The sequence below is a fragment of the Equus caballus genome, chromosome 21 (assembly GCF_041296265.1).
Source record: "Equus caballus isolate H_3958 breed thoroughbred chromosome 21, TB-T2T, whole genome shotgun sequence".
In the NCBI taxonomy this organism is placed as follows: domain Eukaryota; kingdom Metazoa; phylum Chordata; class Mammalia; order Perissodactyla; family Equidae; genus Equus; species Equus caballus.
This window is the reverse complement of record NC_091704.1, coordinates 30,467,103-30,606,153: the sequence shown is the minus strand read 5'-3', so window position 1 is coordinate 30,606,153 and position 139,051 is coordinate 30,467,103. Positions and strand designations below refer to the sequence as shown.

At 38.6% G+C, this 139,051-nt stretch overlaps 2 protein-coding genes and 1 long non-coding RNA gene across 5 annotated transcripts; 2 read left to right on the top strand and 1 right to left on the bottom strand.

Moving 5' to 3' along the window:
- Positions 1 to 35,481: 35,481 nt before the first annotated feature.
- Positions 35,482 to 109,873, top strand: MAP3K1 (mitogen-activated protein kinase kinase kinase 1). Of its 2 annotated transcripts, XM_023625649.2 has the most exons (20): positions 35,491 to 36,016; positions 76,296 to 76,446; positions 79,781 to 79,981; positions 83,312 to 83,512; positions 83,938 to 84,054; positions 84,433 to 84,581; positions 90,047 to 90,168; positions 90,785 to 90,866; positions 90,980 to 91,163; positions 93,647 to 93,925; positions 97,602 to 97,723; positions 99,344 to 99,435; positions 99,711 to 99,900; positions 100,236 to 101,517; positions 101,889 to 102,041; positions 102,746 to 102,908; positions 104,030 to 104,161; positions 105,071 to 105,213; positions 106,207 to 106,338; positions 107,274 to 109,873. In XM_023625649.2, exons 1-20 carry the CDS (start codon positions 35,535 to 35,537, stop codon positions 107,421 to 107,423), a joined length of 4,527 nt encoding a protein of 1,508 aa, XP_023481417.1. In that variant the 5' UTR covers positions 35,491 to 35,534; the 3' UTR covers positions 107,424 to 109,873. The 2 variants fall into 2 exon arrangements, 1 of the variants encoding a protein (XP_023481417.1); XR_011430529.1 differs by lacking the exon at positions 105,071 to 105,213 and having other exon boundaries at positions 35,482 to 36,016.
- LOC111769749 (uncharacterized) lies at positions 59,028 to 129,658 on the bottom strand. Its single transcript, XR_011430531.1, has 3 exons — positions 129,337 to 129,658; positions 111,767 to 111,894; positions 59,028 to 62,724 (listed from the first exon to the last, which is right to left on the bottom strand). It is a non-coding gene; the product is annotated as an uncharacterized lncRNA (long non-coding RNA).
- Positions 129,144 to 135,723, top strand: SETD9 (SET domain containing 9). 2 transcript variants are annotated; one of them, XM_023625650.2, is made up of 6 exons: positions 129,144 to 129,370; positions 130,844 to 131,211; positions 132,423 to 132,546; positions 132,800 to 132,915; positions 134,094 to 134,199; positions 135,367 to 135,723. In XM_023625650.2, exons 1-6 carry the CDS (start codon positions 129,273 to 129,275, stop codon positions 135,452 to 135,454), a joined length of 900 nt encoding a protein of 299 aa, XP_023481418.1. In that variant the 5' UTR covers positions 129,144 to 129,272; the 3' UTR covers positions 135,455 to 135,723. The 2 variants fall into 2 exon arrangements, with proteins under 2 accessions (XP_023481418.1, XP_070102923.1); XM_070246822.1 differs by having other exon boundaries at positions 129,231 to 129,370; positions 130,724 to 131,211.
- The last annotated feature ends 3,328 nt before the right edge of the window (positions 135,724 to 139,051 follow it).

Below are 139,051 nucleotides of genomic sequence, written 5' to 3'. Positions count from 1 at the left end.
GTTCAACACCTACTCCTGTTTATAGAGTGGAGGTGCAAGAAGTGATGATAGAGAGTCTTTCTCACACTAAACCCAAAAGCACAAGTACGTGATTCGTAGATGGATGCACTTCTGTGGAAGGTGTGCTTTGACAGACAATGTCAGTCCAAAGGCTGGCAACGAGGACAGATGTGGACAGTTTACAAGTTACAAACACTCTAACTCAACTCGTATCCTCCAGAGCAGTGCTTCTTAGACCCCAGCGAACATCAGAATCACCCAGAGGGTTTGTTAAAATGTAGACTGCTGGCCCCATTCCCGGAGTTCCTGATTCAGAGGTCTTGTGCGCGGCCCAAGAATTCACCTCTCTAACAAGTTCCTGCGTGATGCTGGTCCAGAGACGACACTCTGAGAACCACTGAGCCACATCATCTATACTAGTACTGTAGATAGAAGACGCTCCCTAAGTGTATGCTGATTCATTGATAATAAGCTATGTCTGGTGTGTTTTGCAGATCTAGAATTCTTAAAAAAACAAAAACAAACTTCAAGTTAAAAAGATGAAATTCACTAAATCTAGAAATTATCAAAGGAAGTATCCAAGTAAAGATAGGAATTCTTACATTTGGGATTCATGCTCTCAACGTTCTTTGGTTTTATACAGTAGAGAAAAAATCTGGAGTTTCAAAAATTAAAAAATAACAAAAACATAAGAAACCAAGACAGTCTTCTTCATGCTTCCCAGCACTTACAAGTTATTATGAATACCATGGGAATAGTCTGTCAATTAAGCCTTCAAGGTAAAGCATACTTCATTAACAAATTAACCAACAGTTCACAATATTTTCTTTTCTTAAAAGACCAAATCATACTGACACATACAATCAAAAGAAGAGAAACTTGAGATTTATTGTCTCAATAAAAAATCCAGAGTGTGTCCCAAAGTATATAAATATCAAAAGTACTGATAATCAAGATGTTCCATCTTTAGAAATGCTTCACCAGCATGAGCTAATGAACTCACGCAGCAAGCTTGTGGGGGAGCCATTATTATCTTGTTTTGTGGATGGAGAAACTGAGGAAGGAGGCAGTAATGATTTGCCCAAGGCAGGCATGAGTCAGCACCAAGTGCAGAGTAGATTCCACATTAAGATGATTGCTTTGGATCTTTGTCTCTTAAAAATCAAGAAACACAAAGCAAAACCAAAGGAGAAAATAACTCAATTTTTAAAAACGAGCTTTGGGAAAAGGCATAGGTATTTTAAGCTAAGAACAGAATTTCGCAAGCTAATAATTTGTATGCCCCCAAGGTTCCTACTAATTACCTCCACCTCCTCTGTGTTATCTTCCCAGTCAATGAGAGGTTGATGATAACTCTGTCTTTCCACACGATATGCTTTGCTTTTTAATGAGCAGGTTCTTATGGAACCCCAATTAAATATGCAGTGAGCTTATGGAATTTCTAGCAAACATGGCTTTCCTTCTTGTTTACATAAATTAATCTTCAAATTCTCAGCCCAAGAAAGGGGAGTTGCTCCCATGTAATCCCCAGACCTTCCCTAAATGGCTTAAAAAGCTATAGCAAGTGTGAATGTGTTAAATAAAATCCTTCATGAATTTGTAAATTGCTTTAAATAAAGCCCTTCGATGATAATAATCTTGCACCAGAAGCTTGTTTTAGTAATTTATAGCTAAGCAGCTGTTGTTTTGGTGGTGTCTTCAGTTTCTTTTGCATAAGAAAATCTGAAAATGAGTCATTTGTAGACAGGAAGACCAGATTGCTTTCTATAGTAAATGTTTCTGTATGCTTGTCTCATAGAACTTTTAAAGTTTCAGAAAAGTAAACACCAAAAAAGATCATTCATTAGCCATCACACTGGAGAAAATGCTGGCCAATGATATGTTCAACTTCTATTCCCACGGATTTCATATTTCATTGTCATTGCCATGCCATAGTTGAGTGTGTGTCATGAACACATCGGCTAGCAAAATATGTGCCAACTTCTCTGAGGCCCTGCGAAGCCTGGTAAGTGCCTCATCAAGGATGTAAGGATTGACTTCTCAAGTCATTTACGCTGGGATGCCTGCGTCCACACCATTCGGTTCTGTCCACTTGGATGTGGCAAGAATCAGAAGCTGTTGAAAAGTACATAGTTACTAATACGTTCAGCGTCTCCTTGGCACTTAGGGTAATGTATGTAAAGTATATATTATAAATTATAAACTGTAATTCCCTTCTGTAGACAAGGATGTCGTGTATATCAGTAATGCGATCATCTCTAAGCTTTTGATTGAGTACCAGTAAAAAGAAATTAACATTTATATCTATATATGTGTTTATTCATTTATTAATAAACTGTATATATATATATATATACTTCTCTACTAATATATATGACATAAAAATAGAAATTGAAAAGGGATAAGAAAAATAGGAATAGAAATTCTAGTATTTTCTTCCTGCTCCCAGTGGATTATCTTTGGAGACTACTGCTCTAAAGGAATATTAAGTCTATTTTGAAAATAAGGGGTGATAATTATAATTATAGTATATGTAAATACTGCTAAATGTTATTAATTCTAGCGCTTTACATATATTAATGTTTTATCTTGGTATCAGCCTTATGCAAGAGGTATAATTATTCTCCACTTCACAAATGATGAAATTGAGGCACAGACTGGTCTCCTAACTTGTCTGTGGCTACACAATTACAAAGTAAGAAGGGTGGGATTTAAACCAGACAGTTTGGAGCTAGATTCTGGCTAATCTGAAACTCTGACAGCCTGGCAAGTTATCATCACGCTAAGCAATAAGTGATGGGGCTCCTAGGCATTCGTTTCCATAACACCAGCATAATGGCATGAATCTTACCAGATTATAATTGTTGCTTTGTATGTTTGTCTCTCCCACTAGGATGAAGACTCCTTGAGTTCGAGGACTAAAGTATTTTTATATTTGTATCACAGCATTGAACATAGTGTCTGGTATCTAGATAGCATTCGGTGGGCACTTGTTGAATGGATGGCTGGATGAAAGAAAAAAAGATTTTAAAAATGAGTGGATGGATGGGTGGATTTACCCCAAATTACTAGATATCCACTAAAATTTGAATGTCCTTGAAATAAGGATAGGAAGCTATCCTGCCAACAAAGATATTCTCAGACTTTCTTCTTAATGGGCTATTGCTCCATTGCCAAATCAATACTTAGAAAAAAATAACTTGCTGATGTCATCTAAGCCCCTTCAGTAGGAGTACTATTGCACCCATGAGCCTTCCAATCCTTGACCCTAGAGAAACCAAAAGATGAAAGAAAAAAGATAGGAATATTGTTTATGGAAATAATATGTCTCTCAGGAGCCTTATTCATATTTTCTCTCATTAAAAAAAAAAACAAAAAAAAAAGAATGTGTCCTCATGCTCTGGAGTCAACAGAAAACCTATTTCATTACAAACTTAGCCTGGATACCACCAGTGGGGGGGATAAAAAAAAAAAGATGGGTGAATGAATGAATGATGGACTTGTCTTCTTTGAAGTGGAATCCAGATATCCAGGTCTCAATCCAGTCTTAATTTAGCATACGTTGTTACACTTGCATCGGCAATATGCTTTGTCGCAACACAAGCTACCCACATGGCAGGACTGACATTTATCCTCAAACCATGAGAGTTTGTATATTTCCTTTCCTTCATTTTGAGTGGCACAAACCAGCGCCAGGATATGTTAAGCCAAACCTTGCAAAATTCCTTCCTATAGTTGAAGCTAGAAAATCTTCAAGGCACTTGGACCCAAATGCACATTCCAGTAAGATGTGTGTTTCTTTCACACCAGTTACTTTGTACACAGCTTAAAGTACAAAAGCCTCTGAATCAAAACAATGACTGTGGAATTGCTTTAACAAATCAAATGATGTACTTAATGTACAATGTGAAGGGTTCCATCTGCATACTATGTAATTTTGTCTGTTTTCCACTGCTTTGTACTCTTTCCAGTGAAAGACAGTTTTACTGAAGTTTAATTCCAGACTCTTTGTTATAGTTATATATAATATATATTTTGATTTAGGCCGATCAGTGTTGCTCTTTGGAGCTTTCATTTAGCAATCAGATACAATTACCACTGTTGTATAACACTGCCTATCAAACTTGTTACTTCATTCTGAGAGCTGTGCCTGCCTGTCTTTATTTTTTCCTCTTGAGGACAATGCCCACCATAGTGTTGATAAATCTTTACTGAATTGAATAACTATTAAACTACTTAGTGAAAATAGCATTTTTTTTTTTAAAGATTTTATTTTTTCCTTTTTCTCCCCAAAGCCCCCCGGTACATAGTTGTGTATTCTTCGTTGTGGGTTCTTCTAGTTGTGGCATGTGGGACGCTGCCTCAGCGCGGTCTGATGAGCAGTGCCATGTCCGCGCCCAGGATTCGAACTAACGAAACACTGGGCCGCCTGCAGCGGAGCGCGCGAACTTAACCACTCGGCCATGGGGCCAGCCCCCTAGTGAAAATAGCATTTTTCAAACGTATTCATTTTAGTGAATCAAGAGGGAACGAGCGAACTTAACCCCTATGCCACCGGGCCGGGCCCCCTCCTCTTTTTAAGTACTTGTTTCAACTCAATAACATGATTTCCTAATCATTCGATTGGTTATGACCTGCAGTTGAGAAAATCTTGTAGCAGAAAACCTGTTGTAACTTTGAATATGTAGTACAAGACTAATAGTCCGACAGAACCAAACTAACATGTTTAATACCATTTTGGAGAAAATAATGGATATAATTCCAACTTAGTGTTCCAAGATACAATTCCCCACTGCAATGGAACAGGGAACATTCCATCTACTCTACATCCTGCTGTGGGACTGTAGGGAGATTTTAGAACCCTCATACATTTTGGGTGGCAATATAAAATAATGCAACCTTTTTTGAAAATAGTTTCGTGGTCCCTCAAAATGTTAAACATAGAGTTACCATATGACCTGAAACTCCACTCCTTGGTATATACCTATGAGAACTGAAAACATGTTCCCACAAAAACTTCTACATGAATATGTTCATGGCAGCATTATTCATAATAGCTAAAGGTGGAACAACGCAACGTCCATCAACTGATGAATGGATAAATTAAAGGTAGTATATCTATACAATGGAATATTATTTAACAATAAAAATGGAATGAAGTACTGATACATGCTACAACATGAATGAACCTTGAAAACATTATACTAGGTGAAAGAAGTCAGTCACAACCACATACTGTATGATTCTACTTACATGAAATATCCAGACCAGGCAAATCCACAGAGAGAGGTGGTAGATTAGTGGTTGCCAGGAGGTGGGAGTAGGAAGGAATGGAGGCTGACTGCTAATAGATACGGGGTTTTGCTTGGCGACAATGAAAATGTCTTAAAATTAGACAGTGGTAATGATCTCACAACTCTGCGAATATACTAAAAACCCTTGAATTTTATACTTCTAAGTGGTGAATCTTACTGTGTATGAATTATATCTGAATATTTGTTACAAAATAAAACATTATAGGAAAAGAATATGTAGGATGCAGCTAAGTAGAGTTTTGAGGAAAATGTATAAACTCAAATGCATGCGCTAGGGAAAAAATTGAAAATTAATGAACTAGTCTTCAAGTCAATTAAGTTGAAAGAGAACAATAGAATAATTCCAAAGAAAGTGGAGGGAAGGAAATAATTTAGGTAAGAACAAACATTAACACAGGAAACAAAAGAAGAGTGTCAATAAAACCAGACTCTAGGTCTTTGAAAGTTCTTTGAAAAGACTAAAAAATTGACAAAACTCTGTTATGAATGGTTATGAATAAAGCCCAAGTCAACACTAGGAATGGGAAAAAAGAACATTCACTTCAGATATAGTAGAGATTTTTTAAATCCTAGGAGATTCTATGGGCTCCTTTAAGATGATAAATTTAAACTCTTTTTAAAAAAATGGTATTTTTACTAGGAAAAAAATGTCTAAAACCTTTATGGAGGAAATTATGAACATCTATTCAAGAAAAAAATGAGGACTTAAATATTTGGTGGAAGTCTCCTACCTTATTTTCTGCAGCGACCTTCCCTATAGTAACGCTTTAGGTCTTTCTTCCCACTCCTTGAGTGAGTTTTTGATAGAAGGATGATATGTCCAACTTCCGTGGGTCCCATTTTCTCTATTGGATGGAGTTAATCTATTAAGTTGTTCCAAGCAGTGGAGATTCACCCCCTTTTCTTGTCCCTCTTAACTCTAGCTCACATGAAGCAGCAAAGCTGATGGCGTACCTGCTTTGCAAGCCCAAACTTTCCCTGAATCCCAAGGTCTTCTAGACTGTATATGGAAGAGAGTAGAAGAATGTTATCAAGCTGTATTTCCACAGATCTAAAGCCACGTTTCCTAACCACTTTTATCAACAATAAAAGTGATATTTTGATCACCATTTATCCATCTCCTATAGCACAACTGAGGAGGGAAAAGGGGGAATTATTTAATGATCTCCCCAAATCTCAACACCACATAGTATTGAATGCTTACTGTGTGCTATGCACTATTAAGTACACTTTATGAATTAACATTCTTAATCCCCAAAAAAACTCGGAAGTAAGTACTATTAATTTGTCTTCATTTTGCATATGAGGAGAGTGGGGCACACTAGCTAAATGAAAGGATACGTCAGCTCATGAATGGAAAGATCCAATAAAATAAAGAGGCCAATTCTCCCCCAAATGATTCTATGAACTCAATGCAGACTCTAATCAAAATCCCAATTCTAAAATATGGAAGAGGAGAAGCGAGAATAAGAAGCAAGATATCCAAAATTTTGAAGAAGAGTAAGGAGAGTGAGATTAATCCTCCCAGATATTAAACTTAAGATAAATCAGTGTGGTTGGTAGATAAATAGATCGATCAATGGAGCAGATTAACAAGTCCAAAAGTAGAATCAGTGTCTATGAGAACTTGGTGTATGACAGAGGAAAGAATGTACCAGTCTAATTAGCTATCCATACGGAACAGCAAATTAGGCCTAAATAAATTAGGCCTCACCTCACGAGATACAGATTTAAGCCTGTGCTGATTAAAGGTATCAGTACGAAAAAATAAAACTTTAAAAACGTTTAAAAAAATTTGACCACGTTAAAATAAAGTGTGTAGGCAACAAAAGACACCACACACAAAATTAAAAGACAACCACATACTAAGAGAAGATGCGTGCAATGTAAAATTCTTAAAATCCAGTATCCCTAGACTAAATTTCTTAGAATTGTACAAATCAACTTGAAAAACACTATCCATTTTTTCAAATGGGCAAAGGATCAGAACAGATAATGCACATCAGAATGATCAAGAAATCTGTGAAAAGATTCTCTTTCTCATCAGCAATCAGGGAAATGCAAAGGAAAACATTATGGAACATTACTTCATATACAGAAGATCGGCAGAAAATCGAAAGTCTACTAATATAAACAATTGAGGAGTATGTAGGGAAGCAAGCACCGTCAGCGCAAATTATGAAATTTGGCAATATCCAGTAAAATTGAAAATACACATATCCTACAAACTAGCAATTCTGCTTCTAGGAATTGACCTACAGTCTCCCTACCACGTCTTCCCTGGAAAGCTATACGAGTATATTCCAGGTAGCATCCTTTATCCCGCGGAAAAATTGGAAGTAATCAAAATGTTCATTGATAAGCCAATAGATTAAAAAATTGAAGTGTATTTGCACAGTGGAACACTATAACATTTTAAAGCATGAATAGTTCTATGTGTATCAACATGATTACATCTCAAAAATGTTTCAAGGTAGATTTATATAAATTTTTATAAATCATGAAACTATTATTTTTTTGTTTATGGATATAAACACATGTAGTAAGAGCATAAAAACCTGAATCAGCTTCAGGATAGCGATTACCTTTGGCGATCAGGGAAGGAAATAGGAAAGGGGGGTCTTCATCTTTATCTGTTATGTCTTATTTCTTCAAAAAAATATTTGAAGCAAGAGTGACAAAATATTAGCACATATTAAAGCTGGTTAGTGAGTATCTAACTCTCTACTATTGCCACCAACTTTGCTGGTTTAATAATTAAAGAAACAAAATATTATAAGCTTCACTGATTTCTGTGTTCCTAAATTTTTTTCTAAATAAAGTCATCAGCTAAATTTTTTCTAAATGAAGTATTCAAGCACATATGAGAAAACTATTCTTTAAAAACTGATAATAAAAAAGGAACAATTTTTCTCAATTGTCAGTAGGATATCAAATATCTATAAAATTTTGAAGAAAACAAAAAAAACGTACAAATAAAACCTTTCTGGTTGGCTTTGCAGTAGGGTGAATGCCAAGGAAGAGAATTTTCGTTATCTTTCTCAGGTGTACAAATGGACTTGGGGGCTATAAGGAAAAAAAGAGGGCGGTAATTTATGCCCATGAATCCATCTAGAATGCACTGCGGGAATGAAGCCAGAGGTGGCTGCCCAGTGCTTGGGGGCTTTTTTACAGGACTTGAGTGACTGACTTAGATATGTGAAACAGGATAACCAGTTTTCAGGCACATCTAGGCCTTAATTCCAATTGATTTCTTTCTGGTAGGACAAAGTTCCCATATGTCCAACTTCTAAAATGTTATCTTAATTTCACCTGCAAAAATTAGATTATCCAATTTTGGGGGGTAGTTAGAGAGATTTCACTTGGCTTTGAACATGTAGTGTGGCTTCTTGCAGCTAGGGCCCTTTGGAGACCATAAACATTGAAAAGATTATGGAGCCCTCCTACTCCATTGGTAACTCAAAATTTTATTGTGAAATTAAAAGTTGTTTTCTGCACTTTTTTTAAAAGTTTTGTTTGTTGTTTGTTTGTTTTGAGGAAGATTAGCCCTGAGCTAACATCTGCTGCCAATCCTCCTCTTTTTTGCTGAGGAAGACTGGCTCTGAGCTAACTTCCGTGCCCATCTTCCTCTACTTTTTATGTGGGACTCCTGCCACAGCATGGCTTGACAAGTGGTGCGTAGCTCTGCACCTGGGATCTGAACCAGCCAACCCTGGGCCACCGAAGCGGAACGTGTGAACTTAACCACTGTGCCACCGGGCCGCCCCATCTTTGCTACATTTTTGAGTGTGAACTTCTGGAAAAGTATGTCAAAGTCAACTTGTTCATTTTTAGAGGCAGAGTGCCCTTGCCTTGCTGGTGCTCTGAATACATCATGATCTACTGGGTAGGTCTGCACTGTCTCAGCTATCAATAAACCTGAAGGGTTCCTTAAGGCAACACATTATTTTAAACCTTCTAGGTGACTAGGAAAATCTTGAGGTTCTAAGCTATCTAACTGAATGAGTAGAACCACATGGCTGACGCATAACATTGAAATGCTCACGTACACTCTCCCATCCTCTGCCACAAAGCTAGAACGTAAGACATCAGTGGAATTTGGAGCTACAGCCTTCTAAATATGCTAGACGAACCCTTTTTGGAAAGGCTGTACTCTTCAGCTTCAGGACTGTTTTCGTTATGTTTGATATGGTGCGATTAGCAAAATGAGGTTGCTGATCTGCCTTTCCCGGCCAATGCTACAGATCTCTGCAAATACAGGTCAGGTAGGAATATGCACATTCAGGTTTCAAAAATAAGGTTAATCGTAACAATGGGTAACAATTAATGGCTTTAAACCAATTAATTTTGAGCTCATGCAAGCTTACCAAAGGGCTTTATATTTTTATAAACTTTATGTAGCAAACTTGTTGAGAGCAGGACTGTCTCTCTGTGCTCCCCTGTGCAGTAGCCCGTGAGGGAGGAGGTGGGTGAAATGTTCAGTTGTTACATTGCAAAGCCAAAGTCACCTGTTTTCAAGTTATGTAAAGACATTAAAAAGTATGCGAATTAAAATTCACATAAATCTAGGGGCCGACCCCGTGGCTGAGTGGATGGGTTCTCGCACCCCGCTGCAGGCGGCCCAGTGTTTCGCCTCGAGCCCTGGGCGTGGACATGGCACCGCTCATCCAGCCACGCTGAGGCAGCGTCCCACATGCCACAGCTGGAAGGACCCACAACTAAGAATATACAACTATGTACCAGGGGGCTTTGGGGCGAAAAAGGAAAAAAATAAAATCTTAAAAGAAAAAATTCACGTATATCTAAAAAGGCCAATATAGTGACTTTAAAAAAAAACAGGGCTGGCCTGGTGGCACAGTGGTTAAGTTCGCATGTACTGCCCTGGTTCGCCAGTTCAGATCCCAGGTGCAGACCTATGCACTGCTTGTCAAGCCATGCTGTGGTAGGCATCCCGCATATAAAGCAGACGAAGATGGGCACGGATGTTAGCTCAGGGCCAGTCTTCCTCAGCAAAAAGAGGACGATTGGCAGCAGATGTTAGTTCAGGGCTGATCTTCCAAAACAAACAAACAAACAAACAAACAACAAACAAACAAAAATGCACCAAAGGAATCATAGAAGATACTATAGTAGGAAATAGCACCTGAAACCATTTTCGTTTTAAGACTCGAAATCAGTTTGGTAACTCCAAGAGGACTATCAAGCAATCCATCAGTTAATTAATGTCATTGAGTCCCTGTTATATAAAAAGAATCATGACGGTTACTGTGTGGAATATAAAGAAGCATAAAGTAAAGTTTTCACCCTTAAGAGAGTTATGATTTGGTCAGGAAGAAAAGGCTTACATACCTTAAACCATAAATCGCAATGTGAGAAAACAACTCAAGAGCAGACAGGGGCAAATGCGTGATCATTGGTTGCATCAGTGGTACAAACTCTAAATAAATATAATGCTTTCATAAAAGAAAGAAATCATTACAGAACCAAATTTTGCATGTGAAAAATTTCATTATTTAACCAAGAACCGCTGAAAGACAGGTAAGTTACAGACCATTGAGGCAAGAGGGTTCCCTTACCCTAACGTTAAGACCAAACTAGGTCACAACTATTTAGATATTTACTTGTCTTTAAGGTGGTGAATCAAGATTGTAGACAGGGGAAAGCCTGAGGGGAACAAGCTGTGGTTGGGGAACTGAAATGCAGGGACTCCCTTGCACGCCTTCCCAGGAACAGGAAGTGCCTCTCTGTTGAGAGCCTGAGAGCACATTAAGGGGTGGGTCGGGTCAGTCTCTGGGGAAACTTACAACATCTACTACGTGAAATATTGGAAATATTTTAAATGTTTTTCTTTTCTCTTTTTTAGACACAAGTGTAGACGGCCAAGGTAATCATACTCCGAGCTCATGGCACATCGTCATAGACCGTACAATGCCCTCTCTTGTTTTCTATTTATTCATTTACTTATTCCCTTTTATCTCTGTGTTTCACTCCCTTTTCCCTCTCAGACAGTCATTCGGATGTATTTGATGCGTTTAATGTGTAAACATCTACATATGTTCTTACAAAATGGATACTATTGTTTCATCTGAATGTACTTTTGTAACACTTTACCAAAAAAAATTCACATACCATACAATTCACCTGTTTAAAGTACACAATTCAATGATTTTTAGTACATTCACAGAGTTGTGCAAGCATCCCCACTATCAATTTCACTATACTTTTATCTTCTCAAAAAGAAACTCAGTATCCATTAAGGAGTCACTCCCCATCCTCCCTCTGCCCGGGCTCCTGGAACCGCTGATCTGCTTTCTGTCTCAATGGATTTGCCTCTTCTGGACGTTTCACATAAGTGGAATTATACAGTATGTGGCCTTTTGTGTCTGGCTTCTTTCACTTAGCACAATGTTTTCAAGGTTCATCCATGCTGTAGCATGAATCAGTACTTCAATCCTTTTTATGGCTGAATGATATTTTGTTGTATGAATTTGCCATATTTTGTTCTATCCATCAGTTAATGAACATTTGGGCTATTATGAATAATGCTGTTATGAACATTCAAGTATGAATCTTTGTGTGGAAGTATGATTTCAATTCTCTTGGGTATGTACCTGGGAGTGGAATTGCATAAACATGGTCACCCTATGTTTAGCGTTTTGAGGAACTGCCAAACTTTTTTAAAGTGGTTGTACGATTTTATATTCCAACCAGCAATTTCTCCACGATCTCACCAATACTTGTTATTATCAGTCTTTCTTATTTTAACCATCATGGTGGGTGTGATGTGGTATTTCATTGTGCTTTTGATTTGCATTTCCCTAATAGTTAATGATGTTAGGCATCTTTTCATGTGCTCATTGACCACTTGTCTATCTTCTTTAGAGAAATGTCTATTCCAATTCTTATGCTCATTTTTAAATTGGGTTATGTATCTTTTTATTATTGAGTTGTAATTATTCTTTATATATTCTAGATACAATTCCTTATCAGAGTTGTCTTTTCAATTTCTTGACAGTGTCCTATGAAATACAAAAATTTTTCATTTTGATACAGTCCAATTTGTCTCTTTTTCTTTTGCTGCTGGTGGTTTTGGTGTCATATCTTAGAAATGACTACAAAACAGAAGGTCACCAAGATTTACCCCCATGTTTCCTTCCAAGAGTTTTATAGTCTTAGCTCTTCTATTTGGTCTTTGATCCATTTTGAGTAAATTTTGTACATGCTATGAGATGGGGGTCCAACTTCATTCTTTTGCATGTGGATATCTGTCTAGTTATCCCAGAACCATTTGTTGAAAATACTATTCTTTCCCCCATTGAATTGTCTTAGCACTCCTGTCAAAAATCAACTGACCCCAAATGTGAGGGATTATTTCTAGACTCTCAATTCCTTCCATTGATCTATGTCTGTCCTTCTGCCAGTACCACAATGTCTTGCTTACTGTTGCTTTGTGGTAAGTTGTAAAACCAGGAACTATAGGTCCTCTAACTTTGTTCTCTTTCGAGATTGTTTTGGTGCATATATTTTTTGATTTATAGCATATTTCATTTTTATTCACATATTCTTTTTATAGTTGATTTTGAAGCAAAATCCTAGTGGTAAGTCCGTATAAAAGCTGCCTTTTCCTCTCTGTGGAGGAGTCCTGTCATCCGCTTCTTCGGGTTGACGTTTGTCAAGGTCTTCTTACTGGAACTGACGGAAGCAGCTCCCAAACAAAGCCCGTCTGTGAAGGCGGCGGTACTTCCTTCTTCCTCAGAGTTTCTTCTCAGACCAGGTCTCGTGTCTTTGCATTGTTTTTTTAAACTCTTGAGAATTTTAGGACAATTGCTCTATCTCTGATCGTTTCAGTTGAATTGCTCAAACTGAAACTGAGTGAATGCCTTAATAATAGGCTTTTTTGGTGTATTTTTAAAATATGTGTATATAAAACATGCACACAGAGATAAGCACATCATAATGGCACAGGTGTGTACACATAGTTTAATTTATGAAAATAATATTGTGATAGATATAGACATATAAAAGATAGAGATAGACGTATATCTTACTTTTTTCCACATAAAGTTCCAGATACAACTCCCCTCATAGTTGACAAAATGTAAACTTGATTCTACTCCCCCACCAGGAAGAGTATACATTATAATCTACAAACAAACAAAAAACTCTCCCTCTTCAGGCATTAGGCTATCTCTGTTGACTATTTCCGTGTCTTGAGGAGCACAGTTTCCCTGGTGCCACCATGCTGGCTGTGCCACAACCCAAGAGACCAGTGGCCAGCCATTGCCTGGCACCATCTATGACTCAGCTAAAATTCTGAGAGCTAGTAATGCATGGTGAGTGGGCTTACCTGGAATGAGAGACTGATTTACTTTCTTAACTAAATTTTAAACTGTCCAATGTATAAATCAAAATTATCCGTTTTGAAAAATAGCAAAAACAGACTTCCAAAAAACTGACAAGAGACTGAAAACAGCAGGTAACATTCCGATAATATAAAAATTGTGGTGTGTGGAGAGGACCCCTATGTCTACTTTGAACAGACTTTGTAACAATCTCCATTGTATCCTCAGCAAATGTAAGTGACCATGGCTATTTAGGTAAAAGTGACAGAAAACTGACATGACAGACAAGTCCAAATAAGATGCTATCTATGCACAAAATAAATTCTTTGTTTTATACCACTTTTGAATACCCGCTTAGTATTTTGAAAATTAATTGAGGTATTCAGTTTTTATTAGTAGAGCACTGCTTTTTCTACACTCTCCTCAGATGAAGATCGACCAAATATTTCAATAATATCTGTTGGAAAGGTGCTGATCATTAGCCTGCCTGTGGTGGGTGGTAGAGGGGCAGGTCCCATAAATCTCAGTCCAGGACAACTTTCAGCAAAACAAATTTTTTATCTCCCACCAGAGGAACTGACAAAGGGTTGGAAGAAAGGTTCGATGGGGAAGCCATGTGAACACGAGCAGAGATTTTCAGAAGGTGGCCACTATGGTGTGTCACAGGATAGCAGTCGTTGCTAGCACAAGTAGCAGGTTTACAGAAAGGACCAACAAGGGCACATGGTCAGGGTTCTCTGACAGCAGGTTCATTGTGAGGCTTGAATTACGAAGCACCCCATGGGTTTCACTGTGGACAAAGGGGGACACAGGCCAGCTGGGATTTCTGAGCATGAAAATGCATGGATGGAGGGGCTTCCTTACTTGACCTGTCAGAAGAGTACAAGGCACCAGACATTAATATTTGAAAGGAAATGTTATATTACAGGGATAATACACATTCTTGGGAACAAAAGTTCTGCGTATCTAGGGGTCAGGAGTAAATCCTGAGCTTCTAAACGATGAACCCCTGAGGAACAGAACTGGATTTAGACATTTAGAATCCCAAAACATAGCAACAACAACAACTTACACTAACTTCAGGGAAAACAACAGTTGTTTTCCACGGATTAACTGTGAATAGGGGTCATAATGAAAACACTCAGTTCTTCGATAACCCAGATTACAATTTGACTCCGCTGGGAGGATGGGGCACTTAGGATGAGGGTGGAGGAAAGAACCCGGACTAGATCCTCTTCAGTTCTGGTGGGAAGACAACAGAGGAGGCCCAAGATGAAATAATGGAGAAGTGGCAAAACGGCACGCCGAAGGACATGTGAAGATAAACAGAAAACAAGCCGTTAAGAGAAGTGATGGTGGCTGCCTCGGAGAAAGGGGGACGGTGGGAAGGAGGGTGTTTTTCACAACAAAACTTGTGGAACTGCTTGAGTCTTTAAACTATTTTTATTGATAAAACTAAAAGAAAAAAAAGGAGGAGGAAGATGAGGAGAAGGGGCGAGAAGCTGGGGAATAATCAAACTCTAAACTCTGATAGAGAAGATGGAAATGGGGGAAAAATGGGAGAGAATTGAAAGAAGTTTCTTCGGAAAATTGGAAAACACTTAGTGCCTGAATGTGGAGGAGAGGGACTGAGAGGGTTGAAATCTCTAGCCAATTTACTGTGAGAGTAGTGTGCACTTAGAGAAAAACCAGCTAGCGTTATATTGTGCATATCGTCCTCCTCGCACAATTAATACGTTACTGTACACTACGTTGTTTTCTAATTATGTATCTGTAGAATTTAGCACTTTTTTTATACAGGGCTGTCATTTCCACAAACTGCTTCATGTTCATATCATCCTTTTAACTACACCATAAACTTTTTTGCTTTAAGCCACTTTCAAATGCCTTCCTGGATCCGTGTAGCTGGGGATATAATTGATTCTCCATAAACAGTCCATGGTTAATTGATGATGTTAGGTGGAAAAAGCAGGCTTTAAATGTTGATGGCAGATAAGTGAGAAGAAATACAAATCTATAATTCCTAAAGTTACTTTATTTATAAGTACTTTATATATGTTATTTTATATAGAAGTATAACTAACATTTATATACTACGTTCTGTGTTCCAGACACTATTTTAAGCGCTGTACACATTTTAACTCATTCACTCCCCTCACTGACCCCACACAGGAGGTAGTACCATTATCCTCATTTTACAGATGAGGAAACCAATGCACGTGGAGATTAAGTAATTTGTTCAAGGTTACACGGGTACTAAGTTGTGGAGTCAATTTCAAACCCAGGCAGGCAGTCTTGCTCCAAACTTTGCATTCACATATATGTGTCCCATGTTCATACCAACATGATATGACACTATTATGTGATATAGATAATTAGAGAATAGCACAGCATATCATAATGTACAGTGTGATTCAGAGAGAGAACATAAAAGGGACCAGAGAAGAGATCAGCCCTTATGAATGGAAATGATTGGAAAAGAATTTCCTAAGGAGAGAGGCTATGAGCATGTCAGTTTGCTATAAGTCAGTTTACCAAATGATTAGTTTGCCGAAGGACAAATTTGCTGAAATTTGTCAGAAAATTTATCACAGCTGTGTTACCACAAGAGCCATCCATGTGGTCAGGGGCAAAACGGGACAGCGGTATCTAAATTGTGAGATTGATAGCCAAAATTGATAGTCATTTGATAAGTCTAACAAATCTCTAGCTATGGGATCGTAGCAAAGCTTTAAGGAAACTAGGGGAAGTGGGAATAGTAAGTCCCCAGTAAGGCAATGAATTGATGAGTCAGTGAACAGACCATTTGTGGATCCTTTGTGATTTTTGGTGAAGTAGCTTGTGGCAAATTCACTGTCAATGAATTGATTTTTGCTGCACGGTCCTGAGTTAACATCTAGAACCAGAATGTATAAACATAGGCTAGGTTCTACCCTCCCCAACCCAATGATCTTGAATCCTTTTCTATTGCAACTTTGGTATGGAAGACACTTTACAGTGTGGCTACACACGCACACACACACACAAAACAGAAGACTCACATTGCCCTTCCTTTGGGCAATGGACTCATATTTTCTATCCTACTTCTTTTTCTTTTTTTTGGTAAGTACTAATTTCAACCCAATAACATGATTTCTTAAGCATTCAATTGGTTATGACCCACAGTTTAGAAAATCTTGTAGCAGAAAACCTGTTGTAACTTTGAATATGTAGTACAAGGCTAATAGTCCTATAGAACCAAACTAACATGTTTAATACCATTTTGAAGAAAACAATGGATATAATTCCAACTTTGTGTTCCAGATACAATTCTCCACTGCAATGGAACAGGGAACATTCCATCTACTCTACAGGCTGCTGTGGGACTGTAGGGAGATCTCGCAGCTCCAAATCGCTGGGATGGCTACCGGGGCCTGATGGGTTGCTGAGGAGCTAGTTAAGGGGCTTTGATCATCAGATGCCTCATAATGAGCCCTTCCTTTTCCCCTACCAAAGCTCCCTGTTTCCACCTCTTTCCACTGCTAGAACTGCCCATAGGAATTGCTCTTACCCTTGTTCCACTAATAAACCAAACACCATCTTAAGCTTTTCACTTCCTCTCCTGTCCTGGAATCAAGTCACCAACCCTTTGAGGTTCCCCCAGAGGGAATAGTGCTGGTACTAAGAAGGTGAGATGAGGCGGAAATTTTGTGCTGAATTTGCATCGTGCCTTTCTTTTTCCCTTGGGCCCAGTAGGAAAGGGCAGAACTGCACGTAGATTCTTGTGGTGAGTGTCCAAGTACAGTAATGTTGATTCATCATCATTTCAAAAGAAAATCAGACTTGGGCTGTCCTGACTGGGCTTTCATGTCGTCTGGCTAAATCCATGATTTTATGATAGTATTTCTAATTCAGTGACATATAAATATTAGAGGGAAAAGTGACAGAAACATACACCATGTGTTATTGTATAATATCTCTTCATTTCGCCATGCATTTAAACAAATTAGATGCTGATTATACTTCAAGTGTAAATTGCTGAGGGCCTAGTCTGCCCTTTTGAGTTGAATTAAATTTTTAATTGCTTGGAAAAGGGAAGCACTTCAGGAAGGAGAGGTGACATTTCACCCAAAAACTTTTCTAAAGTCAAGAGTTGAAGAACAATGATATTTTCATCCACTATTGTTTACTACTGACCAGCCAATGCTTTTTTATGAACAAGTTTTGCTCAGTTTTAACCATCTCCAATGGACCTGTATCAGTCCTACAGGATGCTAATAGAAAAGATTAGAGTCAAAGACGAAAAACAAGTAAAATCCCACCTGTTTTCAGTATTTGCAAATTTCTGAGATTATACCCTTCGCAGCTGGAGCTTGCCATATTGGAGTCAGCCCAAAACTTAATTTAGGGAGAAAGTTTGATTAGCATTCCTTCCGTTCTGAGGCCTTTAATAAAGCAAACTGTTTTCTTGGCACCTTTGTTAGATTTTTTTTTCTTCCTTATCCATGTAAGTATTTTAGAAGGAGAAGAAAGAGCCAAACTTTGAAACAAACTTACTGAGAAGGTGAATGTGAAGTACTCAGTTTGCGAAACTGAGAAAATACAAAACTGAGAGTGTTATATCAGTATTTGAGTATCCTGAATGCCTACTGCGCATGTTGGTTAATCCTAGTGAAATGTGTAAGAATCTGTCATGAAATTCCAGTCCCACATTCTCTAACTCAGCGAGTTAGAGCACAATGCTAATGTGGTGACAGGGCAGGCATGATCCCTGGTTGAGTTACTCAGCATCTTCAAAGAAATTTTGCTACTTCTACCACCAACTGAACTTCTATCCCAGTGAACTGCTGGGAAATTTTGTGCTACTGTTCAAAATACAGCTGGTTGAGGACTGTGAGCGATTATGCTATCGCTACTCAAAACACCATCAAGCGCCTGGTACCTGATAGGCACTTGATAAACATTTGTTGACTGATTAAGTGATGCCTGATTGTTATACAAAGAATACGTTGATTCTTCCTGGAAGCAGTCACATGTAATGGAAAGAATACCAAATTTAGAGTTAGCAGCCTTTCCTGCCAATTTGCCAGCTAAGTGTTTTGGGGCGGGATAAAAAATAAATCTCCCTAAGGCTCTATTTTCGAGTCTGTAAAATGGGAAGAACCATGTCTCGAAAAAGCTGTGGGAGAATTAAATGGGAATGACAGTGTGCAAAAACACCTTACACGCAGGGGGCCCTCAGCAAATGTTGGTTGAATCAAATCCTAAATTACTTATTCTCATGAACAAGTGTGTCCCTAATTTTAGTCTTTCCACCAATAATTTTAATCTCTATATTTATTTTGTTCTCTGAATTATCTAACATTCCTCCTCCCTTAAAAATAACAATTCGTTTTTGGCAAAGTACAGATGCAAGCAAAAATAATAGGAATATTAAATACTACAATGTCAATAAAAAGGATGAAGACCTTCTTTGAGATAGTCATAAGCTCACAGAGCAGCCCCAGCTCGTGGCAGTGAAGCCAAAGTCACCTCCCTGGATAAGGACAATGGCAGCGTTTCACAGAGAACCCAGCTGAATGTAATTTTATGCTATCTTCTCATCGAAGATGGCCTCTTGGCAGTTACCTAAGCTGACATTAATTATTATTATTGATTAAATTAACATGAGAAGTTGTAACGGATGCTGAGATACTTCCCTTCAAATAAAATGAAAATAGCATCCAAGGGAAAAATAAAGAGATACAAGTGAAGGGGCCAAAAATCAGCTGAGTTAGAAGGAACCACTCAGAACATACGCTCGGCCTTTTAGGAGACCGACAGCCCCAGTATGTGACAGGCCAGACTGTGTGGGAGCTGCGCCTTTTCTGTCCTGCCAGCCCAGATGATGATCAGTAACTGTCACATGAATCGGCAGAGCTGGGCCTGGGCCAGGAACTGCAATGAGGAACACCGGTCCCAGCCAAGGAGACTGCAAAGCGATCGGAGAATAGAGAGATGCAAATGTCCTGGGTCTCTGCAGCCCTCACGGCAGAGTCGAAGCACCTACATCTGGTCGGCTGTTTCAGGAAGGTAAAGAATAGCTTTTAGGAAAAGATGGCAAATTAAAAACCAGCTTAGAAATGTTCTTCTATGTCAGAAGCTTTTGATTTTCAATGGTATTCCAATATAATTTTCATCCCTCGACACTTTAATATTTGAAAAATTTTAACAAAATGAGATCTTCTTTAAATTAGTTCAATTCATTTTGTCAATATCCTATTTTTAAAGAGGAAGATGAACATTCAAGCAAAATTTTGAGAGCTTCTGAGATATCAAAAGTGATTTAAAACAAGATGAAAAGTTTATTTCAATGGTCTGCCTCTGCCTAGTCCCATGTTTTCTTATCTTAAAACGAGTGGGCGTTCGAATGTTTTCATATGTACTACGAGTTATACCAGCAATAAAGAAGATAGTCTTGTGATTTTCCCCACCGCTTGGAGCACTTCTCAAAGAAAACCTGTTCTTAGTTCACCTTTCCCTCTCAGACTGAGGTAGGATACAACTTGCTTTCAAGTCTACGAAATTGAGGGGAATAAATGCTTCTGTTTAAGCTCCTGCATCTTCCCATATTCTCCCACAGCTTGGCCCAGCAGATTCTCTGCTGACTACACCATCTGAAGCCACAGATGTATCCTGCAATTGCCAATAAATACGTTTGAAGGGGAGGGCTGTCTGCAGAGATTTTCTGTGTTTCAGAGCTGTTGCTGCAAGGACGCTTTTACTTTTTCATCTTAGAAATTATTTTTCTTTGTAATTTGACTAGAGATGGAAGTCAGTGATAGGTGTCCTCTTAGGAAATGCGGAGTGGTACTGAACTCGGTCTGAAAATCGAGATTGTTTCCTCCATCTCATGAGTAGTATTTCTTTTTTAGTTTGTTTTTTTAACCTTGCAAAATCACTTTATTCAATAACTTAAAGTCCTGAAAACCATGCTGTAGCCACAGCATGCACTAAAGATATTGCAAGATCAATCTCTCCAGTCTTGTAACTTCAGACTGAGGCGCAAAGGCTTCATAACCAACTCAACGTTTCACCACTAAACTTTGGGGAAAATGAGTAAATGAGATCTGTTATAAAGTCTTATGTTTCCAAAAGACAACATGGCATTCTAGCATTTAACGTCACCCTATTACCCTACCCAAAGTGTAAACTTCATAAAGTACGTAAATTGGTGGACTTGCTATGGAAACACTTCTGTTTTCAAGTTAGTCAAGTTATATGAGTCTAACTAAAACTTAGCCAAAATTACTGAGAATAAAACATACTTTTTCGGTAGATTTATTATTTTATATTTGTATTATTAAATTTATTATTTATTTAAAGACTGATTATTTACAAAAGGACACACATCTGTTTTAAGATGTATGAACAACATAGAAGAAAAGTGAAATTTCCTCCATCCAACTTGCAAGAGATACTATTAACCATCTTAAATATATTTGAAATATACCAGAATTTAAATCATATCAGCATTATATAAGTATATATACAAAATGTATATATAAACAAAAATGAAATCATATACTGTTCTGCTACTTGCTTTTTCCACTTTACATTTTAGACAGCTTTCTTTGTCAGTACAATAAATAGGTAAATAGAGCAAGCTATTTTATTCTTTTTTATCACTTAATATTCATTTAGTAGTATAATTTTTAAAAACCTAACTGCTAAGAATTGGTATTTGGTTTATTGTTACTCTTTCATCAGCATAAACACTCTTGGTTGTCTGTAGAACAGAAACGGTTTTGTGCAGAGTGGAAGTGCTGTTAGAAAGCACAGATTTATCTAAATCTTGAAGGGTATTTTCCACGGCCCTCTAACTACGGTACGGTATTGGAGGCATCCTGTGCCCACCTCACACCTTGGCCCGCCTTTTACTTCCACTACTGCTGCCGCTTCAGGCACCTGGCCCCAGCCTCACCTCATCAACTCTCACCTCTTCCCCAGGGTTTCCAAGGCTGTGTGAGGGGTGCCTGGAGGGCCCTGATCTGCTTTTGCACGTGCACAAACTTTGAAATGTGAAAAGTTAGCACCTCCTTGTCCAACCTTGTCCAGTGAAGCTGATGGGTAAATGCTCTCCTCCCATCTCCCATCCTTCAGGTGGGCGATCATGAGGCACAATCTACATAGCTCCTCAGAAGGTCCAGAGGGATCCAGCCCCGATTGCCCACAGGGGTGGTGACCAGCTGGAAAAGGCTTTCCTGGGTTGGCTTTCCCTCCCCGTTTTTCACTCCCTCACTCCTGTTCCCCTATGTCAGGCTTCGCTGTCTGGGGGCACCTCTGTTAACACGGGTACAGAATAAATCCTACCAATGGTGGTTGTTTTTTCTTGTCCTCAGCCACACCATGTATTATCCACCTTTTTAAATGTTGTCAACCTGATAGGAAAAAAATAAACCTCACTGTTTTAATTTTCATGTCTGATTAATAATAAGTTAAACAGAAAACATACTTTTAAAAATCAGCAAGTAGGGGCTGGCCCCGTGGCCGGGTGGTTAAGTTTGCGCGCTCCGCTGCAGGCGGCCCAGTGTTTCGTTGGTTCGACTCCTGGGCGCGGACATGGCACTACTCATCAGACCGCGCTGAGGCAGCGTCCCACATGCCACAACTAGAAGGACCCACAACGAAGAATACACAACTATGTACGGGGGCGCTTTGGGGAGAAAAAGGAAAAAAAAAAATCAGCAAGTAAACCACAATCAAGAATCAGTCATTTCTTCTTAACATTAAAACTTAAAGGAAAAACAGCTTGTTGCCTCTTGTTTTTCCCTCCAAGATGAAGGTAGTACTTTCTGATTTTCACGTAGTAATTTACATAACAAAGACAATAGCAAGAAAACCGCATGACCAGAAGTGTTTTCCTATGGTCTTATACCCCCTGAAGTGTTAAGACAGGACCAGCAAATGATGGTTACATCACTTGAATTAGGGCCTTTGACCACACACGTCAGACTTTCATAAAATTTTAGCCCTGAAACAGATGTGAAATATCCTCTAGTTCAGGATCCTTTGAAAATGGAGACACTGAGACCCAGGGAAGGGAGGGAACTGAATGACTCTCCCAATATGAAACAGACAGAGGTAACACAGACCTGGGACTCTTAACTCTTGGTTTGGTGTTTTTCCTACTAAATCATGCTGCCCTGACTTCAGAAACTGATCATTTGGCTTTTCCAAAACATCCTCAGCCCTGGTGTTGGATAAGATTCCATTTACTATTGAAATATAATAAGGTAAGAAATGTTATTCATAATTTCACCATAAAGACATCACAAAGGACTATTTTTAAAGAAAAATATCCAGAGAGGTTGTATCTTTGTAAGCAACTTTGTAACGGTGAGCTCCTCACCATTCTAACGGCTGAGAGAGAGCATTCTAACGGCTCCAAAACTGGAATTTATTACTGAAATACTGGGATGCTGGCATGCATCACTGTTCAAAGGTGACATAAAATATGAGGTCAACACAAGGACCTAAAATAAAAAGACAAAAACAAAACTGACAGTTGCTAACAAACAATCAAGATCAATAAATAAGGGGACAGACTTTAAATTTATTAGAAGCCTATAGCTACCAGCAACGTAAAGGGGGCATGGGATCTGCATCTCACAAGACTAGATTCCAGAGTTGACTTTGTCTCTTTGGATATGTCAGAGATTTACCTAAAGTTCCATATGTATAGTTTTTATTTATTATGGTAAAACTCTATTTAAAATAATGAAAGTTTTAAAAAGTCATTGGGAGCGATTCATTAGGACAATTGAGTTTTAAATGCATATTTCCAATTGCTATTATGGTTAATTGACCTATAATAACTCTGTTGAGTTTGTTTCAGCCATACATTATTTCAGCGCAGGGAAGGGCTAATACCTGTGGAGCACCTACTATGTGCTATGTACCTTACATAATTGCAACTTTATTTGTTGCTAGCCGTTGTCTTAGTTTGAGTTCCCCCAAGAGCAGAACTTGAGACAGGATTCTAATGCAAATACTTGTTGGGGAGGTGAAGGCAGGGGAGTGGAGAAGCGAGCCAGGGAAGGCAGCCAATAAAGGCTGTATTTCCAAGCTGGCTACCATTATGTCCCGGGAACTGGAGCTTAATCCTGTGGGGAAAAAAACCAGAAATCACTGTAGAACACACTCCTGAGTTATCCCCCCCACCCAAGGGTAAGAAAGCTGGTATGTTGGCCAATGTTTAACAAACAGCTCTGGGAGAGGGCGGGGAGTTCTGATTGAAAGCATTTGCTAATTCCCGTGGTGCAAATATTCCCATTTTGGCCAATTTTAAGCTACCAATATGATATCACTGGAGTGGGAGTTGGGAAGAGATGTGCACTGCAAGTTCTCATAAATTGGTGCAAACCATCTGCAATACACCACCGCAACTCTCACCATTGGTGCAGGACTGCTCAGGATGGGGTGTGGGGCCCACTTCTAGCTGGCCACATATTTAGCAAAGTGAGCTTCAGAGGCCGGAGAGATGCAGTTGCTGGCATGGAAATCTGGTTGGTATGCACCAAAGCAGTGATAAGGGTGAGAGGAAAAGGGCCAGGCTCCAACAGTATATCCCCATATTAGTGATGACTAAAGTGTGCACAGCTGGCCACAGGTCACGTAGCTAATAATGGAAGAGCTGAGACCTGGCTGATACCAACGTCCTGTTGTCTGTCTGTCATGCTGCTTCTCGTATAGAAAGCTGTAAGTATCACAATGCATTAGTGAACAAAGAAAATTATGTTTATTACTTAGGTTAGATTAAACTGCTCTAAGAAATAGATCTAAACAAATAATGGCACAAGACAATAGAATCCTATTCCTTGATCAACAAAGTAGAATTTTATTCCCGAAAAGGAATTCAGGTTGTCTAGAGGGGCTGTCCTCCACCCAGTCATTTAGGGACCCTTTTATTCTGTTGCTCTGCCATCCCATGGGGCATTTAGTCATCCGTATCCAGCTGGTACCATTTCTTTAAAGCCATGGCTCACGTTCTGTTGGTGAGGACCAGTCACATGGCCATACCTAACTGCAAAGCAGGCTGGGAAACAGTCCCTGGCTGGGCAGCTTCTTCCCAACTACAACTGTATGGTAAGGGATGGGGAGAGAGAATTTGATGGGTACCTGTCTCTACCACAATTTCCAGAGAATATTTAGGCTGGATATTATTTTCCGTTTCTTTGTATAATGAATTTTAAGACCTATAATAATTCAAAGGTAATTTTTTATGTCTATTATGTAAAGATTTTTCAAATATAAGATTTGAAACAACTTGGAACTTTGGTTTAAAAAAACGATAGACATGTAATATCATTTTCCCCATTCAAAGCATTGTGTTAGTAACGACTCTCATGGTAAATTTTTCATTTGAGATGATTAAAGCATTAGGAAATAAAAACTGCATTGAGGCAAGAACTGTGCAAAATATCATGAATATTTTAATGTTTGCTAAGAAAATAATATCTCACCACTGAAAAACAACAAAGATATTTTATATGTTATATTAGTAATAATGGATGTCTATTGCAGCTTTGATGTTAAAAGAATGGGCCATGGAGCCAAAGTATCTGAGTTCAAATCCCACCTCCACTACTTCCTGGCTGAGTAACCTTGGTTAAATTACCTAACCTCTCTGTGCTTCAGTTTCTTCATCTGTAAAATGGGGATGATGTTATTGCCTACTTCATAGGGTTATTGTGTAGATTAAATAATATGCATGAAGCACTTAGCACTATACTGCACCAGGTAAATGTTCGTAATTATTACTAATTTTTAACATCCTCTGCTCCCTGGAAGCATTCTAGAATCCTCTTACCATAAACTTTCAGGTTTGTTTCATGTGTTACAGATAGTATACACACCTAAAGACATTTTTCTTTCTTTTTTCAGGCTTCTATCCAGAGGTTCAACGTCTTTTGGTTTTATGAGCCCCAGCACCACCTTGACCTCAGGCCTCTTCTCAGGGTTCCACCTCCTGCCCTCACCACCAACAGTCCCCTCTTCCTCACCGAGGCCCTTGAAGTGCAGTGTTACGGCTGACTTCACCGCCCTTCACCTTCCTTAAACTTCCCTGAGGCTTCTTTGCAAAACTTTCTGCTCCTTTTCTGCCATTCTCTCCTTCTGCTTTTCAGATTCCCACTCGCCAGTTCTCTTTCTCCTTCTCCCTCCCTTGCCTCCTTACCTCTCCTTTCTCTCCCACCTTCCCTCCTAATTGCCCCCCAAAATAGAATACATATATAAGTGAATCCTCACCTTTTTTAAAGGGGTGCACAATTAAATTTGCAAACGAAGTAGTATCACTTTAAGGAAAGAGAACTCCCTGTGAGGGAGGGAATGGCGTGACCTAAGGGCAAAGCCTGAGGAGCCTTAGTTGGCATTTTGTAACCACCTAAATCACCTCCTGTTAATTGAGCATCTGCTACACACAAGGCACTCTGAGGAGGCAAGGACGACCAAGAGGAGATGGTCCCTGTCTCCAGGGTCTCAAGAGCTGGTGGAAAACGTGGACATGGACAAAAGTGGCTCTAACACAAGGCAAGTTCTGGAAGTCCTCCAAGGAAAAGGGCATTGTCTCATTTTCTTTACTCCCAGCACCCACAACAAGACCTGCCCATTAGCACGTGCTTGGCAGTATCTCCCTCAGACCTGGGCAGGAGGAGACGCTGCCCTTGGCCCTGGATTTTACAGTGCACCACGTGTCACAAATCTGGAAAAACAAATTTATTGAAGAACACAGCTGCCCTAGTCACTCGGGTCTGGTGTGCAGTGCTGGCTCAGCGTGACCCCTAACCCCAAACATCTGCTCTCAAGACCAGTGCCTTTCAGGCCCCAGGGAAACACCGCTTCACACGCTCTGTCCCAGGGCCTGGGAGTGTCAAGAAGGTCTGTGGCTGAGCCGCTGCAGATGCTGGAGAACAGCATTGCTTGGAGTCAGGGAGGACCTCAGCAGTAGCAGTGTTTAGTGAGAGAAGAGACAAGTGAGCTGCCTTGTCAAATCTGTCCCCTCACATAACAGAATGCAACGGATTCTCTTCAGAGTATCGATGTTCTTGCTTCTCTTTGTGTCCCCTTTCGTGGGTCCCAAGCTACTCACCATGAGGGCAGTTTTCACAACGGTTGCACACGAACACTGAGGAACATTTTGCAATATTAAGCAGTATGTGTGACTTAGATTTGTATTTACAAGGGTATAGGCAAACGTGTGAAGTGTGTTGCTGTTCCTCACGTTGGCAACTATATAGGTACTGAATGCTAGGATTGCAGGAGGTTTTTAAAAATTTTTTTAATTTTTAATTTTTTTCATTGGAGTAACATTGGTTTATAACATTATATAAATTTTGGGTGTACATCATTATATTTTGATTTCTGTGTCAATTACATCATGTTCACCACTCAAAGACTAATTACCATCCATCACCACACACATGGTCTAATCACCCGTTTTGCCCTCCTACCTCCCACCTTCCCCTCCAGTAACGACCAAACCAATCGCTGTCTCTATGTGTTTGTTTGTCGTTGCTTTTATCTTCTACTTATGAATGAGATTATATGGTATTTGACTTTCTCCCTCTGACTTATTTCACTTAGCATAAAACCCTCAAGGTCCATCCGTGTTGTCACAAATAGCCAGATTTCATCATTCTTTATGGCTTAGTAGTATTCCACTGTGTATGTATACCACATCTTCTTTATACATTGGCCCCTTGATGGGCACCTAAGTTGCTTCCAAGTCTTGGCTATTGTGAATAATGCTGCAGCAAACAAAGGGGTGCATATATCTTTATGCATTCGTGTCTTCATCTTCTTCGGATAAAGACTCTGCAGTGGAATAGCTGGATCCTATGGTAGCTTTATTCTTAATTTTTTGAGGAATCTCCATACTGTTTTCCATAGTGGCAGCACCAGTTTGTGCTCCTACCAGGAGTGTATGAGAGTTCTGTTTTCTCCACATCCTCTCCAACACTTGTTATTTCTTGTTTCGTTAATTATACCCATTCTGACGGATATGAGGTGATATCTCATTGTAGTTTTGATTTGCATTTGACTGATAATTAGTGATATCAAACAGCTTTTGATGTGCCTGTTGGCCATCTATATATCTTCTTTGGAAAAATGTCTGTTAAGATCTTCTGCCCATTTTTTAATTGGATTGTTAGATTTTTTGTGGTTGAGGTATATGAGTTCTTTATATCTTTTGGATATTAACCCCTCATCTGATATATGGTTTGCAAATCTCTTCTCCCAATTGTTAGGTTGTCTTTTTCTTTTGATGTTGGTTTCCTTTGCTGTGCAGAAACTTTTTAGTTTGATGTAGTACCGTTTGTTTATTTTTTCTTTTGTTTCCCTTGCCTGGTCAGACATGGTATTTGAAAATATGCTGCTAAGACCAATGTCAAAGAGAGTACTGCCTATGTTTTCTTCTAGAAGTTTCATGGTTTCCGGTCTTAAATTCAAGTCTTTAATCCATTTTGAGTTAATTTTTGTGTATGGTATAAGATAACGGTCTGCTTGCATTCTTTTGCATATGGTTGTCCAGTTTTCCCACCATTTATTGAAGAGACTTTCCTTTCTCTGTTGTATGTTCTTGGCTCCCTTGTTGAAAATTAGCTGTCCACAGATGCGTGGGTTTATTCTGGGCTCTCGATTCTCTTCCATTGATCTGTATGTCTGTTTTTCTGTCAGTACCATGCTGTTTTGGTTACTATAGCTTTGCAGTATATTTCAAAATCAGGGAGTGTGATACCTCCAGCTTTGTTCTTTTTTCTCAGGATTCCTATGCCATTCAGGGTCTTTTGTTATGCTATATAAATTGTAGGATTTTTTGTTCTATTTCTGTGAAAAATGTCATTGGATCTTTGATAGGGACTGCATTGAATCTGTAGATTGCTTTAGGAAATATGGACATTTTAACTATGTTAATTCTTCCAATCCAAGAGCAAGGACTATCTTTCCACTTCTTTGTGTCTTCTTCTATTTCTTTCAATAATGTTTTATAGTTTTCAGTGTACAGATCCTTCACCTCTTTGGTTAAGTTTAATCCTAGGTATTTTATTCTTTTCATTGGAATTGTAAATGGGATTGTATTCTTAATCTTTCTTTCTTCTACTATGTTGTTAGTGTATAGAAATGCAACTGATTTTTGTATGTTCATTTTATATCCTGCAACTTTACCGTATTCATTTATTATTTCTAAAAGTTTGTTGGTGGATTCTTTAGGGTTTTCTATATATAAAGTCACATCATCTGCAAATAGTGACGCTTTTACTTCTTCTTTCCAGGTTGGATCCCTTTTATTTCTTTTCCTTGCCTGCTTGCTCTGGCTGAACTTCCAATACCATGTTAAATAAGAGTGGTGAAAGTGGGCATCCTTGTCTGGTTCCCGTTCTTAGAGGGCTAGCTTTCAGTTTTTCTCCACTGAGTATGATATTAGCTATGGGTTTGTCATATATGGCCTTTATTATGTTGAGGTACTTTCCTTCTATACCCATTTTATTCAAAGTTTTTATCATAAATGGATGCTGTATCTTGTCAAATGCTTCCTTTGCATCTATTGAGATGATCATGTGATTTTTATTCTTTATTTTGTTAATGTAGTGTATCGTGTTGATTGATTTGCAGGTGTTGAACCATCTCTGCATCCCTGGAATAAATCCCCCTTGATCACGGTGTATGATCTTTGTAATGTATTATTGCATTTGATTTGCTAGCATTTTGTAGAGGATTTTTGCATGAATATTCATCAGCGATATTGGCCTGTAATTTTCTAATAGTTTTATTTTAATAAAATATTTGATAACATTTCATTAAATTTTCAAAAAGTTAACAAATTCAGATTTATTTAAATAATTTTTATTTAAAATTTTGGTACTCATCCATTTCATATTTTAAAATAGAATTTTGCCCTTTAATAATAATAGATCATTGGATTGTTTCAAGTGATTGAACATAAATTATGTGAAAATTTCAATTATAACAACATAGCCATTTTGTTGAAATAAAACCTAGAAAATTAATGTCAGTCTTTATTTTATTCCACATTTGATGTCAGCTCATCAATGAAACTCCTAGATATGTGCAATTAAATACAACTGTCTTTGGAGGCTGGCCTGGTGGTGTAGTGGTTCTGTACACATGCTCTGCTTTGGTGGCCCAGGGCTCGTGTGTTCAGATCCTGGGCACAGACCCACGCATAGTTCATTAACCCAGGCTGTGGCAGTGTCCCACATACAAAATAGAGGAAGATTGGCACAGATGTTAGCTTAGGGACAATCTTCCCCACACACTCACACACACACACACACACACACACACACAAATACAACTGCCTTTGGTATTTTGTTGTTTCAGTTGTGTAAAAACCATAACTTTACATACAGTATTCAATTTTGTCTTTATAAGTATATTTATCAAGGTAGGAGCCTAGAACATATTTTTTTTATTGTTAGCTCACATTTTAACTTTTAAATAACTTAAAATGTTGTGTGGAGCCTCTGTACTCACCCTGGTCCTCCAAATGTTAGGAATGGGCCTGACCCAGGGGTGGTGGTGGCCAGAGCTTAAGGAAGTGTTTTTAGGAGAAGAGGGCCCACAGGTGAAAGCATGGAGAAAAGAGAGCATGACCTGTTCCTGACCCGGGACAGCTCTCTGTGGCTAGAGCCCAGGTGAACTATGGTGAGAAGTGAACAATCAATGATGGAAAGCAGGGGGAGGTGACAGACTGGGATTTACCCACGAGGGTGGAAGACACGTTTGCTTTATCCTTCTAGTATTCCTGGGCCTTGCATAGTGTCCAGCCCCTAGGAGTGAACGCACTCAATATTTGTTGAATGAATGAAAGAAGGAATTTGGATTCTACACTCTATGTAATTGGAACCATTAAAGAGTTCGAGGAGAGGGGATAGGATCAGAACTGTAGTCTTGAAAGATAACTCTGACAATAGTGACTAAAATTTATTTGGAAGGTTAGTTACTGGAATTAGAAAGATTAATTTCCTTCATTGTATGTTACTGATCTACATCGATTGTGCTTCTCTATTTCCTGAACATACAAATGGGGACATTTTATTGCACACTAATCTGGCCTAACCAGTCATTTCACAATCCGTAAAACTCAAAGGTCTTAGGTACAATGGCTCTAGAGCTGTGAAGTCTGATACTAGCCACTAGCTACGTGTGCTTTTGGAGCGCTTGAAATGTGGCTAGTCCAAAATGGCGTTCAAGATATTCTGAAGTGTAAAATACACACCAGATTTGAAAGATCTAATAGAAAAATAAATGGTGAAAGATGTCATTAGTAATATTTCATATACTGATTACATATTGAAATGGTAATGTTTTGAATATATCGTGTAAAATAAGACATACTATTGAAACTAATTCACTTGTTCCTCTTTAGTTTTTTTGTTTAATATGGCTACCAGAAAATTTTAAATTACATATGTGACTTGGCAGTTGTGACTTGCATTGTATTTTATTGGATGGCACTGCTCTATTGGATGCTTCGACCCCAAAACAATGCAAATCAGTTGCAAAGTGAAGGTGCAAATGTTGCAAAAGATGCAGAAGTTGACTAAGCCACTGAAAGTGGTACTGAACTTCACAGATCATGTGCAAAGCCTTGTGAGTGTGGAATTCAGCACAGTTGGACCAGTGGACCACAAAAGAGAAGAACAACAAGGACATCAATTCAAAAAAAGCAATTGAATATTATAGGAAGACCTTGGGAAAATGTATGAAGTCTTCAAACACTTTTTGCAAAAATGATAGTCATGAGTAAGCCACAAAAGTCAAATGGAAAAAGAATGTCTTATCGTACATCAAAAAACAGCAACCAACATGGCTCATTCAAAGAATTCAAAGAAATCAGTGCAGAGTTGTGAAGGTAAGGAGAATTTTGCTAAGTGTGAGATAGATCAAATTTTATAAGTTGTAGTTTCATTTTTAAATATAAAATCCCAATTCAACTGCTTTCTATTATTCACTAGAGAATTTAGTTTCCAATTTTAAGTACATGCAAAAATGTTTAGGTGGCTGGTAAATAAAAGGGAATCATAAATATATGCACACACACATATATATATACACACATACATACATACATATATTTTTACTTTAGCTTCAAATACAAATAACAAGGTTTTGTTTTGTGTAGTGTGAGGTTTTCTCCCCAGCATTTGGCTGCAGGCCCTCAGTCTTTTGAGTCCACTATTTAGAGTCCCATGTATCTTTCTCATATATTTCATTGTCTATGATTTTCACTTTTAATTTCTTTAAAACAAAGTGAGAACTGATAAATACTTGCAAAGTTCCAATAGATTTTAATGCTTTTCCCCCAATCTTATACAATCGTCACACCCACAACTAATTTGATAGACTTTTTCCAGTGTCTTACCTTCGTCCATTCTTTCAAAGCATTTAACTTAGTTTTCAGTGGAACAACTTTCTTTTTGCACTCACATACGCACGTTTTATGAATTCAATAGTCAATTTAATAGTATTTAATTAAATGTCATAGGACAGTTATAATAGGTGTAATCAGGTTTGGGAATAAGTATGACGTATTCTCTTGGGGCCCATAACTCAGCAAGGGCAGGTGCCATGACTATTCATTGTGCTGTGGCATTCTCTGCATGTTGTACGCCACTGTGAATGACGGGTATCTGTTACTGGGTGAGTCAGCGAAGTGGAGGCTGGTTAAGAAACTTTCTACTATAATGTCACCTACGGTGTCCTTGGAGGGGGCCAATTATCCCATAAACTAAGTCAGATTTCCTGACTTAGAATATCTGAAAATATCTGGGAAGTATGGTGTCTAGAAAGAGTATGGAGAAACCAAGTTCTAGCCCCAACTCTCCTGCAAGTATTTCATAATAAACATTTATAAGTCTCATAGAACACCAGCTTTTGCTCTATCCTCAAGGTTACATTCTTACTCTTCAAGTCTACCTAAGGCATAGATCTCACATACGGAGGCTTGAAAACATGTGCACGCATGCACACACACACACAAACACACACAGTGATGGATATGAAATTCTATCAGAGTCAGCCTAATAAATACCCACTAATAAAAATATCTGTAGATGGAAATGTTTTATTTAATTTTGTAAATATGAAAAACAACAAATATTCCCAGAGAAGAAGAAAATCCCTTGTATGTGCATAGTAGGTGCTTAATAAATATATGATGAATGATATACAGGCTGAAATATTTCTGCCAGTGCATATGAAATCTATTCATTCTAATGTCAGTGATATTTACGCACAATGAGGAAATGCACCAATATTAAACGGGATCCTCCAAGTGAATGTGGTGTAGGAACCGAAGTGTGACAGGTGATTTCCAGAAGCACTACGTGGAAGCAGTGATCTGTAAAGCGTAGGCGTAAAGGTTACCGAAGTTGTCATGGCATAAATGAAATCGTTGCAATGTTTATATCTGAGAAAGGATGGAAATGACCTTGGAAATAGTAATTGGAGTGTTCAGTGTACAAGCAACCCTTGAAGAGACACAGTCTCCTGTAGGCCATTAAAGAAATCAAATTAAGCCAATTCGACATATGCTTTGTCCAGTAATATAAAGCAGGATCCAACAGCACCAAAACCAGAGCTGGAGTCTTAACCACGCTCCAGACTCAGCCCATGGGTTAAATTCTCCTCAAAGACTTTGTATTAACGTATGACAGAGGAAGAACATCCTTTTCAGTCAAGCATATCCTTGGATTATTTTTCTCTCTTAAAAAAAATCAGTTTGTCAGTGTCTAGATGCATAATGACAACCTGAATATTTATATAAAAGATTAGGGGGGAAATGACTCAAAGCATCAAAAACTAGGTGAAAGACCAGCACTTAGGTTTTTCCCTGGCGGTGTGTGGTGGACGGAGGCGGTCAAAGAGCCGTGGCTAGTTGACAACGCTGCGTTCGGTACCCTGCTCACTTGGTCCCGTTCTCATCACTGTGTACCAAGTGAGGCGAAAGCTAGTTTTGCCGGAATCGCTTTCTACTTTGCTACTCTGGCCAAACTTCAAAATTGGAACACGTCTGAGAGGTGAAAGGCGTCCTCTCACTACTCTCACCCACAGGTACCTGAATATGTGTGTGCATATTTAAACGTCTTTCGATCTAAATAGGAAACAGGAAAGTTTACCCTTTTCAATTTAGGATTTGGTGGGTGTGGTCATCCGGGAAGACCTGGGAAATAACTACTGTTTGGTTTGGATGATACATTTGGCTACCATTGAAAGAGCGTGTAATTATAGCCTAAAAGTAGACTTAAAATTTTAACAGATTTACCTAAACTTTCAAAATTTGTATCGTTGGATGTAACTATCTAAAACTACCTTAAGGCAGAGGTGTAGCAGTGTTCAAAACATTGAGCTAATATGAAATCAGGACCGTTTAAAAAAATCCCTCGGATATCCCCATCCTCCTCTGTTAACATTTACACTCGCGAAGGGCGCTTTCGTTTTATCTATTTCCAAGGAGCCAAAGAAATTATTTTGTAGACAGTTCAGACTTTTGTCTAAATATATGAAGACTAAGAGAGCGCTCTCCTTCCTGTTCATGAGGAACCTTCCCCCTCCGTCCCCCCTGTCTTAATTAATGTTTCACAAAATAAGCCTAGGGACGCTACTCCCGGGTTGTGGGAGATTTCCCATCACAGACAATCCGGCTCGAGGAAAAGAAGGGAGGGGAGAAATAAACGCGACACAGCAGCTCTACTAGCCTGAAGAAAGGTCGAAAATCATTAACATGTAAATAGTGCTTTTTCCATTCCAAAGCACCTTATCGCCGAGACGCCCCCAGGGACTGGAAGGGGTGGGAACGCCACGTTAGGCAACTCGGCCGCTGCAGGGGTGGGGGCGGAGGGAGCCCCGATCCTGCGGGGAAGAGCGACGTGCCACTCGCCGCATCGGATTCGGGGAGGGCCAGAACCTGGCGGAGGATGACATTAGCGAGCACTTCCTGGCACAGCGCTGGTTCCTTCCCTAAACGTGCTGTATCTGGTCCCGTACACCAAAGACAGCGGAGCTAAAAATAAACACCTACAGGGACCCCCGCCCGTCCCTGTTTCTCTAGCCGGGGGCGGGGTAGGGGATAAGGGAAGCGTCCCAAATCGGTGACTTCAGGTTGTGAACAAGACATTCCAAGAAACTCAAGTTTTTCTTTACAGCACGAGGCAAAGGGAGAAGGGCAAAAGAGCAGGAAAGCTGTTTTAAAAAACTTTTTTGATGCGCGGCAGCAGGTCTGCCGAACGTTGGGTTCCTTTCGCTTTGCAGCAGAGGACAGCCCTGGGCGCCACCTGCGCGTCGCGCGCCGAGTTGGGGTGGGGGCTGGGTCCGCGCCCGGCTTCCCCGACGCCCACGGCAAAGGGCAGTGCGAATGACAGACTGCACGCCCTCTCGTCTGAGTCCTGTTCAACGCACCATACACCCAAGTTCGAAGTGCAACCCCCGCTGGGCGAGCTCAGGCCGAGATTGCGGCGGAGAGGAAGCGGCGCGACGCTGCCGCCGAGGCTCCTCCTCTCGCCGGTGCAGCCCGGGACTACCTGGCGGCGCGGCGGGCGCAGCGTGCAAAGCGCAGGGCGCGCCCGAGGCGGCCACGTCCGAGGCCACCCTCCGACCCGCAAGCGGGGCCGATCGCGCAGCCCACTCCCTCCACCTGCGGCCCTTCGTCCCCGCGGCCGGACCCGGTGCGCCCGCCCGTCCGTCCAGGCCGAGCGCCCGGCGGGCCGCGCTCACGCTCTTGGCGCAGGCGGCCCTACGCTGGCGGCGCAGCGCCCGCCCGTCCGCCCGCCCCCTGCACTCTCCCCGCCCCCTCCCTCCCTCGCAGGGGCCGAGCGAATGTAGCCCGCGAGAGAAAATGGCGGCGGCGGCGGGCAATCGCGCCTCGTCGTCGGGATTCCCGGGCGCCGGGGCGGCGAGCCCCGAGGCGGGCGGCGGCGGAGGGGCCCTCAAGGCGAGCAGCGCGCCCGCGGCGGCCGCGGGGCTGCTCCGGGAGGCGGGCAGCGGGGGCCGCGAGCGCGCGGACTGGCGGCGGCGGCAGCTGCGCAAAGTGCGGAGTGTGGAGCTGGACCAGCTGCCCGAGCCGCCGCTCTTCCTCGCCGCCTCGCCGCCGTCCTCCTCCACTTCCCCGTCGCCGGAGCCCGCGGACGCTGCGGCGGGCGGGAGCGGTTTCCAGCCTGCGGCGGTGCCGCCGCCCCACGGAGGCGCGAGCCGCGGCGGCACCCACCCTTCCGAGCCGGCGGCCGCCCCGGACAGCGGCGCCCCGAGCCCCGCAGGGGCCGAGCCCGGCGAGAAGCGGACGCCCGCTGCCGAGCCGCCTCCTGCGGCGGCCCCCGCCGGGTGAGCAGCGCGGCCGGGGGCGCGGCGGGGACTTGGGGGGCGGGCGGGGGCAATGAATGAACCCGGGCGCGGCGCACGGCGTCTTGGATCCGCGCGGAGAAGCGGGCGCGCCGCTCGCCGGGACCGGGTCCTCGGGCACCCCCTTTGACCCTCGGGCGTCAGGCGGCGCCCCGGACCTGGCCTGAAGGACAGGACAGGGGCCCGGGGCGGCGACGTGCCAGAGAGTTTGTTATTGTTTGCAGACATGTGACAGGCATGCGAGCCGCGCTGCGGGGACCCGTTGAGATAAGGTGTGGGGGCCTGGGCTGGTTTTGTGGGGCCCCCGGAATCGGAGCTCTCCGAGGCCCCCGGTGCAGGACCCTGGTGCTGCCCTCGGGGCCGGGTTGGGGGGCAGGCAGCAGCCCGGTGGCAGCCCTCCTGGACGAGAGTCCCCGGGGGCGACGGGGATGAGGCCCGAGCCTGCAGGCGGGCAGTAGTCAAAAAAGGGGCGGGGTGGGTGGGGACCCCCAGCCGGAGGCCCGGTGGGGAGCTGGAGGGCGGAGGAGAAAGCGGCGAGGTCCCCGCGGCTGTGACAGGCCGAACCCCTCGGCAGGTACGGGGGGCCAGGCCCGGACGGAGGCGGCGCGCCCGCAGGGGGCTGCGGGTGGACCACTCGGTAACGCCTGTCAAAGTGGTGCGGGCGGACGGGCTGCGAGCTCGCTGGGCTGCCGTCTTTTAGGACGTGGGGTTTCCTAATTGCATTCCCCAAGGGGCTCCGAGTGTTCTCGGGAACGCAGACTGCACCGCTACAACTTGAGTGACTTCTGTTTGGAGTTTGAATTTGGCCTTTGAAGTTTGCGTTTGGCGGAGTGGTGTGAGGCCAGGACCGGATGTGTCAGCCATTCAGTTTGAAAGCGGTGGGGACCGCTCCCCGCAGCCTCCCCGGCGTGGCTGGGGACCGCGGCGCGGGTGCGGTGCTTCCTGCTCGGTGCAGCTGCGCGGGCCGCCCGCCCACTGCCGGTTCCCCGGGCCACGGTGCGGTGGGCTTAGGCTCAGAGTCCTCCGGTGCCTCTGCATTACGGGGTGTGTAAGGGATCTCAGACCGGCGGTTCTTGGCCTGACCCTGTTGGCAGCTGGAAATTTTCATGTTAAAGGAAGTTCTTTTAAGCGTAACTGCCGTGATCCCTGTTTTAAAAAAAGTCTGACTACTGTATGCAAAGCACAGTCTCGATGGTGGTTTTGAGTTGCCGGAACTCTTTCTGTGATCGTCATCCATTGCCCTGTAGAATTTTCTGACCTTTATTCTGAGTATTTTAAAGGCAGTGTCTTATGTTTGTTTCCCTTGTGAGACGAAACGGACAGTAGGGATCTTTGGTTTTGGTTAATTATCGAAAGTTATTTGGCACTTTTTTTGAACTTGATTGTTTATTAAAAACACAGTTCGTTTGTTACTTGGAAGTTGCCCCCTCCATTTTACCCTCCAAAAACACCCTTAAAAAATGTGGTCAGCACTGTCATGGCAATATTGAGAGGAAAGGAGATCTGTGACTGTGATAGTTCTCTGTGTGCACTTGTGCATGTAACTTAGTCTTACAGGAGTTACGTTCCTCTGCACTTTCCTGCTTCTGTGCAGATTGGCTGAAACCTTCACTAGAATAATTCTTTGAAGGCACTTGTTACTACAAATGAGTTCCAGATAAAAATATTAAACCCTAAATTTGAGAAATTAATGGTATCTATTCTCATGAGACCAACTTTTTGGTTACAGTAAATAATGTAGCAAGTGTCAGCATTCTAGTCATCTTAATGAGCTATGAATATAGTAGAAGAGCAACCATTGTAAAAATGTGTAGAAGTTGTTTAAAGTTATCGCCACACAAAATAAGAGGACTAAAGTGGAGGTAGATAGAATTCAGGGACTGAGTAATCTATGCTTAATGTTCACATTTTATAACCCAGGTCTTTTTCCCCTCTTTGTTTAAGGGGTGGATTATAGTCACACAGTATATGAAATAATGGGCTAGTCAGCATAATCACTTTTTAAATGAATTTCATTAGCCAGAATGCTGTTTGTTCACTCCAAATGTCATACCTAAAGAATTCCTTTATAATAAAATGTTGATTCTCCATCCTTTTGAAATAGTGATTACCCCCCCATTTCCTTGTCAATGGGATTGAAATTCATTTGAATCTGTTGGTATAAGCACTTTGATTATAAGCAGTTCAATAAAATCTCAATAGAAATTTACAGTTTACTTTTTTGACGATACATAGTTATATTCGTACTTTCAGGAGGAAAATCTAACATTGAGATTTTGAAATACTTTTATGTTTCTGTAGTAGTGTGGGTCTGGAGATCCCGTCTTTTTAAAGACCTATTGTATTTTGTTTTAAAAAGAATTCTGTGATTTTTTATTTGAGAATTTCCTTCAGTGGATCTTTGTATGTAGAAATCGAAAGTGTAGAAAATACATTTGTGGAGTATAAATGATATAAATAATACTCGTATTAAAAATAGAAGATTTGAAGTCTGTCCCTCTTCTTCAGGGTAATAACTGAAATCATTGGAAGTTTTGTGCCTGTAAGTGGCGCCCTAGGGTTTGGAATTTTTACTTATTTTACAGAATTAGGGGCTTTTTCTTCCTATTTACTGTCTTTGAAGAAAAATTACAGTGTTACTCTCCATTGAACAGGCTATTGTGAGTTTGGTAGATATAATTACTCCATCCTATTTTTGTACCTTAAAAAAACCTAACTATCAATTTGCTGGCCCTATGAAAGAACAAGATATGCTGTACTTGTTAATGTTAGTTTTTTGTTTAAAACAATTTCATAGGCTGCTTTTGTATCCTCATATAGCCCTCAGCTTTCACTTCCTTTTAGAAGCTGCTAGGATAAAAATATAATTTACTGACTTTCAGTAAAAAGAGGAGATATAGAAGCATTATTACCTAAAAATACATTAAAAAAAGTTACGTTGTGATTTCATAAAACAATAGTAGTTACATAAATTAATCTTACATGAATCTGTAATTTTGTAGTTATGAATTGTCTCCAAGTTTTATTTTAAATCAGGTAAAAAAATTAATGCATTCTTCAAAGATTAATCTCATTAAATATAATTCTGAACGAGAAATATCAGAGCTAGAATTTTTGCCAACTTTTGTTTTCTTTTCGTATCTGATTTTGGCAAGGGTGACTGGTTAACCAACATTCCTTAATATATGATTTCCAATACACTATAATAACTCCATTTTGTGAGAGACAAAAACCAGGAAGTAGCCCTGTTCATTGATTTCTTTCATGTCTGCTGTACCATCTCAAGCGTATGTTGCATGTTTTAAAAATGATCACTGACTTATCAACATGAAGATTTCAAAACATGGAAAGAAAGGAGTGTTCTTTGCTTTCAACAAGAGCTAAAGAACCAGCTACAGCTTGCCTAGGCTGTCTGCTGATCAGTCCTTGACACTGGCTGTGAGCATTCCGGAAGGAGAAATGATGGGGTGGCAAGGCAGTTAATGGGGAATGGATTCCCCTGAGGAAAAAGATGGGGCATTCAGAAGTGCTCTGAGTTAAAAAGCACAACTTTTGCACTTTGTATCCCATTTTCTTGAGTTTAGGGGTATTTCTCTGTTAAGAAGGCAATAGAAAAACATGGCATGCAAAAGTAATAGTCTCCATAGGCTGCTTAAGAGCTGCAGGATACTACACCTCTGACCTTGGAAGGCTTTGCTTATATCAGATATACCAAATATATTCCTTAGACATGGTGGTTTTCCTCAGACCTGGCCTCTTTAAATATCCTAAGTTAAAAGTTAGAGCTACTTAAAAGTGTAAAAGGGTAGAAGAATAATGTGAGGAAATGTGTAGTATTAGGAATTAATCCAAGTTGTCTTTAAGAAATAACTTAAGAACATTTTTAAAGATGAAAGAAATAATCAGGAACAGAATGAAAGTAAATGGTTCATTGCAAAGCAGTGAGATTAGTTAGATGTTCTTATTGCAAGAATATAAGAGGATTTTAGCTTTGACTAAAACCTGTTCGTTGAGCATGTAGATACGTCTTTTTATATGGTCACCTCTTGCATTCTGTGTGTCAGGCAAGTTATATATATATAAAACCTCATCTCGCATCACTGCAGCCCTCCAAGGCATTGTAATTTCTGTTTTTGAAAGGTGGAAACTCATCTGCAACGCTTAAGTCCCATGATCACTCAACTAGAAGACAGAGCTAGGATTCAAACCCAAGTCAGTCTGATTCCACAGTCCATTTCTTTCCACTCCTCTATGCCTCCTCCATTTTCTTTTTCAAATTAGTAGATGATTTTTAAAGAGAAAGTTCTGCAGGAGTCTGAACAGACTGGGTAGGCCTCTAGCTAGTGACACTGCCGGTACATTTGTCTCCTGATATGTGTACAATGCTTAACTTTCTGTAACCTGGCCTCGTACATGTAATACAAGTAAATTGGACTTAGATCATCTCATCATGTTAGGCAAGGATACTAATCACTGTTGAGTGTTTCTTAGATATCTTGATTTGTGCTGTATTAAATCGTAAGTGGAAGGAAATAAAGAAGTTGAAATAAACATCACTCACTCATCTTAATCATCACACATGGAGAGAAACTTCCACTATGGCTGGACCCTGCCCCTTTGTTACTATTTTAGATTTCATTCATCCAACGATTAGGAACCTCTACAAGGCAGTGGTCTAGTGGAAGAGAAAAAGATGATCAATGCACAGCCTCTGTTTCTGTTGGTAGATTGTTGAATGAACCTGTTTCGCAATACCATGTTAAGTGCTGTAATGGAGATGGGAGTACAGAGGGGCACCCGGATTAAAAACTAGTGCTCTGAATCTCATCCACAACATTCCACACTGTATTCCTGCGGTGAATGCAATGGTACTTCCCTACCTTCCTGAGGAATTACTTGGCTGTCCAGGTTAGTAGTTAAGGGTGGGAGCTTTGTTCTACTTTCTGTTTGTACATTTGGTTTGCTAGCTTTTGCTCTTTTCCTTTGGTCTCTTTCCCTTTTCTGAGGACAGATATGTGCTGTAGTTTTCCCGTTTCCACAGTAATGGGAAAAGGACTCTAGATACAGATTAGTTTCAGACTATTTCTGCCTGTACTCTTAAGAGCAGTATATATGGAACTGCAAGTTCAGACATGATTTTTTTCTTTCTTGAAAGAGAAAATTAAAATGGGGAGCAAGAAACTCATTACCTGCCAACGCTGGTTTTAAAATTGCCCTTGTTAGTAGTAACAACAGTTCTGCTAGTTAAGAAAACGTTGGGAGATGTAAAATATGCTCTAGGGCGTAAGATAATCAAGAAGATATGCTTGTCTTCATTGACTCTGGCATATCACAGTTGGTTTAGGTATGTTTGGTATGGAAGGGAGTTCTGTATTGTTAGCGATTGAGTCCTTGGGAATACCATTCTGGTTAGTTTGGTTTAATAGATTGAGGTATTGTAGAGTGCCAAGAACTGTTAAGTTCCTGAGACCCACCAAGTGTGTGTATCAGAAATTATAGTCTGTCACCTGGGAATCGTTGATGAGACTATCGGATCTCTTGAAGACGGGAGGACGTCCCTGGAACTTACACAGTGCTCTAGTTAGTGAGTTAACTAGTTTATTCTGTGTGAGCATGATGATGAGCGTATGTGGAGTGAGGAGAGGGGAGATGCTGAGCCATAGGTGGAGGCTTTACACTTGATGAATAGACGTGATCATTGCCTTTCTTCATTGTCTAAATAATCATTCAACTGATATATTATCAGATGATCTTCAAACTGGTCTTACAGCATTCTGAATACTAAATATCAGTTATTAACAGCCAAGGAATTCTGTCTTATTCTTTATACCATTGCCCAGCACCTAAACTAGTGTCTGGCACCCATGAGTATTAGGTGCCCATGAGTGTTAGGATGAATTAGTTTTCCTAAAGTGGTTATTTTAAAATCAGTCTATCGGAAGATTACAGTGATTTGCTGTGATTAGATTTTAGCTTGTCATGATGTAGCTTAAGGCAAGTTTTAAAGACAAGAACTGTTTCTTAAAAGTTTTCATCCATTGCCTGATACTTAGTATCAGTAGTTGGTATTTAGCAAGCAGTGGTTGATAGTACTGAACAATTTTATATAATGTAAAACTTACAATAATTAGTTTTAATAAGTGAGTGTAGTTGCAAAGTAATTGGAGCCATTCTCAAAGTGTCAAATATTGAGAAAATTGAGTTTCTGGTATTTGAAAGCGTCTAGTTATTTGGGCTGATGGGTAAACCCTCCTGATTTTCTTCTTAACCCTGGCAGTTCTCCCTTGATGACCCATCATCCTTCTCTTGAACATTAATGTTAGAAGATCCTCAGAGTGGTCCTAGGGCTTCTGTCCTTCTGTCTCCTCCACCCCCAGCCCAGTCTCATTAATGCCTTTAAATCAGTTATTGGCCATTCACAAATGATTGCAGTTTCTTTTCCTAACCATGACCTCTCCTAAGCTCCAGACCCACACCTCCCCGTCTGCATGACACATCCAAACCCAGATACTTAAAACCAAATTCAGGATTTATTCCTATACCTTGTGCTGCTACTATGTTCCCTGCCCATGAAATGGCAAGACCAGAACCTACTGCTTGACAACTGCTCATGTTCAGTCCATCCTCAGAGGCTGCTGATCTGACCTGTTACCACATCCCTAGTCCAGGCTGCCATAATCTCTCATTTGTTCTATGTAGCAGCCTCCCCACTGCACCCTGTATCCTGCTTTCTCCCTTCCAATCTGTTCTCCGTATTATGTGGCCAGAGTAATCATTTAAAAAGGCAAATCTGATTATAACAGTTTTCCTCTAGAAAAATAAGTAAAATTAAGTAAAAAAATTTCAAATGCTTTCCATTTGGATAAAGACCGGAGAATCCTTAGCATGCCCTACCGAGTCCCTGCCTGCTCTGGTCCCTGCCTGCCTCTCCAGGCCCGTCTCAGATCACACTCACCCTGTTCTCTGCAGGATTGCCTCCTTTCGCTTCCTCACGCTCAGCACACGCCTCCTGCCCTTGGGCCTTTGCTTGCACCGCCTGCTCCCTCTGCCGGGAACACTTGCCCCAGTCCCAGGTCAGCTCCTCCTGGTTCAGATCTCAGCTCGCTGATCTTCTGCAGGGAAGCCTCCCTTCCCTGAGCTCCCCCACTGACTGTGTAGCAGTGCCCCTACTGCCGGCCGTTTTGAGTTTACACTTGTTACCTCATTTGATGAATGGCTGCCTCCCCCAGAAGACGGTAAGACCTGAGTGGGCAGGGCCTGTCCCTGGGTAGGGACCCAGCATCTAGCAAAATGCCTGGCCCAGAGTAGACACGCAGTAAATATTTGTTGAATAAATGGGTGAGGGTAATAATGACATGGCGAGTTCAACGTAGTGGAGTGTCTGTTCTTCCTCTTTTGTCGGACGTGGTCTAGGATGTAGCTGAGACAAGGTTAAACAGCAAAAGCCTAGATGACTGGTGCTTCCAAATTGTCCATTTGTAATAGATTCCTTGGGAGGTATCTGGACTATGAGACACGCCAGGTGCCTTGAGTGACGTAGGACAGCTTAATGTGGTATAGAGGAAATAGCTGTAGTGCATGATAATCTGCTATAGGTAAGGAGAGTTTGCTATCTGTAGGTAATTCTTCTGCACTTACTAGGGAGTTGAGAATGTGTGTGTATACATATCTATATGAATAAATATCCACATAAAGGTTATGCATCAATATAATTGAATTACTTTTTTCAAATTCTCAGAATGTTATCTAAATTTAAGATACCATTTTTAGGATTCCTATTCCAGTGTATTCATATGAATAAATATAAAGATGTCATGCATTAATGTAATTGTTCCTTTTTCAAGTACTCAGAATGTTATCTAAACTTCAGGTGCCACTTTTAGGATTTTTGTCCCAATAACCCTACTTCATCCAAAATTTATTAATTTGTTATTGATAATAATTCAACTTGAGATAAATAGTAGTTCACATTTGCATTAAAGAAAAGATTTGCTAGGCAAATACTTTATGAGATTTCAGGAGCCAAGAACCCATGTAACAGAAAATGTTTTAAAGTTTACTGGTGGTAACTAAACCCTGCAGCCTCCCTTATCTGGAACATACTAAACGCACTAAGAAGTGAGGAAAAAAGGCTCTGAGCCGCCAAAGGGCCTGTAACAAAATCTGTGCTTTGAAGTTCTGTGATTTTACACTTAGCAGAGTTCCAAGGGCATTCGCTCCGGATTAGTTGACACTTATTTAAAATATTATTCTTGCATCTTGTCCATTTGGTGTCTATATCATGCAGCAATTAACAACAGCCAATGAAGGGCTGGCAATGTGAGCAGAGTCATGTTCCCTGAAGGCAGCAGTGTCAGCAGAGAGACCTGAGAGCAGAGGAGAGAGGGAGAGAGAGGAGGACATTAAAACATTGCAATCGGGGGCCACCTGGTGTTGGAACATTCAATTCCACATACCTGAATACCTCTAAGATTATAAATTTATTAAATCACAGCACTTTCCAACATTACTTTTGGGGCATGAGTTTGTTTATTTGTAAAATGAGTGTGATCAGGATTATATATGATTTCCTTTTTTAATGGCAACCATGTCTCGTTAATACAAGCTTGTCTTGTTTCTGTCTACTCAATGAACTAAAGTTAGAAAGCTTGTAACTTCTTAAGGAAGATTTCCATCTAAGATAGTTGTAGAAAGTATTTTGATCCCTAAAGTGGTAAACGTCTAAATTATCTAGAAGAGGTAGTTCTCTAGCCTTGATGATACTGGATAAATGAAATACGTAAAATTGGATGTTGCTCATTAGAAACATTTTGTGGATTGTCTGTGTGGGGAAGTATTTTTGCCTTATTTGTTGACCTGAGTCATTTTATACCCTGCGATTTCTTTAAAGTACTTAATAATTAATTGCCACCACCACCAATATATACTGACCTTTCTCCTAGTTAGACTGTGAGGAGTCAGAAGTAAGCTCCAGCTTTGTAACATTGACTAAGTTATTTAATTACTGCAAGGTTTTTGGTTTAATAAAATGGCTACTTGTGAAAGCATTCTTTTATTTTTAATTTTTTTTTTTGAGGAAGATTACCCCTGCGCTAACGTCCACTGCGAATCCTCCTCTTTTTGCTGAGGAAGATTGGCCCAGAGCTAACATCCATGCCCACCTTCCTCCATTTTATATGTGGGACACCTGCCACAGTGTGGTTTGACAAGCGGTGTGTAGGTCCACACCCGGGACCTGAACCAGAGAACCCCGGACTACCGAAGCGGAATGTGCGAACTTAACCACTGTGCAACTAGGCTGGCCCCTGTGAAAGCATTCTTAATGTGTATATGCTTTAAGATGATAAGTATTTTGAAACAGATATTTCACATTTCGTCTTTTTTTCCCCTTCAAAATAATTAATGGGCTGCATCCATTATTTATTTTCTGGATTTCTATTGGTATTCTTAAATTCTTCTTGGTAATGCATCATATTATATTCATTGAACCTTAGATTTTAAAAAAGATGTGGCAGATTAATGTGTATGTTAATGTCCCTGAAAAAGTTTTAGTGTGTTAATCTAAAATTATTTTGAATTTTGAAAATACATTTCAATTGTTTTGGCACAGTAGCACTTCCATGCTGTTATGCAAAGTCCTTATGATGTTTGTGGGATTCTGAATTTATAGAATTAAACTTCATTAATAAAGTGATCAGAGCAGAACAATTTATTTTAAAAAATGTATATCTTTATCGTTTAACAAAAAGGACTATACCATGTAGACTGCTATATAATTTGCTTTTTTTCTTAACAGTATTTTGTTAGTTATCTTAGTGATGAACATAGAGCTATCTTTTTAATGATTGCATGGTGCACCATCATATGGATGTCTCATTAAACAGTTTCCTGTTTTTAGACATTTATATTTTTTGCTTTTTGGTTGTTGTATTAAACTTCAGTGACTACTATGGTATACAGCTGTTCATGTATTTGTGCATCTAGTTCTGTAAAATAAATATTCAGAAGTAGAATTGTTGAATCAAAAGACATGCATATCTAAAAATTTGATCAGATGACCCAATTGCCCTGTAAAACGTTGTGCCAGTTTACATTTACCTCACAGTATGTGAGCGTACCCATTTGTCCCACATTCTTACCAACATTGCATATCATCAGTCTTTCATTTTTGCCAATCTGATGGATGGAAGATGGTTTATTTTTATTATTATTATTTCTTTTGGTGAGGAAGACTGGCCTTGAGCTAACATCTGTGCCAATTTTCCTCTATTTTGCATGTGGGACGCTGCTATAGCATGGCTTGATGAGTGGTGTGTAGGTCCATGCCTGGCATCTGAACTTGTGAACCCCGGGCCACCAAAGCAAAGCATGAAAACTTAACCACTGCACACTAGGCTGGCCCCGAAAGGTGGTTTATTTTAGTTTGCATTTCTTAGCTTTTTGGCATCATTGTATAATTTGTCACGTTTATTGACAATTTCATACTTCTTTTGTGTACTGCCTTTCACACATGGGAGAGAATTGTTCATTTTTTCTTACAGATTTGTAAGCATCCTTTGTATATTAGAATATTAGCTCTAGTATGTATTGCAGCTCTTCCACTTTTGTGTTATGACTCATGAATTTCAATTATAGTATTTTTCCATAAAGAAACTTTATTTTTTCACATTCCAGTTCTTTCTTTCATTATTTCTGTGTTCAGGTCTTATAGAATGGCCCTCTGTACAGGCAGTGCCATGTAGCGGTTAAGAGTATAGATGCTGGAGTTCTAGTCAGAGTTTCACCACTGTCAAGTAGTGTGATTGGGAGTTTACTTAACTTCCTTGCACTGCAGTTTCCTCAACTGTGGAATGAAGGTACTACTTCACAGTTGTTGTGAGGATGGAAGTGTTTGTAGAGTTCTTAAACCAGTGCTTGGTGCATGGTAAATGCTGTGTAAGTCATAGCTATTATTAGTACCTACTGCAAGATTATAAAAATTCACCAGTGTTTTCTAGTGGTATTTTTATAGGTTAAAAATACTTAATGGGTTTTTAAAAAATACTTTAATCTCTGATCCCTCTGAAGTTTAAGGGGTGACCTGGGACTCTGACTTTACTTTCTCCAAATGACTGGCTAGGTGCCCCAGCACTATTTATTGATGAAAAGTATCCCCTTTATCACATACTAAATTCTCATATATTTGGAAATTCCCAAATGCATTTCTTTATTTCAGATCCTTTTCTTTCACCAGGTGCCTGAATTCCTCAATAACTATATCTCAAGTTTTGTACAAAAATTAAAAGAAAGTCATTGACTAGAGAGAAAAAGACATATCAGATTATTTGCTGTATCTTTGCTGACTCATTCTTATTGATGTTTTGGTGCCTACAATGTCTTGGCGTCAGTGACAGAACCCTGCATCCAGTTCCCTCAAGGATAGCTTCTCTAGGAGGTGCAGCTCTGCCAGGCGCTGCACACTACATATCCAGACTGAATCCCTCTCCTCCCCAAGCTCTCCATCCTCCTCTCCCATCTCCTGGCCGTTTGGGGTGCGCGTTGGTAATCCCTGCCGCCATCTCTCATTGGGGTGCTCTTACTCCTCTGGCTTTCTCACCCTCAGTGTCCAGTCAGTCTCCAGTTCTCTGCCAGCCTTGGAATCCACTCCCCAACCCACCCCCACCCTCCCGGCTGCTAGCTGAGGGTCAAGCCCCTGTCACCGTATCCCAACTTTTGCAAAGCCTCTTTCCTCACCAGTCTCTTGTTTTGGGACATGTCTTCCTCTGTCTTTTCTCTCCACTGCAGTTAGAGTGAGGCTTGACACTTCTGTCCATGAAACCTTTTCTTCACCCTCAGGATAAAGTCTAGACTCCGTAATATAACTCAGAAGTCCCTGGTGATCAGCTCTGCTCCCCCTTCCAGAACACTTTGCTCCAGTCATTCAGTGCCGTGTTCATGTTTTTGTTTCCCCAGTTCGCCTTTCTTTTTTTTCAGTGTGCAATGCTGTTTCTTCTGTCTGGAATACTCATTTCATCTCCACTGTGAGATATTCTTTAATATGTTTTTATTCCCTTTGCAATAAAAAAACTATTGCTATTCTACTAAATATAAATGTGGCTATTTGCAGAAGTCAGTACTGTATTGTGAATTCTGTTGAACTGTGGTTTAGAGTTTCTCAGTATCTGAGTTATTAGATTTACCGCTTTTAAACCTTTTTCGTTTTTCCTCTGTAATCATATATGCAGTCATATCTTACCGAACAAGTGTTTACAAAGAATTGTTTGTAAAGTATACATTATTGTAAAGTGAATCAGATTTTCCTATTAATTTGTGTTAAAATTTGTGTTAATTTCCTATTAATTCGTGTTAAAACTGTGAGGTGCAGTCTCAGGAAAATATTTTGTTGCCAAGCTATGTATTGCTGTCATTGAGAATAATTCTAGACCACCTCACGTCAGAGCACGGATGTGCTCAAATGCTTTGAGCACAGAGCTGGACGGTGGCCTGGGCACGTCCGCCACAAGGTTTACATCGGCTGCCCGGCCTCCATGGGCAAGGTCCTAGGTTGCTGATGGATTGTGGGGAAACCAGCACATCAGGTCTGGGGTCATTTCGCGTCTCCTTTGTGTGGTTGATGGATACTCTTTCTAGAGGAATAAAAGGCAGAGGAGTAAACACACTAGGGTGAATGCCTTTCGTCAGTGCTGTCACCTCTCCTGCCATGGGCAGTGTCCATGGCTTCAAGAACACTCTGAGACTGTAGTGAGACAGGCACCAAGGTGCTATGGACCCAGCAGGGAGGAAGCCTGTGAAGGAGTTTAACAAGGTAACGTCTGTCTGATGACATGGGTGGTGCTGGCCTCACTCTCAGCTGAGAGTGAGAGGGGTGTAGGGAGGGTTTTCTGAGAAATGGGAGGTCCACGCCAAGTCCTGAAAAATGCGGAGGAGTTAAATAGGTGAAAGAGACTTGCAGGGAGGTTTCGTGGCCTAGGGGCAGGGATGGAGGGGTGTGTGGAGAACACACACAGGCCCAGAAGTCGGCAGTCATGTACTGACATGGAGAACTGCAAGTTTAATCCAGGTAGCTCTGTCTGGACAGAGAGCAGGCTGCAGATGGGGCTCAGGAGCCAAGCTGGCGACAAGAAGCCTGACTCTAGCCAGAGAACCATGCAGAGCTCTCTGCCTCCTTATTGCTCCCACTGGCCAATCCTTAGATCTCTGTGCTTAGGACAAAATAAAAAGCCTTTGTAATTTGACAGGTAACCACAGCATGCTAGGAATTAGGTCAGGAGGCCCAAAACAGGAGTTATATCAGAGCTGGTGCAGGACAGTCTGAGGCCACAAGTCTGGGAGCTGTGGCTCTTGCATTTCCAACAGCTCCCCATAGTTTCAGAGGTTCAAAGATGGAGAAATGTTCTCAGGCAAAACAATTCCATCCACTCTGGTCCTGCATGTGGTTTTGGAAGTGCATGTTTACGTTTCAGTGACAGCACAGTGTAGTGATTAGGAACCCGGGCCCTCGGATCCAGACCTGTTAGCCACTTATGCCTGTTGGACTCCAGGGAAGTCACTTAACTTCTCTGAACCTCGAATTTCTCATCTCGAAAATGGAGTGAGTAGTGGTAAGTAGATGAGATAATGAAGCACAATTCTTGACCCAGGAAAGCACTGAGTACCCATTAACTATGGTCATCTTACTGCAAGTAACCATGAAGATTCGCTACTTAAACCTTTGTACAAATGAGGACGAGACTCACCTTCCTGGTCGTCATTAGTTGAGCAGAGGCAGTTTGCATCGATGATGCATCATCTTGAGAAAATTTCTGTTTCCTTCTTATTTGGAAACTATTTACTAGAATAATGGAACACTGCAACTTTCAAACTTATGTGATGTGGGATAAAGCATGTCTTCTGCAGTCCGTGCATCAGTGTTGTCACTTTGTGAGGATCTGACGCCTGTCTCCTGGGTCTCGCTTTCTCATCGGTGGAGAGAAGAGGTTGGCTTACGTAATCTCTTGGTTCACTTCAAGCTCTAGCAACTTTCCAAAAATTTAGTTTGAAAATTATTTCTTGTGGTTAAATTTAGTTTTAATTATTGAAACAACAATTAGTTTTTTGAACTTAGAAAGTCTTGGAATTTTAAACCAGGGTACCAACTATAAAGAGAACTACAAATGAAAAGCAATCAAGGCTCAGAAAAGAGAGAAATAATATTTGTTAACTGACATTAAATGATAAAATATTTATTTTATTTTTTTAAAAGCATATAACTATCCTGGGAGAATAGTATTTTGCAAAGTGGAGAAAATCATGGTAAAGTAGTTAACATGGTTGTGTTTAACAATGCTTTGAGAGCAGTTTTGAAACTAGCGTTAAATCTAATTTTTGGTTACTTTACAGTTAAAAACTATCTTTTCCCCCTTAACTTTAATTATATAAGGAACAGACATTCCCCAGGGATAACTCTAATAAGCAAAGTGATCTTTTGACTTTTTCTTGTATTTATAAAGACCTTCTCATAAATAAACATATGTATACATTAATTCTTTTTACTTAGAACTTTAAAAAGTGTACTGTTCAAGGGCCGGCCCGGTGGCTGAGTAGTTAAGTTTGTGCGCTCCACTTCAGCGGCCCAGGCTTTTGCCGGTTCGGATCCTGGGCGCAGACATGGCACCGCTCATCAGGCCACGTTGAGGCAGCATCCCACATGCCACAACTAGAAGGACCCACAACTAAAAATATACAACTATGTACCAGGGGCTTTGTGGAGAAAAAGGAAAATAAAATCTTAAAAAAAATGTACTGTTCAATGACACCTAGTTGTATTGTTTCCTAATTGTGAAAATTCAGACTTAATTATATTTTGGGGGTTCTTGTCACAAAATTTGGACAGAGTTGGCAATTACTGGAAAGTATGAATTTCACTATGGATTTTTTTTCTTTTTAGTCCAATAATTTGGGGCTCAAGTTCTAGAAAATTTTGACTTTCAAATAGATTTGGACTATGGCTTATTAACCTATTTAATCATGGTGATTGCACCAACTTGAAGCATATTCACACAAAGCTCTTTTGCCCGTTGCTGTTCTTCACACAGTGAACTAAGCCGCTCCTAATTCATTGCTGAGCACGCGGACATCCAGTAGTGATTATTGCTAGTCTTAGACTCGTGGTGGTGAAGAATACTTAACCCTTCCTGCTTCCGTTACAACTCATACAGTTCCCTGGTTCTGATTGTCGTGAACATTTATTCAGATATTTGGGAGCGCTTACTACTTGTTCCCAGCACATGATTTCCAGGCAAGGCTGTGATAGGAAATAGAGCAAAGTCCCTTTGAGTCTTGGTTGCCTGAGCATTCTTCTAGCCTATTCACAGTCAGTGACTGATCGTGATAACTGGCTGTAGGTTTTGTCACCAATAAATAAGGCAGCTTGACTGTCATTTGCAAAATGCAAACTGAAATCATCCTGCAATGGTATGAGTGGATATTAGAGCATTCCCTCCTCTGCAAGAGGATTTGCTGGAAGAGTTTTGAATAGTGCCAAAAACTATGAGAACCAAGCTTTCCCTTTTTGGACTTAGGTGCATAAAGGCGGTTTTGGCATCAAAGCGAAAAGGTTTATGCTCAAGAACTACTTGCTTTCTCTCTCTCTTTGGAGAAGTTTTGGTGGGCCAAGTTTTGGTGATAAGATATAAAACCATTAGTGTCCAAAGTCAGCTTATATCTACATACAGCAGGTTTCAAAAGAAATATGTTCAGAATTACATTGTGTAATATGATGCTTTATTCTTGTTGAAGTTTCCCCAAAATACTGAATGTTGCAGATTTCAATTACTAAAAACAGATTAGTAGAAATTTCTTATCTAAGTAGAGGATAGTGTTCTCCATACATGGAGCAAAGATAAAATTGTTTTTTCTGAGTTCTGTCTTTGTTTCTTATTCCCTCCTACAGATACACATGCCACCTCCCCTGCCTCCCCTACATGCGTGTGCGCACACACACACACCCCCCCATACATCTTGCCTTTTCACTCCATGCTGGCAAGTTGTTCTGGAACTTGCTGTTACTGGGTCTTTGGTGAGCCACTTACACTCAGTTCTGTGATATAGCAAAATTCCTGTAGTGCGAGTGCACTCACACTTTTTCCTGTATTTCTCAGTTCTTTATTAAAAATATGTCTCATTTTGTAAATGATTTACTGAGCATTGATAGGGTTTGCATTTGTGATCACGTTTGCTTTACACTTTGGGGTTACTTATACCATACTTTTACTCCTAAACTGACTTCCTGCCCTCACACTGTTGGGTTGCCTCTGCCCAGTGTGTCATTTCATGTGAATGTGGAGTACGTGAGCCACATTTTATATTGATCAAAGCCAGAGAGTTTTTAAATATGTCACAAAAGTTACCCCAAGGACATAGAAAACTGGATGCTATCAATTAAAATTGATTTTCTAAATTCCTAATCTAGGATTGATTTTTTTTCTTTCAGTGTACTATGGGAGATAGCTTATATTAAAAACATTGATAGTAACACTTAGGTTTTGTAAAAAATTTCTGTTTGAGTATAATATATTTAAAATGTTGATTCATTCTTTCCCATAGGCTTAGGCAGCCATGTGCGTAAAATCTTTTTAAATACAATATTCTGTCTTCTTTCCATAAACCATTACAATGTCTTGGAAATTTCATAATTTCAGCATTCTAGCTCTGTCTTCCACAGCTCTCTTACCTGTGAAAATGGGGCAAAATTTTTTTTCTTAGGATCACGTGTGTGAATTTGGGGTTTAGAGACTGGTCACTGTGGAAACCTGACAGTCTTCACGGACTCTTCTCCAGGGTTCTGTGTTGCTTGTGCTTGTCATGGGGGAAATGGCAGTGTCAGTGCTCTTACCCGCTGTGGCTTTCAGATTTTTCCCTGCAGCCCAGTAACAATTTTGGAGTTGCTACTGTAAGTCTGGGAAGGGAACATCGTTAGGTCTCATCTAGGATCCTGGGCAACAGAGGGATCAGCTGCTGTGCTGCAGTTGAAGCCAGGGTGGACTCCTTGGCACAGATACCGCGAAGAGCTGCTCTTCCTGAAGAACACTTGCTCAAAAGGCTGTTACCTGTTCTCCAGCCTGCTGGAGCCTAGAAGCAGCAACGGGATGTTTTAGGAGATCAGATCAGGATGGAGAGCGGGAAGGAGTGGTGGCAGTGTTAGTGGTGGTGGCTGGAATCAGTCTCCAGAACCAGTGAACTACAAACCCTAATCAGGCTTCTTCCGAGATAGTTAAGACTCTGAGAGGAAGATGGACCACTAAAGACCTGGGCCTCAACTTTTTTTAACCCCTTATTTGTAGCTTAATGAGTTCCTGATTGTCCATTTTGTTATCAGATTTAATCAGATTAACTACCAGGTGGGCCTTTAGCCTGCCATGTCAAAAAATGGGTAGCGTGTTAACTTCTACACTTACTAAATGATATTTAGAATCATTGTTTCTCTTAGAACTTTAGACATTTTTCTAAAAACTCTTTCGAACATTCTAGTCTATCTCAAGGTATTCTGTGATTGCTTATGTAGGACTAATAAAAAATCAGAAACAAATGAATTCCATGAGAATTCTTCTTTGACCTCTTGAGAGTCAAGTAGCCCTACTTAATGGTGAGACAATGTGGATAATAACTTTGAAAACCAAAATTATTCTGATGCACAGCTTCAGTTTTCTTCACTATTTCAGTTAAACTGAAAAGCCTAATCAAATCGCAGTTCAAATTCAAGAGTTCCTTATGGACATATCTGATTCCTTCTTTCCCTTTTTTCTATTGGATAGGGAATTAGCAGGTGTGTTTAGTTGAAATGTATTTAACCTGCTCTCCAACTGCTTATTGTGGTCGACTGAATGTGAGTGTCGGCTCAGGCCCGTCAGGCCTGTCCCCAATACTGTCTGTCTTTCCACCTCTGCAGGTCATTAAGTTACTTGAACCACTTTCAGTTTGACTGTCCTCATCTGTGAACTAGGAATAACGATCCTTTCCTCCTTCCAGAATTTGAGAAGATCAAATGAGATGATGGACATGAAAGTGCTTTCACAGGGTAAAAATAAAGCAGTAGGATTTGTGGTCACGGTGTTTTAGAATTGGAAAGTGCAACCTGCTGACTCTGAGGGTTGGAGTGGCGTTAGAGAGCTCCAATCACCGTCAGGAGGTTGAGCACCGCAGCGTAGGGTGGGGTTGGGCGGCCGGGCCTAGGTCACCTTAGTTCATCCTCGTTCCGCAGCGTTGTCCTCCTGCTGTCCTTGTCTTATTGGAAAGAGCAATAATAGTTAACTTCTTCTGTGCCTGGGACACTGGGCATCCTTGCACCATCCTTTTGAAGTCAGTGCAGTTTTTATTCCCATTTTACAAATGAGAAAGCAGAGACTCTGAGAGGTGCGGTGTCTTGGCAGCTAGTGGGCAGTGAAGCCTGGATGTGAACCCAGCAGTTTGACTCCCAGACTGTGCTGTTAACCTTTATGGTAATCTTTTATGCATGCTTTTGTATTTTTTTAAATCAGGAGATGAGTTTGAGTTACGTCAGCACAAATTTCATTATCTATTATTCATTTCCTTGTCTTGGCTTTTATTCAAGTAAAAATCAAATCTAGTGATGACTTTAATGTTTAGGTCTTCCAAAATATACAGGAAGAATCAGTAAAACATTTTGATATTTTTCATCATTACATGAAGTTCTTATAACATAAAGCCAATTGTAAACACAAATACATTTAGACCTCACTGTGTTTACTGTGCCAGAGAAGAGATAGGCTCCAGGCTGCAAATATGGGTGAATTTTCTTAGTGCGCAGACTTTTGCCAGCAGAATTGGAGACGTGCTTGGAGTGCATGTGCATTAAAAGCAGCTGTTGGTAATTAACCCTTGTGGAACCTTCGCTGTGAACAGAGTGCCTGCACAGACTCTGGCTCACCCTCGCCCTATGACACAGGCGTCGTCCCCATTTTACAGTTGGTGGGAATACCTCAGAAAGGTTAGGTGGCCTCCCCAGGCAAGTAGGACAGGCCAAGTGAAAAATCCTGTCCCTCCGCTCTGTAGCTGCACACACTTCCTCCTCGGCCGCTTCTCATCTCACACCTGAGTGTCCTAGTGCGTGTTCCGAGGGAGCTGTCTTGGGTACCTCAGGCATTTTGAAATTTATTTCTTTACAAGTAAATGTAGCTATTAGAGCTCTTTATAAATGGATCCTGAAAAAAACCAGCTAGTTTTGTTTCTGGTGGTTTTAAATTAAACCTCAATTCAGACTTCAGCATTCTGTTAGTGTGTTTTAATTGTTGGTTGTGCCTGTTTACTCATTTGAGTAAAGATATTAATATCTAAGGTTAACATCCAGTATAGAGTTATACCTAATGAATTTCAGTTCATTTATTCTCTTATTGATCTTTGTTCTCTACTAGTAATATAAGTTAACGAATGCCTGCCTGTCAAGTGTGGGATCTTTATTTTGTGTTCATCAGGCATCTTCTTTGATAATTAAAAGAGCTTAGTGGCTGTGAGAGAATTCAGTAATCTCCCTGACCCTATACCTCCCCTACAAACAGAGGAGATTATCTTTGAGTTTAACTACAGAAAGGTCACTCAGTTTTGTAAAACTGAAATCTCGTTCAAGGCGAGATAAACATCTTTGCCCTTAACTGTGTGTGTGATCTTCCTCTGTTTTGTTTTCTTAAATGATAATAGCAATGTGTTTGCTGTCCAGTAAGTCTTATATATGTGCTGCTTATGGAAACTTACACCATCACGTCAACTCAGTACATGTTTACTGACATACTATGTGTATACTGCTGTGCTAGGAACTGACTTATTCTCAGATAAGAGCTGGGGAAGTAGCAAAATAATTCAGTTCTTGTGTTCTCTACCTAGTTATTGATTGCTGGTAACTGGATTCATGAGAAACTCTTGGAGAAAACTGAGGGGTAGTTGCAGGTGCAACTTGGATTTGACAGTATTCATGTATACACTGGGTATGAGGACAGCTTCATGAGTGCTGCCTACTGATTGCCCTTTTAGGGTACACGTGATGTAGGCAATGAAGAAAAAAGATAAAGAAATACTTAGTAAATACTTAAATAAATACTTAAGAAAGTCACCTTAATAAAAATGTGAATTGACACCCCACCCCTAAAAACCAAGAATGATTCAGTGTCAGACTCCTGAAAATGATTTTATGATGTATATTTTATTTATACACAGCTTTTAAGAAAATAATTTGTGAAAAGTAAGATATGCTTAATTTTATATCTTATTACATTGATAGTAATTCCACGTTTAGGATCGAAGTTTCATGGCTTCTCAAGAGTGTTTCTTTCTAATGAGACCTTTGCTCAGTTGAATCCTGGGGTGGTCAGACTCTTTCACAATTGCCAAGGACTGAGGAATGAATGGGGCGGTCCTGTGGGCAATTTTAATTCCTTGATAGTTAGGCCCAGGCTCATATCCATACCTCTGGAAGGGTGGTAGGGAAATTGTAGCTCAGATTCCTCCCTCTGAGTAGTGCCTGGGTTTCCTGGAAGAGAGCAGAGAAGAACCCACAAAGGACCCTGAGATGTTGCAGGACAGACGACACCTGAAAGGCAGGAGAGCTTTTGTCCAAGGAGACAGTGGTCAGAAGTAGCCACGCCGCTGGACAAGGAGTGTAGCGGTGGCAGTGACTGTCTCAAGACCAGCAGTTTCAGTGGAGTGATGGGTGTCAGAGCCGCTGTGCTTTAGGAGGGGATGACGGTGGTGAGGAAGCACAGGCTCCTCTTGAGAAGCTGGAGGAGGACAGAGGAGTAGAGAGGCGGAAGCCCAAGGATTTGCAAAGGCAAAGAAGCATTCTGGGGTCGGTTTGGTTGGTTTTTGTTTTAAGGCAAGAACAGGAAAGAATGCTTATAGCCTGAAGAGATGGAGCACAGAGTGGGGGGCTTTTTGTTTAAATTATTGTTGCTCATGGTGTAACAAAACATTCATTCACTCAACAGATTTATTAAGAATTGGCCATATGTCAGGCATTAGGAATACAGCAGTGATGAAACAGACAAAAGTCCCTACTCTCAGAGATTATGTTCTAACAAAAACATGGTTGTAAGTGTGCTTGGAACTCCTTTCATGGTTTCTACTTGGTTTTTTCATGTTTTATGGACTTCCCTTAGGATGACGTGAACACTTCTTTTAAAGTGACTCTTCCTGCCCCAGGTATTCAGAGGATTACTTTCTGTCCAGGCTCTCCTGGTGGCTCTTGCATTTCTCTACCCTCTTCCTAATTGTCGCTTGTAGTTACACTATAGAAATACTGTCGCAGTTCCATTTTAACTTGGGTCAGCATGTGTACCCGACTGTGTATCTGATCAGTCACATTTTGATGTTGAAGGCGTAGGTGTGGCGATGCACCTGGGGAGGTGATCCAAGAGTACTTTCTTGGTAATAATAAAATATCAGAGTTTTAAAATGACTTAGTTTTAGAAAAATAATTTAGGACATATTAAGAAATATCTCTATGAATATTACTTCTCATGCATAACTGATAGGCTTTCTTGGATGAAAAGTGGTAGAAATATGGCTAATATTTGGCAGTTATGCAGTTTATCGCTGCCTCAGGTAGAGGGTGACTTGTTACTTATATATGGGCAGTTGTTGTGCCATCGATAAATTATGCCCCGTAAACAACTTTTTTGAAGTTTTGTCTTGTTTATGTGAACACCAAATTATGATGTGAAAGTTGTTGAGAACAGCTTTGTTAGCTTATTAGTGAACATTTTGGCCATCCATTCAGCAAACTTCTGTTGAAGAGAAAGGACCCAGGAGTGTCTTGTGCAGTGTGCCATCCTGGGAATGCTTTCTTGGAACAATGAACAAAATTGATTCAAGTCCTTAGTCTCATGGTTTACCTTAATTCATTTGAATTTTATGTTTTAGTCATATTTGTATTTTTAACACAAAACTGTCACTGCACCCCCTCCCAAATCTTGGAATAAAATTGACTTTCTAAAAATAGATGCTCTATTTTTCATTCTTATGCTGTGGTTTCAAATGCATCCTGCCATCTGTCTCCCCCCAAACTAGGAGAATCCCGGTTTGAGGACCCTGAATTTAGCACTGCCCCTTCCCTGGCCACACCCACTTATTGACCCCCCTCAGCTAGTTCCCTTTCTTCCTCTCAGGTTGCTTCCTAATAGGATGTGATCTCATGGCTCCTCCTTCTCCCCTCCCAGGCACAACCCCTTTTGGAGTTTTCTTCAAGACCTTTTATTTCTATTAACCACAGGAAAATCAACAGGCATTAACAAAATTAGAGATGTGGACAAGTTCCGAAGTTAAGAGAAAGTTTTATTCACTGAAATATAGATGTCTAGGCTTATGGATCTTAGCTTCTTTTACTAATCATCTCTTAATGTTTTACTGGGGATGAAATCTGTCACTCTCCCCACGACTGGTGTTCCAGCTCTTCTCTGTTTCTGCAGTGCCCCTACAACTAATGGTGGATACTTGGTTTACACAAAGGCCTCAGTGAAGTTTATTTGCATCTTAGAGATCTTTCTGGTCTGGAGGCTAATACTGGAATGGCAGTGCTTCCTCACAGCCTGCCATGTACAAGTATCAGGCATTTGAGAGTCAGTACTGTTAGAATGGAAGATGAGTAAGACATGGGCCTTGCCCTCAAGTAAAATACAGCCTGAGGGGAAAGATCAATCTGTTCCTTTATTCAGTGTATATTTATTGAGCTTTCTGCTGGGGCAGGGGACATAAAGTTGAGACCCATTTCTGCCCTTAAGAATCTTAGTCAAGTGTTGAAGACAGATAAGAGGCCATTTTAATAGAGTGCTATTTGCTGAGTGGGGATGGAGGAGGACCCCCCCCCCCCACCCTGACTGAGTCAGAGGAACTGTGACCAGTGGGGGAGACTGAAGGCAGCATCTGGAACAGTTTCTCAGAGGGAGGGTTGACCCTAGAACTTGAGTGATGGGGTGAGAACTAGACATATTGACACCAAGAGAAATGCCTAAGGAAAACTAAACAAATTTTATTTTTATTTTTTGCTGCTTCTGTATACAATCACGTGACACATAATGACGTTTTGGTCAGTGACAGACCGCATATACGATGGTAGTTCCATAAGATTAGTGCCATACAGCCTAGGTGTGTAGTAGACTATGCCATCTCGGTTTGTGTGAGTACTCTATGATGCGCACACGACAATGAAATCACCTCACGACAACAACGAAATCACCTCACGACACATTTTTCAGAACGTATCCCCGTTAAGTGACACATGACTGTACTGGATAAACTCACGTTTTATTAATTGTCAGCTTTGTTTCCATTTTTCAACTTAAAAATTTTGGGATTGAGTATCAGCCAGAATGATAATCAATTGTCATAGTTATTCTAGGTAAAAAGAATATTCACATGCATGCTTATGAAAAACAGTTGCTGTCACATTTTAAAATAGGAATAATACAGTAGTATAATTTATATATTACAAGTACAGTCCTTTGCCCCATTTCCAGTCAGATTATTCTTTTATAACTGAATTCACTAAAATTAGACAATGGTTATGATGACTGTCTTTTGAAGCGTATACCAGGCTAAGTCATAAGTCTAAACTTGCCAGTTTAAAATAAATGCAATTATTTGGTTCTGCTGAATTGTAGCTTTTGCTGCAGTGAAAAGAAACTGGCATATTTGTGAATACCTCCAGAATTGTTGAAATGAGGAAGACATTATTTAGGTAGACAGACAGTAACGATTCAGACTATATTTGGGACAGGATGTTGGAATTAATGTGCCTTTTCTCTCAAGTGATTAGTGGGCAGATGGCATCTATAATGTTAATATTTGCTTAAATTACATTTTTAAGGAAAGAGTGCCACATACTGAATGAAGTTTTTTTTTCCTTCCCTCCCATTCCATTCCTAGAATGTTCTATTTCACTTTGAATTCTTAGTTTCTCCAACTCTGTGTTGTTGTTAATTCCAGTAGGTAACTTATGCTAGACAATGAACCAAGAAGTTAGGTTCATTCCTGATCTACCTTCCAAAGGATTAACCAGAGTGGGTAGTATTCTTACAGGGAGTTTGTGCCTCCAAAAGCAGTTGTAGAAACAACACCTAAACATAAGCATGATTCAGCACTTTGCAAGTTTCAAAACCTTTTCATTATTTTAATGTACTCATTGGCCCAAAGGTTTTTTGTTTGTTTTGTTTTAAGATGGGTATATAGACACTCAGTGAGTAGGAATAGGTGAGCAAATGGCTGGGAAGAAATTATTCCAAGGAATAATTGAAGGGGATCGAGGAACATATGACATTGGTCAAGACCCACTGGGGAAACTCCAGTCTCCTAGGGGATAATACTAGTCTAGGGTTGTTTGATCTCAACTTGGCTGAAGGTGGTTTGGGGAGATTCTTGAGGTTGCAAGTCCAAATACCTACTTTAGAATAATCTGTATGGTACTTCTCGGTACCAAAAAGATATCATCTAATCAGTGAAAGGGTGAAAACATGAACACTAGCAAACGCACCAGTATCAGAATTAAAAGATTTCATTTGAGAATTTTACATGACCATTATTTGTAGTTTATTGGCACATTTGTGGTATTTTGGCTTCATTTATTACTAGGCATCAACCGTCTCCAGCTTTTTCCACTTGTTTACTGGACTATGCAAGTAGGGAGTGATTTTTTACAAAGGAGGTGGACAGATTAATTGCACAGCCCACTGAGGGATGATATTTTGTATTAAAATCCTGAAGTAAACAAAAAAATATATATTGTAAGATACTAGAATTCCTTCCATAGAAAATGTTTGTATTGTCTAACTCAATTATGTCAAACTTGTGTCGCAAACACCAGATGTAATTAACCAAAAGTTAGTCACTGTTTTCAGTTTAAAGAATAAATTGCATCTAAGAAAGATCTTAAAAGTAGAAGAAGAAAAAGGGAATAAATTGCAGTGACAACTGCTCATGTTACTTAAATAAGGAGTGTTAATTGGCTGAATGGCAAGCGTTCTCTAAAAACATAATTTTTAATAATACAAAAGCAAAAATATTTTAGCAGTAATTGTGTTTTCAGGTTAGCACTCAAAATAACTCATTAAATATTAATGTATCCTAGCTTTTCTCCATTTAAAAAACGCAAACCATCACTTCTGTGATTTGACACAGATAAGCATTTCTGAAATTATGATACAGATTATGAGAAAAGCAGGCTGTGTGGCTGCAGAGAGCCCTTGACTGAGGGAGTTAGAATTCAGGTTGGGACATTGTCACAAGTGGAGCTGAGACTGACTTGGGCAGAGAACCGCCATGCTTCAGTTCTCATTTCAGGCTGCTTCTTTACTTTACATCTTTTTGACTTGTAGCACTTAAATTTGCAAAACGGTATGTGTCTTTTAAGGAGGAGAAATTTGTGGTTCATTCGTTAAAAAAAAAAAAAGACTAGAAGAGTTAATGTTTTTGGTGTAAAACAACCTTAAAATCCATGTTTTGTGGTTCTTTCTTGAATGTTCCTCCTGATAGTTTGATCTTTCTGAGAGAGCTTTGACAGAGTCCCTTATACATAATACTCACCCTGTTTAGTAATTAGGTTTGAATTGCTTTTATGATACAAACTATCTAGGGTACCGAGTCTAAAAGTTTAGTATTTCCCAGCCTGAGTTTTCACAGGGTCTGTGGATCCACATGTGTACCATGTCTATGGTGATGGTAATGTTAAGAAAGGATTCTCACATTTTCATCTTTCTTTTTTTTTTTTGAGGAAGAGTACCCCTGAGCTAACATCTGCCAATCCTTCTCTTTTTTGCTGAGGAAGACTGGCCCTGAGCTAACATCCATGCCCATCTTCCTCTACTTTATATGTGGGATGCCTGCCACAGCATGGCTTGACAAGCAGTGTCATGTCCTCACCTGGGATCCGAACCGGGGAACCCTGGGCCGCCAAAGCGGAACAGGTGAACTTAACCACTGCACCACTGGGCTGACCCCCAGATTCTCACATTTTAAAATGCTGGGAGCCAATGAATTACAGGAGTAGCAAAGAATATTTTATGCAAGTAAGCTATTGAGAGGTACTTTCCAGATTTAACAATTAACGTGAATTTATGAGTCCTGTTGAGCTTTAATTCTTTGATGTTTTATCACCCTCATAGGATTACAGCATTTATATAGTGGCATTAATAAATGAATCATAATGTTCACACTGGACAGCCCTAAGATATCATTTCGTATTTTATTTGGTAAAGTTCTTGATTTGATAAGTTCTTGAATTCTAGAAAGGTTGTGAGTTACTTAAAATCCTGTAGCTGATTAATGGCATAGTTAGGACTTGAATCTGATTCTCCAGACTCCCCAATTCTGTTATTTTTCTCTGGTTCCATGAAGCTTTCCACAGTGTAAAGAGTAGTAGTACACACAGTAGCACATGTTTATTTTTAAGGAACTCTTTCAGCCATACAGAAAAATACAGAGGGAAAATATTAGAGGATAGTATAACGAACAGCCATGAACCCTTCGCCTGTATTTAATAAATGTTAACGTTTTATCATATTTGCTGCAGGTGGGTGCAAAGAAATGAATATTTAAAAAACAGTCGGAGCTTCCTTTGTCCTCCTCCCTCCCTCCTGGCGCCCCACCACATGGTAGCCTCGCACAGCAGTCTTCACATTCCAGATGTCTCTAGTCAATGTTGTTACCTCCTGAAACTAGAAAAAATAGTTGTATTTTGTTATTTTCATCTAACATATTATTAAAAGAAATTCTGAAGCAACGTAATGTAGAAGAGGGGGACAGGGCTTTGAAGCCAGGGGGGCCTGGTTTTGAAACTCAGAATTCTCACTTACTGGGGATTCTTAGTCAAGTTACTTAATCTTTCTGCAGCAGTTTCTTCATCCACACAATGAAGATGATGTGTCTTACCTTGCAGCCCTGTGTGAGACTCAGAGACACTGTATGCACCGCACCTAGCATAGTACCTAGTTCAGGAGGTGCTCCATGAAGAGTAGCTTTCATCATCATCATCATCACCATAAATAAGAATAGTAGTAGTTGTAGTAGTTACATTTATTGTGTTCTTACCATGTACTTGGCATTGTTTTAAGCGCTTCATCCATGTTCATTAATTTTAAAGCTGAGGTGAGAACTATATGTAAAGGGCTTAAAACAGTGAAAGGCACAGAGGAAATGCATTATAAATAGTAACTATTACTGCTGTTTTAAAGAAAAAGTTAATGGGAGAAAATTAGGGAGGTTAACTTCCTTTTAAGCACTTTACATGTATATTAACTTATTTAATTCTAATATTCACTCTATATGGTAGGTATTATTATCCCCATTTTACAGTGAACAAGTTGAGGTACAGAGAGGTTGAATAACTTAGGCCAAAGCTATATAGCTAGTAAGTGTCAGACCTTGGATTTGAACCCAGGTAGTCTAGCTCCAGAGCTCATGCCCCTGATCACTGTGCCATACTTCTTGATTATGTTTATGGTATGACTTCTCACTTTATCTACCCTGTCCTAGGAATATGTCCTTCAAGTTATGTCATCTCTGTTGAATAAAGAAGCCGTTTTCGTTTTGCTGTGTACACAATCCAGATTTTACTGGTTTGGGTGGCTATTGCGCCATCAATACCCCTGATAGACCTCCTCCCCCCCCCCCCCCCCCCCCCGCCCCGGCAATACTTTCTAAACTCCCCGGTGTGGGTTTTGCATGTGCTGGTGAATGAATTGGGTCAGTTGCCCTGTAGCCACCTCTGGATAGCACTGCCTCCTCAGCCATCACCTTCACCCCCTTCAGCCATGTTGGCCTCCCTGCCACTGCTGGGCACTGATGCTGCTTCTGCTTAGACCTGCTTCCCACCAGTCACTGCCAGGAACACCACAATCAGTGCTGGAGACACACGAGTGCTCCCACTGTGCCAGAGCTCTGGGGGTTTGCAGTGAAGTGAGGACCATGCCTGAGGCCCCTTTTTAATTTCATATTCTGGGGCTTTCCTCTAGATGTATAGAGATTTTTAGAGAAAATGGCTTGTCAGAGGTTTTTTTTTGGCTGATGTCTTCTTTGTCTTAACCCCAGATCTAGGTCCTTGGCTGAGAGTGAGTGGACTGGGCCAGAGGCAAATCTTGGTGACAAACTCTGGTCTCTGCTAGTGGTTAGATTGGGCCAAGTTTGAATGTCTGCCTCCCACTTCTCTTAGGATGGGTTCATACCAGCTGATCTTACCTGTCTCTCTAGCTGGCTGTCAAATAATCTTTTTCCCCGCATTTTGAATTCTTGGAGCCTTAGTTGCACTAAAGACATGCTGAATTTTGTGATAGCTTGAGAAGTCTTAGATTAAGACATTAAGACAGCTGGTGTTAGTTTCTTCTCTAGATTTTTCTTCTTAGATACACTGACTAATTTGGGCCAGAAGTACAGATTATCCAGTACAGGTTTCTCACAGTATATCCCCAGGAGCACTACTCTGTCAAAAGTGTTCTGCTAAAAGGGATTCTGTGCCAAATAAGTGTGAGGAATGCTGCTCACCTGCTTTTCCTTTCCTCTTGGAGAATTATGTGCAAAGGTCTTTAAATAAACCTGTTTAACTTCATTTTATCTAGTGTTTCCTAAACAGCAGAACCATAAGCTGTTTAGTATTTTATAGAACATTATTTTCACCAAAGCTGTTTCTTTTGTCTAGAAAATCTCTTTTCAGCCTTCGTCAGCTCCATGCCTGCCAGTCTGTTCTTTCCTTTGAAATTATATAGGCATTCCTCCTCTGTGGATCTTTCCAGGGCTCCCTTAGATAAAATTAAGGATGGCGATCCACTCCATCCTTGCACCTATTTATGATATATTAAAATATTTCTGTTATAGCAGAGATGGCATTGTATTTTCTCTCTTCTACCTGACTAAGTGCCTGCAGGGATAGAGATCCTGTCTTATTTATGTTTTGTTTCTTTATCTGACTTTGTATTTGTATCTCTATTGCCTAGCCCTTAGCTTACACTTAGTAGGCTTGCCAACGTTCATTGAACAGGGTGGTGGTTTTCTAGCATTAAAAGAGAAGAAAAGCTACATTTGTCAGAAAGTCATTCGTCCTCATTCTGAGCATCCCAGTTAACATGCCTTTCCACAAGCTAGAAGGAAGTAGTGTAGAAATAGTACTAGCGTTTCCACAGGGTTTGAAAGAAATCCTTTTCCTAGCAAAGGCTGTGAGAGGGCTTTGTGCTCTAATTCAGTGCTCTACCCTCTTCTCCGTTAATCTGGGAACATTAGAAACAATCTAAGGGTTTTCATTAACGTAGAAGGTACTCACTCAGTGTTACATTTTTAACTTTAAATTAACTTTAACTTTAAAAAAAGGGGGAATATTCTCAATTATTAGCTTTGTTCATTTGATCTCTTAGAATACTACTCAAACTGAACTACCTCATTTCTTTAAAGATAATTGACTTAGTAAAAATGTAGTCACAGATCCACTGGAGAAGGTTCCAAAGAAAAACATACACCAGAGCCTCCACATAACACTGACTTGGGATATTTTTGATGAAAACCAAAATGGTGAGGAAGCAGCCGTCTTTCCCCTGAATACCTGCTTTGTACCAGTGCACTTAGATGGAGGACAGGACACATCGATTTGCTCAACACTGCCCAACGGTAGCAGCGTAGGGAGTTTGGATCTACTTTTCTAATGTAGTGTAAAAGCTCACTACATTTATGCATCGCTTGTCTTCTAGACATTTCCAACCCTAGATTTGTCAAGTAGCACGAAAGGGGAATTCTCAAAAGGAAATACACATTTAGCCAAATACTGGAAAAAATTAGCATCCTTTTCCTTGCTTACTGATCTATCTTCAGCAATCCTTAAGGAAGAGGATGCTCATACGTCCCTTTTTTTTCCCCAAAGGTTTCTAAAGGTTCTTCGTCAAGTATCAAGGACACAACAAAGGGAGGAATAAACAGTGGAATTTTTGGCACTGAATATCAAAAGAATACTAGCCTACAGGATTAAAAGTATTTGAAGCTTCCATGGCTTTTTGTTGGAAAGGATCAAATGAGAAATGGGACGATATTAGTCTTAAACTCCTGTAAACATGGGGCTCCCAGAAAATAAGATTTTCATATGTTTTGTGAAATGGTGAATCTTACAGAATCACAAAACACATTTCTGTCCAATTCTGACCATTTTTTATAATTTTCACTTGTCTGCATAAATATTACCATCAAATTTTAGTTCATAATTTGTGATAAGTCAGTGAATTTCATTGAACTTGAGTCTTAAGTCATTATAGAACTGACAGTGTGTTGGTTTCACTTTGTAGTCTAATTTGTTTTCTTTTATACCCACATATGAGGGGTGTTAACTTGAAGACGTGTCTGCTCTTACCTTCTCTGGTTTTTCTCCTCAACAGCTTTTTTAAAAATAATATTTTCTGATTTTAAGTTGCTAATCTAGGATTTTCATTTCCTTACTAACCTGATTACTAACTTCATTCATCTTATTTCCTTTAGTTTTCTTTAAAATTCTTATCAATTTTAATAGTCATTGCATATTCTTGAGTGTCTCTGCATAGCTACTTTCCTCCGCCTCCCTCTGAATTTTGCTGTAAATTTGAGCTGTCTGAATTATCTTACTCCTGGCAAGTTTTAACTTCTATTGGATTTTGACAATTTCTTGACTGATCAGTTACATACTTGTCAATACATACGATTGTTATTTTATATATTCCCTGGCTTGATAAAGTATACATAATTAGTTTCATTCTTATATAAATTTGCTGATTTTTATTTCATCTATTAAGACATTTAGAAGAAAGAATGATTCTTTTTCCAGATTTGGATAGAACATCTCAATTCCATTATTGAGTGATGTCATCAGTAATGCATATTAGACTGATTTGTTTGTTGTACATTAATAACTTGAATGTGGTAGCTTTTAATGGAACGGGCCAGCTACATTTCTGAGGGACATGGATGAAGGAAACATCTTAACCAAGTTTTGCATTGCTGCTCTATATTCTTTCTAGGACTAGGCAGGTGTTAAGAAGTGATTTAGGGGCCGGCTCCGTGGCCGAGTGGTCAAGTTCGTGCGCTGCGCTGCGGCGGCCCAGGGTTCGGATCCTGGGCGCGGACATGGCAGTGCTCGTCAGGCAACGTTGAGGCGGCGTCCCACATCCCACAACTAGAAGGACCTGCAACTAAGATATGGAACTATGTACGGGGGTGGGGGGGTTTGGGGAGATAAAGCAGAAAAAAAAAAAGATTGGCAACAGTTGTTAGCCCAGGTGCCAATCTTTAAAAAAAATAAAAATAAAAAAAAGAAGTGATTTAGAAAATTGTTTTGCATTGCATCTTTAAAGTTTATCTGGGTTTCAGCCACAGGAACCACAGCCCCTTTAGTTTGATGATATTTACTCATACATAGGCATGTCCACTTGAAAGTCTAGCTGTGGTGTTTTACCTTAAACCTGTCAATAACTTTGGAAGCTCTTGAAGTCTATCCACAATGTTTGTATATTAATCTCACAAGAGTTACTTTTCCTGCAAGGCAGTTTTATCAAATTCATATTTGAATATTTCTGTGAATATCTGTGATCAGGAAAGTTGCCTTTTAATCATAAAACAGTTTTGAATGGATTTAAACAAAAATGTGACTCATAAAAGAAAACCTAGAATCCTTTTTCTTTCTTCACTGAATAATGTATCCTCTGTTCACTATCACTATCATAATGGTGTCTAGTTGGTAGTTATAAATATTTTATGTACCTTTTAAAAATATATTTTAATGGTGTCTAAATTTTTAGCACACTGATTTATAATTACCAGTAATAATTTACCTATCAATCCCTTAGAGTTTCATTCAGTATTCTGTAGAATATCAATTGCTTTAAATATATTCATACATTTCTAGCATACATATTACATATAGTATAGGAGAACTATACAGTTAAAATACAGTTTTCTTTTTGATTCACTTGTCTTCTCTAAAGGAAGACTGAGGCACATAGTTTACTCTATAGACTAGGTCAGAGGTAATTTACTGTAAAAAAAAATTCCATAGAAGGCCAGCCTGGTGGCGCAGCGATTAAGTTCGCACGTTCCACTTTGGTGGCCCGGGGTTTGCTGGTTCGGATCCCTGGTGCGGACATGGCACCACTTGGCAAGCCATGCTGTGGTAGGCGTCCCACATATAAAGTAGAGGAAGATGGGCATGGATGGTAGCTCAGGGCCAGTCTTCCTCAGCAAAAAGAGGAGGATTGGCAGCAGATGTTAGCTCAGGGCAAATCTTCCTCAAAAAAAAAAACATAGAGTTACTACCTTAAGAATGGTTTGATACTGTCTAGTAGCTCTCTGCCTTTTGCAAACTCCCTCATTATGTTTGCACAATGATTGTTAAACCAATCTTTTACAAATTACTAATTTAGAAGTAGGAAACTTTTTGAATATTCTTCCTGTTCTCTTTGAAATTGTTTATATGTCCCAAAGACACTAATTTGTGGTAGAAGTTATGGGTTAAATGGGCGATGTGTGTCGATTGTGTGTGCTAGGTGCAACATCTGCATGGTGTTAATTCCTGGATCTTTGTTCATCAGAAGTGATAACCAGCTACTCTGACTCAGAATCAGCAATTGTTTATTGCGCCCCTGGCATCTGTTGCTGTGGGTGCTTTCTTTGTAACTGCAGGCAGGACGTGCCCAGGGAAAGGCCCTGCCCTCAGAGAACTTGTGCTTTCTGTCTAGTTGGCTTACGTCAGCTAGTGAGTGAGCATTTGCTTTGTGATTATCCATTAATACACTCTTTTGGTTTAATTTTGGTTAATTTCATATATACTCTTTGTGTTTCTATACCATGTTCTACTTTTCAAAAATCCTATAATTTTTACTGGAGAATAATTTTAATGTTAAAACTCAAATGGGATGATATTTTAATAGAAACTAACCCATGATGTCAGATATATTGACTTTTAGTGACAATTTAGAATAATTTCTAAATATGAGTCAATCAAAATTACTTAGGTGGTATTAAACTGCGTATAATCATTGTTGATAATGTTATATTATTGCCCTCGTTATTTTACCCCTATATTATTGAACTTTTGGTGTAGTTAACCAGAACATGAGCATTTTGAGGGTGAAATTCTGTGCCTGTATCCCTCAAAGGACTAAATACGAAGGTTTGCACACAAACTAGAAATAGTTTTTCCCCCCGATAAAGATTTCTGATAGAGGTTGAACATATTATAAAACTGATTATACCATGGCCATCCCCATATTAAGAAATGACAGTCCTTTGTTGTGCTAAAGAGAGGATGTTTACTCTGTATGGGGAAAAAAAAACGTCGCCCGTTTCTCATTGTAAATAAATAGGAGTTATGCCATATTTAGCTCTCAGGGTCACATATTACTGAGCATAACCTGGAATAAAATCTTTTGGGGACTGATTTTCATAATATGAGCCATTTTTATATACTATTATTTCTTATGTAAAATTAGATATATTGTAAAAGTTACGTTACATAAAGATGGAAGGGTTGCCCTTACCAATGATTTTATTTAATCCTTCTTGCTCAGAAGAGGGAAAAGGCCAGCAGTTGCCAATAACAATATATCTCTGGAGAAATTTTCTTACAGGAAAACAGAGTTGTTCCAGTATCGAGATACAGATTTTTTGCCCTCAGATCTGGGTCAGCAAATTTTAAGCACTTGTGAATACTCATTTTCCTTTTGCCCCATAGGAAACAAGAGACTGTGGAATCATTCATATCCGAGTTTAAATCCTGTATTTTTCACATATAGATTTTATCACCTTGGACATGTAACTTAACCTCCTTGTCTTTTTTCTTCCCTGCCAATGGGATATCAGAGTCCCATCTCATGAGAGTTGACTGAGATGACCCATGTGGAGCAGTTAGCACAGTGCCCTGACCATGGTTAGGGGTTGTTAGCCTCTGCTGTTAGCCATTGTGCTCCACCACACACTCTCCCCACCCTTGCCGCAGTCATTCCTTCTCTTGCCTGTTACTCAGAAACTTAAATTTTAAGGGTTCCGCATGGGCTAGTTTTGTTTTGAAAGATGGTTCTTCCCTTACTCTCCTCTCCTCTCAGTAATAAAGCTGGTGGGTTTTAGTACGTGACTTCCTGCTGCTATGAGAACTTCACAGGTGGACCTCAGTTGGGTGGCTCTGAACTGAGCTTGTCCCAAATAATGCAGTGAATTTTGCAGGGTTCCGTGAGGTTCCTTGGACACCGTGAGAATTGAGATTCTCTCTATATAAAGTCATCCATAATCTAAGCTGTTCTGGAAATCTTTATGTATACCAAGGCTAAAACCCCATTAATTTCCAGAAAGATTTCCTGTGATCATTATAGTCTTTGTTACTCCTGTTACAGTGAAGTGCTCTTCTAGTGAATAGAATTAATGTCCTTCTTTAATTCTTAAAATAGTCACCATTGTAAAAACTTGTTTAAACTTCTTTGTATTCTTATCAAACAGATATCTGATGCTAACTTGTAAAAGCAAAATCAGATTTGACGGTGACCTCCCATACCAATGAAGAACACAAACTTCAGAGTCAGACAGACCAGGGTTTGAATTCTGGTCCTGCTGCTTACAGACTGTGTGGCCCTGGGCATGTAACCCAGTCTCTCCAGGCCTCAGATGGTACCAACCTCATAGGGTTGTTGGGAGAGTGAAGTAAGTTAACACATGTACAGCACCTACTTGTCTGGCCTGACTTCTTCTATTATGATGGATGTCTAGCAGTTAGTTCTCCATATCACTAGTTGTTGACTAATATTTGCATGCTAAAGATGAACCATTTAAGAAATACCTTTAAAAAATTGTAGTAAACTTGGTAGGATTCTAATTTTGAGTATTTATCAGATATCCTCTATGTGCCAGGACAGCATGCTGAATTAGTGTTTTAGTCAGGCTTTTTGGAATTGCAGGGAAGAAAGACACGTTAGGGTTTATTTCAGTGCAAAGGAAAGGGCCCATGCAGTTTCCTCCATTGCAGCACGTACACGCGGCCTCTGGAGAACTTGGTTACTTACTACCCAGGGAGGCATAAAGTAGCTCTGATCGTCTGACAGCGTGTCAGGGAACCCAAGTACACCTCATAGGTTTACTTTTATTGCGTCTTCCCTTCTCTCCATCTCTACCAGCATCTTCCTTCTGACTAATGTCTCTCTCTTCTCGCTATTTCTGTCTCATTGCTCATACTTACTCCTTTGCTCTTTTTCTCTATTTTGGTGCCATTCTTCCTGCAGTGACACTGTCCGTGTAGCCTGCATTCAAACTCCCATAGAGAGAAGACCTGGTTAAGATGTTCAGTACCATTCAGTATAGAAGGTCTTTGGACCAGGGCACATTCTTGCCCCAGCAAACTGTGGGCTGCGGGATGGATTCACGTGTACAAAGCATGGTGCCCCTGAGCACCATCCTCAGAAGAGGAGCTGGCTGTGGCTGGATAGGCCCTCTGCCTATCCAGGACATTTGGCACTGATGAGAGGAAAATGAATAAGCTATTATAGCCTCTCCTGGAAGGGCTCCCAATGTGGAGAGGGAAGCAGATACTTACACAGACACTTGAGTTTATGCTGTATTATAATTAATATTAGCATACTGGGAAGGAGTGGCTGACGGCTGTAGAATGGTGGTAAGAAATTCTTTACTGAAGGCAGATGGAATGACAAAGGTATTCCTGTCAGGAAAGAAATCATCTGCAAAGGCAGAGAGGTATGAAATATCTTGGTGTGCTTAAGAAGGGAGTATTTTAGTGCTGTGAGAATAGGGCAGTGGCTGGCATATAAGGGACTCCAGGACAACAGTCTGGTACTGATGAGGTTAGTCAGAGTATTAGAAGCAGAGCTAGGGAAAAAAAAATCATCTCCTAGAAATCAAGGGAGGGGAGATCTGTAAGAGGGACTGTCCAGTCAGCAATGGCTGGGAGCAAGTGGCTTCACTGAGAAGGGGCCATTGAAGCATCTCATTCTTTAGCATGTAAATTCCGTAGGTCTAGAAAGAGACTAGAACTACAAACCTACCCTCAAGGGAGAAAGGTTCTTTGAAGCTCTAGGTCAATCACAAATTCCTTCTGAGGTATGTTTAGAAACCAAAAAAAGCAAGAAACCTATGTTTTCTAAATAAACAGAAAAGGAAGATGAAGCTTAATCTGTGACAGTGTTTAAGTTTCTCATATTACCTGGCTAAAATTCTGTTTATTTTTTAAGTCTTCAAAGTAGTTCCTGAAACATCTATGTATGTTTTGCTAAAAAGTCAGAAAGATATAAGCCATTATTTCAGTTAAAATAATAGGTACGGTTGTAGGTAATAGATAAGGCAGAAATAACTCTCCAAAACACTCATGTTTAACCAAAAAGGATTAGAGGCTCTCTGATATTCTGGTGATTTTGCAACTATCTGTTTAGATAAGTGTATGTTAAATATATATGTGTATTTCCTGCTATAGCTATAATATTAATTGGATAAGATGACAAATCACTGCTATATACGCATGCACACATACCCCCAAACACATATATCTGGTAAAAATAAAAACCCAAATATAGTTGATCTATGAAGACTGTATGTTAGGATTATAACAAAACAATAAACATATGTAAGAAAAACTTGTTTTTCTTCCTAGGTTGGTTTCTATTTCAGAGACAAATGAAACTGAGTAGGTATGATTTTTTTCCTGGCAAGTAGAATAGGATTTACTATATATTTTATTGAATATAAAATCCAATTGGTTGTAAATTGTACTGTTATTTTATATACCATGAAGAAAGGGAATAAGAAAATTCTGCCGATTAAATTATAACAGCATTTGATTATAAGCAGCATTCAGATTTCAGAAATAAAAATGTGAAAAAATACACATTTTAGAATTAAAGATATATAATTATTACTTAATGAAGACATAAGAAAGAACACTTTAGTTTACATTTGCAGATTAATTTAGGAACAACAAGAATTGTTCTGAATAGCATCTAAATTGCAAATTTAGTCTTAATTAAATACAGAACTATAAAAAGATTAAATAACATGAGTAGACATTAAATTTTAAAACCAGAAGGGTCTTTAGGGCTGCCAAAGATGTTAATAAATGATCATTCATTTAATATATGTTTGAATACCTATCATAAGCAAGACATTGTTAGATGTTGGGTATACAGCGATGGATAAAACACTGATCCCTGCCCTCATGGAGGTTACAGTTCATGGGGGAAGAGGAATAGGTTTGCAAACTGCGATGAGCACTTTAAAGGAAAAGTACAGTGCTGTGAGGGAATGGAGCTAGGGATTCCTGATTGAGATTGGAAGATTCTCTGAGGAGTTGAAGAAAAGCTAGAGTGGGTGGAAATTAACAAGGTGAAAAGTAGACAAGTAAGAAACAGCCCCTGCAAAAGCCCTGAGCAGGAAAGGTGTTTTTTAGGCAGTGAAAGAAATAGAAGGGTGGGGAGGGGTCTGGGCGACTTCACTAAAGGTAAGACCAGATGGTACAGAGCCTCATAGGCCTTGTTAAACATTCTGGATTTTAGTCTAAGCCCAGAAGGCGACCACTGGAGCATTCTAATGGGGGAAGCGACTCTGGCAGCACTGTGAAGCCTGGGTTGGACAGGATTCAATGTGAAGTAGCCCTCTTAGGAGTCAGCTGCCAGTTCAGACCAACTAAGTTGGCAGCTTGACCTGGGGGATTGTGAATGGAAGATACGTTTTCTTGAAAATAATTAGCCAATGTTACCATAGTCTTCATTTGTGTACTTTTTGACTCAGCAATTCCATTTCAGGGCATTTATTGTAAAGAAATAGTCTTAGATTGAGCTACTAGGATGCCTATCCTCTATTATTTATAATAAGAAATTGGTTTAAAAGATTTTGGTGTTTTCAAACAAGTGGTAAGGAAAGAGGCAAATCATGCCAACTTTAAGGAGGCTGCATCATCCAGGAAGATTTGTTTAGACAAGGAGAGTCCTCTGCATGTTTGGGTGGGTGCCCAGGAGAGAGAGACTGAAAATACAGAATGGAGAAGAGATATTCATAAAGTAAATTTGGGGGAGGAGAGACATGTAGGACAGACGGAAGATAAGCACCTTTGTCAGGGAGTGCCAGAGCTTCTGGTGTAAAAATGCACTGTAGTTCCACAAGGTGACTTAATTTTTGAGAACCAGCCTGGGAATCTAGCCATGCCTTGCGACATTGTTACTGAAGGAGAAAGTGTTTGCTTTTCAAACTATAGAGTTGTGAGTTTTTGGTATGCAGTCAGCCCATAAATTCCATTGCCTATAAATCTGAGCTTCCCTGGGTAAGTATTGACTGAGCAGGATGAATTTGGGGGAAAATATTTCTTTCTCCTCCCTCCCCCTTTCTCTCTCCTCCTTTCCTCTCCCTTTCCTCCCCCTCCCGTTCCCTTACCCTCTCTTCCTTCCCTCGACCTCCTTCTTTTTCTCTCCTTTTCTTTCCCCTTCCCTCTCCTCCCTCCCTCTCCTCCCACCCAACCCTAACATTTATATTTTACAGTATAATCAGAGCAGGAAAAACAACCAAACACTTCTAAGTAAATAATCTACCTTTCTTTCCTTTCATTTATTTATATTTTTTCTTCTCATATTGCCTCTTTCTTTGTGACACTATTTTTTCATCTGTAGTGGAAATATTCTACTACAGTCATGCGCCACATAATGGTGTTTCAGTCAGTGAGGGTGGTCTGGTAAGATCAGTACCATCTAGCCTAGTGTGTAGTAGGCTATACCATATAGGTTTGTGTAAGTACACTCTGTGATGTTCTCACAATGACGAAATCGCCTAACAACATAATTCTAAGAACATATCCCCATCGTTAAGTGACATGGCTGTATATGGTCTTAATTTGCAAGTTTCAAATGTTATATGCTCTTTACATTCCTAAAAATATGTAGGCCAGTCTCTGGCACAGAGGTATTTACCATATTGGTTTCCACTCCTCTCATAGTAATGATGTTTCAGTAAAGCCAGTTAACTGTTTCCTTTCTAGTGCATATTTAGTTTTAAGTAGATTTTTTGCTTGTTCTCTGAAAGCTTCTGCTGCTTTATAGTTAGGATTAGCTGGAAAATTCCTAGAGGAGTTTAAATTTGACTTTTTAGTAAGCTTGCGCTTATCATCTCTGATATTTCCTTAGTATTTCCTTTTTCTGTCAGTGTAGCAAAATCACTGTATTGTAGCTTTATAGAATTTCCAAAATAGTTACTGAATTATTTATAATAGTTAGCTATTTTTTAAATTTTTACTTCTTTCAGAGGGCAGTTTCTTTAACTATTTCCATTTGAACCAGGGTTTAAAATTGATGCATATGCATATTGTGTGTTGTACACATCCACATGTGGATGTGTGTGTATTTTGAAATTAGCAGCTGCTTAACCTGTTTGGCTTTGTAGAATTACTTATCAAAAGTTACTAGCTACAGATTATTTTATTCTAACTCCACATTGTATTCTGGAGTAAAGGTTAAAATGTTCATACCAAATAATTTTTATTCTTTTTATATGGAGTACCCCAAATGCTTTGTGGTGGAATTATTGTTTTGAGAATACAAATTTAATCATGTAGGCTTTGAAAAAATATTGTGGGGTCATAGAAGATGTGGTTAGATTTCACCTAGCTTATTAAATATTTATTTAGTTTATTTCAGAAAATGAGCATATCTGCCAGATTTTATCTATATTGACTTAAATTGTTGGAAATCCTGGGATACAAGGTAGTAAAATACTCTTCCAAATATTTGTCTGTTATGTACTTGAGTATGTTAGAGTGATGTAATTAGAAACAATGCAATCGTCACCAGTGTATTTGTTAATATCGTACTTAATGTCTTAGTATCCTTTTTGTTAACTACCTAGAAACACAGTCTGTATTTAATATTATTAGTAAGCCTGCCCTTTCTAAATAGAACTTTTCTTTCAAAAGGCATTATTAAACTCATGTAATCAGGCAACATTCAACAATAGATTAGTATATGATTCACAGTATTCACAATGATTCACAATTAGCATATTAGTATACCATGTTAGTATGATCATCAGTATATCATATTAGTATATCATTCACAATGATATTTTTATACCTTGCTCATAACTGTTCAGCTGCCGTCAAACCACTCATTTGACATATTTTTGGGGTTTTTAAAGAAGCAGCTATCTTTTTACCTACATGTCCATGAAAGTATAAAATAGAACCGTACTGATCTGTTTGTTCTTGGAAATTATTTTTCCTATATAAATCTCATACTCCTTTTTTCTCCCTCCATTTTAGTCGAGAGATGGAGAATAAAGAAACTCTCAAGGGACTGCACAAGATGGAAGACCGCCCAGAAGAACGAATGATCAGGGAGAAACTGAAGGCAACCTGTATGCCAGCTTGGAAGCACGAATGGCTGGAAAGGAGAAATAGGAGAGGCCCTGTGGTGAGTGGCTGTGGGTGACCTTCCATAAGGAAGAAAGCATAGGAAGAAATGGAAAATAAAGCATAAATAAATTCTCTTGTAAGCTTTCCCCTCCCCTTCATTTTAAATGCAGTACTTTTATTTGCTTGATATTCTAGCCACTTGGAACAAAACATACCTAAAACTCTGCTTATTAAGCAACTTAAACTGTTCTAGGAACTAAATTGGTTGGCTGGGTGGGAGGTAATGCTTAAAGCAACACTGCCCTCTAATGTCAGTATCTAAAATCCTTTTATTAGAGATTTATATTGTACTTAAACTTTTAAAAAGAAAAGCAGTTTTTCCAATTTTATTTTGCTGTTTTATCTCTAAGGTAGGATGCAAGGATCTTAATTCCAGAAATCTTCCAAGAAAGCAGAAAAAATTAAATAAACTGATGGGGTTTGGGATAAATTAGAAAGATGCCCAGGATTTGGGAAAAGAAAACCTAGATTCCTAGGTGAGGAAAGGCAGGCATACTCTATCCTTTGCCATGGCTATTCCTTTTAAAGTATACGAATACTATGAAATGTGCTTCTCCATTCTTATAGAGGAAGAAGTAGATCTCAGTTGTTACAGTGGCCCAGTGCCAGTCTCTACCAGCAAGTTTTTGTTTGTTTTTTGTTTGTTCTTTATAAACAGAGATGACAATTTAAGATTCATTGGGGAGTGTGTGTGTGTATGTGTGTGTGTGTGTGTGTGTGTGTTTTGAGGGGCAAAAGGGGAGGGTATAATCATAAAAGTTACTGAACAAACCACTCATTTGGAAACCTCTAAACTACACCCCTACCAAATGATCCTCTAGCCCCACATTCATTCCATATGCCTATCTAATTTTAAATTTAATTAAATGTAAATCAAAGTAAAAATTTAGTTCCTTGGTCACACTAGCCGCATTTCAGATACTCAGTAGCCACCTGTGGCTAGTGGCATCTGTAACTGGGCAGTTCAATTACAGAGCATTTCTATCATCTCGGGAAGTTCTGTTAGACATTTAGTACTAACTAGCTTCTTAAATATCTCAAAAACCCCTGAGATTCTAGACATTGCTCATCATTGAGCTGCAGTCCGTCTTTCTACCCACTTGTTCTAACTCGTGGAGCTAATAGAGAATATATCTAATTGTTCCTTTATAGACCAGCTTTTTAAACTGCCATGTTACCCATGAGTCCTTTACTTTCCAGCTAAGCTTCCACATATCTTCCACTTATTCGTCATATAAAGTAGTATGGTGAGAATTCCTCACCATTTTTAGTAATTATGTCAGAAGATGAAGATGAAGAAATTAAGGATTTTCTTAGAAAAGAGAAAGTTCTATTGAAACATCCTATAGAAGGTGGCAAATTTATACCCAGTTAATATAAAGAAGAATTTTTGAACAATTAAAGTCATCTGAAGTTTGAACATGCTGCTTTCTGGAGCTCCTTGAGCTGGTGGAGAGTGAATCTTTTGAGAAGAAATCAGAACTTTTTAAAAAGAAGTCAACTCTTGGGGCCGGCTCAGTGACGCAGCGGTTAAGTGCACACGTTCGTTCCACTTCTGTGGCCCGGGATTCGCCGGTTCGGATCCCGGGTGCGCACAAGGCATTGCTTGGCAAGCCATGCTGTGGTACGCGTCCCACATACAAAGTAGACAAAGATGGGCACAAATGTTAGCTCAGGGCCAGTCTTCCTCAGCAAAAAGAGGAGGATTGGCAGCAGATGTTAGCTCAGGGCTGATCCTCCTCAAAAAAAAGAAGTCAACTCTTTATCCTTTATTTCATATGAACTAAGAACATCCATTTATCTTAAGACCAAATTTTGTTTTTTCTCACTGTCCCTTTTCCACCAAATACTTAATTACTTTATCTGTGTAGTGTATAGGACAGTGGTAAAGAGGGAATAGATGTGTGAAATAAATTACATAACACATAGTTCTTGAGCTCCATTATACCACTCTACATGTTATAGATTATAGATTTTAGATTTTCCTTAAGAATTTTATAGTCTATTTGGGAGGTCTGATTTTGTTTGTTTTTATTATGTTTTATGTAAGTTACAGCAGATCCTTCTTGAAATATGTGAGGTATAAATATCTCTGATTGTGAAAGTAAGAATTATGTGCAATAAATAAAAATAAAGTAAGGCATGAAATATCACAAAGCAGTTTGTGACTATGTGCCAAATGCATGGGATAGGCAGAAGAGCAAATAAGGACTTAGGAAAGAGGAAGAATTACCTTAATAAAAGGTATTTACGAAGGATTTTGACCAAGCCTTAAAAGATGGGTAAGTTTTCACTGGGTGAAGTTATGCCTGGGGCAGTGCTGGCTGGAGATGTGGATTAGGAGGGAGAATGTAAATGACAGCCCAGGAAGAGGACAGGTGAGCCATGTTTGCTGGGCACAGCGATTGCCTAGCAGAACAGAAGTAGTGGGAGAAAGGCCTGCTGAGCTTTGATGTTCTAAGGCTGCAGAGTTCGGCCTTTTGTGTCATAGCTTCAGTTAGGTCTGAAGGCCCTGATAGGTTAAAACAGCACATCTTCTAGACTGCATTTCTGCTTGAGAGATTGATCTTTAAACTTCTAGCTGCTTTTGGTGTTTCTGAAATACATGTCTAAACTATCTATTGTAATACAATATTGGGAAAAAAAAGGCTTGGTAATCTATCGGACTATTTGAGCACTTTAAATATGCCCAGTATTGTTTTCAAGATCCTGCATTTTTGGGGGGCCGCCCCATGGCCAAGTGGTTAGGTTCATGCGTGCTGCCTTGGCAGCCCAGGGTTTCACTGATTCAGATCTTGGGCTTAGACCTAGCACCACTCATCAAGCCCTGCTGAGGTGGCGTCCCACATGCCAAAACTAGAAGGACCTATAACTAGAATATACAGCTACGTACTTGGGGGGCTTTGGGGCGAAGGAAAAAAAAGATCCTGCATTTTTTCAATACAAATGAAAAAAAATCTACTTTAATCTTGTTGAATAAATTAACTGTAGAAGTTATAAGTGCTTATTTTTCACATTTGTTTACTAATCCTTGATTGTTGATTTTGAATATTAAGTCATTTAGGGCACATAATAACAGATAACACCAAATTCTAAAATTATGCAGGGTAACATTTTAACTAGTGATAAAGCTTAAATGACTGAAATCTGTCCGGGTAAAAATAGTCTTACATTTACGGCTTAAAGTAATACTAAATAAAAGTTGTTATGTTGTCTGTTATATTTGTATAATATTACATAATAAAAACTCATTGAGTTCGTTTCTTTATTATGTTCAAATTTTCTTATTTTTCATATTTTTAAGTAATCAAAATATTGGAATTTTAATTTAGGTGGTAAAACCAATCCCTATTAAAGGAGATGGATCTGAAATTAGTAACTTGGCAACTGAGTCTCCAGGAGAGGGCCCGGCAAGCGCCGCTTCACCAGCTCCCAGAGGCCGACGCAGTCCTTCCCCTGGCAGCTCCCCATCAGGTCGCACAGTGAAATCAGAATCTCCCGGAGTAAGAAGAAAAAGGGTTTCCCCCGTGCCTGTAAGTTAATGTTTCAACAAATATGTTCAGTGTCTACAGTTTTTAGACAGAAAAGATTGGCTAGATTGACTAGCCATCTGTTAAGCAGCAGTTCTCAAAATGTGGTCCACAGACCATTGGTTGTAGGGAGAGGGCAGGTCCTGAGACCCTTTCTGTGGATCCATTAGGTCAAAACTAATTTTGTAATAAAACTGAGATGTTATTTGCCTCTTTGACTGCTCTGACGTTTACAGTGGTGGGTAAAGCTGCTAGTGCATTCACCTGAATTAAAGCTATGAGAACAGAAATTGTATTTTTCACTTGGGTACTTGACAGACATTTTCTTTAACATGAATTAAGTGAAACTTACTTCAAGGAAAACAACTGAAATTTTTTTTCACCAGTGGTAAAATTTGAGATTTCAAGCAAAAATTAGAATTTTGGAAAACTCCCATCTACCACTGTAAGCTTGATGGTTTCCCAATACTTAGACTAATGAGATTGGTGATACTCTCAAATGTGATACAATGAAATGTGGAACATTTGAAAGATCTGCAAAACTTAGTGAACCACTATTTTCCAAATCACCAGCACATGATGAAACAAAATCATTCTTGGGTAAATGATCCATTCAAAGTATGTAGGCTATACTATCTGGATTTTAATATAATAGTAGGAAAAGTTTGTTGATGTGGTTTCAGATTCCATGTTACAGCCTCCTTTAAGAAACTACTTCTTTGGTATAGTATCAAAGAAGAATATTCATAATTATTTGAAAAGGCTATTAAAATACCTTTTTGAGTTACATATCTGCATGAGGCCAGATTTTCTTTGTGATAACCATAGCATCATATCACAGCAGAATGAATGCAGAAGCATCAGTGAGACTCCAGCTGTCTTCTATATTAAGCCAGACATCAAAGAGATTTACAAAAAGACAGATACTAACTTTCTGAGAAAGAGAATTCTAGTGGCAGAAATGCAAGTTAAAACTTACTTTCTAACCTTGAAGAGCAAATGAGTGAATGGAAAAATGATTGAGTTAGTGACCACAAGGGGAAGATTTGGTTTTCCTCAGATCTGAGGTTGTTAAAGCATATAAATCCTTCAAAAAGTAAATTTTAAGTAAAATTTTTTACAGTAAAGCCCAAGATACCCAACAGCATTTATTGGCTTTATGTTGACAGACTTTTAAATTAGCTATTTTTTTTAACTTAAAACAAGAACGATCATTTATTAGCTCATGAATCTGCAAATTGGGCAAGGCTCACTCAGTGTCTGCTCCCCATCGCATCTGCTGAAGCTACAGTATCTGAGACTGCTTATTCACTCACATATCTGATGCTTCAGCTAGGACGCTAGTACAGTTGGGGTCTTTTGGCATGTCTTCCTCATAGCATGGAAATTGGGTTGCAACACGAAGTGTTTCATGCTAGGAGAGAGCATGGAATAGATTCTCTCTCACAGCCCTCAGAAGGAACCAACCCTGATAACAACCTTGATCTTGGACTTCTAGCCTCTGGAACTATAAGATGATAAACTTCTGTTAAGCAAAAAAAAAAAAAAATGCCACAAGAGTTTCAAGAGGGCAAGTCCCAACATGGAAGCTCTTATCAAGTCGCCATTTGCATCATGTTTGCTAATGCCTTATTGTCCAAAGCTAGTTGCATGCTCAAATCCAGAATCACTGTGGGAGGGGACTACACAAGGGTGCATATACTGGGAAATGTAGTTCATGGGGGCCATCAAAGTAAAAGTCTACCACAAGTATATACTGAATTGTATCTCCCCCTGCCCCACTTTGGGATATATGCTAAACAAAGTTACTCCCTCATTGTTTTTAACAGCTACAGAGCATTTCATTATCTGGATAAATCATAGTTTATTTAATGCACTGCATACTAATGGACATTTATATTCCTTTTTAACCTTTCATTACTAAAAAACAGTGCCGCAAAAATATTTTTTATGCATACGTTATTTTGCACATCTGTGAACTTACCCATAGTCTGAATACTAAGCAGATCAAATAGCATGTGCATGTGGACTTTTTTTGGTTTTTTACTTTTTAGTAACTGCCTACTAAAAAATAATGGCATTATCGAGATATAATTTATATACTATACAATTCACCTGTTTAAATTGTACTATTCATTTGTGTTTGGTGTATTCAGAGAGTTGTAGCCATCACTACAATCAATTTTAAAACATTTTCATAACCCCAAAAAGAAATCCCAGACCAATTAGCAATCTCTCCCAGCCTTAGGCTACCACTAGTCTACTTTGTGACTCTATATGTAATTTGCCTATTCTTGAAATTTCATATAAATGGAATCATATAATGTGGGGTTTTTTGACTGGCTTTTTTCACTTAGTGCCATGTTTTCAAGGTTCATCCATGGTATAACTTGAGTGAGTACTCCACTCAATTTTAACTGTAGAATAACATTCTATTGTGTGGATATACACATTTGTTTATCCATTCATCAGTTCATGGACATTTGGGTTGTTTCTACTTTTCGGCTATTATGAATAAAGCTGCTGTGAACATGTGTGTACAAGTTTCTGTGTGGACATAGCTTTTCCTTCCTCTTGCTTTCTACCTAGGAGTGGAATTGCTAGGTCACATGTTTTCCGAAGCAGCTGCACCAGCACTGTATAAGGGTTCTATTTGCTTCATGTTCTTGCCAACATTTATCATTTTTAACCATTCAGTTAGGCATCAGAAAGAACTAGAATTTCCACTGGGTATTAATGGAAAGACCAAGTCCTAGGGGAGTCGCTGGAGTGGATGAGAGTGACATATATCACCTCACCACAGGAGAGTTTCCGTCAGCCTCCAGTGAGATGTCTTACTCTGGGAAGAGTCACTGCCATTAGTTCTTACACAGTGTGCCATGGGAGGAATTCCATGGCAGTGTTTGTAAATACCAGTTGCAAAAGAGCATTTAGTAATGCCTTAAGTGGAAGCTAGGAAACTGGATGTTTAATTTTTATCACTAGTCATTTTGTCTGCTTATGAGGTATATTTTTTATGCTTTTTATTTTGATTTACATAATAGTTTTCAAAGAACTCAAGTATTTATAATTTGTACAATTACCACATGGCTGTCTCTCTCTGCCAAAGATTTATCCTTAGTTATAGGGATGACTGAGACTTTAGAAGTTTACTCATGATGAGTATGTCAGAGGATAGTATTTGCAAAATGCATTTTGTCCCATTATATTATATATCGCGGCATTTTTTCAGAATATAAAATGCTACCTGGCTACCTGGTATGATGTTTTTTCAGTAATTGTTTCTTTCCAAGAAGTAAGCAATTTGCCTAATGAAAAAACAATGTTGTGAAGTTTCAGAGTGGTAGAATCACACCACCTCGAAGAGCCCCTTCACCAGATGGCTTCTCACCATACAGCCCCGAGGAAACAAGCCGCCGTGTCAACAAGGTGATGCGGGCCAGGCTGTACTTACTGCAGCAGATAGGACCCAACTCTTTCCTCATTGGAGGAGACAGCCCAGATAATAAATACCGGGTGTTCATCGGGCCTCAGGTAGGACTTGTTACCATTTATATTTTCTTAGTATCTACTACTAACTCAAATTTAAACACTGTAACATTCTTAAATTTAGATCACCCAATTCTCTTTAGTAAACTAAAGTGAGTTTAAAATATATTTTGGGGCTAATAAACATTTTAATTTAATGTATATCAAGGTTTTTACTATGACTTAATACACTTTAGAATACAGATTTGATCTATTTAATAAATTCACCAAAAATAAGATCTAAATTAATTCATGGAGATAGCTGTAGACTTTCCTTGTGTATCCTTATATATTTTATTATATAAGGATAATGAAGCAAATTAATAGAAACTTAAGTATAATAAACTTTGAAATATAAAAAAAGTGATCAACTTAGGAATTATGATAGACCATAGATTTATTAACCCATAGGTTTTCTTTTAACTCTTTAGAACTGCAGCTGCGGACGTGGGACATTTTGTATTCATCTGTTATTTGTTATGCTCCGAGTGTTTCAACTAGAACCTTCAGACCCAATGTTATGGAGAAAAACTTTAAAGAATTTTGAGGTAGTTTTTAATAAATGCTTTAGAGTAAAACTGTCAACAAATTTTTATGGTATATTCCTGAAAATTTTCCATGAGGTCTAAATTTAAGTAGACAGTGGTCATTTTGAAGGTGTGAAGGTGTATAAGAATTATTTGATGCTTATAAATAGTTCTCTCATAATCTATTGACTAGTTTTTTTTCCTAGACTAAAAAAAAAAGTAATCACTGACCTGCTATAAAAATATTGTCCTTAGTAAGCTATATGTATTCTTATTTTTGAAGCTCTTAAATTGCCTTTATGAAAAAACGTATGAAATAAAAGACAGTTCAACCTCTAGAACTCTTCATATGTATATTATGGCACAGATATCATTGTTACTGTCTTTTTTCAATGTTAGGTTGAGAGTTTGTTCCAGAAATATCACAGTAGGCGTAGCTCAAGAATCAAAGCTCCATCTCGTAACACCATCCAGAAGTTTGTTTCACGCATGTCAAATTCTCATACATTGTCATCATCTAGTACCTCTACATCTAGTTCAGAAAACAGGTCAGTACTTTCTGAGGAATTAAAAGCATTCATCCAGTGTTACTTTTTAATTTTAGGGGTAATTTTTTAATTTCTACTTGTTAATTGCTCTAAAGTGATTTAACTGTTGGTTCTTGGCTTTCAAGTAAAACTCAAGGGTAAAAAATATTAAATGTCATCTAAATATATATATGTATTATACATATATTTTTTTGTCCTGAAAACTACAGTGTTGAAAAATAGCACCTTAAATATCAGAATATAATAAATGTCCATTCTACAAGAAAAATCAGGTGGCAGGTATAAAATATTAAGTGGCTGCTGTTTATCATCATTACTTTGTGCAAGTACCTATATTGCTCATTCTGTTCTTACTACACCTTCATTAGGTAGGTTTTTAACAGTTTTGCAAATAATGAAGCTAAGGCACTGTGCAAAGAATATGTCTGTAGTTCTTTTACAAACAAATTATATATGAGGCAAGGTGGTTTTCCAAAATCACTTTCAAATATAGGATTTTAAAATTGTATGACATCACTACTGCTTTCATAGATAGTTTCAGGGAATGGTCATTACAAGCTGTTTCACCTATGAGAACATAAGTATGCTCTTCTAAACAAATAGACTAATCAGTTGTAATTAAGAAACAGAGTAGCTGTTATAATCACAGTTATTACTTAAAATCTACGGTGCTTCTCAAACTTTTCCATTGCCTAGTCGCTGATAAAAATGAACTGATAACCCTGAAGGCTCTGAGATGTAGCCCAAAATGACAGGTGTGAAAATTTTTTCGAGTCTTTAGCATTATCATAAAAATTCATGTGAATTTTCTTTCTTTTCCAAGATTTCTGTATTAGTTTTAATGTAAAAATGAGGTTTTAAAAATTAATCCAGAAAGGAGTGCTGCTTCTCTTACAAGGGCACCTCCTATATGTTCCCAAGGCATCCCAGTTTGAGAAGCACTGCTCTAGGTGATTAAGTCCCACCCGCATTCCATCAGTCTATTAAGTATTGTAAATACTTTAAAATTCATGAAGAATCGAAAGTGATGATATCAGGACAAGGGCCTGGTGAAGAAAAGAATTGAGAGAGAGGCTTTTTCATCTGTGGAAAAAGTAAATGTTTGAATTTTCTTATTTTTGGTTAAATAAAATTGATTTTAGAATCATAGAATTTTACAAGGTTTTTGGGACATTAGAGATTCTGTAGTTTATGTGGTTCAATGATGAGTGAAGCCAAAAGAAGTCGAGCAGCTCATTTGAGCAAAGGCAGAACCAGATCTGAGTATCTTGACTTCTAGTTCAGGGCCCTTTCTCTTACTCCTCGTCTCCTATAAATAGAATGAAAAAATGAGCTTTGTTTCCTTACACAAACTTATTATAGAGCCTTTCTCATTTTGACTAACATTTCTGTAGCTTTTTATTTTGGAAAAGAAATAAATGCTTAAAACCGGGTAGCCCAAGTTAAAATAGAAAGTTTCTAAGATGAAGAAAGGCACCTTCCAAATATGGGCTGGCCATAATTTAGGGATTTTATTAATTCATTTGGATTAGCATGTCCATGGGGGGAACCACAAAAGTTGTAATCTTGATATACTGAGATTATACTGTGTAGGTAAGTAGGTTAATGTTTCATGTAATCAAATTTTTATATCTAAAGGCTAAAATCAGTAAAAAAAGAAATTTATCTGGAGATCTGATTATACTGTATTAATTTAAAATGGTATATAAGAAACAGTAAAAAACAGAATTAGGACAAACAAATTGAATATACTCACAAAAAATAATTAACAAAACCTTACCAAAGAAATAAAAGCTGCAAACAGGAACATAGGCATAAATGGGCAAAGGGTGTGAAGAGAATATTTACAAAAGAATTTCAAGGGGATAACAAACATATGAAAATTGTTTGGTCAACCTAATAACTAAGGAAATACTCATTAAAAAAAAGATGCCAAGGGGCCAGCCTGGTGGTGTAGTGGTTAAGTTTGCATGCTCTGCTTCAGTGGCCCAGGGTTCCCAGGTTCGGATCCTAGGTGTGGACCTAGCACCGCCCGTCAGGCCATGCTGTGGCAGCTTCCCACGTAAAATAGAGGAAGATTGGCACAGATGTTAGCTCAGAGATCATCTTCCTCAGACAAAAACGGGAAGACTGGCAACAAATGATAGCTCAGAGCCAATCTTCCTCACCAAAAGGAACCATAAGATGCCAAGTTTATTTACAGAATTAGTGGAAACTTTTGTAATGAGACAATTCAGTTCTTCTAGGGACATGCTTCACCCTATGTAAAGTAGTATAGCCTTTCTGGGGAGAAGTAAGAGGCTTTTTAAAACATTTATATTCATTGATCCTGTAAATGTACTTTTTGTTTTAAGAAAAAAATTTTAATCTGAGAAATATACAAGATTTCCATTTTATGCCTGTTTCTCACAGTATTATTGTGAAAAATTGGCCACAAATTAAATATCCAGCAAGTGAATGGGTAAACTATATCCATGTTATGAATATTTCATGCAGTCATTAAAATTATGCTTTTGAAGAATATTGAATGGCATGAAATAAAATCCAGGTTAAAATACTGTATGTCATGCATGAACTCAATTTTTATATATAAAAGGTATTATAGGTGCATAAATATTGGAATCAGTAAAAATTTTCATAGTTATTAACAGGTGGTGTTATTACAAATGACTTTTTAATACTTGGGGCTTTGAGGGCCGTCAGGTCTCTGTCCCAGCTCCTCAGCTCTGCTCTGGTGGCTGAAGCAGCCGTAGACGATAGGTGAATGAATGGGCGTGGCTGTGTTCCAATGAAAATTGTTTGCAGAAGCTGGCCACAGGCAAATTTGATCATCTTGTAGTTTGCTAATCCCTGCTCTCTACTTGAGTGATTTTACTTCTGAAAAAACTACTAAAAAGAAAACCTGAAATGTTAAAAAGGTGGGCACAAAGATGTTTCTAATGGTTTCTTAAAATGTGAAAATATGGAAATGTGGAAACAACTCAAACGTCCAACAATAAGTGGATGCTTAAGTAGTTAGGATCTTTCTAGTCAGTGGAAAATTATGCCACCATTAAAAATTATGCGTATGAAGAGTTTAAATGACAAGTGGAAGTTTTATGCTAAATTATTTTAAGAATATGAAATTGTATGTGTATATAGATAAATGATCTGAATAATGTTCACAAAATATGTACTTGGAAAAAAGATGAGCAGAAAATATCCCAGAATGGAATTTTTTTAAGTCAGAAAAGCATTTAAGTAATAAGTTGCATTTGCAGTTTGATTAAATTGTGGAGTTTATTTTTCCTCTGTTTAGGTCTTTTGAATAGGCTAATTTTGGTGTAATTATTTGAAAAGTTAGCTCACCTTGGATCATCTCTGCCATTAGTATTTTTATTATAGATTGTTGTGTAAATCCTTTCTGCCATGTTTCTGTTAGTTTTTGTCATTAATGCATGCATATTTTGACAGCTTTTCCCCACTCCATGTAGCTCCATAATTAGGAAAAGAGAGAGAGAGAGGTGGGGCAGATAATTGGGAGGCAGAGAGACTAGTAAGTGTGCCTTCTTCTCAGGAGTCATGCATCATGATTTTGCTGACTTGTTTCTTCACCTTTCCGGAACGTTTTTTAGGGAGCTGTTATTTTCCTGTCAGTCCCTCAGACCTGTTTTTCAGGAATTATAGCTTAGATAGTAGAAGTGTAATATTGGGCCCAGGGGAGAGCCTGAGCTTAGCAGAGATTCTGGAATTTGTAGGGGCAGCCAGGTTATGGGATATTCTCAAATGGAAGCCTAATGATAGGTCTACCACAGACTGATTTTTATGATCTTGGGCAACTTATTTAACATCCCAGAACCTTGTCTTTATGTTGTAATGGAAATATTGTTACTGATTTTAAAAGCTACTCATCACATCATGAAGGTTCAAACAAAAATTTATAAAATAGACAACAAAACCCCTCTCTCCAATCTGGGCTGGGCTGCACACAAAATAACTACTGTTAACAGCTTACAACAACTTTTAAAAATTAGATAAAGCAAAGAAATAAAACTGTTCTCTGCATTCTATGCTTATGCAAACAGACACATACAAACCCCAATACTTAATTCATCTTTCTTGCTTTTTAAACAAACATAGTAATGCCATATATTTTGATCTACAACTTTTTTTTTTTTTTTACTTTATTTATCAAGAACATTTTCCTGAGTCAGTACAAAAATACACACTACTTTCTTTTCATGGCTGTATAAGATTATGTGGATATGCTGCAGTTTATTTTGCCATTGCCATAATTAATAGACAGTACACTTCTGTTTTTTTGTTTGCCTATTAAATGCAACAAATTTTCTATTTTTTAACTTACATACTTAAAATATTTCTGTAGGATAGCATCCTAGAAAATAGATTTTTTAGGTCATGGATATATACATTTAGTATTTTGAAAAATACTAGCAAATTTCTTTCCAAAAATTTCAGTTTTTACTCCCACTAGTAGTATATATGAGAACCTGTCTTCCTATGCCATTATCAGGGCCAGAGGCTACCAGCCTATTTAATTTTTGTCATTTGGATTTATCCAAAAAAATAATAACACAAAGTAAGATATGGCTTCATTAATTTAATATGCTTTTTTTTTTTGAGGAAGATTAGCCCTGAGCTAACATCTGCCACTAATCCTCTTTTTGCTGAGGAAGACTGACCCTGAGCTAACATCTGCACCCACCTTCCTCTCTTTTATGTGGGATGCCTGCCACAGTATGGCTTGACAAGCAGTGTGTAGGTCCACACTCAGGATCCGAACCGTTGAACCCTGGGCCGCCGAAGCGGAACATGTGAACTTAACCACTGCACCACTGGGCTGGACCCCTATAGCATTTTTTAACTCTCCTTTTGATGTTCATTTGGTTGATTTTTTTCATTATTCTAAATAATACTGCAGTGAACATACTCATACATATATCTTTATTATTTGTCTCTTTATATCCTTCGCATATATTCCTAGTAGTTGAAAGGTTGTATATATTAAAAAAATGTGACGTTTCTAGATTTGTTTATAGGAAAGTTGGATCACTTTATACACCCACCAAAAGTGTGTGAGATGGGCCTTCAAATTTAGGATGTGGAGTAGATGAGCTCTAAGGTCCCTTCCAGTACTTGAAATCTTGAAACTCTTGGCATGTAGTGTGTTTGTACATAGCCAAACATTATAGCAGTTTATTCAAAAGGTACAATAGTAGAATTTTGGGCATACATATCCAAGATTGTAGTTCATACAGTGAATTGTGATCACAGCAAATACACAGTGGTGTGAATCTAATTTAAAAGTACTATATCTTAATAGAAGAAACAAATATTTCTCAAATAGTTATATATAAGATGCTCCACAACAAGAACTTCTGATTAGTTTTTTCATATTCCGAAGAAGCCACTGCTTATGGCATTAATTCTGTGTGCTTAATGCTTTCATTTCCCCTTCCTTATAGTATAAAAGATGAAGAGGAACAGATGTGTCCTATTTGCCTGTTGGGCATGCTTGATGAAGAAAGTCTCACAGTGTGTGAAGATGGCTGCAGGAACAAGCTGCACCACCACTGCATGTCAATTTGTATGTGGCTCCTCTTCTCCCTGTGCTTACTCAACACAGTTACTCTATGAGCTAACTGTATTATTTAGGACTTTAACGTGGCTTTTCAGGAGACTGGTGAGAGAAGAAAAGAAGTATATCTAGGCCCTTTCTGAATTTTTCAACAAATTGGAGTTTAGGATCTATTAGGAGATGAGCTGTGTGAACAAAGAAATGTAATATAGTATGATACATTTGATAATGGAAGGAGTGCACAGAATTAGAAACAGAGTTCTGATCTGGAAGGTGTACATGGAGGGAAGGAGGTGGAAGAAGGCCTGGGCAGCCATTACAGAGAGGGTAACATCAAAGCAAAGTTTGGAGTAACATTACCAGGTAATTAAGTGAGCAGAATGTTTTGAAAAATAGTAAGCAAAATACATGATATAACTAATAAAATAGCATTTGCAAAAAGTACAAGCATCAGAGTAATTTAACCTGCTGTGTTTGCCTGCTTTCAGGTAAATATTATATCAGATTATTTTTTGAGGTTCCTTCCATATAAATCCTATACTAACCATTATGAACAATTATTACATATAAATACTTAATGTTAAGCATTTATATTTTTGTAAGGTTTTTTTCCTTTAATTTTTAGGGGCAGAAGAATGTAGAAGAAATAGAGAACCTTTAATATGTCCCCTTTGTAGGTCTAAGTGGAGATCCCATGATTTCTACAGGTAACAATCTTGAATTAATGATTTGGATATGTTCAGCAAAAAGTAAAATGTTCTCAAAGTGTTATTTAAATCTATTAGTTATTTTCAGCAAGCTTTGTTAATTTTTCATTTAGCCACGAGTTGTCAAGCCCTGTGGATTCCCCTTCTTCCCTGCGAGCTGTGCAGCAGCAAACCATACAGCAGCAGCCTTTGGCTGGATCACAGCGAAGGAATCAGGAGAGCAATTTTAACCTTACTCATTACGGAACTCAGCAGATCCCTCCTGCTTATAAAGATTTAGCTGAGCCATGGATTCAGGTAAGTAGTTTTCTTCTTCATTTCTCAAAGAAACAGTTATAGACCAAATAATGTAGTTGTCTCCCCAGTTATTTATAATTTAAGAAAATACTTTTGCTTGCCTCCATCATGATTCTTATTTCAATTTTTTTTTTTTTTTTTTTTTGCTTGAGGAAGATTAGCCCTGAGCTAACATCTGTTCCAATCTCCCTGTATTTTTTTTTTGTATGTGGGACACCACCACAGCATGGCTGGTGAGTGGAGTTCTGTGCCTGGGATCTGAACCTATGAACCTGGGCCGCCAAAACAGAGCACGTGGAACTTTAACCACTCAGCCATGGGGCTGGGCCCCTGTTGAACATTTTAATTTTACCTTTGGTGTTAATACTAGGCTGCTTATTATAGAGATTAAACTTCAAAAATTCGTTGTAGTCTCACTCCCTATCTCTAGAAACATCTCTTTTTCTGAACTAACAGACATAAAAGGTTATCCAAAGATAGACACTAGAATCTTTCAGTGTTAACTTGTTCTAGTATTTAATCCCATTCCTGCTAAAAATTTTTCATTTTTCTTATTTGTTACCATCTAGACTCAGTTTCTCCTTTCTGTATCCTCATGGCATATAATAGGTGCTTAAGAACTGTTGAGGGGCTGGCCCAGTGGCGCAGCAGTTAAGTTCGCATGTTCTGCTTTGGTGGCCCGGGTTTGCCGGTTTGGATCCCAGCTGCGGACATGGCACTGCTTGGCAAAAGCCATGCTGTGGTAGGCATCCCACGTATAAAATAGAGGAAGATGGGCACCGATGTTAGCTCAGGGCCAGTCTTCCTCAGCAAAAAGAGGAGGATTGGTGACAGATGTTAGCTCAGGGCTAATCTTCCTCAAAAACAAAACAACAACAAAAAAGAATTGTTGAGTGGATGAATGAAAAAAATATGTGGTATTTACTTTTTATTAGTCATTCGTATTTGTAAGGACAGTTTCCATTCCTTTACCCTTTCTTCTGATTAAATGCTTTTTCATCCTCAGTAAATTGGAATTTCTGTTGGTTGGTTGGTTGGTTGGATGTTAATGATTTTCTTTGTTGTTGTCTTCTTAGTCCATTATGTTTAAAAATGTAGAATCCAAAACCAGAATGTCTCCAGTAGACAATAGTGAAGTAAAATATTTTCGATAATCTGTTAAATTCTGTTTTATACTGTAAAATTTGTAAATAGACACACTGATTCATTAAGCTTGTATATCATTAGGATTCGTTTCCTTTTTCTTTTTGTGACCATTATAGTCCTGCAGCTTTTAAATTCTCTTTTCTTAGCATGTTAGCAACCTATTATGAATCTAATAAAATTTTCAAACTCAATAAATAAATCTTATTTCTTTTATCTAGTTCATTAATGGTATTTAACATAGGCCCTCGCCTGCCCCTTCAAGGGTCCTCAAGAGAACTCTCAAGTTGATATGAGCTACTGGATGCCATTCTTTCAAGGCAGTGGTTTAGTTTGTTTTGTTTAAGCTTTATATTGGACTAGGCTATATATTCCTAGTTTCTTTATTAAGAATATTATGTAAGACAGCATTAAGACTTAGATAGTGGTATGCTATTTAACAGTGTGTATAATAAGTTTACTGTGTTCTAGTTGATTTATTCTCCTTTACTATCACTTTATAACAGAACACATATAAATGTCATGATTTTTTCCCCCAAATTGTGTTTATTCATCTCTAAGATTCATCTTTAATATTCAGAAATTTTTCATATGCTAAGTTATCTTAGGTATTAAGTTTACTTTTAGCTAATTGGCTTATAGTGTCAAGACCCAGTGCCCTTTCCTTTCTTTAGGGACTGTGTGGCTTTGCAGGCATGGTGATGCTGACTCTAACGACATGCAGTTACTTATAGGTATATCATTATTCTTTGCTGTCTTGAACACAAGAACTTTTTTCTTTAGTCTTTTGATTTTTCCACTCCATTCATTATAGTCCCACCTACTTTGTCTAGTTTTTTTTTTTTAACCCTTTTGTAAAAGTCAAAAATCAAATAAAAGCCTGTGACTTATCACTATCATCTGTGGGAGAAATATTCTCTCTTGAACACTCCACTGCAGTGCCTTTCTTGATTTTTTTGATCTTGCTTGAGTTTTTTCTCTGTAGACTATCTTAATAACAAATATAAAATTGGGGTTCTTCACAGATTTGTTTGTGGTAAGCACAGGAGTACAGAAATGAATATATATATATATATATCCATCCACTTAGTCGAGTTCACTTTTAATTTTACTTGAACTAATACATGTTAAGGACTTTTGATAATTCCCAGTTAGACTTGACTATAGAATCCCTCCTTATGCTTTTTAAGTGGCTGAATATATTTGAAATTGTGTAGTATGGTGAAGATTTAAGAAATGTCCAATTTTCCTTTAGTAATCAAAAATCATGCTTAATTCAAAATACTTTAGGTTCATTAGTTTTTCTTCACATTGAATTCATTCTGTTTGTTTGATTATAGGTATTTGGAATGGAACTCGTTGGCTGCTTATTTTCTAGAAACTGGAATGTAAGAGAGATGGCTCTCAGGCGTCTTTCCCATGATGTTAGTGGAGCCCTGCTATTGGCAAATGGAGAGAGCACTGGAAATTCTGGGAGCAATGGTGGAAGCAGCCCAAATGCTGGAGCCGCCAGTGGGTCTTCCCAGACCAGTATCTCAGGAGACGTGGTGGAGGCGTGCTGCAACGTTCTGTCAATGGTCTGTGCCGACCCTGTCTACAAAGTGTACGTTGCTGCTTTAGTAAGTAGCTTCATTCCATAACCATAGCGTTAGGATTTTTTTTTGATAGTTTCTAGATAGCATTTTTTAAGATCCAGTAAAACTACTTTATCTAATTTAATTTTGGAAAATCTAAATTTTGTTTTCATTCCATAATTCTAGGAAATTGCAGTTTTCCATTTAATCTCTTCATTTGGATTTTACTTACATTAATTAATCTGTTCAAGTTTTCTTAAAGTCATGTCTCACTTAATGACAGGGATATATTTTGAGAAATGTGTTGGTAGGTGATTTTGTCATTGTGCAAACATCATAGAGTGTACTTACACAAACCTGGATGATACAGCCTACTGCACACCTAGCTGTGTGGTGCTAATCCTCTGGAACCACTGTCGTATACGTGGTCTGTTCTTGACCGAGACATCATTATGCAGCGCATGACTGTATACTGTTTACTTTTCTCCCCTAAAGTAGCAGTGTCTTGCTGTTCATGTCTTTACATTTTCCTTATGTTACACATAACCAAATTTGAAATGCTCTGTGGGCTGGCAAAGTGATCAAAGTTACTTTTTTTTTTCAATTTGATATTAGTGGACATTAAGGGGAACTGATTTTCAATAAAAATTTTTGTATGGAAATTCAGGAGCCTTTTCACAGAAGAGGGGTCATGACATAATTACTGGGTTGTTTTTCTAGTTTAACCTGTAAGAAGTTGTCCTTCATGAGTGGGATGGAATGACGAGGAGGCTGTTCTGTTTGTAATTTTAGAGGTTAATTTGACTTCCTCCATTCTGAATATATATTTCTTTAGAGCAGGGTTTTTCAGCCTTAGCACTATTTGACATTGAGCCAGATTTGTTGGGGGCAGGGGTGCTGTCTTGTGCATTACAGGATGTTTAGCAGCATCCCTGGCTTCTACTCACTAGATACCAGTAGCAAGTCCCTCTTCTCCCAAGTCAGGACAACCAAGAATGTCTCCAGGCATTGCTAAATGTCCCCTGAGGGTCAAAATCACCCCCAGTTCGGAACCAGTGCTTTGGAATAATTCTTATTTAGTCTGTTTTAAAAACTCATTAATCTCTCCGCTTCTACTCTCAATCTTTCTCTAATCCATCCTATTAAAACTATGCCTAGTGAATCTTCCTTTTGAGAGGTAGTATAGCATGATGGTTATGAACGTAAGTTTGGAGTCAGAATTGGGTGACCTCGTAATTTATCATTCAGACTGGGATACTTAAACAATCTGCTAGTTAAACTGGGACTAGCCTAGGCAGTCTGGACATACGGTCAAGATTATAGAGACTTTGATTCAAATTCTGGTTCTCCCATTTGCTAGCAGTGTGACTTTAGGACTCTCAAACTTCAGCTTTCTCATCAATAGAATAATGAAACTATTTACCTCTTTGGTTTGAAATGAGATTGTATAGAAACCTCTAACCATAATGTCCAGCACATTGTAAAAACATTGAATATATAAGTAGACATCATTATTCCTTAAACACCACTTTGATTATTCCCCAGCTCAGAAACCTTTAGAGCTTTCTGTGGAAGTTTGGCAGGATTATGAAAAGTTCCCTGAAAAAAAGAGTTCTGTGTTGAGTTAAAATTGATGAACACTGGGGCTGGTCCCGTGGCCAAGTGGTTAAGTTCACGCGTTCCACTTCAGCGGCCCAGGCTTTCACCAGTTCGGATCCTGGGCACGGACCTAGCACCGCTCATCAGGCCATGCTGAGGTGTTGTCCCACATAGCAGAGACAGAAGGACAACTAGAATATACAACTATGTACTGGCGGGGCTTTGGGGAGAAGAAGAAGAAAAGAAAAAAGAAGAATGGCAACAGATGTTAGCCCAGGTGCCAATCTTAAAAACAAAAAAAATTGTTGAACACTGAATTACACAAGGTTAAATGGGTCTGAAAGGCTTCTAGAACCTTCAGTAAGCTAATATACATTGGGAATCCATAAGATCAAGAGATAGAATGCATTACTTCCCAAATTTATTATTTCCCAAAATTATTAAGATAAATGGTAAGCCATTGTCTGTTTTTTCATGGAACATCTTGAGGGATTAGCATACTGTAGAATACTATAGAATAAACGCCAGCATACTGGAGAACAATGACCAGTGTTCTCAGCCCAGTTTTTTACTTCTTCTTACTGTTTTCCAGCACAAACTTTCAGACACACTTGATTGTTCAGTATGCTGCCTTGCTGTCTGGTCGTCTCTTCTTAAGTTCAGATAGTTTCCCTACTAGTTTGTGAGCTCCTAGAGTGCAGGGACTCTGTGAATGACACTATATTCTGATTCCTCTACAATTATTTAGTGTGCCAGGCACAGTGGAGGCAGAAACAGTTCCTGCCATTAGTGCTCTCTCTTCCCTTCCTCCACTCCCTCTTGCCCTTGCTTTTTTTCCCTTCTGCCTCCTCATATATAATTTTTTGCTAAACCCAGTGAGAGTTATTTGCAGGCATCATGACATTTCACCTCAAATACTTCAGCATGTATCTCTTAAGAACAAATACATTCTTCTGTATTACCACAATGCAATCAGCAGACTCGGGAAATTTAGCATTAATAACAATACTATTATATACTATAAAGTCTACATTCAGATATCCCCAATTGTCCCAACAATGTCCTTTATAGCTAAACTGCAGACTTTATTCAGATTTCACCAAATTTTCCATTAATGTCTTTTTTCTGTTTTAGGATCCAATCTAGGATCTCACATTGTCTTTAGTTATTACACCCCCCAGTATCTTCCCATCTGTGACAATTCCTCAGTCTTGCCTTGTCTTCCATAGACCTTGACACTTTTGAGGTGTGCTGGCTAGTTATTTTGAAGAATGCCCTCAATTTGGGTTTATCTGATATTTTCTCATGTTTAGATTGAGTTTGTTTATTTTTCGCGAGAATACCAGAGGTGATTTGCCCTTCTCAGCATATCGTATCAGGGGTACATAATGTCGATATGTCTTAATATTGGTGATGCTATCCTTCATCACTTGGTTAAGGTGATGTCTACTGGGTTCCTCGCTGTAATATTACTATTAATAAATGTCTTGGGGGAGATACTTTGAGACTGTGCAATATCCTTTTTCTCTTCACTGCCCACTGCCCACTGATTTTAGCATTTGTCAATGGATCTTGCCTATAGCAGTTATTACTGTGGTGTCCTAATGGTGCTCTTCTGTTTCCCTCATTCCTTCTACATTAACTTATTGGAATTCTTCTATAGAGAATAGCTCTCTCCTCTCTCCCATTTATGTATTTATTCAGTTTTTCATTTATATCAGTATAAACTCATGGGTTTTTATTTTATTCTGTGGTTATAATCCAGTACTGTGATTTTTGTTGAACATTTATTTTGTTGCTCAAATTATTCCACCTTTGACCATTGGGAGCTCTTTAAGGTTGGCTCCTGTTCTCATTTTCTTTTTAAAATAATTTTTTTAACTTTTCATTTTGAAATTAATTCAGACTTTTAAATATTGGAGAAATAGTTCAGAAGGTTCCTTTCTACCCCATCTGTTTATTCATTTATTTGTATCAGTATGGTCTCATGGCTTCTTATTTTATTCATGGGTTATAATCGATTCCTATCATTATTTTGTTTCTCAAATTATCTTAGTTTAGCCCATTGTCTCTGATGCTTTTTAAATATAGTTAAACTGACCTTCAGTTTTTTTCTCCCTAGAAAACGCTGAGAGCCATGCTAGTGTATACTCCTTGCCATAGTTTGGCAGAAAGAATCAAACTGCAGAGACTGCTTCGGCCAGTCGTAGACACCATTCTCGTCAAGTGTGCAGATGCCAACAGGTAAGGTCCTGCAGATGGACTGCTTCAGACCCTCTTGTGCTAAAAGCCCAGCAGCGAGCCTTACGCCTAGTGCGCATGGGATGCATGTTGATTAAGTGAGGCTTTGAATGTTGTTCTCTAATGTGAGACTTGAAATTAAAATTTAATACTTAAAGCTCTTAAGGACTAGGGAGAAGAACTAATGGCAAGTAAAACATGGCTAATAAACCATGGACCTCCACACTGTTGTATTGTGATCGATTCTCTTTTATTTCAAAGTGATATTCTTAATCTGGAGTCTTGTTAATAAGAACAATAGCTGATATATGAGGTATAGTCTCATTTTAGAGAATAAGTTATACAGGATAAGAACCAATAAAATCATTATACTTACTTTGCCTTATCATCAGGATGACCCCTCTCCCCCGCAAAAAAAACCCATCCCATTATTTTCTGTGTAACGGAATTTTACTCTAATTATGACAATTTATGTCAAAAAACAGCAACAACAAATTCTATATATCCCTGCAGTATTCTTAAAAGTCAAACAAGAATAACCCTAATTAGAGGGGTAAAGATAGGAAGTAGAGAAGTAAGCTATGGTGATAGAAAAAATGAGCACAAGCTATGCTTTTATTAGACCAGGTTCTCTTTTATTTTCCCTTTCCGTAAAGTGGGAGGAAAAGATCACTTTTCATTTAATGAGCATAGCTCCAGTGATGTTGTTTGGCAGTTCTCATCTCTTGGTGTCTCAGCAGTTCTCAAGCGGTAAGCAGCATTGAATCTCCCCTGTTTTGCCTCTGCCATTACACCCATTTGGAGCTCTCTCAGTCCAGCCTTTGTCTCCTCCCTAAGTCACATGATGTAGTTTGTAGAGGGTCTCAGAAATTAGGTACTTAGCTTTGGCTTGTTTCTCATCTCATGAAGTCTGTCTTTTTGTTTCCATTGTTTTCTCTACACAAGCCTACAGACTGAAAGTATTAGAGATTCTCTTGTTGGTTAGAGGGAATACTATAATATCTAAAAAACATTAGGGAGATTAACAAATAATTTGCAGAATGCATAGAAAAATTACATCGTTTTCAATATGAGAATAAGTATTTTTCTGAGAACCTCAGTGCTTTTGTGGCATTTGTTGTGTGGTCCGCTTTCTGAAATTCCAAAGTTAGGTTGTTTCCCTGGTCACTTGAATGACTGAACATCAAAAGAAACACTGTAAGGAGCTTTTATGACATTTGGAACTCACTCTGGCTATATAAGAGAATATAAAGGTTTTGAATGGGAAGGTTTTGTTTTTAATTTAAGAGATTCTTGGTGAAAATTCATAACGTTTTTTATATTTTAACAAGATATGGTAGTGAAAATAAGCCTTTTATCTGGTTTGATATGTAAATCTAATACTTGCTGTGTAACGGCCAGTAGTGAAGATTCTGTGCCTAACATGGATAAGGTAAAACTTATGAAAATAGACCTAATAATTTATTATTTATAGTGACATCATTAATGCGATTTTAATGGTGGAAAAGCAAATGCTCTTGAAAACATTTTTTCCCACCTTTCACAAGGCATTACACTACTACTCTCTTTTTAATATATATTTATCCAAGATCCAAGTCTGATGTTTCTTCCTTTCATTTTCAGTCGCACCAGCCAGCTGTCTATATCAACACTGTTGGAGTTGTGCAAAGGCCAAGCAGGAGAATTGGCAGTTGGCAGAGAAATACTTAAAGCTGGTAATAACTTTTTACTTAAAATTAATATTGCATGTTCTATCGTTTCCTTAGCAGACTGTCTAATCTTATAATCTTTGATAGAGCAGTTACAGGATTTTGAAGTAATTTTGTAAATTGATTCAGCTAACATTAGAAATATGAATTAATCAAAGAAATTCTTGAAGTTAGTATAACTTACAGTATTTTTGTTGGCCTTATGCCATTTGATCATGTTTTGTTTTGGATTTTAGTATCACTATTTTTCAATTATTTATTTTTACTTTCCTTTTTTGTAGGATCCATTGGTATTGGTGGTGTTGATTATGTCTTAAATTGTATTCTTGGAAACCAAACTGAATCAAGCAACTGGCAAGAACTCCTGGGCCGCCTTTGTCTTATAGATAGACTGCTGTTGGAATTTCCTGCTGAATTTTACCCTCATATTGTCAGTACTGATGTTTCCCAAGCTGAGCCTGTTGAAGTCAGGTAATTTTTCTTTTGAAAATATATTACTTTCCTCTTCCTTCCTACCCCATCTCACTAACCCTCCCCGCCCCACCCCCTGCCCCGCTCCCCAAGAAGTACGTTGGATTCATAAAAGACTCAGAAATTAAAGCACATATATATGTTACTATGACCTTAATATTTGATTGACATAAAAATCTGAAGTCTAGGCTATTTAAGTAACAATTTATAGATCCTTCATACTGAAATGATTTTTTATTTTGAAATTTACAAGCTGTAAATTAGTACCATCTTATTTGGATATATTTTGCAGTAATTTTAACTTGTCTAGTAATTGAATGATTTTTTTCTTTCAGGTATAAGAAGCTGCTGTCCCTCTTAACCTTTGCTTTGCAGTCCATTGATAATTCCCACTCAATGGTTGGTAAACTCTCCAGAAGGATATATTTGAGTTCTGCGAGAATGGTTACTGCAGTACCCCATGTATTTTCAAAACTGTTAGAAATGCTGAATGTTTCCAGTTCCACTCATTTTACCAGGATGCGTCGTCGTTTGATGGCTATTGCAGATGAGGTAGAAATTGCTGAGGCCATCCAGCTGGGCATAGAAGACACTTTGGATGGTCGACATGACAGCTTTTTGCAGGCATCTGTCCCTAACAGCTATCCAGAAACCACAGCGAACAGTTCCCTTGAGCGCACAGACCATTTAGAGAAAACTGGAAAAGGATTGTGTGCTACAAAACTAAGTGCCAGTTCAGAGGACATTTCTGACAGACTGGCCAGCATTTCAGTAGGACTTCCTAGTTCAACAACAATGGAGCAACCAAAGCCAATGGTTCAAACAAAAGGCAGACCCCACAGTCAGTGTTTGAACTCCTCTCCTTTATCTCCTCATTCCCAAGTAATGTTCCCAGCCTTCTCAACTCCTTCTTCATCCGCCCCGTCTGTCCCAGCTGGCACTGTAACAGATGTCTCTAAGCAGAGACCTCAGGGATTCGTTCCCTGCAAAATACCTTCTGCATCTCCTCAGACACAGCGCAAGTTTTCTCTACAGTTCCAGAGAAACTGTTCCGAAAACAAAGACTCAGAAAAACTTTCCCCAATCTTTACTCAGTCAAGACCCCTGCCCTCCAGTAATATACACAGGCCAAAGCCATCTCGACCTACCCCGGGTAATACAAGTAAACAGGGAGATGCCTCAAAAAATAGCATGACGCTTGATCTGAACAGTACTTCTAAATGTGGTGACAGCTTTGGCAGTAGCAGCAATAGCAGTAATGCTGTTATACCCAGTGATGAGACAGTGTTCACCCCAGTAGAGGAGAAATGCAGATTAGATGTCAATACAGAGCTCAACTCCAGTATTGAGGACCTTCTTGAAGCATCTATGCCTTCAAGTGACACAACAGTAACTTTTAAGTCAGAAGTTGCTGTTCTCTCACCTGAGAAGGATGAAAATGATGATACCTACAAAGATGATGTGAATCATAATCAGAAGTGCAAAGAAAAGATGGAAGCTGAAGAAGAAGAAGCTTTAGCAATTGCCATGGCAATGTCAGCGTCTCAGGATGCCCTACCCATCGTTCCTCAGTTACAGGTTGAAAATGGAGAAGATATCATCATCATTCAACAGGATGTAAGTATAGAGTCTTTAAGAGGTTAGAGAGTTTCCTTGGACCATGCTAAAATAAATCTAACTCAGAAATGCTGCTTTTAACGTGAGTTGATTGTGACAAGCAGGTTTTTCACACAGAATTATAAAACAATGTTTGTATCATTGTTTGAAAGACGTACTCCTTGCCTATTTCGAAGGCATTTCTGGTTGATTTCATAATGGTGATCACTTCTGCATTTGACATTGGTCATCAACAATGTCCATTCACAGATCAAGTTTATAGGTGGTTTGGAAAGCCAGACTGAACAGGAGTAATACTTTGCCAGGCTAACTTCACAACCTCTTACTCTTTTAACCTAGTAGTAAAAAGATTGATTTCATTTAATATGCAGACACCAGAGACTCTACCAGGACATACCAAAGCAAAGCAACCTTATAGAGAAGACACTGAGTGGCTGAAAGGTCAGCAGATAGGCCTTGGAGCATTTTCTTCTTGTTATCAGGCTCAAGATGTGGGAACTGGAACTTTAATGGCTGTTAAACAGGTAAATATCTAGTAAGCATATAAATGATTAAAATTATAAAAATAAAACATGAGCAAATGAAAAGAATAAAGGATATGTCCCTGTGTATATATACTTTAGTTCTTTAAGTTTCCAAAAACTCAAATTTCAAAGTAGATGTTGCCAAAGCACCAAAAGCATCATGAACTCTATTTAAAAGTTGAAGCATGATTATTGTAAGATGCAACATCAAGACGGGCCTTGTGAGGTGGTGTTTTATTTGTACTTTTTATAGTTGATAGAGTTATGGTTCCCTACTCCTTTCAGCAATGTTACTGGTGCAACATCATCTTGGGATTTCTGTAGTTTACTTTTTATAATGAACATACTTATCAAGATATGAAAATGATAAAGCTTTCATTTTTAAATCTTGTTGATTCTTCTCCCATGATTGGGCTTTTCTCATTTTTTACTGTCTTCAGACAGTTTTGGAAGATTGGCTGTGCCCCAGTTTTTTGTCATTTTCCTGATATTTCACTGCTTCTTAAGGTAGATTCTTACTGTCTAAAAGAATTTGACTTGGTTTTTAATTAAGTATCTACATTGCATCCGTGAGAGTAAATGCCATCTGCTATTAATATATAAGCTAATTTGGATTTATCCATTTTAAATCAGATTGTTAGTGAAAATAGTAAATAGAAACCTCATCAGAATTCAGAACTTTGTAAACATGTTTACTGAAACAGGTGACATATGTCAGAAATACATCTTCTGAGCAAGAAGAAGTAGTGGAAGCATTAAGAGAAGAAATAAGAATGATGAGCCATCTGAATCATCCAAATATCATTAGGATGTTGGGAGCCACGTGTGAGAAGAGCAATTATAATCTCTTCATCGAATGGATGGCAGGTATGTTCATGTTGTAAATTACAAATACTACTATATGCATTTAACTTTCTACTTGATATGAAATTTAGGAAAAACAGTTTAATGAACATTTACTTTTACTAAATAGTTTGGATTTCTAAAAGCAAATTACCCCTAACATAGTAGTATGAACTATAAATACTTTGTTTTGTCTTTCATTTAAAAATGAAATAGTCATTACCACTACCTTTTAAACTTCTTCAGTGTTTCTTTTAAAATGATTATGTAGCATTGTTTTATAGGAATAATGTGTAGGATCTCTATTTTTCCAAGTGACCATCATTAGTTGGACAGATTTAGATGTTTTAACATGACAATATAAAAATAAAATTAAGATATAACTTGAAAGATTATGGGTAAACTAGCATTGAAGCATAAAGTTGAACCTTGTCATCTACTTGAACAATAAAGACTCGGTTCTATTTTGTGTTTTGCAGTGTATACGGTAAGATAAATGACTTGGGATGTAATGAATAGATAAGTGTGTGGTTTAAATTCTTAGATTTTTTGTGCTTGAAAAGTGTATTTCTATTTACAGATCAGTTCTTTAGTATATTCTCTGATGTTGGTTGTAGCTGGGTTGATTGTCGTACTTAGGTTGACTATTATAAACACTTTTAAATGAGGCTCCTTGAGTGTGTGACTCGTCCCAGGTCAAAGCTAGTAAACAGTAGGATACGAAGCCTAACTTTGGGTATTCTGGCTCCTCTTGTTCTCTTTACCTTCTGCTAAATAACATGTTAGCAGTGTTTACTTAAGTTATTAAGAAAGGCATTTTGTATATCGTGGTCAAAAAGAGAAGTGAATTGTACATTTCAGAAATAATTCCATCCAAAATTGTTAACTTTTACAGCTTTCAGAAATCTTGACCTTCCAGAAAACGAGTTCACGAGGGTTCCATGAAAATGTCTCCCAATTGACAGGTTTTGAGATTACTGGAATGTGTTAGTTTTTAAATCAGTTTCACTTCTGATGCAGAGTATAAATTTAATGTTTCAAATGTGATTGTGAGCTCATGCAGTGCAAGCTTCTGTAACCAAAGTGTAATAAACACTTTTAATTCTGGTTTAAGTTTATGAAATTATTATTTGTGTGTCTTATAGGGGGATCTGTGGCTCATTTGCTCAGTAAATATGGAGCCTTCAAGGAATCAGTAGTTATTAACTATACTGAACAATTACTTCGTGGCCTTTCATATCTCCATGAAAACCAGATCATTCACAGAGATGTCAAAGGTGGGAAATCTTAATTATTATCTACTAGCAATAAGTAGAAAACAAATGTAATTTTAAAACTTGGACCTTAGTTGATAGTTTCTAACTTGAGATCAACGGTAGGATTGTTTCTTCTGAGTAATTGAAATCACTAGAATTATTAGAAGTGAAAGTTGGAACCTTTGGGGTCATCTAATCAGCCTTCCTCAGAGAGGCTGTGACTTCCACAGTCTTACTGCTGACTGCTGGCAAACCAAGTATAGAATCCAGGTCTCTGGTTCCCTGTCTTGGTCTCATGATGTGCGTACCTGGACGTTCCCCTTCCCGGTTTTATTTAGAATCATTGGGATATTAGAAACTTCTTTTAAGAAAAATCTTTTCAAGTCTTTTTCAGGCCATTTTATTAAGAGCAGCTTTAGTTTTCTGACACGAATGTCTTTAGCTAGTATTTGAAATAATGTGTTCAAATAATTTTATAATATTAATTTTTTATTGTTATAAAATGAAATTACAGTATATAGTTTGAATTGATCTAGGTCAGTATATTTCAAAAGACCTTTGTCTTCAAATGTAAAAACCACAGTCAAATTTGTACTTTGAGCAAAGATTTTTGTCAAGAATCATTATATTAAAGGTTTTCACAACGTCTGTTATTTAAAGTTTCACTAAATTTCTGCCTTTATCTCCTTATGCCTTGATACTTTGTCATATCTTCCTGAGGCTTCGGATTTTATTTCTTTTATACTGTAGAGACCTGTGTGCCTTTAGCAATAATGAAATGAATTGAGAGGAGAGTAGATTTCTCTGAACCTCTGACATGTAGTCCACTTCTTTCTCTTGTTGTCCTATTTCTTTAGTAATATTTTACTGAGTTTTTTTTTTTTTTTACTGTTTTTAATATACAAGGTCATTTGCTGTTTTTGTTGACAGGTGCCAATTTGCTAATTGACAGCACAGGTCAGAGACTGAGAATTGCAGATTTCGGAGCTGCAGCCAGGTTGGCATCAAAAGGAACTGGTGCAGGAGAGTTTCAGGGACAGTTATTGGGGACAATTGCATTTATGGCACCTGAGGTGAGAAGCAGTTTTGAGTGTGATGAAAGAAAATATTTTGGAGTTCTGTGTGATAGCATTATACCAAATTATTTTGCAGTGTTAGCCAGGATGTGCTTACCAGTTGAAGTTGATGGCCCTAAAAATAAGGTTTTAATGATATCCTTGATTTCAGTCCCTTAATCCTCACCTTTCCATCTTTGTCTTGACAAATTTTAAAAGACAGCTTTTAATAGGTTTGCTCAAAGGCTATTTCTAACATAGAATTGTTGGGTAATATATAGTAGTTACTTTCTAGTCATCCCAAGGTACACATAATAGAAATTTTTTAAATTGTTCTCTCTCTATTCCAAAGGGAGATGAGCACACAGAAGCAGGTCTTATTAGCAGTGGAAGAAGTTTAAGTGTTGCTATTCTGAAGTGGGTCTCTTCTGTTGTGTTTAGAACTCTTCATGCTCTTACATAGTGATTACTGGTTGTCTTCTTGCCTCGTAGTTTACTAAGTGCCCTGGGGCTGCTTTGAAAGTCTGTGATGTTACTCTTCTTCAGAATTTCACAATTCTCTAAAATATTTTTTTTTTCCCCTGAGGAAAATTAGCCCTGAGCTAACATCTGTTGCCAGTCTACTTTTTTTTTTTTCACTTGAGGAAGATTTGCCCTGAACTAACATCTGTGCCAGTCCTCCTCTATTTTGTATGTGGTTCCCCACTTCAGCATGGTTTGATGAATGGTGTAGGTCTGCACCCAGGATCCAAACCTGCAAACCCAGGCCAACAAAGCAGAGCACAGGACTGTAACCATTTAGCCACGGGGCCAGCCCCTTTCCAAAATATTTTTGTGCCACATAGGAGATTAAGTTTGTTAATGAAATAAATGAGACATCAGGTAGTCCATGGAATTGCTGTTTGTACCATTGTTTTGCTCTGAAGTAAAAAATTAGAATCCATGACTACAGAATGGCTTTCCCATTTTTAACGAGTCATATTTCCAAATTAACTCTCTGCTTTATTTTAGGTACTAAGAGGTCAGCAGTATGGTAGGAGCTGTGATGTGTGGAGTGTTGGCTGTGCTATTATAGAAATGGCTTGTGCTAAACCACCTTGGAATGCAGAAAAACACTCCAATCATCTTGCTTTGATATTTAAGGTAATTGTGAGATAAAAATTACTTCTTTCTGCTAAAATTGGAGGAGGAAAATTTTCTCCTTAGCTATGATCTAACATGAAGGCATATCTTCCTTGAAACAAAAATATATATGTATATATCTCCAGGAATTTATATGGTGTGGTCAATGTTGGTGGCAAGTACAGTCAATTGTCATTATCTTTTAATAGCCATGTGACTAGGAAAATTACTTCTTCTGTCTACCATTTTCTTTTTTGTAAAATGGGTGTAGTAATAGCATCTACTTCATGGGATTATTATGAGGAAAAACAAAATTACCTCTGGGCCTGAGTAAAGCACTTAGCATACTCAGTCCCCTCTGTGCGAAGTGGCTGGTATTAGTCCTCAGAGCTGGCCCCCAGCACCTCTCACTTGCCATAATCTCCTCCAGTCCTCCCCATGCTTATATAACTTCCTCAGTCACCTGAAAAAATCAGTACAGTTGTGTTTCCAGTGTACTAAATCGACTGGCCAGGTTTAGTTTTTCTCACACTCAACAGCTCTCTGTGCTGAAAAATAGAAAATGTGCAGTGAAGCACAGAGGAAAAACCATCGTGGAGAGTGAACATGAGGAAAGCAGAATTCATGTGACTGAATACTTTACCTGTCTAATCATTTTGCTGTCCTTAGACTTGTTCATTTGAGACAGTAAGGAAAATTGTAGATCCCTCTGATCAGGATGTACTTGATCAACTTCTAAAATCCTAAAATTTGAAGGATTCTTAAGGGGAAACCTCCCATCCAGTGGGTGATTTTTCCATAGTCTCCTTGTTAGCAGAAAGTTCACCCACTTCTGCTTCAATTCCTCTGTGTACAGGATGTATACATATAGAGGCTGTGAAATATATGCACGTGTATTTCTATACCAAGAGCTCCAATTGTGGAAAGCGTCAACACTCTGCTGTTTTCTCCTACAGATTGCTAGTGCAACTACTGCTCCATCAATCCCTTCACATTTATCTCCTGGTTTACGAGATGTGGCTCTTCGTTGTTTAGAACTTCAACCTCAGGACAGACCTCCATCAAGAGAGCTACTGAAGCATCCAGTCTTCCGTACTACATGGTAGCCAATATACAAATAAACTATAATGGAGACAGGATGCTCAATAAGAGAAAAAAACTTTTGTGGGGAACCACGTTGATAATCTGTTGGCTTTCATGCCACTGAACAGCTATGAACGTGACCAGTGGGGAACCCTTACCTAAGTATGTGATTGACAAATCATGATCTGTACCTAAGCTTAGTATGCAAAAGTCCACAATTTGTGCAGAAACTGTAAACTGTGCCTTTCAAAGAACTGGCCCTAGGTGAACAGGAAAGCAATGAAGTTTGCATGACTAATTAACAGAAGCATAATTTTTTTGGAGCACTTTTTCAGCAATATTAGCAGCTGAGGGGCTCAGGATCTATTTTAATGTTTCAATTCTTCTTCCATTTCATATCGTGGTCACAAGCAGGGGGTTCTGTAATTCCGTTTGTTTTTTGTCACTGGCTATAAAAATCAGTATCTGCCTCTTAGGTCAGAATATGCTATGAGTAGCAGTAAATAAGTATAATTTTTAAAGTTGATAACTTCTGTATGACCCACAGTTGACCTTTTTTTTTTTTAAATGCCTGGGCAGTTGTGGTTCATTGTGCATTTTACTGTTGGCCCATTCATTTCGTTTTTGGAAATTATGGTTCTATATTTTCATTTCACCTTCATTTTTGTTTAACATTCAGGGAAAGGTGATCTTCTCAAACCAGAAAAAAAAAACTAGGTGTGAACTAGAGTTTATTAAATATCTTGCTATTGCAAGAGTTTTTAAAAATACAGATTTGTTTGTTTTTAAAATTGGAATATAATAAAGTACTACCTTCATTGAGTCAGTCACTGCTCTTCTCGTGCAGGTTAAACATAAATTAAATGAAAATCAACTATTCTCTGTGATGCCACTCACAACCAAGATCAAGATTACCTTGAAATTTATTTGAATTTTTTTAATGTATCAGTTTCTCTTGTAGGAAACTTCACACCATTTAAGTCTTATCTGTATGTAACAATCCATCATTCATCATCACCACTGATAATAACATGTAACTGCTATTTTCCTTCTACCATGCATCATCTCTTTACAGTAGGCCTGGCTGATAGGTAATTAAAGAAAAATTAACTAACTATCAATGAATCATAGTGTTTTTAAAAAATAAATTTGCTTTGAACTTCAAAAATGTGTTCAGAAAGAAAAGTGAAATTGAATTTCATTTACACACTAATTCTTTAGATTTTGAACAACTATCTAATGGTTTTCGTCTGAGTTGAATTCAGATGCATGGAATTCTGAAGGAAAATGGCAGCTCTTTTATCCTTTCTTTGTGAGTCTTTTAAATCAAGTACTGATTAAGTATTTAATACAACTTCCTGAGATGTTAAGTTTTAACTCTTCAGAAGCCAGTTGAATTGTTGCAGAATGAAATAGAATTGGTTATTCTCAAAGACTCAGGATAAACTAAATAAGCTATATAAAGTACATTTTAAATGTACAACACAAATTGGAAGTAAAGTAAGTTACAAGATAAGTTTACAGGGATATATTACATATAATTTTTAAAAGGCAGTTTTTTTTTATGTGAATGTGTTTCTTAGTGAAATTTTACATTCCTTTGTTTTGGAAGATTGGCAATATTTGAAGAGTTAAAAATAGTACTGAAATGTGAAGTTTGGTAGCTCTAAATGTGTTGTACTTGACTTTCTTTTTTATTTTCTTCTTTTTTTGACTACTTAGAATTTTCACAATTCTAATAAGATTGTTTCCAAGCGTCTGATGTGCAAGCTTTAAAGGATGCACTCTTGCCATTTTATGTACTGGAAGATCGTTGGTCAGATTAATCCCGTGTCTGGCAGAAATGTAAAGTGCATACACTGAGGAACCTCAGCTAATCAGTATTACTTGTAGATCCCCATGCCACCACATTTCAAACTCAAACTGCCTCTAGATGTCAAAATCCATTGTTTGAGTTTGTTTGCAGTTCCCTCAGCTCGCTGGTAATTGTGGTGTTTTGTTTTTTGTTTTGTTTTGTTTTCAATGCAAATGTGATGTAATATTCTTATTTTCTTTGGATCAAAGCTGGACTGAAAATTGTATTGTGTAATTATTTTTGTGTTCTTAATGTTATTTGGTACTCAAGTTGTAAATAACGTCTACTGCTGTTTATTCCAGTTTCTACTACCTCAGGTGTCCTATAGATTTTTCTTCTACCAAAGTTCACTTTCACAATGAAATTGTATTTGCTGTGTGACTATGATTCCTAAGACTTCCAGGGCTTAAGGGCTAACTTCTATTAGCACCTTACTGTATAAGCAAATGTTACAAAAAAAATCTCTGGGTTAAGAAAATTTGGCTTAAATGTATCCTTTGTTATTTTAAATATATTGAGATATTTTAATTAAAATTTTTACCCCATCGAACCAATTTTATAGTATTTGTACCTATTTTGGTGTTTTGTCTTTATAGTAAATAAAAGTTTTTAAACAAAGGTTGTTACTTTTATTTATTTTGAAATAATTTCACACTTACAAAAAAGTTTTAAGAACACCACAAAGAGCTCCCATCTACCCTTCACCCAGTGGCCTCACTCAGGTTTTGCCTTTATAGCAAAAGGATCCAAAGCAAGAACACGTGTTGCTCTTAGCTGTCATGTTTCTTCAGTCAAACCAGAACCATTGCTTAGTTCTTCCTTGACCTTCATGACCTTAATGTTTTTAAGATCACAGGTGGTTGTGTTGGAAGTGCCTCAATTTGAGTTTGGTGCTTCCTCATGATTTGATTCAGAGTATGCATTTGTGACAGGAATATCACAGAGGTGATGCTGTGTTTTTTTCGGTGTGTCATATCTGGAGATATATGAAGTCAATTTGTCCCATCGCTGGTGATATTAACTGTGATCATCTGAGTAGGCTTCGCCACTGTAGTGTTACTCTTTCCCTTTATAATTAATATCCATCTTTATAGTAAGCATTTTGTGAAGGTGATACTTTGAGACTACATAAATACCTTGTTCTTTATCCAGCTTTAGCTCTCTGCCCTTAGCTTTCTTGACTGAATTATTACTACTCTGATGGTTGCCAAATGGTGATTTTCTAGTTTCTGCATTCCTTTTGTATTTTATTAATGGGCATTTTGCTATAAGGAAGAGCTTTCTCTTCTCCTTGTTTATTATTCATTTATCTCAAAAAGGATTTGTAGATTCCAATTCAGTGAGAGAAAATCCATTACTGTCATTACATATTTGCTCAAATTGTCAGATTTAGCCTTTGGGAGCCTCTGAGAGGTAGCTTCTCGGTCCATTTACAAGCCACCATTATTCTTTGAACACTTCCATACTTTCAGACCCATCTTGTGTATGCTTTGCTTTAGCCCTGGGAGCAGCCATTTTTCCAAAGAGCCCTGATTTCTTTGATGGAGGTTGGTATTTAAAAACTGTTTGCTACATATGCTTATTGCTCCTGGGTGTCACTGCTCCAAGGCCCTCTTAGTAGGCAAAGGTAGAATATATATATGTATATACAGGTGTTTTTGCACACATACATGAAACATACATACTTACATACACATACACACATAAACCATGAGTTCACACCAATCTTCCAATTCCAATCTACCACCACCAGGGTTCATTCAAGCTTTCCCTTTCTATATTTATAACTCCTTTCCTGGACAGTGAGAAACCTAACTCCCATTTATCTCAATATATTGACTTATTTGCTCATGTCCTCCCCAGAGCCCCCATCCCCGACATGTAACCAATCTCCTGATCCCCGTCAGGCTGCCACCTCACTCAGCTATGTTCCCTGCATGGCCCCAGCCCCTGCTGGACTGCCCTTGTTCCAGCTTGCCTAAAGGCTTTAATATGTATAAATACATAATACATATAAAATATTTTTTAGCTTAGTTTCAGGTTCACAGCAGAATTGAGTGGAAGAATCAGAGATTTCCTACATACCTCCTGGCTCCACATATGCATAGCTTCCCCCACTATCAACATGTAAGGGCTTTTTTAAAAAAGGAAACCAAAAAAAAATTAACTTCTTTATTTGTTTTTAATCTTAAGTGAAAATCATACCTCTTTTACAATCTGTCTTAGGTAGTTTGACATGTTATATACTTTTTCACATAAATCCAACTACTGTTCCCAGACAGCATAGATTAAACTTGATTCTTTTCACACAACTTTTTTTATATCATATGGTATAAAAGAAAGCATAAAAACTGTCTTCTTATGTTAAACTGCTGGGAAGGTGAATGAAGATTTATTCAGCAACTACTATTTGTCAGGCATACTTTGGAACACAGTGGAAACACATGAGGAAATGAGGCAATTTCAATCATTCTGCAGTTCAAGCCGCACCAGGGAACTCCCTTGGCCTACCTCACGGTTTTAGTCTGAGATTGTACCTTGTGGCTGTGTGTTGCTATTTTCCACTTTCATCCTTCATATTCTGCTCAGTGGTCATTTCTCACATGATCAAACTTAATCAGAAGGTAGATGATTCAACCCTGCAAGATAGGTAATATCACTGAATACCTGTGAGTTCAGAAGCAATTTTGTGTCTCTACATTTGTTTTAAAGTTTCTATATAATTCGATTTAAAATGTACATCTTTTAAATAGACTGGTTATTTTTGCTAAAGGATATACTTATGTCATTTCAGGAAAATATTGTGAGAAAAGCTTTTTGCTTCAGAGGAATTAAGAAAATACTTCTATTGTTCCTTGATTCTATTTAAATGATACTAATAATTTTATAAAATGACCAAATCTGCATGTTAGAATCTAGAAAAATGTTGGGGTATCATGTTCATATGGAAATGCCGAAGAATGCATCTGTGAACTGACACAGTAATTCACTTGTTGCAAAACAAAATGCATGAAATACTGCAGTCACTGGAGAAAACAGTGACTAACAAACTTAAGCAAATTGCCATCTTTCTATGTCATGGCAATTTTTAGGTTTGTCATTAAGTTATGCTGTAAGCAAAAATCTCAGGTTTAAACTGATGTAAGTGATGAAAGGATGAGCCTTTTAAAGTAGGTGATGATGATGGACCTGGTGACCACAGAGCCTGAGACATAACCTGGGTCAAATCTGGCTCTGCCACTTGCCAGCTGTGTGGCTCCCGTCTGACTTTCTAAACCTCCATTTCTGCATCTACACGATGAAAATGACAGTGTTGTGAGAAGTAAGAGAACTTATGTAAATATGTCCTAGAACAGTGCCAGGCACACTGGATGCACAATATATGTTTGTATGAGTGAAAATGAGTGACCCGAAGGTCACAGACTCAAATGCCTGTGAGGCTAGAAGTGTCCTTAGCATGGCTTGTGGCTGACCTGAGAGTTCACGTCACATTCATGTCCAAGGATTTGCCATGTTGGAATGAAAAAAAGCCTAGTGTTGCCATAAACTTTTTAAAGAAACTGGAAATCTGAATTTTATGTGCAATTTCCTGATGTTTAAACATTGAAAACTAATTTAAAATTTTTATTAGGAACTGTAGACTAAATAAAACTCATATACTGGATTTGGCCTTCGGCTGGCTGCTTTGTGTGTGTGTGTGTGTGTTTTCTTGGCTGGCCGCTTTTTGACCTCTGGCCTGAGTCCAGGCTTAGAAAACAAAAGAAAGAAGGTAGAAAATTGGAAAGGAATCTCAGCTTTGGAAAACTGAATCCAGGACTTTTGTATTCTAAAATATATGAGATGAGGGGAAAGTAAAGATGCTGACATAGATGCTAGAAAAGTAACTTCTGAAGAGAAAATTAATGTCTAATTATATGCAATAATGTGAAATACCACTAAAGCCTAATTATTGTGAGGGAAATTATGCATATGTAACATTCAAATATGCCACCACAGTGGTATAGTTAACTTTGTGAGTTTTATTTTACAGTAGATACTCTGTCTGCAGGATCTGTGACTAAAGAACTCCATCCATGACTGAAGCCAGTCTCATCACTTCACAGTCAACCTGGTTAACACCAATGGCCCACGCCTTGTAACCTCAGTTCATAGCTCTGCCAGATCTATAGAGATAAAACTAGGCGAAGCTGATGATATAAGAGACAAAGCCTTAATGCCCCAAAGTTCCTTTTCTACAATTCTGAAATTCCCATTAGAGTTTATTTTTGAGAAAACTAAGTGATATTTTCCCTTCAAGTCAGTTTGCTGAATGAGATTTCTCAACATCTGTGCAGACACACTGAGAGGACGAGGGCTGTAACTAGGGTAAAGGGAGAGGAGGAAAAAGAGAACGAGGTATGGCTGCTGCTTTGACAGAGGGTAGCATGATCATATTTGTATTTTATAAAGATCATTCTAGCAGTATCTTGAAGAATCAAATGGGGTTGTATAAGAGGCACAGAGAAAGTCAGAAGACAACTGCAGTATCCAGATAAGAAATTATGAGGGGAAAGTGACGTCAGCATCATGGCAGAATAAAATATCCCTACCCAACTGAATCATGAAGAAAGAGAAAATCTGAACAGACCGATAATGAGTAAGAAGATTGAATCAGTAAAAAACGTGCCAACAAAGAAAAGGCGAGGACAGGATGGTTTTACTGGTGAATTCTATCAAACATTTAAAGAATTAATACCATTCCTTCTCAAACTCGTCCAAAAGTTGAAGAGAAGGGAACAATCCCAAACTCATTTTATGAGACCACTATTACCCTGATACCGAAGCCAGATGAGGACACTACAAAAATTATAGGCCAATATCCCTGATGAATATAGATGCAAAAATTCTCAACAAAATATTGGCAACTGAATTCAACAGCACATTAAAAGGATTACACACCATGATCAAGTAGAATTCATTCCTGGGATATAAGGAAGGTTTAACATATGCAAATCAATAAATGTAGTACACCACATTAATAGAATGAAAGATAAAAATCATATGATCATCTCAATAGATGCACAAAAGTATTTGACAAAATACATCTTTTTAGGAGAAAAAGTCTCAATAACTTGGGTATAGAAGAAACATACCTCAACATAATAAAGGCCATATATGACAAGCCCACAGTTAATATCATACTCAATAGTGAAAAGTTGAAAGCTTTTCCTCTAAGATCAGGAACAATCAAGGGTGCCCACCACTTCTATTCAATACAGTACTAGAAGTCCTAGCCAGAACGGTTAGACAAGAAAAAGAAATAAAAGGCATCTAAATTAGAAAGGAAGAAGTAAAACTGTCTTCATTTGCAAAAGAAATGATCTTAGATATAGAAAATCCTAAAGACTCCACCAAAAAACTCTTATAACTTAGCAAAGAATTCAGTAAAGTTGCATGATACAAAATCAACATACAGAAATCAGTTGTGTTTCTATACACACAAAATGAAATATCTGAAAAAGAAATAAAGAAAATAATCCCATTCACAATAGCATCAACAACAATAAAATACTTAGGAGTAAATTTAACCAAGGAGGTGAAATATCTGTACATTGAAATCTATAAAACTTTCATGAAAGAAACCTAAGTAGACACAAATAAATGGAAAGATATTCTGTGTTCATGGATCAGAAGAATTAATACTGTTAATATGTTGATACAACCTAAAACCATCTATGGATTCAATGCAATCTCTACCAAAATTCCAGTGACATTTTTCACAGAAACAAAAAAAATCCTAAAATTTGTATGGAACCACAAAAGACCCTTAACAGCCAAAGCAATTCTGAGAAAGAACAACAAAGCTGGAGACATCCTACTTCCTGACTTCAACAGCTATAGTAATCAAAATGGTATGGTACTGGCATAAAAACAGAGACATAGACCAATGGAACAGAGTCAAGAGCCCAGAAATAAACCCTTGCATATACAGTCAATATTTGACAAGGGATGCAAGAAAACTTAATGGGGAAAAGATAAGCCTCTTCAATAAATGGTGTTGGGACAACTAGACAACAAAATTCAGAAGAATGAAACTGGACCCCTATCTTACACCACTCATAAAAATTAACTCTAAATGGATTAAAGACTTAAACAAAAGATTTGAAAGCATAAAATTCCTAGGAAAAAACAGGGAAAACCTTCTTGACATTGGTTTTGGCAACAATTTCTTGGATATCAGACCAAAGCACAAGCAACAAAAGCAAAAATTAATTAAGTAGATTACATCAAACTAAAAATCTTCCATATATCAAAAGAAACAAATCAACAAAATGAAAAGACAGCCTATGGTATGGGATAAAATATTTGCAAATCATTTATCTGATAAGGGGTTAATATCCAAAATATATAAAGAACTCATACAACTCAACAAAAAAAAGCAATGTGATTAAAAAAAGAGACAATTTGAATAGATATTTTTCCAGAGAAACATACAGATGGCCAACAGATACATGAAAAAGTGCTCAACATCACTAATCATCAGGAAAATGCAAATCAAAACCACAAGGAGATATCACCTCACACCTGTTAGAATGGCTATTATCAAAAAGACAAGAAATAACAGGTATGGACCAAGATGTGGAGAAAAGGGAACCCTTGTGCATTGTTGGTGGGAACGTAAATTAGTGCAAACACTATGGAAAACAGTATGGAGGCTCCTCAAAAAATTAAAAATAGAACTACTATATGATCCAGCAATTCCACTTCTGAGTATTTATCCAAAGAAAATGAAATTCCTATCTTGAAAAGCTATCTGCAGCCCATGTTCACTGCAGCATTATTTACAAGAGCCAAGACATGGAAACCACCTAAGTGTCCATCAACAGATGAATGGATTATGAAGATGTGGCATTCACATACATACACACACACACACACACACACACACACACACAATGGACTATTACTCAGCCATAAAAAAAAGACAGAAATTCTGCCATTTGCGTCAACATGGACGGACCTTGAGGGCATTATACTAAGTGAAATAAGTCAGAAAGAGAAAGACAAATACTGTATGATCTCATTTATATGTGAAATCTTAAAAGAAAAAAAAAACAACTCATAGATTCAGAGAACAGATTGGTGGCTGCCAGCAGCAGGGGGTAGGGAGTGGGTGAAATGGGTGAAGGTGGTTAAAAGGTATAAACTTCCAGTTATAAGATAAATAAGTCCTGAGGATGTAATATACAGCATGGTGATATACAGCATATTTATTTAACATACAGTGTAGTTAACAATATTGTATTGTATATTTGAAAGTTGCTAAGAGAATATATCTTAAAAGTTCTCATAAGAAAAAAATTGTAACTATGTGTGGTGATGGATGTTAATTTAAACTTATTGTAGTAATCATTTCACAATATACATGTACATATATCAAATCATTATGTTGTACACCTAAAACTAATACAATGTTATATGTCGGGGGGCGGGGGGGGGGACTTGTCTAAGAATAAAAGTGAAGGAAAGTAGTCCAGAGGGGGCCTAGGCCCTGAGAAGGAAACACAAATGCTTAGCATGGCTTATAAGGTTCTTTTCATGGTATGGCTTGTCCAACTCTCTCACCTCCTTAACTATCACCTTCTCATAGCCAAGACACCTCACTAGCCATTGCTATTTCCCAGAGTAGGGCATGGTCTCTCTTGCCATCACTCTACCAGAACATTCTGTCCCTCTCTTCACTTGATTCATTCCTACATTTCCTCAAGACTTACTCTTGGGCCAGCCCAGTGTCATAGTGGTTAAGTTCACATGGTCTATGTCAGTGGCCCAAGGTTCATAGGCCCGGATGCTGGGTGTGGACCTACACAACACTCATGAAGCCACGCTGTGGAGGCATCCCACATACAAAATAGAGGAAGACTGGCAGGGATGTTAGCTCAGGGACACTCTTCCTCAAGCAAAAAGGGGAGGATTGGCAGCATGGTAGCTCAGGTCTAATGTTTCTCACCAAAAAAAAAAAATACTCTTAATTCTTCCAAGAAGTCACCCTGTCCCTGCTGAGTCAGAGGATACTCTCTTGTGATGCTTTAGCACCCATGAGTCAACTTCCACTATAATGTCTGAGTTACTTGTCTTTTTACTCTATGGGACTATGAGTTTTGCAGCTGTAGGAACAGTATCTTATTTATTTCGGTGTCCTCAGTGACTAATACAGGGGATGGAACATACTCAACTTAAGTTTCTTGAACTAAATGGCAAGGAGAAATTATAAACTAAAAAAATGAAGTTGATTTCTAACTTAATTAAAATATTTATAGCTTAAGCAACAGATGAGAACAGTTTTCTGACTGTATACATTTAGTAGGATATATTCAAAGGACAAAAAAAACAGCAAAGAAATATTTGGTTTGGTAATGGTGTTGTAATTCTGAAAGTACTTTGTGTTTTGCAGGATAGAGTAAATAAGCAAACATATTGACGTCACTGGGAAACAGAGTTTTCACTGTGGGAGAAGGCAGATACAAATATGAATGGGAGATGGTGGGGAAGAATCAAATGGTATTAAATTTCAATTGGATACGAGCTTTTAATAACAATAAGCATACCTAGCTTCTAGATCTTAGCTTCTAAGGCTGACTCCCTAAATAAAAAGAAACAGAGCTCTTCTTATAAATATCTGGTTCCAGATCTGGAGCAATAAAACAGAAAGTGAGCCTTAGTACATAAAACAAATGGGGACATATCAAAAAAACATAGTTTGATAGGGCTTCTACAGAACAAATTTGGGGCAATTTGATCAAATGGAATAATGATGCTAATATGCTGAATAAAAAAAGATCCTTGAGTCCACAATGATTATGAGAGGGCAGAGGATGAGAAAGGGAAAGCTGTTCTTTACAAAAGAAGAATAAGCTATCTAATAAATATAGAAAAAAGGATAGAATTAGAAACACATCATTTTGTGAACCCCAGTATAATAACTGACTCAGGCAAAAATCCTATTGACACAAATCACTGAGTGAAATGTTGTTTCGAAACAGGATATTCACAGGGCCACAGAGCATCACTCTAGAGATTACTTATTAAGTACAAAGAGAAATAGTTATCTTCCAGTGGAGGTACGTCAGTCATCACTTTTAAAAGGTGGCCACATTTAGCATCAACAATAGTAGGACAGCCTGAAATGATATGACTCCTAATGTGATGCAGTAAGAAGCGTACATTATAGATGATATATATCATAAATATCTATGTCATAGGTATCATAAATATATTTTTTTTGCCAAAAGTGTCTAAGTGGAACTGAATTATGAGGAAACAATTAGAAAAATACTGAACATAGAATATTATGCAAGACACCAGGCCTGATCTCGTCACAAAAGTTTTATGTCATGAAAAACAAAAAAGCAGAAAGTAGATTAAATTAGACTAAATGCAGTGTGTGAACTAGGATCCAATTTAAAAAACAAATAACAAAAGAACAAATAGCTATCAAAGGCATTTTTGAAGTGAGAGAAAGTTAAATATGGACTAAATATTCATGATATTGAATTAACGTTCTTTTTTTCTTTTCTTTTTCAGTAAGGAAGATTTTCCCTGAGCTAACATCCGTGCCAATATTCCTCCATTTTGTATGTGGGATGCCTCCACATCATGGCTGCTGAGTGGAGTAGGTCCGCACCCAGGATCCGAACCTGCAAACCCCAGGCTGCCAAAGCAGAGCACAAGGAACTTTAACCACTCAGCCATGGGGCTGGCCCCTAATGTTCATTTTTAAAGATGTGATAATGGTATTGGGATTATGCAGAAAAATGTTATTCTTGGGGAGCTGATATTTGGAATTTATGTTCAAATGGAAAGATAAAAGAGAGAGAGAGAGAAAGGGAAGAAATATTGCAAAATGTTAACAACTATTGCACCTACATAAAAGATATATAGTTGTTCATTGTACTTTTCTGTAGATTAGAAATTTTCAAAATAAAAATCTGGGAAAATATTTCTAAGTTTGTATATTTTTTGGTTTGGCTTAATTTCTTTTTGCATTTTACCTTAATTCCTTTTTTCTTTTTTGGTTTTTTGCATCTGAGTTCCTGTATTTCAATGGCAATTCATCCTACACTAATTGACCACCAGTAGAATTATTTAGGCAGTTATACAACATCCAGAAGAGGGCAGCAGAGTAAAACTTTTCTTCAATTAAAGAACGATATTAACACTGTGTTAACTTTGCCAAATATCTGAAAATCAGACTTTACCTCACCTCTTTCTCAGGAATAAAGCAGTCATCTCAGTGTTCCTCTTAGAATATTAAAAAAAACTCAAAGCATTTACTGAGAATTCTATTTTTCCAATCTAAAACCTACACTCATTGTTTATCTATTATCTAATATGACATTCCTATTCTCCCGCCCACTTCTGACAGACAGTCACAACCAAGGACAGGCTGTATCAAGGCACTTGAGGTGCTCCTTCCCAGTCTCCTGTTCTCAAGAGCACCATGCTCTTGGCTGGCCATCCACCCACCCCCACCCCTCCACCTACCACCCATCCACTTACCATCCATCTACCCACTCATCCATCTCACCATGTGTCTACCTACCCATCCATCCTGCCAACCACTGTTCCTCTGAGCTTCCCAACTATTTCTACAAGCTAGTGCTCTGCTTAAGAATCTTCAGTGACTACCTACCACCTACTACCTCAAATCTCAAGATTTTCCAATGGTCTGGCCTTACTCTGCCAAAAAACTTTATTTCTACTATTCCTGATGCAAGTTTTTGCTCTATTCAGATCATTACACTCTTGATCTCTGAACCCAATTGTGTTCAATCCTGCCTCTGCACCTTTGTTCATGCCAATGGTTCTCAAGCTATTTGGTCTGAGAAGCAGCTGAGAACCAATGGCATAGAATCTTCCAGTTGATACTCAAAGCTGCCACAACCTACTGTGTACTACACAGCTCCATAGGGCATCATTCACACAACAGTCCTAACAGATCTGTATATTTATTACAACTATTCTCCACTAGATGGCAGTAAAATAGCTGGAAGAAGGGTAGCTTTTGTGAATTCACACAGACCAGCAGAGACCATTTTTTTCCCACATTTTATACAATATTTTAGGTCCTGAAGCACAAAATAACTTCAAAATATTAAAATCTAATTTTATCAAGATATTATATACTACTCTAATCGCAGAATTGGCTAAATTAACTTCAAGATCTGATGAAATGCCTCGTCACATACTTTCTCAAAATTTTGCATCACAATATGTGGTTCTAATACTCAATTCTCAAACATTTTTGTCTTCAGACCCCATTACACCCTTAACAATAACTGAGAGTCCCCAAGGGGCTTTTGTTTATATGGGTTATATCTACTGGTATTTACTATATCATATTAAAACTGATACATTTTTAAATATCTACTTATTTCATTAAAAATAACAATTAAAAAATCTATTATATGACAATATGGAGAACACATCTTTATGAAAAATAGCTAAATCTCCACCCAAATAGTAAGAAGAATGGCATTTTTAATATTTTTTGCAAATCTATTTCATTTCCAGCTTAATAAAAGGCAGCTGGATTCTCCTATCTGTTTCTGGGTTATTCAGTCTGTCTTATTGCACATCATGTAAGCCCTAGAAAAATGCCACTCTACCTTTGTGAGGGAATGGGAATAAATAAAGACAAATAACATCTTAGGACTATTATGAAAATAGTTTTGACCTTGCAGATCTCTAAAAAGATCCCAGGGACCCCCAGTGTTCCCAGGCTACACTTTGAGAACTGCCAGCTTATGCTATCCCCTCCCTTCCACTTCTCTTCTACCTATTTCTCTTTGAAGCACTTCTTAACTCCAGTAACTCACACAGAAATTCTATGGTAATTAATATTTAATTTTTCTAAATTGTGTTTTTCCAACTAGACTGTAATCTTTTGAAGCTGTACTTAGGCACACAGTTATCAGTGAATGAATACTTGCCAGTTATGTTACCCGTATTAGACGGTGTAGCTATTCAAATAGCCTCCAGGATATCTACCATCTTTAAATATCATCTCTCTTCCAGCAGAGCACTGTGAATCACAGCTATGCCTCCTACATCCTCTGCTCGCTCCCCCTCAAAACACACACACACACACTCACTCTCTTTCTGTCTCTAAGATTCCACTCAGGGAACAAGGAAAAGGGACTGAAAATATATCATCTAATTCGTGCAAAGTAACCCTGTCCTCCAACTTACAGCTTGCAAAAAACTTTTTTTGTTGGACAAAGTCAAAGCTCTAAAATATTTACTGATTCTGCCCATAAAAAATTAAGTGGATAAATACTGCCAGATTTCATAAAATGTCTGGATATCTGCTAGTTTGTCAACATAAACTCAGTCTTTTCAACATTTTCCACACAGAGAAAAACCTTAATTCCCTCCTCTGAAGGTCGGGAGAGGGAAGAGGACCCTGTCCTTGCTTGCCCAGGATCAGAAAAACATGGGTGAGTTCACTCAAAATAGTTAAACAATTCCCTCCTGCATTTCCCAAGTTGGCCTTCCCATTCTGGGCTATTTCACCTTGTCTTCTCATCTCAAACCTCCAAGGTTCCCTCATAACTCTTCTCAGGTGAAGATCTTGCCTCATAGGTAACGGAGAAACTAGAAGCCGCCGGATTCAGCCCTTATCTTTCTCCAGCCAAATCCATGAATCCACCCTCTGCTAAGCCCATACTCTCTGCCTTCCCTCCTGCTACAGTTGAAGACGCATCCTTGCTCCTGTCAGAGGACAACTTCTCCACTTGTGCTCTGAATCGGTTGCCAGCTTTATTCTGGAAATTATGCATGCATCCATATCAACTTCTTTGTCTCAGTTGATCATTCTCATCAGCACACAAATATGCTAGAGCATCTTTCATCTTACCAAATTCCTCTCCGCCTTTGGCTCCATTTCTCTGCCTCCCTTTCAGTAAGCTTATTCAAAGAGTTGTGTACCTTTGTTTCTCCTTCCTCACCTCATATTTTCTCCTCAACACACTCAAATACATTCAAACTTTTCACCAAAACTGCATTTGACCAAGTTATCGTGGGCCTGCATCTTGCAAAACTCATGGTCATTGCTCAATCTACATTCTTCACTGTCTCCTTTTTCTTCCTAGGTAATCTCATCCAATCCTCTGGCTGAAGGCTCTAATTTCACCTCCAGTTATGGCTTCACTTCAAAGCTCCCGATGTGGATATTCAACTAGTTACTCAACATTTCTCATAGGCATTTCAAAACTTCACCCTCCCACATCCAATCCATCAGCAAGTCCTGTCAACTCCTCCAAAACATAATCCTAATCCATCCACTCTCTCCATCTCCACAGCTACTATGAGAGCCTGGACTACAGAACTACTCTATCAGCCTCCTAATTAACCTTCCTTGTGTGGTAACTGACCACCTATTCTCCACAAAATACTTAAAATGATCTTTTTAGAAACAAGAATCAGATCATATCATTCCCCTGCTTAAAACTCTCCAATGTCTTCCCTTTACACTAAGAATCTCAACTTTTCTCCTGGACCTACAAGGCCCTACCTGAATTGGCCTCCTCCCTGACTTCATCTTTCCCTCCTACGGTGTTCCAACTACAGTGACCTTCATTTCCTTGCTTGAGTACATCAAACTCCTCCCTGCCTCAGTGCCTTTGTATCTCATATCCACAGACTCTCCCCAAAGATCTTTCTAACTTTGGTGCCATCTTATCATTTAGGTCTCATTCATTCATGTTATCACCCTATCCAATGTTGCCACTCCTATTCCCACCCCCAAGTAACCCTTATAAAGAAAGTGAGGTACCAGCAGGAAACAAACGACGCAAAAGTTATCCATTCCACTCTCTTCTCAGTACCCTGCCTCATTTTCTTCAGGGTACTAATCACTGTCTGACATTATTTATGTGTTTGCTTAGCATCTGTCTCCTACACTAGAACCTGAGATGTACTGGGTGCTCAATAAATTATTTGTTGAAATCTCATTTTAACTGGAAGTTACAATTCATCTAGGGACACATGCCCTATTTGTGGATTTTTAGGATATTAATAATAAGATGATCTTTCCTACATGGCATTTTTGTGATTTATAACATAAATCGGTTTTAAATGGAAAAATACACCATACATACCTTATCCTTAATTGGGCAGAGTATTTGGAGAGACAGGAAATAACAATAGGAAGTGGGGGTAAAGAATCAGAGAGAAGAGGGTAATTTTGAACAGCAGCACATCTACCAATGCTAACTTTTGCTTGTTATATACGATATACTATCAAATTGTCTACCAGTCTGTGGTTTCTCATTTATCTGTACTTAAAGTTTTATGTAAATCATTAAAGACAATTTAAGGGATACTATCAACCACCATGACCCAATTGATATTTACAGCACACTAAACCCAACAACTACAGAATATATGCTTTTTTTAACTGCACATGGTATGTTCACCAAGACAGAGCATATCCTAGGACATAAAACAAGTCAAAAAACTGAAAAGAACTGAAATCATACATGTTCTCTAACCACAGAAGAATTAAATCAAGAACAAATTTCAACAAGATATCTAAGAAAATCCAAAATATTTGGAAATTAAAACACTTCTAAATAACCCATGGATCAAAAAAGAAATCACAAGGGAAATTTAAAAAGTAGGGGCCGGCCCGGTGGCTCAGCGGTTAAGTTTGCACATTCTGCTTTGGTGGCCCGGGGTTCGCCAGTTCAGATCCTGGGTGCAGACATGGCATCGCTTGGCAAGCCATGCTGTGGTAGGCATCCCACATATAAAGTAGAGGAAGATGGGCACAGATGTTAGCTCAGGGCCAGTCTTCCTCAGCAAAAAGAGGAGGATTGGCAGCAGATGTTAGCCCAGGGCTAATCTTGCTCAAAAAATATATATCTATTTTGTATGGAATGATAATGAAAATACAACATATCAAAATTCCTGAAATTCAACTAAAATAATGTTTGGAAGAAAATTTATAACTTTAGATGCTCACATTGGAAAATAAGAAAGGTCTAAAATCAGTGATATAAGACTCCACTTTAAGAAGCCAGAAAAGAAGAGCAAAACAAGCCCAAAGTAAGTAGAACATATAAAATAATACAGAACAGAAACCAACAAAACAGAAAATAGACAAACAGTAGAGAAAATTAATAGTCAAAAGCTGTTTCTTTGAAAAGACCAACAAACTCCTCGTTTACAATGATAAAGAGAAAAAGAGAATGCAAACCACCAAAATCAATAAAAGTGGGATTATCACTATAGATCACACAGACATTAAAAGGACAGTAAGACTATATTTATGAACAACTTTATGCCAACAAATTTGACAACTTACATAAAATGAACAAATTCCATGAAAAACATAAAAACTTATGAAATTGAAACAAGATGAAACAGAAATTCTGAATAGCTGCACGTCTTTAAAAGAAGTTGAATTCATTATCAAAGAACACTACAAGCCCAAGTGGTTTCACTGGTGACTTATATCAACACTCAAGGAAGGAAAACACCAATCTCATACAATTTTCTCTTTAAGAAAGTAGAGGAGGAGAGAATACTTCTCAACTCATTTTACGAGGTCAGCATAAGCCTAGTGCCAAAACCCGAAAATAAAACTAAAAACAAGCCACAAGACTGAAATTTTAAAAACACACTTCAAAATAAATGTAGGATGACAACAAAAGCCTATAAAAACCTACAGGGTATGACCAAAGTGTTACTCACAACTGAGCAGGGTGATCTCAGGAATCCAATGATGGTGCAACATTTGACAATGTCTCATTATAATTCACTTCATTAGCAGAAGAACAGAGAGAAACTACGTGATCATCTCAATGAATAGCAAAGAAAAGCATCTGATATGCATCGTTCATTTAAAATTTAAGACAAAAATTTGTGACAAACCAAAAGTAGAACTTTTTAAACTCCATAAAGTACCAGAAAATAACAGTTAATTTTAAATTTGAAGGTGAAACCTTAGAAATAGATAGAAGAATGAAGTAGATGTATACAAATTAATATGGAGAGACTCCAAAATATATTTTTGAATAAATAACAGAAGTTGCAGATAGACATAGAAATAAGACTGGCAGAAAAGATACCAGCCAGTCAACTTCTGAGTAGAGGAGGCAGGACCAGGATTGGTGGAAGCACAGGTTATAGAGTGTCATTAAAAGAGACTTTAGCCTTATCTGCCATGTTTCTATTTTTTATAAGGAGAATGCTGTTTTCATGAATTACTTGGATAACTAAAAAGTAATTTTAATACCACAAATTTAAATTCAACATAGTATTGAAAGTCCTAGCCAGAGCAATTAGGAAAGAAAAAGAAATAAAAGACATCCAAATTGGAAAGGAAGAAGTAAAACTGTCACTTTTTACAGATGCCATGATATTAGATATAGGTATTATATACAGAAAATCCTACAGAGTCCACCAAAAAACTGTTAGAACTAATAAACCAATTCAGTAAAGTTGCAAAATACAAAATCAACAGTCAGCCCTCCATATCCACAAGTTCAGCATCTGCGGATACAACCAACTGTTGATTGAAAGACCTACAATGGTTGTGTCTGTACTGAACATGTACAGACGCTTTTTTCTTGTTATTATTCCATAAACAATACAGTATAACAACTATTTACATAACATTTACATTGTATTAGGTATTATAAGTAATCTAGAGATGACTTAAAATATACAGGAAGACATGCATAGGTTATATGCAAATGCGATGCCATTTTATATAAGGGACTTGAGCATCCAGAGTTTGGTATCCATGGGTGTCCTGGAACCAATCCTCCACAGATACCAAGGAAGGGCTGTATACAAAAATCTGCTGTGTTTCTATAGACCAATAACAAACTAACAGAAAGAGAAATTAAGAAAACAATACCATTTACAATTGCATCAAAAAGAATAAAATACTTAGGAATAAATTTAAGCAAGGAGGTGAAAGATCTGTACACTGAAAACTATAAGACATTAATGAAAGAAACTGAAGAAGACACAATTAAACGGAAAGATATTCCATGCTCATGGATTGAAAGAATTAATATTGTTAAAATGACCATACTACCAAAGCAATCTACAGATTCAATGCAATCCCTATCAAAATCCCAATGGCATTTTTCATAGAAATAGAACAAATAATCCTAAAATTTGTATGGAACCACAAAAGACTCTAAATAGCAAAAGCAATCTTCAGAAAGAAGAACAAAGCTGGAAGTATCACACTCCCCAATTTCAAAATGTATTACAAATCATAGTAATCCAAAAGTATGGTATCGGTATAAAAACAGACACATAGATCAAAAGAACAGAACAGAAAGCCCAGAAATAAACCCACACATATATGGTCAATGAATATACAACAAAGGAGCCAAGAATATACAATGCAGACAATACATGGTGCTGGGAAAACTGGAGAGCCACATGCAAAAGATTGAAACTGGGCCACAATCTTGCACTATACACAAAAATTAACTCAAAATGGATTAAAGACTTGAATGTAAGACCTAAAACTATAAAACTCCTGAAGAAAACCTAGGTGGCAAACTCCTTGACATCAGTTTTGGTGACGAATTTTTGGTTTGACACCAAAAGCAAAAGCAATCAAAGCAAAAATAAACAAGCGGGACTTCATCAAACCAAAAAGCTTCTGCACAGCCAAGGAAACCATCAACAAAATGCAAAGGCAACCTACTGAATGGGAGAAAATATCTGCATGTCTTCTGATAAGGGGTTAATATCCGAAATATACAAATAATTCATACAATTTAATAGAAAAAAATCAAGCAACCTGATTAAAACAATGGGCAGAAGATCTGAATAGACATTTTTCCAAAGAAGACATACAGATGGCCAACAGGTACATGAAAAGATGCTCAATGTCACTAATCACCAAAATCACAAAGATACCACCTCACACCCGTTAGAACGGCTATTATCAAAAAGACAATAAATAACAACTGTTGGCGAGGATGTAGAGAAAAGAGAATCTTTGTGCACTGTTGGTGGGGACGTAAACTGGTGCAGCCTCTATGGAAGACAGTATAGAGGTTCCTCAAAAAATCAGAAATAGAAGAACCATAGGATTCAGCAATTCCACTTCTGGGTACTTAACTGAAGAAAACGAAAAAACTAATTCAAAAAGATATATGCACCCCTATTTTCATTGCAGCCTTATCTATAATAGCTAAGATATGGAAACAACTTAAGTGTCCATCGATATATGAATGGATAAAGAAGATGTGATATAGATAGATAGATAGATACACACACCCACACACCATGCAATATTATTCAGCCATAAAAAAAGCGAAAACTTGGGGGCCGGCCCGGTGGCGCAGCGGTTAAGTTCGCACGTTCCGCTTCTCGGCGGCCCGGGGTTCGCTGGTTCGGATCCCGGGTGCGGACATGGCACTGCTTGGCAGCCATGCTGTGGCAGGCGTCCCATGTATAAACTAGAGGAAAATGGGCACGGATGTTAGCTCAGAGCCAGGCTTCCTCAGCAAAAAGAGGAGGACTGGCAGTAGTTAGCTGAGGGCTAATCTTCCTCCAAAAACAACAACAACAACAACAAAAAAAAAACCGAAAACTTGCCATTTGTGACAACATGGGTGGACCTTGAGGGTATTATGCTAAGTGAAATAAGTCAGAGAGAGAAAGACAAATACCATATGATCTCACTTATATGTGGAATCTAACAAAACAAAACAAAAACAAGCTCATAGATAGAGCGGATTGGTGGTTGCCAGAGACAGGGTTGCTAGGTGAAATGGGTGAAGGGGGTCAAAAGATACAAACTTCCAGTTATAAAATAAGTCAGTCATGGGGATGTAATGGACAGCACCGTGACTATAGTTAATAATACTATAATGCATATTTGAAAGCTGCTAAGAAAGTAAGTCAAAAGTTCTTATCACAAGAAAAATATTTGTAACTACATATGGTGACGGATGTCAACTAGACTTCTTGTGATCGTTTCACAATATATGCCTATACTGAATCATTACGTTGTACATCGAAACTAATATAATGTTACATATCCATCAGGCCTCAATAAATAAATAGTCTACAAAAAATGGTCCTTTGTACTGGATGTACACTGTGGGTGATTAAACCACATGATAAAAATTAAAAAGAAAAAAAAAGCACTGGAAATATATACAAAAACCACTTATATTTTTAAAAAATAAGTATGACTATAGCTAAGGATTCAGCTAGTTCTTTCTGGTTCCTTCTAGTCTGGAGACGATAAAGTCACTGTCTTTTAACGCCGTTTATTAATACACCCTGGAACTGAACTGAGTCCATGTAGCAAATCAGGTAAATCTGGATGATGCCAATTTACCAAACCCAGCACCTGGCGGGAAAGCCTCTAGAGTCTGCCAACGTCCTATATATTAGAGTGAAACAGAGACTTTGCCCGATATTCTTTCTTTCCTTTGATTCCCTTCTGGAATAGAACTAATGAGTCCTGACGCCTCTTTCCTGCCTGACGTTTCACCAGGTCTGTGTGACTGTTCGGTTGAGACTACAGGTCAGGATTCACCCTCTCTCAGGCAAAGAACAGGAAAGCGGACTTCCAGTCTGAGGACAGGGCATCAACATATTTATTTCTCAATAAGCACTTGTCGATTTGAAGATAGCTGAGGGGTTCTTGTAGTCTGCCCCCCGTGGAACGAAGCAGCGTCTAAACCTTTCCCAAATGTGTGCGTGTGTGTGTGTGTGTGTGCAAACACACAAGCGAATGGAGAACGGAGACGGGGGCCTCCTTCGGCTCCACGCCCGTCTCATTCACCGAGCTGGGGTCGAGAACGCGGCGGCACGGAGGCCACGGCGGCAGGAGCCGGGGTACCCGGGACACCGAGCGCCGCGCTGAGGGCGGAGAGGCGGCGGGGCGGGGCGGCAGGCCTCCCCTCCTCCCCGGGCCGGGGCGGGCCCGAGCCCGCGACCCACCTCTCCGGCGCCGTCCCCGTCACGGCGCCGCGGGACAGCCATGCCAGGCCGCCTGCTGCGGGGTCTGTGGCAGCGATGGCGCCGTTACAAGTACCGCTTCGTACCTTGGATCGCGCTGAACCTGAACCACAACCCGAGGTGAGAGGGCCAGGCGGCCGGAGCGGCGACGACTTCCTTCAGCCCAGCGACGCCACCATGACCGCTGGGCCTGTGGCAAACCGGCCCGAGGGAGGCGGAGCCTCGGGGGCGGAGCTTCAGGAGGCCTGGGGACCCGGGGTTGGGGCCTCAGGCGGGCGGAGCCTGAGGCGACCAAGGAGCCTGAGGCTGGCTGGACTTGAGTGGGCGGAGCCAGAGGCGGGGGTGGGGGTCGAGGTGGGCGAGGCCGAGGCTGCTGGAGTCCGAGAGGGCCCGGCGTCTGATGAGGGCGAGTAGTATTAGGTGGGCGGGGCCTGAGGCCTATTTCCCATCGTACCCCACGCTCCGAGGGATGCCACGCCGGGCTCGCCGAGGGTAGTCGTGTGTGCTCTTACTCCTGTGTCTGGGCAAAAGATAGAAACTTTTGAAAAAGAGGAAAACTTGTGCCCCCTCAGGGTGCGTGGCCTTCCCTCCACCAAGGCATAGTTAGGAGCTTGAAATTCCTTAGAAAAGCCAAACCCAGGGTTGTCTTCATAGCTCCGTAGTTGATATGTTGAAAGCAACCCAGATCAGCTGTAGGGATAACCGCTTGGAGCAACTGACGCGTACAGACGAGCAAAAAGCCACTGTCGGCGTGTTGGGTTTGGAAACGGAGTCAGTGCCTGCAGAAAGACATCTAGCTGAGTGGGCGGCCGTGAGATCAGTGTTTTTGCCGGCTCTAGCTAGTGGCGTGCGAGTGATCTGGAAGAAATTCCACATACTGCTCACTTAAATAGGCAAACTAGCTCCGCTGAAGGCCAGTTAATAACCAGAAAGAGCTTTCCTAAAATTTCATACTACGGAAACGTGAATTTAGATGCATCGTTACTATAGAATTGTGAGACAGGAATTGCTTCCTTTTTTCAGAAGTAAAACTAGGACTATTATGGGAATAAAAGTTATGCAGTCATTAAAGAAGTTAAGTACTTCTGGGAGAGAATGTGACAAAGTTTATAATGTTAGCTTAAATTTATCTTTGAAACCATACGCCTATAAAAAGAGCCATTGCAATAAGAGGATGCCCATTACAGTGATAATATTGACATCATGGCTATGAGTGTAGTGGGGAAAAGAGCTAGCTCTGTTTCTGCTTCTGTCTCTCCCGCTTACCAGCTTTAGGACTTTGGGCAAGTTCCCTAACATCTCCAAGCCTCAGTTTCCTTGTCTGAAAAGATGAGATAATGAGTGTATGGACCCAACAGCATTTGGTACTAACTGGGCTTTTCGTAAACATTGGCTATTGTTCACTTGTGTAGGTATTCTTGGGAGTTAGGTAACTAGAACCATCCTTAAACAACTCTTTTCTGTATCTCTTAGTTTTATGCCCTTCAACCACGTGAGAATCACCTTCATTAAGGCCACTAATCCAGAAGGCATCAAGACAGTCTGGCTTTTATCAGTTGAAGGGTAGTGAATAGAAACTTTTCCCATTTTCAGGACCCTCCGATATGTTCCAGAGGAATCCAAAGACAAAATTATCTCAGATGAAGATGTCCTAAAAACATTACTGAAAGTTTTCCAGGCTCTGTTCATAAATGATTTCAATAAACAATCAGATATCTTGACTGTGCTTCCAGAAGTTGTTAAATCAAAGTATCAAGACCTACTGTCAGTTCAACATCCAAGGCTGAAATTGCTTGAACACAGATATCAACAGCAAAATATCTTTAAACCAGAAGAAATTCTTTATAAGACATTGGGTTTCAGTATTGCTCGAGCAACTAGTTCATTGATTTCTGCTGGAAAAGGTGTCTTCGTTACTAAAGGATTGGTACCAAAAGGCGCGGTTGTATCTATGTATCCTGGTAATGGCACAATTAGTACTTTGCCAAGAGTTTCTTATACTGATAAATATAAATTCAACAAAATACCCTGCCCTGTAATCCTTGGAATAAGGGGTTGAATTGGAAACTCAGGTTTCCACAGATTTTTAAACCTTGATTTGGAAATTAACTGTAAATTATCTTATGTATTAGGAAGTATCCTGGAGTATTTGTTGGGATAAATACATTTTTTTAAGGATATTTTTCTGGTCAATGTTTAAATTTAGGAGAATATAGTATGGCCTACTTTGATAATACTGATTACTTAAAAAGCACTAGAGAATAAGTCAGTTTGGCTTGGATAATTGATAACTAGAGGTAAAAATGGTATGGGTTAAAAAACATGAAAGACAGAATTTAAACGCATAAATCACTGAATAAAGACTTTCTTGCCATTTCTACACTTGGACAGTAAAGCAGCTTCTTTGCAAAAGATCATTGACTAGAATGTTCAGTAGAGTATGTTGTTTGTTAAACTAACATATTATTTGGTGTAGTGGAAAATATGTGTGAATGTTTAAGTCAGATATACCTATTTTTTTTAAAAAAGTCATTCTACTGTTTTCTAATTTTACGTCCCTAAGCAAGGGAGTCTCAGTTTCCTCCTGCACAACTAACGTAACTCTGTAAAGACTAACTAGAACAAGCCAGCAACAAACTAATAGCAAAATAAACTGAATAGATTAACATGCCTGAAACATAGGAAGCACTCAATAAGTATTAATTTTCTGCTTTCCTCCATTGCCAGTGAAAGGAGAAACAACCTGAATGTCAGACTCGTCTATTCCCATATATGTCAACATTATTTAATTGGTTATTAACAAAATACATTTCTTAAAAGACTCTTTAATAGATGTCAGATCACACTCTACTTAAAAAAAACATAGTATGACTTTCTAAAACTGACCCTAAAATGTGGTGTTCACATTTTTGTTCACCAAAATAGTCATATTATTATTCATCTATGTGGACATGTTGGTTCTGTGCTCCATCTGCTCCTGGGCACTCTTTAAAGGGGGAAAGTAGCCAAAGAGAATGCGATGGTCTAAACTGGAGGTGAAATATTAGAAAAAGGTGGCGAAATTAAAACAATTTCTTCGATGTTATGTTTATGATCCAGAGAAATGTCTTTATCATGAAGTTTATGATTTTTCCATGTTGCTATAGTATGTCTTTGTCTTGTTGTATAATAGGTACAGTATATCAGAAGTATGAGCCAATCTTTTTCCAATCCATTGGAAATCCATTTATTTTTAGATGCTTAGATGGGATACTCATTGATGGAAATGACAAAGGAATATCAAAAGTCGTATACAGGTAAGTTGGAGCCCACATCCAGATTTAATTGTGGGAGAGGGAACCACACCACAGTGACTCTGAGCCCCGGCTGTTACACTTCAAATAAAAATCTATGTGGGTAGCTGCTGTGTACCAACTCACTTGCCCTGTTGATTAGACAAAAGTTTTTTCAAGAGAGATTGCACTTGTTCAGTTCTAGGGTTAATTTTGTATTTTTGAATTTTAAGATATAGAAGAACAATCCCTTAGCTCTTGCTTTCACCTGTTTCAGATCTTGCAATGGGAGGGATCGACTTGGCCCTTTAAAAATGAGTGATAGTACATGGCTAACGTCAGAAATTCACAATCCACTGGCCGTAGGACAGTATGTAAACAATTGTTCAAATGGTAAGTTGGCATCATGGGGCTGTGAGACGTGACATAAAGACAGCGGTGGGAATTCTCCACCATCTCTGCTGCTCAAAGCCCTTAACTGTAACTTTTTGAGGGCAGATATCAAGGAGAGAATTTGGGGAAATAATGATATACTTTAATTGGAATTCTTTAATTTTCTATTTTTGTTCTGATTTTGCTGTACACATAGACAATTAATAACTATTCTTTTGATCATTATTATTTTAGCTTTTTTTTTGTCTCGAGGAAGATTAGCCCTGAGTTAACATCCACCACCGATCCTCCTCTTTTTGATGAGAAAGACTTGCCCTGAACTAAGATCTGTGCCCGTCTTCCTCTATTTTATATGCAGGACACCTCCCACAGCTTGGCTTGATAAGCAGTGCATAGGATCCGAACTGGGGAACCCCCGGCTGTTGAAGCAGAGCTTGCAAACTTAACCACTGTGGCACCAGGCCGGCCCCAATTGTTTTAGCATTTTTTAATAGTTAACTCAGATTATTTTGTCAGTGCCTCCATATAGCCTTATAGCTTAATCACTAGACTCTTATCCCCTTTACTGTGGCTAAGTTTGTGAGTCACTTACCTTCTGTAGGGCTTGACTTTCCCATAAGTATGTTTGTTCATCTGGCTACATTTAGCATAGGCTGTGGTGTTAGGGAGGCGTGAACTTGAATCCTGACTCTTCTACTTAACCTTTAACCTTCCTAAGCCTCTGCTTCCTGATCTTCAAAAAGTAAATAATAGGGCCGGTCCAGTGGCGCAGTGGTTAAGTTCCCACGTTCCGCTTCGGTGGCCCTGGGTTCACCAGTTCGGATCCCGGGTGTGGACGTGGCACCGCTCATCAAGCCATGCTGTGGTCAGTGTCCCACATATAAAGTTGAGGAAGATGGGCACGGATGTTAGCTCAGGGCCAGGCTTCCTCAGCAAAAAGAGGAGGATTGGCAGCAGATGTTAGCCCAGGGCTAATCTTCCTCAAAAAAAAAAGTAAATAATAAAACATATGTGCATATGTATATATATAACCTAGCAAAACCTAGAACATAATAGTGGTTATTAATTTGAGCATGTTCGTATAATTTAGAAAACCATACATTGTGTCATAATTCAGTACTGTTTTCCATGACCTTGTAAAATGGCTCTGTTTCTAAAAATTATATACTTGTTCCTAGACAGAGCAGCTAATGTCTGTTATCAGGAATTTGATGTGCCTGCAGTTTTCCCTATAGAGCTGAAGCAGTATCTTCCAAACATTGCCTACAGCTATGACAAGCAAAGGTTAGTTTCCTAGAAGAATTTTTCTTATCTTCTGTCTTATGCTGTACTTTACAAAATTTATTTTCTAAAAGAATGCTATATAGAATTAGGTTGTTTTTACTGAAAAATTATAATTTGTTTATGTTCATCACCCCTTAATAAGTTAATGTAGGCTTACTTGAAATTAAAAATTTTCCTATTTTAAAAAAAATTTCCATTTTGCCTATTATTACCCATTTTTATTCTTTGTAGTACTTTGTAAGTATTAACCTTAAGGTTTTTTTCAAGTGATTCTGTTTTTTTCCTACCTACAACATCTTCAAATACATTTTTACTTTAATCAATTTAAGGTTCACGTTCTCTACCTCACATGAGAGCATCCAGTGGAAGAAAGGAGCCAGATTATGCTGTTATTTCTTTTGCCCATTTCACTATTAGGCTTGGAAACTTAATAGTGAAAGAAAAAGAAATATTCAGAAGATATGTATTTTTGATGTAACATTTATTTTCTGTTCATTAAGTGGAAAATCTACTGAGAACACTCAAGTAACAATTTCTAAATATAAGTAATTCTGTGAAGTTCTTTATTAACAATTCTGTAGGAAGATATAACCTTTATATCATTTCACTGAGCTGCCAGTTGCTAGCAGACCTTATTTTGTATAGGTCGTATTAAATTGTCCGTGTAGGATGGATGATATTTAAAACTTAGACTATTCCTGGTACTTAAAACTTGATAACTTTTCTGTCTCTATATGTGTGTATTTGTGTATTTAACAATTAGGGTTTTTTTAGCCGTATATTCTGGGACTTGTCATTACTGTACAGGAAGAGTTAAATGAGTAGGAACATTGAAGGTTACATATGTCTTAGGTTCATAAAAAGTATTTTTTAAAATTATGGTACCATTTTTGGGAGCCTGAACAGAGAAGCATATTCAGAAGGGGTAGTTACTTCTAAACTTATTGATTTGTGGTCCTTTTAAATGATATAGAATAAACATACTCTACTTTAAAATACCTCTATCAGGGATAAGAACCATTTCCTCATGGAGATCAAATATGTAAACTAAGATGATAGTAAGGAATCTGAACAAAATTACGTCTGTAAAACCCATATTGGTCACATTAAAAATATAAGCTCGTATCTGTTAATGCCTCTAACTTTTGTATATTTTTTTGTTTTCAGCCCCCTTCGATGTGTCGTTCTTGTTGCACTCAGGGACATCAAACAAGGAGAAGAGCTTTTTTCAAACTACTATACAATTGTCAGCTAACTCTATGAATTAGAAATTAGGATTTATACTCAGCTGTTGAGTTAATTTAAATGTTTTTTGTTAATTGTTTCTCTGAGTTTCACCTAAAGAACAAATATTTTGAGACCTAATCGGAATGGGAGTTTTTTGTTTTTATTGATATTATATTTATGTTTCAATTTCATGATAAAAGCTATCTGCTGCGTTATAATTTCAAATTTGCAATGCAATTTTAATTGGTTTTCACCTGGATACACAGAAGCTTATTAAATTAAAATCTACTGCCTGAACTTAGAATTTCAATTTTTCTTTTGTTTCTTTTGTATATCTTTGTGGTGGCTTATAAAATTTTAGCTAAGTCATCAGCAATTCTTATACTGTTGATGTGTACAAACTCCTGTAAAAACATTATTTTTACAGAAAAAACTAAAGCCAAAAATATTTGTTGTGGTGCCATGAGTTAATTGGTATGTGTGTCTAATTTAAAGATTGTTTTAGCTGGGTAAGAGGGAAAAGGGGGGTCATTATACTATTTTCTCTACTTTACGTGAACATTTACACACACACATACACAAAGTTTAAAAGAGAGAGTGAGAGAGATTGTTTTGGCATGGGAATATAGTTAAAAGATGGTGGTGGTGGGAGGAACACTAGTCTCCATTTCTCATGTTTCCATGTGGATGGCTTCCATTAGTAATACTCCTGGCCTCTCTCTCCACTCACTGGAGGAAGAGTGCTTTTCTGAGATTATTTTTGGAGAACTATTACCCCATGGTTCAGACCCCTCTAGTTCCTTCTCTGTGGACTCTGCCAGCCAAGAAGGTGACCTGGTCTGCTCTCTGTTCTGTAGTCAGCCCAGCCAGTGACCGAGTGAGTCTAGTTCACACGTAGAGTATTAACTGACCTGGCCACAGCTCTGAAACCACCTTCTCCAGAGAGTTTTATTTGTAATAGTTACTTTGATCTCCATTGACCGGACTCCTGCATCAAACAGTCAGTTCCAAACTTGGATAGAGAGAAGGGTGTTATTTATTGGACCCCTCAAAGCCTAATATGGAACCTGTGTAACCAAATTCTGACCACCTTCCTGCTACAGCTTTTCTCACTTAGTTTACTGCAATTTCAATAGCCTCTTAATCACCTTCCCTGTTCCCACTCCTGCCTCTTTACAGAATAGATCACAAAGGAGCTGGTGGGTGGGTGGCATAGTGGTTAGGTTCCTCCGCTCCAGGTGGGCAGCCCAAGGTTTGCAAGTTAGGATCCCATGCACGGACCTAGCACTGCTCCTCAAGCCATGCTGTGGTGGTGTCCCACATAAAATAGAGGAAGATTGCTACAGATGTTGGCTCAGTGACAATCTTCCTCAAGCAAAAAGAGGAAGATTGGCAACAGATGTTAGCTCAGGGCCAATCTTCCTCACACACACACAAAATAGATCACTAAGAGTGATTCTTTCAAATGTAAAGCCGATCTTAATGGCCTCTGCTCAAAAACTTCCGATTACTCCTCATATCATGGAGTAAATGCTGAAGTCCTTCATGTACATAATCTAGTTGCTCACTACCTCTGCTCTCATCTGCTTGCAGCACCCCAGCCACACCTGCCTCTTTGCCACTCCTTGAACCTGCAAGGCACATGCCCTCCTCAGGGCTTTTGCACTAGCTCTTTCTGCCTGCGAAAACCTTCCCCCAGACAGCCATATTGCTCATTCTCTCCCTGTCACCTTGCCGAACCACCTATTCAAATTTACAATCCCCAGCTTCCACCCCTGAAACTCTCTATTCCACTTCCCTTCGTTTTTTTCTATAGCATTTATCATGAATGTATATGCACATCCATGAGAGCAACTCTGATTCTTTTTCTCAGCCTCATTTGTCTTTTATGTCACCAACATCCTGAGAAACCAGGGAAACTCATCTTGTAAAAAAGCCAATCTACTTGATCAAGAAGATCTTGTTACAGAGAACGTTATGTAAAATATGGAAACTCCTGCAGACATGTTACGTGGACTGAAGTATTTAGGAGTGAAGTGTTGCAATTTCAATGATTTTTAAAAATAGTTCAGAAAAAAATGCATATTGTATAGAAAGATCAAATATGGTGAAATGTTATTGTTCAATCTGGGTTGTTCTTTATACCATTCTTTTAACTTCTGTTTTAAAAGTTCTATTTTTAAAAACAGTTTGGGGAAAAGTCACCATCAACTTAAGCGCAATTTAGGTCACCAAACATTTAGTGAATGCCTACTGTGTGAAGGGTGCCAGGAGATTCAAAGAATAAAACATGGTTCCTGCTCATAAAATGCTCACGGGGAGAGTATAAAGCTTGCCTAGTACCATGACTTGGTCTGGCCTGGAGAGGTGGAGTGGAATGAAGGTATTTTTAAAAAATAAAACATTAGGGGCCAGCCCTGTGGCTGAGTGGTTAAGTTTGCACGCTTCACTTTGGGGGCCCAGGGTTTCACCGGTTTGGATTCTGGGCATGAACCTAGCACCACTTGGTCAGGCCACGCTGAGGCAGTGTCCCACACAGCACAACCAGTACTGGAGAGCTTTGGAGAGAAGAAGAAATAAAACTGGTATTTTTAAAAACAGGTAATATTTCTGTTTTCTTACTAATTTTTTGGATTTATAAATTGCTTATTTCATTTGTGACATTCTTATAAAATGTTTTGAATTCTGCACCAGAAAACACCTTTGTTGTACTATCGGCTTTACCTGTGTAAAAACAGTTTCATCAAAATTGGAGGTACCTACACAGCGTGTCTCTCTAAAGTCAATGTCAGCTACAGTGTATTAAACCTAGAAAAACGTGAGAATTCCTGGTCTGAGCCCATGAATTCAGTGCCCCCGTGCACTGTGTTGTCAGAGAACCCACACAGACACAGACACTGAGGGTAAGGACTAAGGATCACTTACCCGGATGGGAAATGGTAAACCCAGTGCTATGTCCCAGGGACTAGTTTAAATCAAAGTGTATAACGAAATGTCCAAGTTTACAGATGCCACGATGCTTTTGAGAAGTTAGAGAAGCAGCAGGCTCAAAAAGCGTACCACTTCTGGAAATTATAGCCCAAACGGATAAGGTCTGGAAGTCACTAGAGATGATGGTGCTCCCGTGAGGCTCTCCCTCCCTAGAAGTCTGAAGTACTATGCAGCTCTCATATGGCACTTGGCTGCACTCTCAGATGTATTCAAAACACTTGTACTTGTCGCCCCTCTGGAGATGCTTCTGTGTATGCGTCCACCATAGAGCCCTGCAAATTAAGGCCTTCTGGTGTCTGTGAATGAAACAATGTGGTTTTAGACAAATAACCAAAGCAGAGGACTCAAGGTATTTGCTTTCACTTTATCCTCTTCTTGTCCTTGTACAAAATCTGGACATTATATGCAATCTGTTTACTGTATATCAAGAATGGAACTAGATAGAGAAAGCTCTGGTCAGAGCAAATGAAATATGAGGACAAACTTGTGAAATTAGGCTAAGATTAGATCTTTAGCTTGAAAATATGAAGGCTTAGGAAGATATGACTAGTCTACAAAACTATCAATATTATAGATAAGAAAGACTAGTTTACTATAAATATATTCTGTTGAATGACAACATCTGATCAAATTT

Coding starts and splice junctions, on each gene's coding strand:
- MAP3K1 (XM_023625649.2), top strand. CDS start 35,535: ATGGCGGCGGCGGCGGGCAATCGCGCCTCGTCGTCGGGATTCCCGGGC. Junction 84,055..84,432: donor AAACTTTAAAGAATTTTGAG/GTAGTTTTTAAT, acceptor TTTCAATGTTAG/GTTGAGAGTTTGTTCCAGAA. Junction 101,518..101,888: donor TCATCATCATTCAACAGGAT/GTAAGTATAGAG, acceptor TTTAATATGCAG/ACACCAGAGACTCTACCAGG.
- SETD9 (XM_023625650.2), top strand. CDS start 129,273: ATGCCAGGCCGCCTGCTGCGGGGTCTGTGGCAGCGATGGCGCCGTTAC. Junction 131,212..132,422: donor GGTTGTATCTATGTATCCTG/GTAATGGCACAA, acceptor GTTGTATAATAG/GTACAGTATATCAGAAGTAT. Junction 132,547..132,799: donor ATATCAAAAGTCGTATACAG/GTAAGTTGGAGC, acceptor CACCTGTTTCAG/ATCTTGCAATGGGAGGGATC.